The sequence below is a fragment of the Crotalus tigris genome, unplaced genomic scaffold, assembly GCF_016545835.1.
Source record: "Crotalus tigris isolate CLP2741 ecotype Arizona unplaced genomic scaffold, ASM1654583v1 scf7180000018125.1543573, whole genome shotgun sequence".
NCBI classification, from domain to species: Eukaryota; Metazoa; Chordata; class Lepidosauria; order Squamata; family Viperidae; genus Crotalus; species Crotalus tigris.
The window spans coordinates 755,618-899,796 of NW_024096837.1; positions in this window are offsets into that span (position 1 = coordinate 755,618).

Consider the following 144,179-nt stretch of genomic DNA (forward strand, 5'->3'; position numbering starts at 1 on the left):
GTCCAAGCTACCAGCAGCCAAAGTCCAAAAGCACTAACTAGAACAATCGTGGAACTGGGAGAGAATATCGATTTTCTGTTTAACCTTTCTTTGTGATGAGGAACTGCCTTAAATTCAAAGTCATTTTCTTTCTGGGAGAAGCAACAAACAGATGGTACTTTAAGAGGCATTCTATCTAACATTCATCAAATTTATCATGAAAACATATTAAAGCACTAACCAGAACAACTGTGAACAGTGTGCTTGGAACTGGATAAGAATATCGATCTTCTCTCTTCTATTTTGTAACTGATTTCCTGGAAAAGATCCCCAAGAAGCAAAAAAATCCTCCAAAAGTGAGAAAGGAGGAGACTACACCCCCACCCTTCCATAGATGGAAGCGGTGACTTAATTTTTATAGGGGACACAAAAATATTGAAATGAACTTAATAATACTACAGTCTGGATAAATCTGAAAATCATGAAAACTGTTAAGACTTTACATCTCAAAGAGTATTGATAAAACTACAAGAAAATAACTTTTTGCTTTAAAAGTTGGAAAATGAATGGCTACTGACACCTAGTGGAGGATTAGAACATAGAATGACAGCTTCATAGAGACAGAAATTGGCAAGATGCCCAGAAATAAATAACAACTTTTCCTTTGAGTCTTAGTGGCTTCTTGCCAAATAGAGAACAGCTGGGAACAGAGGAAAGAAAACACACTGGGCTACCTATACAGAGTGAGAATTATATTTGTTTTAAAAAACTGGTGATCTTCTGGGATTATAAATACTTACTGAGATATGATTTCTAAGCTCAAGAATTGTTTGCAGAGAAAGAAAAACCTTGACTTTTGGCTAATCTTCTAGGGGGGAATTTACTGGAAAGCTTCTAGTTTTTTTTAAACATTCTGGACTCTAAATCTGACTGGCTGATGTAAGATCCCTGAATAGAAAAACTATTATAAAATACTGCTTTTAACACTGCTTTGATAATTGGAAACACGTTGGATTATAAAAACTGAATATAAAGATAAGAATTATACAAGATTTGGTTGTTTGGACCTTAAGATTGGCTGGTCTGACAAGGCTAATTACAGAGACTATAGTACCGGTGAAAGATTATCTTGAGGGGGGAGACAAAATGGATGTTACATACCTATCAGAAAGTGGTAGGAAACCATACCTAATATCTCCTTCTGATGGCCCTAACCTGGAATATCAAAGATCTGCAGGAACAATACTTTAAGACAAGGCAGATATTTTCCAGGAAGAAATGTATGCAATCCTGCAACAGATTCAAATGACAATAGTTTCAAATTATGATGAGATTAAAAACAACTTTGACAACATAAATGAGCATATCTTTAACTTAAATTTACAATTAAAAAACTCTCAGAAAACAATGACAAAGAATGAACAAACAAACCAGATACAAACTAAAGGAGAGGAACCCAAAGAGGGAAGTTACAAAAAATAAACTTGAAGATAGGAAAGAAGATCTAACAAAATGGATTATAGAATAGCCAGGAGAATTATTAGAGACTGGGAGACAAAAAACGTACGTTCTATCTAACTTGTCTTTTCTATTCCCAACAACATTCACAAAAATACAGGAAGAATCCCCTGGCAAGCTGAACACACTGATTTGGAAACTACTTTGCAAAATAAGAAGGCTAGAATTAGATTCAAGAGATTTGACTCGACCTACCAGATGGAATACTATATGATTAAACACTTGTTTGAATATGATTACAAAAATAGATAAATCATGAATATAAAGGGGCCCTACAGTAAGAGGGATAATGTATATAAGTAGTATAGTATTCTTTATAATATATGAAATATAAAAATATTGGGTTGGTATGTGAATGGAAAGTTTGGATATTTAAAGGTAATTAACATTGAGAAAACTGGTAAAAATGGTTTGAATATAGAGGGAAAACTAAGCTTAAATAAGAATCTTGAAAATAGTATATATAGTGACTTAATAAGATGACTTTTATGAATATAATTGAAATATAAGCAGATCAGAAAAGATGTTGTATGCTGATGTTACTGTTATTTGTACAAACATAAGAAAAATATTTATATTCACCCTTGTATATATTGAACTATATTTACTTAATGTTGATAAAAGGAGAACACTGTTGGAAGAAGAGAAGATCAAAGAAATACATCATTAATTAACAGATTGATTATGGAATTATAGAAATTAATTATTACTGATTACTGATTGTTTTTTAAACCCAGACAACATGCTGTTTACTAAGCACTAAAGATTGTTATTGTTAAAAATCAATATTTTTTTAAAAAAAGAAACTGTAGCCTAATCTACCAAAAACCTAACTGTAGAAATAAAAATTAAAATAAGCAAGAAAATGATTAGAAAACACCTATTTGATCCTGACTAATATAAATCACTGGAACCTGATGATTTCCATCCCAGACTTCTGAAGAAATTGGCAGATGTCATCTCAGAAACATTGTACCATATCTTTCAAAAATCCTGGAACACTGGGGAATTACCTGAGAATTGGAAAAGAGCTCATGTGGTTCCCATCTTCAAAAAAGGGGAAAAAAAACAGACCCAGAAACTACACATCAATCAGCCTAACATCAATACCTGGGAAAATACTTAGAAAAGATAATAAAAAACAGATCTGCAAACATCTAGAAACAAAATTATAACTAAAGCTAGCATGGGTTTGTTAAAAACAGGTCATGCCAAACCAATCTTATTTCATTCTTTGGCAAAGTGACTAAATAAGTAGACTAGCAAAATGCTGTGGACATAGGGTACTTAGACTTCAGCAAGACAATTGACAAAGTAGACCACAACCTACTTCTTGATAAGCTAGAAAAATGTGGGACAGACAGCATCACCACCAGATGGATTTGAAACTGGCTGCCTTAATGGCATTACATCTACATGGAGGGAAGTAAACGGAGGAGTACCACAGGATTCCGTCTTAAGCTCAGTACTCTTCAATGTCTTCATAAATAACTTAGATGAGGGAATAGAATTCATTAAATTTGCAGATGACACTAAGCTGGCAGGAATAGCCAATACCCCAGAAGACAAGATCAGGATCAAAAAAGATCTTGACAGACTTGAACAATGGGCCCTATCCAACAACATGAAATTTAATGTGGAGAAAAGCAAGGTTTCATAGCAGGAAAAACCAAAGATACAAGTACAGATTAGGCAAAATCTGGCTCAAAAACAGTATCTGTGAGAGGGACCTTGAAGTCCTAGTGGACAATCACTTAAATATGAGTCAGCGCTAAGCAGCCGCAGCTGCTAAAAAAGCTAATACAGTCCCTGATTGTATAAACAGAAGCATAGAATCAAAATCACATGAAGTATTAGTACCTCTTTTAGTAAGACCACACCTGGGATACTGCATCCAGTTTTGGTCACCACATTACAAAAAAGATGTTGAATCTTTGGAAACTAAGGGCAACTAAGATGATTAAAGGTCTGGAGATTAAAACATATGAAGAACGGTTGCAGGATTTGGGTTTGGCTAGTGTAGAGAAAAGAAGGACTAGGGATGACATGATAGCAATATTCCAGTATTTGAGAGGTTGCCACAAAGAGGAGGGGGTTAACTTATTTACCAAAGCACTTGTAGGCAGGACAAGAAACAATGGATGGAAACTAATCAAGGAGAGAAGCAACCTGGAACTAAGGAGAAACTTCCTAATAGTGAGGACAATTAACCAGTGGAACAACTTGCTGTCAGAAATTGTAGGTCTTTCATCACTGGAAGTTTTTAAGAAGAGACTGGACAGTCACTTGTCTGAAATGGTACAGAGTCTCCTGCTTAAGCAGGGGGTTGGATTAGAAGACCTCTAAGATCCCTTCCAGCTCTATTCTGTTTATAATTTGAAGACTGTTTTCCCCCAGTTACATCTACCCAACCCACAAGAGTGGGGAGGCAGAGTATGTTACAGGTCCTCTTCTTAAGGAGCTCCATCTAGTGGGACAAAGTAGAAAGGGCTTCTCCATGGGACTCCCTCCCTGTGGAACATCATCTATACCAGTGGTTCTCAACATTTTTAATGCCGCGACCCCAACCAGTCGTAAGTCGAGGACTACCCAACCGATCATAAGTTGAGGACTACCCAACTGGTCGTAAGTCGAGGACTACCCAACCGATCGTAAGTTGAGGACTACCCAACTGGTCGTAAGTCGAGGACTACCCAACCGATCGTAAGTTGAGGACTACCCAACCAGTCATAAGTCAAGGACTTTCCCTGCCCAGGAGCGCCACGCATGCGTGGTGCCGCCCCCTGCACCGGCCGAGGTGTAGCTGGCAAGGGGCAGCGATGGCGCAGGGCGACCATTGGCTGGGCCACCAGCTGGCCCAGCCCAAGGGAGGTAAGGCACCCGTCGGGCCCCACGTGCACCAGCAACCCTCCCTGCGCCCACCGGCCTCCCACCTCCCACCCTTGGCCCTCTTTTACTTACATTTTTAGTATTTGCTCAGCAGGGAGGGTGGAAGCTTCCAGACAGCTCGCCTTCACTGCAGACAACTTGCAGCACCGTTTGCAGACTGGGGCTTTTGGCGGGCTCAGCAGGGCAGAGACAGCCTGGACACTTCCTATTGGCTTTTGAAAGCCAATAGAATTAGACTCTATTCAAGAGAGTCTATTCTATTGGCTTTCAAAAGCCAATAGAATAAAAGGGAGTAGCACAGCTAAGGAAAAGGGGAAAAAAATGGCGGACTGCATTGTTTGGTGACCCCCATGAAATGGTTGTTTGACCCCAAATGGGGTCGCGACCCACAGGTTGAGAACCGCTGATCTATACAGATATAATTAACAAATTGATACTCCTTCAAAAAGCTCTGAAGTCATGGTTTTATCAGCAAGACTGGGGACCTCTGGATGATATGAAGCTAATCAAGGGTTTGTTTGATTGTTGTAGCATTGAGGGTGGATGGTTTTACTTTTTATAAGCCACCTGGAGTTACCATGAATATGTTGGGCAATCATATAAATGTTCCTAAAAATAAATAAGTATTATTTATTTATAATATATATTATAATATATATTTTATTATGTCTGATGTTGAGCACTGCATAGAGATATTGTGATTGAAGCTGTGTACTGTAAATGTTTTCTAATTAAATAAATAAAAAGTTACATATTAATACTTTGGATTAATTACCAATTAAGTTTTTAAATTCTTTGAATTATTGTAAGAAGAGCTTTGATTACCTAAAATTGCCATTTAATTTTACTGTTTATCCCAAATGCATTAGCAGTATCTACTGCTCTTGAATTATTGTCACTATAGGAATGTTTTGGATTATTCTAAGTCACAATAGGGTCTTTTTTAAAAAAATAAACTGACATGGATACTGATTATTTGAAGGAACTGTGAAATACAGAGTTATCACATTCATATTATCAAAGTAATAATTAAGAGTTTTAAAGAATATTAGATATTTTTATAATGATATTTATGACTAATTCAAAAATATATTTTATGCTTACTGAACTCCCTGTGGAATATTTAAAAAGAGTTGGCTTCCAACTTCCATTATGCTGGATTCTAAAATGCATACCATATGATGTTAGGTTGTCCCACCAAAATGTCCCATTTTGGTTTAATATTTATGCTTATTAATAGTTTCTTCAAAGATCTAGCAACATCTGTAGGCCTTGTGTATGTCAAAACAGATAAGATGTCACATGTGTATTGCAATACAAGCCCCGCCTCTTTTATACACCTATCAATGTTACAGACAAATACAAAATTGCACTGGGACATTGTCTGCCATATTGCCTATTTTGATCATACCATGAATACTGCTGCAAAAATCAATATGGTTTAAATATGACTAAGAATCTCCATAGACATGCAGAAAGAAACATTTCCATATAATGTATGAAAATATAAAGGGATTAACTAAAGTATATATAACAAAATAATTCTTGATCCCATTACAAAATGCATTGCTGTATATCCTTTATCTTCATAATATAATAAAGGAAACATCATTCTAAATCATGCATAATTATATTCAGGAAATAGGATATAGAGCGCTTTATTAATTTTCAAGTGCATGAAAAATGGCAATTCAACACATTCCTTGAGCTTCTTTGTTTTTCATAAAAAATATAAACAGTGTATATATGCCCATTTTAGATGTAATCACCTGGTCCATTTGCAACAAATCAGCAAATATTCCTTTGTAAAAAAAATAATGACCAGATTTTTCAGTTCTAAATTAGGTAGTCTGAATAGGTCATTCATAAATGTAGATTGGAATAGAGGCTTGGAGGATAGAACAAATTTATCTATCTGGTCTTTAATCTCAAGTTATCATTTCTAAATTTATTTCACTAACAGAGTTCAATATTTTATTTACTTCATTGTCTTAAATCTGTATCTATACACCGGTCTGAAATAATCACCAATATCTTTTTTTAGACAAACCAATCTGAAGTCTTTCAATAGCTAAATTAGAATGTGTAACATTTCTTTTTATAGAAAGCAATTGGAGCTATTAGAACCTCATGTCTATCAAGCTATACCAATGCGATGTATTTATTAATGCAACACAGCACCTTTTCTTTGTAGAAAAATATAAATCCAGATATTACTTTTCATTATTTGAAAAGTTATTTCATGAAATATCCCTAATTGTCTGGTTTAATACTTCCAGAATCTTTTAATCAGATCTTAGTACGGGGAAAAAAATCTTCATGTATATGTTTTTTTTTCTTTTGATGCTGTCTTCAGAGTGACTGGAAGAATTTCAGTGCTATTTCTTGCCAATGTGTTTATAAAAAAAGAGGGGGAGAACCTCAGTTAAGTTTTGAAGCAAGCAAAAAAAATGTTTGGTGAAATAGGATTAGTTTTTAAATCTCAAGAGAGCTTGTGGAGTCATGCAAAATAGAAAAGCGAGGTTTATCCTGAATAGAAACATAATCACATGAGTGAAATATTCAGACTTTCATTCATGTGATGCTTAGTTGTTGTTGGCAACAAATCTTTAATAGGAAAAAGTGCAGCAAATTTTGTAGCTAATAGTTCGACTTGCTTAGCACTTTATAGTGCATAAATATAATTATTGTAAAGTGACTGGATAAACTTATAGTTACATGATATTAATGAATTTCATTTACCTTTTCTTTTTAGAAATTATTGTCAAAAATATTAAAAAGCATAGTATTAGGTCATAACTATGCCAGATATACAATATAGTAAATTAAGAAATATTTATGTAATGAAAGAATGTTGCTGTGGAACAATTAGAGATAAATAAAATGGATAAAGCTAAAAAAAAGAGACTAATTTTCCCTTTAATTTTATTTCTCGATTCTGTTGTAAATAATTATATGCTAGCTGCATCTTAGTTAACATGGGCCTGTGGCACTTTTATTAGGTATTGAATAATCTTTGGTTTTCTGACTGGATGGTAATTTTAGATTTTCCAAACAGCCAAAGTAGTAATAATAATCTATTGTAGCACTAAGTGAATACTGACATTATCAATCCTTAGATTTATCTTTATCTATATATCTACACTTACTGGCACTGAGGATTTATATAGCTGTCTATAATTTTGAGTGGCTTACAATAAAAAACAACAAAATAGCAATATAACAATGATAAACAATTAAACATTAATATATAAAGTGAAAGATACTATTCAATAATTATATTTTATCTAATTAAAAAGGAGATTGTGCTGAGCTATTTTAAAAAAGAAAGAATGCATCTAAATATAACAGTGCATATGTAGGACATGAAATACTGTTTGTTTAAATGTGAAAGTATGAATTTTGTATTTTGTGAGGATTTAATATGCATGAAATGATTAACTACTACCAGAACATCATCGGGACTGTAAATTGTAAATACATTCTCTGTCTTACAAAACCTTGAGACTGAAGCAGGCAAAAAGCTATGCAGTTACATGTTTGTGAAATTTAATTGGCCTGTCATAAATCTTTTGGCGGATGTGGGTCATGAGCCTGAGAAATCCCCCAAAGTCAATCAAAAGTCGAACTGAAATTTTATTTACAGAGCAGGGGATGGAAGCTAGAGGAACATTAGTCAGGATGCAGAGAATTATTTCCAGCAAGGGGATGAATGTCACTCTCATATTGTCTGAGTTATGCCTGGCTTTGCATAAGAGAAGTGATGCTTCACTTCTCAAGATCCTTGTTCCTCAGTCCCTTTTTAACTGGTGCCATGATTTGAGGCTTGGCATCTCCCCAAGGTCATGTTCTGATTCCACTATCTGAATCTACAGTAACTCATGCTGAGTCTGACTCATCACCTACGACTGACAACCTATAAAAACTCATTAATTACAGACTGAGAATTTAGTTTCTCAGAATCAGAAGGGTTCATGTTATTCTCAAAGATACACTTATTTTGCTTTCATCTAATGGTCCTTGCATTGTTGCAGCCCAAATCTAGTAACCCTAATGGTGACTGGTGCAATGTTTAATATATTTAACAGACTAGTTCTATCATTAACTATGACCATGTATCTATCAATTTCTTCTTAAAATATTTGCAATTATTGCAAAATGCATGAAATGCAATAATAGAAGACTCAGATTAACTGTATATTTTAAATAGACTATTTACATGTACAAGATAGTACACAACATCTAGGAGAGGTTCAGATTATAATTTGTCACCTAAGGTCACTCTGATTAACAAATAAAACAGATTACAAGTTTATTTATTGATTTAATTACAGTTATTGTACATTTATTTTTAGCATCTCAACTAGTACAAATAAGAGCACCTGGGTTTTTATAACTAGTTTCTAAATGTTTGTGTGCTGTCTTATTTGTGATTTGGCATCTTATCAATCATTATTAATAATGATGTTAATAATTATTATTATAATGCAAAACAATTAATTGGAAAGCTTTCTTTCCAATAATATATATTTCAGGGATGATAATGCCCTTTTGCTTTCAGCACAATAATAAAAAGATATGATTCAATGTCTGTCAGCAATAAATTTAAAGTATCTTCAAAATAATAGAAATGGCATGGCAGAATTTTTAAAGAATAAAATTTGGAATTTGGAAATCACCTATTAAAAAAGCCTTTGCCATTAATAGTAACCTATGGTATAATCATAATGTTAAGGAAAGTCTCTCAAGATCAGTTGTGAAGGAGAAAAATCAGAATTTTTCAAACCAATGGATTGCTAAACAGAAAATACCCCAGTACTGAAATAAGGCTGCACTTAATTTATCTACATTTTTTTCCTGTTCTCACAGCACATTCAGTTGCAAATGCCAGTTAAGATTATGATTGTAATGCTAGTTAAAAATGCTAAAGTTGCAGTTGTGAGATGGTAGCTATATAAACAAACAAACAAATAATAAAAAACTAGTAGTTTACCATGTTAATTGATAAATTCATTATGGAACAATCCTAAGCCAAAAGTATATTGCTTTTTCTAAAAAAATTAACTCTAAAGATGGTCACTGAATACTTATGATATAAAATGGTAAGGCTCTTATTTTCTTAACTATGTGGCATTGCAAAATTATGACACAAAATTTATATCATGAAATTATTTATAAAAATCTCAGAAGATGAGAGGTCCTGTGTAGGTTAAGAGTCTAGGACTCGTTTATTTATCTGGGGAGAATTTGATCCTGTTGAACCTCAGGAAGTGGACAGGGTTCTTGTTCCAATAGAAGAGCATCTCTGAGGTTTAGGGTTGAACTATGAAGTCCTTGGTGTGCTCTGAGCTTGTTTGCTTGCTTGCTGGCACCCATAATCTGAAATATAATTCATCCAGAGTTCAGATCTCTGGTCCTGACCCTGCTGGCCTTCTGCAAGACCCTGATGGGAGCCTGGATATGTGTCAGGGCCCAACTCCTTATGTTGATGATTCTTCTATGATTTCAGTTGCTTGGTACTTCTATGTTTTGTACTGTATGTGCTTTATCTACCTCTTATCTATTTTTATTCTAGTTCACCCAAAGTTATATGTGTGAGATGAGTAGCAATATAAGCGAATCGATTAAATACATAAATGAATAAACTGAATAAACAAATAAGTAAAATACAAAAATAACCATATCAAGAGGCCTGTGCTAGTACAGTGGTCAAGGCATTAAGGCGTTGAAGCTAAGCCAAGAAAACCTAGATTCAGCTCAGTTCTCAGCCATGGAAACTCTCTAGGGACTTTGGGTGACTTGTGCTCTATCAGGTCAAGTTACACTCTAGGATTGCTGTGGGGGAAAATTGGAAGAGGGAACGCTATATAAACCTTATAGGAAGAAAGGTGAAATGTAAAAGTAAAAAATGAGTAAATAAAAAATGCAGCTATTTAAACTATTTAGGAGTAATTTTATCTAATGTCTGTGAATTTTTTGTGGCTAGAAATTATTGAATAAATTAATGGCTTCAGTAGTATTAGATCAAGAATATGTAATGCAAACACCGGAGGTGCCTCATGGAGTTTAGCTATAAAATATGTATGGCTGTTGATTAAGTATTATAGATCGAGCAAATAGTCTGGTTGCACCATATCATAAGAACTGTCATGCAGTAAAAACATATTTGTAGATTTTGGGACCTTAAGTATGTGCAAACCTGTGAAACCCACATTGTTGTTGTTTTCTGAATTCAGATAATTGAAGAATATTATTTCATGGTATTCCCACTGATTTTGATTTGATTTCCCTAATAATCCCCTATCTATACAATAATATATGCTACATATTCTCTCCCCCTCCCCCCTCTATATTAATATAGTCACATCCTGGTCTAAAACCCTGCTTTGCTTAATTCCAAATATTTACATAAATTACCTCACTATGATTCATATATATTAATTTCTTTTTTCTTCTGCAGCAAATAGTTCTATTTTTAAAAATAACAACAGAACACCCAAAAGATATTTAACTGATCTGTTTTTCAGAAGGTCTGTTTTATGGTTTATAGTTTAGCTAAGTAATATTGTTAGACCATTGAGGTTAGCCATAAATAGGTGAATTAGGAATTACTGACCTTTATTTGATTATTGTTTAAATCTGTCCAGGTATAGAAGTAGTAGATTCATTACTCCTTACTGATCTTAGCCTTCAGCTTATTAATATATGAAGTTCCAAGATGCTCCAGGGAAAATTTGTGATTCGTATCTTATATTTAAAGCACATGCCAGCAAAAATGAAATGAAATTCTCATAAGCATACGTTTCAGTGGGTGTTATTCATCTGCATATAACATAATATCTCTAAGTGTTTGGACAAGGTTTCTGGGAATGCAGAGGTAATTTGTCATGCAAATGAACTTATTAGGGAGGCCATATTTTTAGAATATTAAAAAAAGGCAAACATTTTCCTTTTTTTGTCTAAATCTTCATTTGCATGTTTAATCATTTGCCCTAAGGAATATTGGAAATAGTTGAATTTCTTAGTGTTTTAGTATCCTTTGAACTTTTCTTGTAAAGAGATTGAACAATTCAGTCCAAATTTTGTAAAACACAAGCTTAAGATTCTACCTTTATATGCTAATGTTATTTTCTCCCCACCCAAGCCTTTTATGTGATTGTTATTCCCCCCCCCCCAAGCCTTTTATGTGACTGTGCCTGCAAAATCTAAATGTCCTTATTAACTGCTTTCAAATTACTTATAAAGCAGTGTTTCCCTTTTTGGTGAAGAGTAGAGATTCACTGTCCACATTATTGCAAAGCTGTCACTGACAAAACAATATATTCAGTGTTGAATGGGAATCTTTGAGATAGTGGTTCAAGAATGTGCTCAATCTGTGCTTAAATGAGACTATATCAATAAAAGTATGAATAATGTCAGCTCCAATAGTAAACTATACCAGAAAATAAGCTTCACTGGAAGGCTAAAGCTATTTTTATTGAGTTTGAGTACAATAACAGAATCTTGCAGGTCTAATTGTGTGCACCACCTCCTCCTGGTGCTTATAGTTCAGAGAACTAAACTATATAAACACTGAAAATAAATAAATAAATAAATATCTAACTAAACCACTCAGAATGTTATCTCAACATTCTGGACTTTAAAAATGCTTCAGCCTCTTTTGTCTAGGTAATTGTTCCTACATATCCCCATCAAGATTATCTTCCATACTTCCCAAAATATATAACAATATCAGTATTAAGCAAACTATTACACAAATGGATTATACTGGTGCAATATAAAAAAAATTGTCTATTCGCCTAGCTTTCTTACCAAGTCAACTTTTAAAAATTAAAACTTGTATAATCTCTACTTTATTTACTACTGATTGGGATAAACTTTAGGAATATTGATTTTCAACTTTAAACTGGCTTACATAAGCATGCCATTTTCAGGTAGAAATAAGACATTGTATGCACTCTAAATGTTAACAAAAGCCAGTTTAATTTGCAAGAAAAAGAAGTACATTTTAAAGTAGTATCCTCCTACATTAAGCGCGAGTTCTTCATGTCAATTGCCTCCAAAGGTACAAAAACAACACTTCAGAGTCAAAGCAATAAAATCCTTGATTTCAAAAGGATTTATTTCTAGTTAATGTGCTTAGAGTATCAGCCTTTTATACCTCTGTTCAGCACTTCTTTGGTGCAAACAGCCTTCAACAGTCTCAGATCTGCAATTGAGGATGTTGCATCATCACCTCAGCTTATCTTTAAAGCTCTCACTAGTTTGTTTTAAGTTTTGGTATTGCTGTCTCAGCAAGAATTCAGGGCTTTCTGATGCATTGCAGTGATGTATTATTCGAAGATAGCCTGCAACTCGGTTTCTTTCTATTTAGAGAAGTTGCTTTTCCACAGTACTTTGTTCAAGATTCAATTCAAGCTCCAAGGCAGTTAAAACAATTTCGTAGAAATGGCAATGTCTATCAGAATTTATGTCTAGTATAGTAAGACTTTTCAGTATAAACAAGACAATGGAAAAAGCCTGATTTAAACTAGATAGTTGCAATAAAAATCCAACGTTAAATAATTCATCCAAGCAGTATACGAAAATGTTAATCTAGTATAGCATTACTTTCAGTAATGTCAAGTATAGAAAGCATCATACCATGGAGCATCTTTTGAGCTGAGAATAAATCCTGTTGACCATAATGGGCTGCCTTTTGGACAGACAAGTACAGACAGCAGTTCAAAAGTACTTTCAATTCTTCTGTCACAATGCCTGTTTTACGTCTGAGATTTTTCTTCTTTCCTTTTTACCTAGCAAGTCTTACAAAATGATTGTGTGAACTTCATGACATCTAGAATCCCTTTTATCATTTATCAGTATTTGTTAAGTAACTCTTTTATTTCCATGAAAATTAAACAAATGTTACTTCAGTAAGTTCAGGGTCGTGATTTTCTCTTTTCAATTTTATGTCTTGCTGTGCAGTTTCATATTTGAACAGTCCTTATTATCTGTTGAATTAAAATCATAGTGTACACAGGAGACCCTGGTTATTGGAGTAAGTGGAGTGTGTAACACTAAAATAACTAACATTTAATATTTTTTAGTAATATTTTAATTATAGAGCAAATTTATCCAATCTACCAAAACTGGCATATTTTTGGCTAAAGTTACCATGTTTTCATACTACATTCCTGTTGTATTTATATTCATAGTTTGGTATGTATGTATATATTTATGTATGTGTGGTATGTATGTTTGTATGTATGTATGCATGGATGGATGGATAGATATATAGATAGATAGATAGATAGATAGATAGATAGATAGATAGATAGATAGATAGATAGGTATAGATAGATAAATAGATAGATACACATTAATACACATGTTCATTCATACATATGCTGTAGATAGAGCCGGTTTGGTCTAATGGCTAAGGTACCAAGACTGGAAACCAGGAGTCCATGTGTTCCAGTCTTGCCTTAGGCATGAAAGTTGGCTAGGTGACTTTGGGCCAGTCACTTTCTCTCAGTCCAACTCATGTCATGATCATGATTCATTTTAACATGGTTTGCCCAACATAGCTTCTTCAACAAACAATAGTCACATAATATTTTAAGCTGAAATCAAACAAGCAGCCACATGAAATGTGAAACAGCTACAGCATTTATAATCCTAATCTGCTATGATTTTATCATATGAAACAATTTATTATGCATTTATTTCAATGGCATGCTTCATACATTAACATTGGTACCTGTGGTTACAATTAGATATAGTAACAAACAACACAATGTTATTTTTATTGGATATTTGTTATTGGTCATCAGTTCCAATCTCTTAGAAAGTTATAAAATGTTACCAGTTGACAGGTTAATACAAAATAATATGTATCTCTTTTTTAAAATATATATTTATTAAGTTTTATCAATGGGAATAGAATACAAAACAATCCCAGAAAAAACATATATCAGTAACAAAAAAAATGGGTACAAAAAGGGGAAAAAAATGATGCTAACATCAAATAAGTCCAACATTAACCATAGAAAAAATCCACCCTGGCTGGATGCGGAAAAAAACCCCTCTGATAAATTCTCCTCCCCTTACATAATAGTCTACAAATAGTTATAAATTTCCTCATCCTTATTTAACAAGAAAAATATATTATATAAACAAATATTTCAGATGAGGAGGTCTCTATCTAATAATCAAATCAACCCAGCATCTAATATATATATAAAGTGAAAGAAAAAGTAAATAAAAAAACAAGTCAACAGGTTAACCCAAATATTACACTAGTCTTCAAATCTCTCTGTTAACCATTTGTTATTATATTTAATACGTAGAAAGTCCACAAATGGCTTCCAGTCTCTTATAAATCTAACTAATTGCCTTGATTAGACAGCTTTATAAGACGCTTAATAATGTGTATCTCTGTACTACAAAAATAACAGTACACAAAAATCTGTAATATTAACATGTTTCATTTTAATTTGAATTAAACCTTTTGGTCTTTGCATTTAAGATTAAAGAATATTTCAAATCCCATTCTTGTAAGAGAGAAAGAAATTAAATATAATGAAAAACCTTTCATGCATTTAAGTTTTTAAAAATGTTTCAGCAGGTGGCAGCACCCAGCTGACCTTTAATGATCACAGAAGTGAATACAAGTAGGGACAATCTGGGAATTCGAAGGCTGTTAAGTTAGACTGGAAAAATTGAAACAAAAAGTCCAGAAAAAGGCAATGACAATCCACTTCCATAAGGCTGACAGTAAAATTATATAGCTGTGCCCAGGAAGTCACCAGGAATTACGCTTGATTCAAAGCAAAGAGTTTAATATAAGAATACATTAAAAGACAGGGGAAAAGCAAAAAACAATAGAGGATAATTGAAAATTTCACACAAAAGATGAAAGATAATAAATGAAAGAGAAAAAGTCTGGAAATTTCTGGGGTTTATTGGTATCTGTTTTTTTAAGTGCTTTGTTCTATGTATATAGTAATAAAAATAATAATATAAATTATAATATTATAATTATACATTATAATAACATAAAACATTAAGATTGATGACATGGTGTTATTTGTTAATTTAAAATATTAAAATTGCCACCATTGAGGAATCTCATGGAAGCTTACAACCCATGAAAGCGAGACAAAAATAGGAAACAGTAGCAATATAAAAATAAATTAGTTGAAGCATATACTATAATTTGGAATACACAATAATAAAGATCTTTAACAAAACTATAAGAAACAAACAGTCCCTTCTCAAATCTGAACCAATGCCAAATATTCACCTGACACCAAAAGTCGTGGTAATCTTGGCATCAGTTTGATCCCCATGGCAAAGGCCTTAAGCCAGGTCTGTTAAACTGGCAGCCTGCGGGCCGGATATGTCACAAGCAGGCCATGTCCACCCTGGCTCCACAAAGGCAAAATAAAAGTCATGATACGTCACAATACATCATGTGACATGATCGAGTTTGATACCCGTGACTTAAACCTTTAAGAGTCTTGAACATTATTGCATCATTAAGTATAGGAATCAGTAACAAACAGCCAACCAGTACAGTTCTTTTTGGTTCAGTGTTGTAAAATTTCTGTTGCATTCTCTGTTACAATTTCTGAGTTCTCCTCAAGGGCAGACCCATGTGGGTCATGTTACCAGTTGACTTCTGATGATTCTATACACAAATGCTCTCCTTTATTGATAACCTAGGCATTCCAGTAATCTTTTTGATCTGTTCATCCACCATACTTTTACTTTCCTCATCCAACCCCTCAGTATGTGAATTTATGGTTGTTGATTGATATCTCATCAGAGCAATCAATCTTTATTTGCAGAGGAACAATTGATTTGTTTTGCAGTCCATGGTACTCTTGGTAATTGTTTCTAAATTCATAAACTAAAAGTACCTATTTTCTTTCCATTTTTTTTTTTTGCGGAAGCTGGTTTTCACAATCATATATTAGCATGAAAAGACTACCACTTTATCTATTCTCATCTTCTGTGGTGGTCTCCCATGGAGAATGAGACACATACGCAGGTATCTCGGGATGGGAGCCCAGAGCTGACTCCAACACCCTATTTTATTGTTACTATAGTTTTTACATCACACAGCGTAATCAAAAGACGTATATAGGGGTGGTTACAATGTATCACATAACAGACACTCTCCAGATGCAAGGCTATGCAGGTGGGTGATAATTCATGCATTCTGCTTCCAGTGTTCTTATCAGACCCTGTCCAAATGGCTGATGAATGTGTTCCGTGTCTGGAGCAGTCCTTTGTTATCTCAAGGACTTTGTGGGAGCATGTCTATGGGCATATTTATGCAATTAATTCCACAATCTTCATCATTACAGAAATATCCTTATTCACCTTCATTTCTTCAGCATTGACTTTTAAATTACACGGTATATTTTTACTCTTATGAATATTTATAATTAATATGGATTCTTATATTATGTATAGAAATTAAACAGATATGGGGAGTGTATGGATCATTGCCTCACTCTTTTTTTTAGTTCAAACCACTGTTTACTTGTTCATGATAAAAATTCTTCTGGCATACTAATTAGCTTTGCTGTAGCAAATAAAGCAAATCAATCAATCAATCAATCAAAACTAAGCCTCAAACATTTTACCTATCTCTCCATTTTTTTCTTCCATTCAGTCATGTTTGATTCTCAGAGATTGCTAGAGTTCCAATCCTGTCTTGCATGAAGTCAGTTCATTAATCTTAGGTCAATCGCCTTCTCTTAGTCCTAGGAAGGAGGCAATGGTAAACCACTTCTGAAAAACTTTGCCAAAAAACTGCAGGGAATTTTTCAGTCAGCCTCTGAGAACAGGGCACAATTGAACAGGAAGAATAACAATGATTGAAGAAGCTTTTTTTCCCCCCTTTGGTCTTAATATTCAGTTATCATAGAATGTGTCCTTGTTGCCCTTGGCTTTTATCTTTAATTATGCTGAAAATTTGGATTTTTGGATTTTTGCTATTTGGATTTTTTTTTAAATTCTGGGAATATATTTTCTTGCTTCCTGCTTAATGTGTTCCCATCCTTAGGTTTGTCCCAATAATTCACAATCTATTTCACAGTGTAGAACTGAAAATATTCTGATTGATTGTATTGTATTTGTCCATTTTCTATATACAACTATGTAATCATTATTTAATTTTGATGTTACGCAAATGGTGTTGCCATGAATAGACCCTGTGTTTATGTTGCTTGAAGTACATGTTTGCAATAAATTTTTTTTTGCAAAATGTTATTATTGTATTACTACCTTCTCAATCTAAATCTTTCTATAATTTCAGATTACTGTATTTTTCTTCAACCTTTATATTCCAATAGTCCATCAGTAGTACTTCTCACATTTATCTTGATGTTCCATTTAATACTTGCAATTTACTAGAGAATTCCTCAGTATCACACATCATTGTGTCTGTAGTAAGAGCATATACTTGAATAGCACTGATGTTTACTGGATGGCTTCAAATGGAAAGGTTTATAAGCCTGGAAAGAAAGAACATATAAATGTGGAAAGAAAGATTATATCAGGTTTATATTTGCCTGCATTAGTCATCGGTTATTCTGGATTCAATACAAGGCACTTCAAAATCTGAGATGTACCCTACCTATATAAACCCACTCTAGTTTTACCATTTTTTTTCAAGAGCATTTTAAAGTGTGATTTTATTTCAGTTATGAAGGGTACTCCAAAGGAGACAGTCTGTGATCTCAGTATTATATACCATGACTAGTAAACCCCAATAAAAAAAGTTTTAATAACTACGATTAGTTTATTACTTTTGCTCAATTGCTAAGTTGTGTCTGACTCTTTGCAACGCCAGGGACCACAGCATGCCAGGCCCTTCTGTCCTCCACTGCCTCCCAGAGTTTGCCCAGACCCATGCCCATCTGACCATCTCATCCTCTGCTGTCCCCTTCTCCATTTGCCTTAAGTTTTGCCCAACATCAGGGCCTTTTCCAATGAGTCCCCTTTTCTCATTTGGTGGCCGTAATATTTGAACTTCAGCTTCAGTATATTTATTTTATTACCATGTATACAGTAAAGGTTAGGTAGGAAATTTGTTGGTTTTGTTTTTATAGTTCTTTATAAAGCTGATTTGTGAGTTTCTCTTCAACAAGTTTAAACACATAGAAATGTATACTAATCTTTGGCTAAGGAAAACGAACTCTATGAGTTTTTTTTCTTTTAAAGAATACAATTTATTTTATTTGATTGTATTCCCATAATGTTAAAATTTTAAGCTGCTTCAGTTAGTGAATGAAATATATCGAAAACTTGAAATTTAGATCAATGCTTTCTAATATGAAATGTAATAAAAATCAAACCTGAGGAGTTGAAAATAAAGGCAGAATTTACAACAAAGTTAAAAACAACAGTATTTTGCAGTAAAAAGTGTATTATTGAAAAGTGTATCAGTAACTTCAAATAAGGTGTTGAACTAAATAAGTAAGTTGCTTAATAAAAAACATTTTATTTGTTCTTTGAAGCTGCTAAATGGTTTTAGGCTCAAATTGGATGCCCATCTGACATCAAAGCTGTTTAAAGACTTTTGAGGTATCAGTCTAAATTGATGACTTCATAAAATTTTAACAAATGTGATACATGAGATGCTTTCTAGTCGAGGGTGATCATTTACAGGCAATACTTCCAGGCATGTGTTAAATATTTTAGAATAGAATAGAGCTGGAAGGGACCATGGAGGTCTTCCAGTCCAGCCCCTGAGCAAGCAGGAGAACCTATATCATCTCAGATAAGTGACTGTCCAGTCTCTTCTTTAAAATCTCCAGTGATGGAGCGCCCACGATTTCTGAAGGCAAGCTGTTCCACTGGTTAATTGTCTTCACTGTAAGGAAATTTCTCCTTAATTCCAGGTTGCTTCTCTCTATATTGTCAGGTACAAAGGATCAGGACCCATACTTTAAGTTGCAATTCAGGAAGGATTTATTGCTCAAGCCTATAATCTAGTCAACTAACAGCCAGCACTAAATTGGTGCCAGATAAGGGTCAACAGAATTGATGTGACAACTTTAAACTAATGAAAAGGTGTATTCACAGAACTGAAAAGATATTTTGCAAAGTTTTAATTTTTATTTTTACCTAGAAAGGATTTAAAGACATTAATAGATTTTTAAAAATTACAATAGTAATCCAGTTTTTCCTTAGAAAATGTTTATTTTCAGCATTTTTAAAATATTCAGCTTTTATTATATTTTCAATGATCATAGATACAATATAATTTATGACTTTGTTTCAAAATGTAATGATTGCTTATACAAGTGTTTTAGACAACAGAGATGATTTTTTAAATAAAAAATAAGACTAACTCTAAAGGCACTTGTCAACCAGTTTTAAACAATTGTAATGCCATTTTGTACTGTTGTGAAATGAATCCTTCAGTTTTTGTTTACATCAGCAAGAGGAAAATACAATTACAGTATACTAATTTAGTGCCTTGCAGAGGAAACAATATTGTAGGACTTTGTAATGTTAGTATATTGAAGTCTGAAAGCTCAGATAATTGCCTGTTGTTGGATTGAGTAACCTTGGGTACACTCACCTTGCCACTTTCTGTAGAAAATACACTCATTTTGGATTTATTGCAAAGCCCCTGTTTTTGATTTATTTTATACTAGTGCAACCAGTTTAAAATGTGAATAAATCCAAGAACAAATTATTTTTCACAGTTAATGTTTGTACTAATATATTTGCTAGTATGATAATGAGAATCTTCCAAAGAATTCCAGAGCATAAATAGAACTATAACAAACTTCAGTGTAAATAATTAGATACAAGAATCACAAGTAAAGACATCTTTTCTAAAATAAGTAAATAAGAACAAAGTTTATTTTAAACTGAAAGGCACAACATCATATTTCAAATACCTGGATAAATGTACTACCAATGCATATCTTCATAGTCAGAAGAAAATGAACCATTGATTCTCATGGTGACAGTCTCAAGTCATCTTGCAGTTTTCCCTTGCTGAAGTTTATATTGAATACAAACCCATAATACAGAATTTAAATATGAGTCTTGGATTTAACTTTTTTCATGATTTATAGTCAAAAGATTTAAAAGGTCATATGAGTATACCTTATAAATCTACAGATGTACTTCGTAAGGAATCCTAACCCAAGGGTGTCCAACTGGCGGCCCACGGGCCGGATGTGTCACACACAGGCCATGCCCAGCCTGGCTCTGCAAAAGCAAAAAACGATACATCATGATATGTCATGTGATGCGATCAAGTTTGACACTTGTGATCTAATCTTGTATAAGTTTTTTAATAATAAAAGAAATAATGAAGTTGAGCCTTAAGTGAATTTGTGCTTTTGAATATTATCCCCATAAACAATCCCAGATCAGCACTGCAGATAAAGATGTTAAACAATATATTCAAAATGGAATAGTCACATGCAAAGAGTCAAAAACACATCCTTGACGCAATATTCTAAAACTCTTTTGTAAACCAAAAGGATAGAAACACTCTTTAAACCCTGCTAAGAAGAAAATCACACTGGTTTCTCCCTGAGATACCTGGGTATAAAAGGGAGGGGAGGAAAATCATAATTAATTTGCAAGATTCTGTTACTGTAGTTTGTCTTAATAAAGCAGAGTTCTAGTCTTCCTGTACAGTTGGTTTCCAGATCTATTCTTAGGACTGACACACAGAAACTGAACTAAAAGTTACAGATCTATCTACAGTATAAGATCTGTATATTAGATATAAAATCTACATTGGATTTAAAATATTTGTATTCTAAAAGAAAATTTTTCTCCTTTCAGCAGGCAGATTTCCATTGGCATTGTAGAAGGAGAGCTTCTACTAGTCTATGATAGTTAAAAATCAGAAAGAGTCCGATAACATCTTTTCTCATTAATCAGCTGTGTTAAAAGGTATACGGTAGCTCCTATCATCAGATGGATGGCATGGTTAAACTAATGGAGTGTTTGAAAAAAGGATGTGACAAAGGAAAGGAAAAATGGTAATTATACAGATACAGGTTACAGGTGAGACAGATTACAAGTAACTCATTAATTAAGAATCCTTATTTGTTAAAAGCCCATTGTGTTGATTAAAAGCTTCTGAGGTAGCCTGAAATCTTTTGATACATATGAATTCAGCAGTCTCTTGTTCTATGATGCTGGAGCAGTTTCATTATTCTAAAATGGCAACTTGAAATCTGTAATGGAGTGTTCTGAGAGATTAGAGTACTCTATTATTACTTTTCCTTGATTTGAGTTGTGGTGTCAAATTGTATCCATTCATTCTTTTCTGCAAAGTCTGACCTATTTGTCCAATGTAGAATCCCGAGAGAGGAATTGCAGGCAGATAATGGCAAATACCACATTGAATAAGGAACATATCAATGCACTTTGAATCTTTTTGGGACCATGAATTTAGTGCCATGAATTTAGTGTTGGCATAAATGTGAAGCCAAATTAGACTATCAAGGTTCCGAAAGACAGAGACAAATAGAGCAGAACTCCAAGGCTTGCAAATCCCTCAAAGAATATGTTACAAAGTATTGGCCGGTCAAAAGTGAAACCAAGTCTGAAGACACACATAACAATTCCTCAACACAAAGTTAAGAAATCCCACCCCTAAGGCTATGCAAGCAACTATGTTCCCCAATACATCTTCTTGGTGGGCTTGGGTGGCTTGCTGGGCTTGGGCAGCTTGCTGGTCCTGGGAATGTGGCTGAACCACTCTCTGGACTTCTCTTGACTGGATTCTGGGACTGGCATCCTGAGGTTGTGGCAACAAACTTGGCTGGGACACCGGGCGTGGTATCCCAGCTGGTTGGGGAATGGGTGAAGCAACACGGACTCTGGCAGTTGGGTTGGAGCTCTGGCAAGGGGGGGGGAAGAAATGGATAATTCTTGGCATTTACCCCCCTGGCACCCACCTCTTGGGCAACAGGAATCGTATCCCTCACCTCCAGCTGGCCGGACTTCTTCAGCTGTTTGAGTGAGGGGCTGTGGACTGAAATCTCCACTTGCTGGAGTCATCCCATCCCATCAACTCCTTTTCTTTCTAGCCATCCGCAGATGAAGAACCCTGGAATGGTAGCAATAGGAGCTCCTCTGCAGCAGTTACAGGAGTGCTCTTGCACTGAGGGACAGCCTCTGCTTGGAAGAGGTCTGCCAGGGCTGTAGCTCCTTCCTATGGGGCCAGGTTGGATTAACCTGGCTTTTCGCTGAGCCCCTGCCAGTGACGCCTCTGACAGCCTGAGTTCTGTTGCGGCTAGCAGTGGTTTCAATTTTCTCCTCCATCTCGAGTCTTCGCTGAGTCTTTACTGTTCTCTCCAAAGCAAGTGGATAGACAGTCGGAGCCCAGCATTCCAAGAAAATAAAGTTTTATGAGACTTGGTTTAGTGTCATGGTTCCGACAAACAGAGACAAATAAAGCAGAACTCTGAGGCTTGCAAATTCCTCAAAGAACACGTTTATTAGTTACAAAGTATCAGCATGTCAAAAGTAAAACTAAGTCTGAAGACACATGTAACAATTCCCCAATTCAAAGTTAAGAAATCCCACCTCTAAAGCTACATTCTCCAATACATCTTCTGGGTGGGCTTTTCACGAAATGCTTACCCTGCAGTCTTGGGAGCAGCCGATGACCTTGGTTCACACAGGATAAATGTTTATCCAGACTAGCAAAGCACCTAGCAAAACCCCCTCCATCAGTTCTATGTGTCGACCGAAAATGAGTAGGAAAAATGGCTGCAGCTATGCTCATTTTTAGAGTTGACATAGACATCTGGGCTTGTTGCAAGCTCTTCATCCATGTTAGCATTAATATCCTGCTGTTTATTATTGCTTGTGAGAATCTGCTTTAGGATGGGTGGTTGTCTGTATCTAAATTTGGATAAAGTGTTTGAGAAAGTACACTGTCCTTGTTCAGAATGGCCTGTAACTTATTAATATGTTTGAATGGCTGGGGCTATAAACTATAGGTGGCAACCTGTATGTTCTTTTGTTTTGTTACTGTGGTCTGTAGTTTTACAAGTCCTCCCTGGGGATTTATATGGTTCTGTTGCTTTGTCTATTAATCTCACAGGGTGTGTATGTCAACTCCTGTATAGCTCTGGTATAGCACCTGGCTATAGATGACAGATTTGGTGGTGTATTCTGCTTTGTAACCTGTAGGATCCTGAGAGAAAGACAAAAGAACCCCCCCCCCAAACAAACTCACTTTTTCCTTGCATCCTGTCCTTTATTGTTCTGCAGAATTGCTGTAGCAATTGCCTCCATTTCAGCTACTCAGAGAAAACAGAATGTGAATGTGTATCACAATGAGAATTCTCCCACTTTTAGAATAAATGGGCAGAAATCATGGGAGATAGGTTGGCTGTGTTGGGCATGATTCAGTATACCCATGTGACATCTGTACTCTACAAGCTATGCTGGTCACCAATGGGCTTCCAGATACAATTCAAAGTGCTAGTTATTACCTAAAAAGCCTTTCTTGGCATAAGGCAAATTATCCATGGGGCCTTATATCTCCCATTATTTATCTCCATCCACTAAGAATGGCCAGAGCTGGTGCACTTGGGTCTCAAACAATCCCACTGATCAGGACTTGAGAAGTGGCACCTACTCTTTGGAATGATATCCTCCTAAAGATCCAGGTTACTCTCACTTTGAAATTTGAAAGACTTTTTAAAAACTTAGTTGTTTTTCCAGAGGTTGGGTTAGAGGTTTGTAGAGCTCCATGTGACTTATTTGTTAGAAGAGACTGTTGGTCCAAAGACACAGGATTTCCTTGTTTTTTTAAAAAAATTGTTACTTGATGTGTCTTATCAGACTCGCTTCTAAGTTTCAGAAATAAAATAAATATGCTTTCAGGAAAAGTACAAATATTCTCTTTGCTTTCTTTCTTATCGATACACAACCCAATTCCCACTGCTGCTTTCAACTGTCCTTACAACTGGCCCATTTTATCACTTGCACATTCTCTTTATGAGCATCTTATTAGAACTGTAAGGAGGTCAGGCATAACACAGACACATTTGAAATGGACAGCGGAAAACAAATGGCTCCACCATTGTTCAGTTCAATGTACAGGAAGGGTGGTTCATGTAAATGTAGTTGGGATAATGGGCAGAAAGAAGTAACTTCATCCAGCAGTTAGACAAAGACCAGATACCAAAAGGGTAAAACTTAGAGTAAATTTATAATTGCTGCAAACCACCTAGCGTCATTTAGGTGAGATGGCTGATATAGAAATTTAATAATAAATAAATAAAAATATTTACCTCCTATGCCCTAAAATGTAAGGGAAACTAGATTTGGATCTCCAACAAGAGGACATATGCTTCATCCCCATCCTTTGCCAATAGCTGCCAGAGCAGAGTGCTTTTCTGTTGCACTGTTCTATCTCTGCAACAGTTACAAATATTGCTTGCCAAGTGATGTTCTGTTCTTCCCATTGTTGGCCAAGAAAAGTAACAACTCTATCCACAATGCCATTTTATACTTACTGTATGTCCATATACATTTCTTTGAATAAATTGCAAGCCCGTATTTCATTAAAGCATTCTTCAAAAGATCCAGCACCTGCCACAGCCTGTTTGGACACTTGGCAGCGAAATCTGCTTTCAGAAAATTACATCTATTGCTGTGGTATTTCTTGGGATTTTTAAATAAAACTATAAAGTCACCTTCAATTTCTTTGCAAGTGCTTGTTGCAAACCTATAAAATGGTGCATAGCTTTTCTTTCAAGTTCCCTGTAGCTCATGAGATCATACATTGACATGATGCTAAATGACTTAGTTTCCAGTATTTTAGTATAGTCTGAAATAATTTCACAATTTAGCTAAGGAAAACATTCTAATATACTACATACATTTTTTGTCATTGCTAAAACTTCTTAGTAGTATGCATGGACATCTGCCCTTACCTAAACTCCAAAAATAGCTTATCTCAAGTCTTGCCAGCATTTCAACAATCTGTCAATGCTAGAATCCGAGCCAGTAATCTTGTCACAACTTCAAAACAATCACAGAAGTCCTTCAGTTGCTCGTTGTACTAACAGAAATTCTGTAATGAGCACATACCTAGAGAACTGCCTCAGAATGAAGCTTTCCTGCACATAACTAGTTGCACCGTACAAGCCATAAGCTAGACAATTTGCAGCAAACAAGCTTTTGAAGGCCGTTTTTAAAGTTTTTTTAAATAGATAATGTGCTTTTCACAAATAGCACAGCAATGCCTGCTGTGTATGCTGTTGGTTTCAGGCTTGCACTATAGCTGCTTTTCAATTGCATCAGAGGACTCCTGCCTGTTACTGTAAAAATATAAAAGCATATGCTTCTCAAAATAAACATCTCAAACTCATGGGAAATGTTTTATTGCACTATTATAAAAGACAGCCGTTGCATGAGAAAAACAACAGCAGGCTATTAGTTGGTATAACCCAAACGTTTGGGGGTGAATATGGCGCTAGAATATTCTTAGATTTCTGAACGTGTGACAGTGTATTTAATATACCACTTGATTGATAGGATGCAGGAAACAATATGCTGGACTTTAAGACAGACAAGATGTTATGGTTCCGGCTAATGAAACACTTCAAAGAACTTCCAGGCATTGATTTTCCTAAAAGTCATTTATTGTTACAAAATGTCTGCACAGGCATAACAAAGGTTTGCCAAGATCTAAATTCTCTTCCCCTGAGCAATTAAATTATCAGCATGTTCCCTCCCTAAATTAGCTGTCATATATCACGTTATCCAATTAGTGTGAAGCTCAAAGGTTTCATTCCTCTCTCTTTCCCAGGCTTTTCCCTCCATCCTCTTCTGCTCTGCATTAACTCTAAAAATACCAGACAGTTCTGCATATTGTCAAAGCAAGAATATACAGTATTTGCAGTGTTGACACAAGACATCTCATCTTGCACAGAATAATGTAAAATTGAGTGTTGATTATATTTGGTGCATATTGGCCAAAATAAATCAAAGCATTGTCCTTACCACTAGCAGGGAATGATGCATGTGGCACAGATAAGACTAAAGTTAGCAACCTACTTTGTTTTCTAGCTAGAAAACATTATAACTTTATAACATTATAACCACGATGGATGGTGGAGGGCAATATCTATGGGCTCATTTGCTGATTGTATGCAAGACTGCATTTTGATATATAAGAGGAGCAAATGGTCAAGACCACAATTTTACTAATAAAGTTAGAGAATACAGATACCTTTGTGTTTGTAAAAGTACAAGAGAAGGAAGTAATAAATGTCAATAAAAGTGGTCTAATACTGTTAAATTAGTGAATAAATGCAAACAAATGCACAGGTACATGCTAACTTATAAATGATGAAGCTGAAACAAATGTCAGAAAGTATTAACTAATGTCATATAGATTAGAATGTATATGAAAAAAGAAATCCATAGGTAATGATAGTTGCATATTACCTTGCATATTTTCTCTTCTCACTCTTCCAAGATTATTCCCACATAACATTAAACCATCAACCATGATATCCTTCTGGCTCAGCGCCATGGGCTGAGAGTGGATAGCACAGTATTGTATTGGTTCTCTTCCTTTCTTTGGGGGTCATTATCAGTGACATTAATTGAGAGTAGTTTATGGGTTTACTTTATATGCTTATTTTATTTATTTTTACTGTTGTTAGATTGTTATGTATGAAGTCTTTAATTGTTGTTGTATTGTACACTGTGCAGAGTCATGTGTTTGTGAGATGGGTGGCTATGTAAATATGCTAAAAAGTGTAATTTACATATCAATATACCGATATATGTGCAAGAGAAAGGAATTAATATAAATACAATAGTGTGATTGTTAAGAGAATTTTTGTCATCAAATTTGATAATTTGGAGTGAGGATAAATCGAGGGAATGTTACAATAGCATTTGATATGGAAATGACAGAGAGTCAGTTTGGTATAGTGTCTAAGGCACCTGGATAGAAACTGGGAGATTTCTGAATTTTACATAATGTTGGTTAACTAAAAGTGAATAATCTGATGGTCTATACTTATTCATTATGTTCTTACATAGAGCTTTTGCTTTTGTATTATCACATGGCAATGTTTTAATAAGATCAGAATCACTGAACAATTCATACCACGGTTATATAGTGTATACTTCCAGAGGACTTTCTGTCATGCTGTGACAATGTTTCACAGCACGACAGAAAAGTTCAGCAGTTCTTTTCTTATTTTGAGGCATTGCAGAGAAAAAATGACGAAAGTGACTTCAAATGTTCAGTTTGTGTTGCTCAGACAAATTGTCAGTGAATAGAGTCCTTTTTCTTGCAGCTCATATCCAGAGGCTGCAGAATTCGTGACGGTTGCTCCAAATGTGTGTTTTTTCAAGCAACGTTTTTTTATTTCAGCTTTTAGGCTAAGCTAACTAACAAGGGTCATTGCTAGCAAAAATTGCCTTTGAGACTCCAGGCAAAAACCTATAATGCACTTCTCACTTTACATTCAGTTTAATATGCAGCACACTTTTCTCTGACACACATAGCTTTTCCTGTTTCTTTCCCTGTCCACCCTTTCATTTTCCTGCATACTTTTCTTTCTTATGCAATGTTTTGCTTTCTTCCTTTTCCTTCCTCGCTCCTCCCCCGATGTGGTATTTGGAACCCTTCCCTTCCCTTCCCTTTCCACTAGCCCATCATCAGCTATTCTGATAAAGTAATATATTTCTTCTTCTTCCATCCCAGTGAAATAGTAAGAAAGAAATTATGTAAACTGATTGGATATTTTATCTGTCCATCAGCAAGTACATCTCTGGAAACTGAACAGAGTAAACCAGTTGTGGTGTTGGTAGAAAAGCCAGAAAAAGAAGGGCGGATATGATGATACAATAAAGTAGAAAAATATTCCAGAAAAAAATCTTCCTAATAGATCCCTATGTCAGTGGTTCTGATGGATGCTGGCCCTTCCTCCTTCTCCTTCCTGGTCATATGACCTAGAATGAAGTATATGTAGTTCACTTTTTTTCTCCATGGACATAATGGTGCAATGTGACAAACAACAACAACAATAATAATAATAATCTTGGAAGGGACCTTGGAGGCCATCTAGTCCAACTTCCAGTGTTGGAGAATTCACCAGTTCTGGAGGCAGGTTGTTCCACTGGTTAATTGTTCTAACTGTCAGGAAGTTTCTCCTTAGTTCTAGGTTGCTTCTCTCCTTGATTAGTTTCCATCCATTGCTTTTTGTCCTACCTTCTGGTGCTTTGGAAAATAGCTTGACTCCCTCTTCTTTGTGGAAGCCCCTGCGATATTGGAACACTGCTATCATGTCCCCCCTCGTCCTTCTCTTTGTTAAACTAGACATACCCAATTCCAGCAACCATTCCTTATATGTTTTAGCGTCTAGTCCCCTAATCATCTTTGTTGCTCTTCTCTGTACTCTTTCTAGAGTCTCAACATCTTTTTTACATCGTGGTGACCAAAACTGGATGCAGTATTCCAAGTGTGGCCTTACCAAGGCATTGTAAAGTGGTATTAATACTTCATGTGATCTTGATTCTATCCCTCTGTTAATGCAGCCTAGCACTGTGTTGGCCTTTATGGCAGCTGTAGCACACTGATGGCTCATATTTAAATGATTGTCCACTAGGACTCCAAGATCCCTTTCACAGTTACTACTATTGAGCAAGGTACCCCCTATACTATACCTGTACATTTGGTTTTTCTTGCCTAAATGTAGAACCTTACTTTTTTCACCATTGACTTTCATTTTGTTAGATAGTGCCCAGTTTTCAAATCTGTCCAGATCCTCCTGTATCTTAAGCCTGTCTTCTGGAGTGTTGGCTATTCCTGCCAGCTTGGTGTCGTCTGAGTGGGATCCAGGCACAAATGCAGCCCCATATGAATGTAATCACATGAAACTTTCACTCATTAATAAACATTTCCACTCCTGATTAGACTTTCACAGAAACATGCATAAAGACCCATAAGTAACAAGTACCATGTTTCGCAGAAAATAAGACCAGGTCTTATATTAATTTTCCTCCAAAAGACGCATTAGGGCTTATTTTACAGTTAGGTCTTATTTTCGGGGAAATATGGTACTAAATGCATCTGTCTGACTGATGATCTTAACTGGGGCTTATTTTGGGGGTAGGGCTTATATTACGAGCATCCTGAAAAATCATGCTAAGGCTTATTTTCGGGGAAACATGGTATATGCCTGGGGCTTATACCCTGATTAGTATAGAGAGGCAGGCAGACAGGCAGAGAGACAGCAGACAGATGCAACACATCATACAGAAGAAAACACAGATGGCCTCCTAAGGCTGTCGCTGTTAAAACAGATTAAAAAACACTTTAGAATATTTGCAGGGTAGGCTTTCCTTGGACACTTGCCTCATGACTCAGCCATTTGTTTCATCTTACTCACTTCCTTCTTACTCTGACTATTCTACTTTATTACCATGCGGAGTGCTTGGAATTTAAGAGTACTATGTCGGGACTGCAGAAGTCCAGATGATCTCTAGGTGGGAACAAAAAACGTTTTTCTGCAGAGCAGAAGAAAAATTGGACAAACCATTAGTCTACTAGAGAGTTGAGGTGAACAGAAAGCAAACTCCAGACTGCCCAGCATAATTTAGGATATCTGACTACCAGCAAGGGACTGTTGCAATGGGCACAGTATAGAGCTGGTTAGTGGCCAATGCAGCTACATATTCTGTGACCACCTTAAACAGGTCCTACCACAGCGATATTGCTTAGATTTCTCAAGTGCAATTCTTCCCATCACGAACAAGAATATATTTCCCATTAATAAGTCATTCAAGTTAGTTTTTACAACCCACTTGTTCATGAGGTTAGTCTGCAACCAGGATTCTTCCCTTTGCCAGCTACTTTCTAGACTGAATTGCTCCGTTAGATAAAGCATCTTATTTTTTGTCTCCAGATTCTAGAAGGATTCCTGTATCAGAATTGGCATTTCCTCACATTTATATCCCATTTCCCAACAACAAGTATATTTGCTTGTTGTTTTGTTGTTCTTTGTATGTCATGTTTTTGCTGGTTATGCTTAACGATTTCCAAAAATTAGGACTATCAGATCTGGGCTGCAAAATTCAGAACAAGCACTAGAGGGAAGCAAAGAAAATTATTTTCACTGTAATCTAGAAATTATCTGGATTTTTGTAGCCCAGCTTTGGTAACCTACTTTTCCCCAAGAGTTTCATTCTTTCCAAGTCTCTGTTCTAAAGTTTCCTTTCCTATTTTGCTTTAGTTTTCAAATTTTCTATACCTCCCCCCTTTCAATTTTGCTTAAAACATTTTTTCCCAAAAGAACCCTTCTCCCCATTCTTGGTTATTCCAGAAAAACTAAAGCAATCAGAAGCTTGATGTCATACCCAAAATTTCTCCCTCTAGGTTCCATTCAAAGATACTCTTTGCTCTGTTTCTATTGTGTACTATTATCACTTTTTTGGTCTTCATTGAATTTTAATTTTAGTTTTTAATTAGATTGCTAATCACCCAAACTAATCATTAGAATCTACTGTAGGTTTGTTACTGCCCAAAGGAATTTCTTCAGTACTTCAATATTGTGTATGTTGTACGTATGTCGATAAAACTCTTAACTGGAAGAGATTGTTGTATGTGTAATAACCAGGTTTAATGCACCAATCTATCTTTTCAGCAATAGTTTAAAGATCCTTTAGTGAAAAAATATTAGGAGGCCTTTAAAGCTTGCTATTGTTTCTAAACATATCTGATATTAAAGGAAAGAGAAGGGGTCAGTGGCTTTTTTCTGGAAAATGCTCTCTAGAGAAGGATCTAATGCTGAGAAAGGAAGGGAAAGGAAGAAGAGACTGATCCACAGCAAGACTCAGTCACCTTGGTCATAAATAAATTTTTGGGAGTACTAAAAGGCCAGGTTAGAAGAAATTGCCATGGAGAAAATAGGAATAGAAATAGCAATAGCACTTAGACTTATATATATTGCTTCATAATGTTTAATAGCCCTCTCTAAATGGTTTACAGAGTCAGCATATCGCCCCCAACAATCTGGATCCTTATTTTATTGACCTCGGAAGAATGGAAGGCTAAGTCAACCTTGAGCTGGTCAGAATCAAACTTCTGGCAGTTGGCTGGCGGTCAGCAGAGTTAGCCTGCAATACTGCATACTGGCCACTGTACCACTACGGCTCACACTGAAAATCTATCCGTGTGTTTGCTGGAATTGAAAAGGATTTGATTACATGTCAGTCAGTCAATCAACCAATCAGAGGCCCCTTCCCACTCTATTATTGCTAAATAAGGCTGGTCTGGCTGTCCTCTGAGTCTTTTTGCAAAAGGAAGCAATCATCAGAAAAGTCTTTGAGCTGTTTTGCCCTCTTATGACATGAAAAAGATATTGTTGTTTCATAAAGCTGCTCTCCAGGGTTATCCAGATTACTTTTTGCCAACAGCTAATACAATATTTGTGTGCTGCTAGCTTTATCTTCCCTTCTGTCTTCTTCCCATGGAAGCTACTTGCCTTTTTGCTTGGTTCTTCTAGCACAGCATCAGCCCCAGTGGCTTTTTAAGTATGCAGGCAGTTGGCAGCTATTGAAAAGTGGCAATTTATCATTTACATCAGACAGACTGTGCTCATCCAGATTAGACTGTGCATTTAAATTGACAAGTACTGATTGTTGAATTAATATTCTTTTTTTTGTAAGTGGACGATGTTTTTGATTGGAATTTATTCTGCAAAGTGAAACCTTTTTTTTCATTGTGCACTTTCATTTGACCTTGTAATATTCTGAAAGCTAATTATAATATATCTCTTATATAGGCCATTGCTTTTTTCTTTTCAAGTTAAGAAAAGTTCTTAAATACGATTTTAGGAAAGACTGAAAAGATTCCCCCCCATTAAAAATATAGTAATTTTAAATTTGCATTATAGCTATGAGTCTGTGCATATTCTACAATTATCCATCTGTAAAGCATATATTTTTATCATTTGGAATTGTTATTTTTCATTCTGAATTATGATGTTCTGCTTGGATAATGTCCATTACTATAAGAACACTGTCAATGACAAATATTACCAAGCTATTTTTTCTTCATATTTGTATTGATACTTCTTTGGCTGCTGCTAATGTCTGATAACGTGGTGACTGCAAAACCATCTGTATATGTTATTAGGCATAATTAACTGACATATTTCCTAAACTGCACATGTTGGAAATAGTTATAGATGCTATATAGCTCTAGAGGTTTTTACTACATTATTAATGGTGACATGAATTGTAATTAATAACTACAACTGCCAATCAGAAAACATCATTTTAAGTTTATATTAACAAATTCAGGGCAATTATATGATTATTCCAGTTCAGGCTACAATAAGCTTCAGTAGTGTGGCAGCATTCCCACTGCACAGGTTGGGTCACCCTTGAGGTTATTTAGAAAACAAAGCTGGGAGGTGATAACTGTGGGTAGACATCAAAAGCCACTGAAATCTAAAATTCCGTTAAACAAAGATACTTTGTGAAGAGTGCTCGGGATATAGAAAAAAAATGGAGCACATTATTGCATCTTGGATTGGAGCTATTTATCCTTTGTCCATCCATCCATTCATGCATTCATCCCCAGTGTTCAATTAGGATACAAATTGGAAAAAGAATATGGCAAGGTTGGGCATTTTCTCTAGGTTAGCAAGATAATGTACTAGAAACCAAATTAAATTATGTGTTTTTGTACAGCATTATCAAAATTATGAATATTACATTTTCAAAAGCACATAAAGATTTTTGCTTATCAAGAATGTTCATAAAAATTGAGCTGCTTCATAGCTGAAGATTGGAGAGTATATAGTTATTAAAATGGTTTTCACATCTATATCCATATTACTGTAAGTCACAGTGCTTTTTGTTGAATTTTGGCTCAGCAACATAGCCATTAGATTCACCAAACTCTGGTTATATTTTTGAGCTCATGCATATTAATCAAGTGGCGAACATAGCAAGTTCCAAACCTGGCATTTAAACCACTTAACAATCTTTCTATTATATCTTTTTTTTTTAGAAATAACTATAATTATTATACTTAAAGTTTGGAAATTAGAATTTCTGACACTTCAGCAATGAATGCCATATTCTTTAGTCTTCTATGACTATTTATGATCAGTATATATGATGGCTGTCCGTGCTCATGCTTTTTTGTAGACTTCCCCATCATATACTGGTACTAAAAAATTTTGGAACATATGATTTTGAAGAAAATATAAGAATTGTTTATGATATAATAATTCTGCTTGATACCAAAAATATGTGACTTAACAATGATATTCCTATATTACTCAAGCTATATAATTTTAAATAGGACATAGCAATAAATAGTACATGTTGATTGTTGTTAAGATTTTACTCATATGGGTACAGAATGGTTTAGGAATTAATATTTAAAAAATTCCTTGCTATGTGAGTTTATGAAAATAATAGTATATTAGAAATAGAGTTAATAGGTTATAGAAGAGATGATGATAGTTAAATGATATATTAAACATCAAACAATAGTTTTATTGTTTGTGGTAGCATACATCATATTTTGGACAGAAACCTCCAGAAGATTCAAGGAGAGCTGGATTGTACATTTTTATTTATTTATGTGTGACTTATCTGAACATGATATATTAAACATTAAACAATAGTTTTATTGTTTGTGGTAGCAAACATTATATTTTGGACAGAAACCTCCAGAAGATTCAAGGAGAGCTGGATTTGTATATATTTATTTATTTATGTGTGACTTATCTGAACAGTTTTTTTTAAAGTACTTTGTTAAAAAAAACTTGGAAAAATACTCTGAAATTTGTCATCAACTAATTAAAAATAGAACAGATTGACTGAAAATTATTTTTCTTTCCCCTTAGTCAATATAACACTAATGCAAATATTGATGATCATCAGTACTTTTACAAATCGTGTACAGATTTGTCCTTTCAATTTTCCATTATAAGTAATTTGGCTGTCTTCCATGCATGAACAGTCCATGTCTTGATAAATTCTGAATACTATGTGGAACAGTCTTTGCCAGTGTATATAGCCAAAAAAACATGTGCACTGATAAGCATTGATTGCTTTAAGTGTATGATGATAATTGTTTGAATTTTATTCCAAAATATAGTAATATTTAGGCACCAAACATTTGAATAAGATTCAACTTTCTCTGATGACTGCTGGATCAGCTAATGTAGAATTTTTATTGCAGATCAGAATAAAGTTATACACAGTTGATTATTCCTACTAATGTAAAGATATAAAACAGTTTAATACTCTTACATATTTAAACTCAAGGCTTCTTCTTTACATCCTTCTGATTTAATGGATAACTTATTTTTTTTGTAATTTTTTTAGATAATTCAGTGAGGGTTTTTTCCTAGTACAGTATAAAAAACTGTGGTTTTTGTCTTTCTGTGTGAGATTATTTGTCTTAGATATTTTTAATACACAGTGCAGTTATCTTGCAGTAACTTGCCTCTGTGCTATATAAAGTATTGTTTATATACATTCTTATTTATTTAGCAATCACAATTATTCACTCATAACAACTTTGGATTGCACACAGCTAAAAACTATATACAATGTGATGTGATGCAATGTGGTGTGATACAATGCGATACAATACGATACGATACATACAGTACAATACAATATAAAACTTAAAGGAAATGAAAACCTATGGATTGAAACACTGAAGAATTCCTCCCAGGGTATATGCCATCTATCCCAGTGCCAGACAAAGGTCTTCAAAGCATGTTTAAAGGTCATTAGGGTGGGGGTGACTTGAGCCTCTGGCAACATGCAGATGCCATCACAGGGTAGACATGCAATCTGGTTCCATAAATTCATACTATTTTAAAGATGGGACCTGCAGCATAGCCACTCTGGGAGATATTATTTGACAGGCAGAAAGACAATCCTCAGATAGCGAAGCGCTAAGCTGAAAAGGGATTTATGACTCAAAACTAGTAATTTTTACTGCTGGTTATCAGCATAGTTCATGTAGTAGAGGTGGTACATGGCTGTCCTGCTGTATTTTGGATTAATTGAAACTTCTGCATGGTCTTTGAAAGCAGCCTCATGTAGAGTGCTATCTTTATCACAACCCAACTACGGACAGCAATGTCTCTTGCCCCAATGACAGAGCATTAGTGTAGCAGAAAATAGCAGGGGCAATAGAGCTTTACCTGTAACCATTCAACAATCATTGTAGTAGACCAATTCCCTCAATCCTGTGGCCAACAAAATACCACCTTAAAACCCACATATTCAATAATCCTACTCTTGGCATACAGTAGAAAGCCTGGCACGTAACCTACTGAAGAGTCTGGAAAACAGACTGGGAAATAACTGGCTGGCAAACCCGAAAACTTTGGAAATCTTTCAGAACAGTCACAGCAGAGAAGTTCTTGGTTGCAAATGTAGAAAATATAGGAAATGTGTGCCTAGGTAGTTATAGGGTTTAGATGGGTTCAGCTCTTCTAGCCAGACCAGTTTCTGCTGTCCTGGTTTCTCATGCCAAGCCACTACACAACACCTTTTGTTTCTTCTAACTTTGAAGGGCTGCTCTCTGAAGGTTTCAAGCTAACCATCTTTCTATCAGGGCTCCTTTTCTGCTGAAGCAGAATGGAAAAGCCCATCCCAGAACATTGTCTCATGTGAGATTCCATCTCTGTGTGACAGATAGGCATCTTCCTCCAGCACTTTGACTAACTCTACCTTGCATTGGACTGCAGTTACCAATCAAAATACAATTTGTTCCCAAAGTCTTCTTGAACATTTGAAAACATTGTTCCACTGTCTTGTAACCAGCTAGCTGGTCAGATAGAAATATTTATTGTGCCTACCAATAAAACATAGAATAGAATAATAACTTTATTGTCACTTTGAATGTACACTAATTGGCATACATTAAAATGAAATTTCATTGCATACAGCTCTCAAAGGGTCACCACCTCCGGTATACACTATGCAAATATGACAAAAATAAATAAATAAATAAATAAATAAATACAGAATTATGCATATACTCACATATATGACACAGAGAAACAACAGTCTAGTGTGGGTTATGTATACATAAGCCATGTGCATGGCAAGAAAAATGAATATTGCGAGTTTTCCAGATGGATGGCATAGGAACAAAGCTATTATAGAATTGGGTAGTCCTGCTAGAAATACTTCGAAACCTCCTCCCAGAGGGAAGCAACAGAAACAGACTGTAAAGTGGGTGTGTGGGGTCTCTAACAATGCTTTGAGCTCTAAGAGATAGCACTTATAATCAACATTCTGAATACCAGGGAACAAGCTTCCTATGATCTTCTCAGCTGCCCTTACCATTTTCTGTATGGACTTTCTATCTGAGGCACTGCTGCCACCAAACCAGACAGGGATGCAGTTTGTTAAAATACTTTCAATTGTCTCTCTGTAAAAAGTGGCCAGGACAGAAGGAGAAAGATGTGTTCTTCTAATCCGACACAGGAAATGCAGATGCTGGTTTGCACGCTTCACTAAGGCTGATGTGTGGAGAAACCATTTCAGATTGTTAGTTATCTGCACCCCCAGATACTTAATATTGTTGACCACCTCTACTTGATACTGAGTTGAGTATGATTATGCCGGCCCTTTCTAAAATCTACAACAATCTCCTTTGTTTTATGAACATTTAGAGCCAGGTTACTTTTATTGCACCACTAGAGCCTTCATCTCTTCCCTATAAGCATCTTTATTGTCATCCTGAATAAGACCTACCACTGCCGTGTCATCTCCATACTTCACAATATGATTCATAGCAGATTTGGCACAGCAGTTGTGGGTCATCAAGGTGAATAGTAGCAGACTCAGGACATAGCCCTGTACTCAAGGAGATGGAATTGAAAACTTTCTTTCCAACTCACACAACCTGGGGCCTATCAAAATGGTCCACTTGGTTACTATCTAAAGAAAAGAGAACAATAATAGTTAAATGTCTAGGTTGTGCAGCTACTTGTATTAGTGGACTAACACTATATTCAGTTTGTGAAATAAATAATAATTTTGAAGAGTGTAATCAGTAGTCACTGTATGAAGACATACGTGCTAATTATCCAACTGTGATATTAGGGAATTGCTCAGGAAATTTCTGCTAATCAATTGGATGTCTATGTAAGTACAATATTAAACTGACAGCTCAACTAATTGTGGATCTTATTAGTTGTTGGACTATGATTTTTGTGGTGTGGAACAATCTTTGCTAATGTTCTTGGAATGCACAGCTTCTTAAATCCTTCCTTTCCCTTCATAATTTATAAACACCCATCTCCAAAGTTTATTGGAGAAGTGTACATTCTGCAGTTAACAATACATTTGGTCTGCTTACTGAGCCAGAGAGATTGCTCAAACAGCACTTTAACCATAAATTATAGAAACCTCAGGACAAAGCAACCTTAAAGGAAATTCAAAAGCTTCATCCAAAAAAGAAAGCAGAGCTAGAAAGGTTTAAATACTCTACAGTTTGTTTTTTTTTAATCAACTGGCATTTCTTTAACATGATTCTCCCTGCAGTAAGTGTAACTGATAGGTTTTAAAGGTATTAAGCAGAAACTTTTAAAATATTTAATAGAATAGAATACAATACCAATTAATTAATGACATGGGCATATATAATTCTGTAAAAGTAATTGAAAGATATTGTTGACAGGAACATCCTTATACTGTGTGGCGATTTTATCCTTAGTTGTCTTTCCTGAATAGCAGGAACTCGTCTTTAAAGTATGAAACAGATGTCTTCTTAACTACCAGTTCTGATTAAATTTGGACCTTTTTCATCAAAATATTGGGCTTTGCCATTAAGATATGGCTCCTTCTCTACAAAGGGGGGAAAAAGTGTTGCCTTATGAACTTACAAGAATGACTCCGTTTTTTTCACTACTTATTGCTTTACTATTGATAGTTGACCCTAGAAAGTAGAAGCTACAGTATCTACAATTTCAATATCGTCATTATCAATTTTAAGAGTGGTGGTTGTACCAATTGTCATTAGTTTGGACTTCATTATATTTAATTTTATTTCCATTTTCATAATGCTCCTTGCCTTTTATTGCTGTACCTTGCAGATACTTTGAATTTATTAGGGTAGAGTCATCAGTATAGGACAAGTTATTGCTTCCTGGCTCTTCTAACAGCTCTCTGAAACTCTTGGTTAAGTACCTTTCTGAGATTTTTGTCTTTTTTGTCTTTCTTGGCTTTGGTTTCTCTTCTTGGCAATTTTTGGTGATCTCTTTTCACGTTCATTTTTAATGACTTCTTTAAGTTCATTCCACAGATCCTCTTTTTCTCTATCAATGAGGTTTAGGACTTCAACATGATTCATATATTGGGTTACCCTGATGGGAATACATATTCTTGGGATATATTTTTGACATGTTTCACTTATCTCTTCCAGGAAAATCGTCTCCCCCCCCCCCAGTGATATGGCAGCACAGCAGGACTTGTGGGGGGCTTTTATCATTTTATAATTGAATACATCATCTCTTGAAAAAGACTGAAAATATAAAACATATATTTATGTATTTACAGTATACATGTGCATTTAACATATAAATAGTTTTGTTTAATTATTTTGGAATGTCATTGAATTGGGGTACATAGATTTCATTTATTTAGTTATAAGAGCACATTCTGTACTAATGTAAAATGTTGCCTTTTACATTCTTTTTCTTATAAAAAAAGTGCACCTAGAATTAAGAATGAAATTCAGAGTCATACAAAATAAGTTTTCTTTTTTTCTCTTTTATCCTTTGTACCCTTTATGATCCCTAAAAATGGCTGTAACTTTAGTAACTTCTTATATATAAAAAGATAATTATTGATTATATAACAGATATTTATTCAGTAGATCTGAATCTCATCAAAGACAATAACATTAGTTTTACTATAGATTTAAGGATTGCACTGTTAACTATAATAATTTTGTTAGAAAGATCCTATACCACCAGAACATGAATTTATACTGAGCTTCCTCTGACCAGATGCAGACACAATAAAAACTGGAATTATGTATTTTCCCCTACAATATCTCTGATATACTAAGATGGTAGCAAGCATATTGCATAACTGTGAAAATTATTGTCTCTTGTTAAAAATTAAAGATGGAACTCTTTTTAAATTCATGAACTGAATAGTTGGAATCTTCTATTTTACTGAGTTTGCCAATTCTTCCTTGTTATACACTCAACAAGAATGCAACTTCTTTTTAGCCCATTTAATTCTACTGTAATAAAAGAACGTATGTATTGAAATATATATATGGAAGAATTACAGATGCCCATACATATCTGTTCAGAAATAATTTTCTTCAGGTTTAGTAAGGTTTACTCCAAAATAAATAGACTTCTATCACTGATGCAAGCAGGGATTAACGCCTCATCTTCTGTAACTCAGAACTTGGACATTTGAGGGATCCTTTAGACCAGGATGAGGTGTTTATAAGCTGACGAGAGAAAGCCTATTTGCAGTCTGTTTACACATATACATATTTCTATCTTAGTTATTACTGAGGGGCTTACTTCTGAATTAATGTGTACAGCAGTGGTTCTCAACCTTTTTAATGTCGCGACCCCCAACCGGTCGTAAGTTGAGGACTACTCAACCGATCATAAGTCGTGGACTACTCAACTGGTGCAGCACCGTTTGCAGAATGGGACTTTTGGCGGGCTCAGCAGGGCAGAGACAGTCTGGACAATTCCTATTGGCTTTTGAAAGCCAATAGAATTAGACTCTATTCAAGAGAGTCTATTCTATTGGCTTTCAAAAGCCAATAGAATAAAAGGGAGTAGCACAGCTAAGGAAAAGGGGAAAAAATGGCGGACTGCGTTGTTTAGTGACCCCCGTGAAATGGCCGTTCGACCCCAAATGGGATCCCGACCCACAGGTTGAGAACCACTGGTGTACAGGATTATATGAAATTTATTTTTTTATATACAATCATAGAATCAATCAAATAAGATAAGTACAACCCATCATCAACTTTCCCCTCAATTATTAATCATAAATTAAATAAATGAACCAAAAAATACTATTCACTATAAGTATTCAAAAATAATTAAAAAAAGATTTTAACTATTCTAATAAATTAGAAACCCAATAAAAAGACTTATGTTTATTAAAATGACAATATTACTATTCAGTAAATACATATTTTTTGCTAATTAAACCTTCACTAGTTTTTATCCTGCTATGTTCACTTCTTGATTAATGTGATAATCTTATCTTCTCTCTCCCCAATATGTAAGTAATGAACCCTGAAATGTTTCAGTATTGTCAGCTTGCTGTCATTAATCAATATCCTTTTGCACTTTCTCCTTTCTCTTCCCTTCCCTTTTGATTCTAAAGGCTCACAAGCAGCAACATACAATACATAAATATATAATTGTAAAGTATAAATATATCAAAAATTAAAAGGCAATCAACAATATTCTAAATGTAAAAACACAGCAGAATATTCAATCACACAACAAAATTATCATTCCCACCTCAATGCTCAATACATGTTAAAAAAGCCATGTTTTTAAACTACTTTTCATATTACTAAATATGCAAAGTGAGCGTGAAGATTTTGTGTCTGATATGAGGGCGTTCCAGAGAAGGAAAGCTCTTGCAGGTAATGCTCACTTCTGACTTTATTTATTTGTCTGTCTGTCTTCCACCTTTATTATTTTTGCAAATAACTGAGAGCAGCAAACATATCCAACACACTTTGCCCCTTCCTATTTTCCTCACAACAACTATTCTGTGAGATGAGGTTTGACTGAGAGAGAGAGTGACTGACCAAAGCCAACCATCTAGTTTTCATGGCTAAGGCAGGACTTGAACTCACAATCTCCTGCTTTCTAGCTTGGTGCTTTAACCAAACTGGCTGTCAGTTCCTCTTGGTGCACCTCATGTGGTGTGTGGACTCTTACTAAGTATTTTCTATAAGAATGATTTGATTAGTTTAAGTGGTCTCAAAGATAGCCATGCCTCAACAAGCACCTTGAATTCCATCTGGTAAGAAACCAGCAGCAATGCAAGTCCTTCCACACTGGTATTGTATGATATTACAAGGTTGTCCTAGTTAGCATCAATGCACTACATTAGTTGTTCTTTCCAGATGATCTTTAAGGGCAGACCCATGTATAGTGAATTATACTAGTCTACCTGTAAAAAGACAAGGACAAGAGTTATTATAGCCACTCCACCTCAGTAGTTTTAACCTGTTTTTCTCTATCAAGACTTTTATAGTAGATGCACTCTCTTGATGATCTGACATTTTGAATTACTATATAAATAAAATTAATAAAGTCAATGAGTTTACAGCTATTTGTGCTACAATAATTTCCTAAAAAATACATCCTAAATGGTGACACTTTATCACACCACTAACATATTTGCAAGAGTGATGTGAAATCCTTTTATCATGTGACTGGAAAAAAAATACTGAAATGGTGAAATCCTGAATTTTTTTAAAAGTCACTAGCCAGCTAGTGAAAGCTGCAAAATAGTAATTGAACAGAAAGTTTCTGGTGGGTTTCAAATTCTCCAGATAAGACTTTACAAAAGAGAGGAATATAATCAATAGTGTTATCCAATTTGTGTGTGTGTGTGTGTGTGTGTGTGTGTGTGCCTTCAAGTTGGTCTTGACTCCTGGCAACCATATGGACAATTTTGTACATTTTTCCTGGTAACATTTTCAGAAATCATTTACCATTACCTTCTTAGATAATTGCAGGCCCAACTGTGTTAATTTATTCATTTTGCTCTATTTGGATGCTACCCAGCTGCAACCAACTTTGAAAACTCAACAGAATTTGTATCTAAACCAGGATAAGAATTTACAGCCTACTAAGGGCACTTTTAGCCAGTGCCCTTAAACACAACAGCAAATTAGCGTGTTGTATCATCCGTAGTGCCTTGTACATAAACTCCAAAGTTTGTTGAAACTTCATAAACTGTTGTGGCTACTTGTCAAGAAAACTATTTCAAACAGTTTTTCCATTTAAGATGATAATAAACTAAATCTGTGCTAGATAAAGACTTTCATTTTCCATGGATTAATTATTTTCATCCCTGGAGGGAAGCAACCCAACCCATTAATTATTCCAATGTCTTATGTCAGTGAAAGAATGTAGTACTGCAGGGAAAATCAATTTTTAATGCTATCTTTATTCTTATTATTTTAGAAATATGCATGTCTAGAATTCTATCTCATTTTATTTATTTCTATTTCATTTAATTTGCACCACACTGGAAAATAGTGCTCACTTATAATTTTAACAAATTTTTAGAATATAATCCTGAGTGCAAGTCAATGGGATTTACTTTTGAGTAAACTTAAACTATATGAGGGTTATACTTGCAGGTTGTGAAATTTGCCTGTGCACTCTCCCCCTAAAACTGGAAATGCTGATTCAAAAATCACTAGATCATCCTATTTATTTAGGATGCTGAGTTAATGCCACACTTTAAATCTTTGCAGAGCAAACTTAATCATTATTTGTTGTTGTTGTTAATTGCGAAGTCGTGTCCGACCCATTGCAACCTCATGGACAACGTTCCTCCAGGTCTTCCTGTCCTCTACCATCTTCTGGAGTCCATTTAAGTTCACACCTACTGCTTCAGTGACTCCATCCAGCCATCTCATTCTCTGTCGTCCCCTTATTCTATTGCCCTCAATCTTTCCCAGCATTAGGCCCTTTTCCAGTGAGTCCTTCCTTCTCATTAGGTGGCCAAAGTATTTGAGTTTCAACTTCAGGATCTGGCCTTCTAAAGAGCAGTCGGGGTTGATCTCTTCTAGGACTGACCGGTTTGAACGCCTTGCAGTCCAAGGGACTCGCAGGAGTCGTCTCCAGCACCATAGTTCAAAGGCCTCAATTCTTTTGCGCTCAGCCTTTCTTATGGTCCAACTTTCACAGCCATACATTGCAACTGGAAAAACCATGGCCTGGACTATACGCACTTTTGTTGGCAGGGTGATGTCTCTGCTTTTTAGTATGCTATCTAGATTTGCCATAGCTTTCCTCCCCAGGAGCAAGCATCTTTTAATTTCTTGGCTGCAGTCCCCATCTGAGGTGATCTTTGAGCCCAGAAAAATAAAATTTGTCACTACCTCCATTTCTTCCCCATCTATTTGCCAGGAATTGAGAGGGCCGGATGCCATGATTTTGGTTTTCTTAATGTTGAGTTTCAAGCCAACTTTTGCACTCTCCTTCTTCACCCGCATCAAGAGGCTCTTTAGTTCCTCTTCACTTTCTGCCATTAGAGTGGTATCATCTGCATATCTTAGGTTGTTGATATTTCTCCCGGCAATCTTAATTCCAACTTTTGATTCATCTAGCCCTGCCTTTCTCATGATGTGCTCTGCATATAAGTTAAATAGGCAGGGCGACAGTATACAGCCTTGCCGGACTCCTTTTCCAATTTTGAACCAATCAGTGGTTCCGTGTCCAGTTCTCACTGTTGCTTCTTGACCCGCATATAGGTTTCTCAAGAGACAAATGAGATGGTCTGGTACTCCCATCTCTTTAAGAACTTGCCACAATTTGTTGTGATCCACGCAATCAAAGGCTTTTGCATAGTCAATGAAGCAGAAGTAGATGTTTTTCTGGAACTCCCTAGCTTTCTCCATGATCCAGCGTATGTTGGCAATTTGATCTCTAGTTCCTCTGCCTCTTCGAAATCCTGCCTGTACTTCTGGTAGTTCTCGATCCACATACTGCTGGAGTCTAGCTTGTAGGATTTTCAGCATAACTTTACTAGCATGTGAAATGAGTGCAATGGTGCGATAGTTTGAACATTCTTTGGCATTGCCTTTCTTTGGAATTGGAATGTAAACTGACCTTTTCCAATCCTGTGGCCACTGTTGAGTTTTCCAAATTTGCTGGCAAATTGAGTGTAGCACTTTTACTGCATCGTCTTTTAAGATTTTGAATAGCTCAGCTGGAATACTGTCACCTCCACTAGCTTTGTTGTTGCTCAGATTTTCTAAGGCCCATTTCACTTCACATTCTAGGATGTCTGGTTTGAGCTCAGTGACCATCTCATTGTGGTTATCTGGGATGTTAAGCTCATTCTTGTATAGTTCTTCTGTGTAGTTTTGCCATCTCTTCTTAATCTCTTCTGCCTCTGTTAGGTCTCTGCCATTTTGGTCCTTTATCATGCCCATCTTTGCATGAAACGTTCCCTTCATATCTCCAATTTTCTTGAAGAGATCTCTGGTCCTCCCTATTCTGTTGTTTTCTTCTATTTCTTTGCACTGTTCATTTAAGAAGGCATTCTTATGTCTTCTAGCTATTCTCTGGAATTCTGCATTCAATTGGGTGTATCTTTCTCTTTCTCCTTTGCCTTTTGCTTCCCTTCTTTCCTCAGCTATTTGCAAAGCTTCCTCAGACAGCCATTTTGTTTTGTTGCATTTCTTTTTCTTTGGGATGATTTTAGTTGCTACCTCTTGTACAATGTTGCAAACTTCCATCCATAGTTCTTCAGGCACTCTGTCTATCAGATCTAATTCCTTAAATCTACTTGTCACCTCTACTGTATATTCATCAGGAATATGATTTAGTTCATACCTGAGTGGCCTAGTGCTTTTCCCTACTTTTTTCAATTTAAGCCTAAATTTTGCAACGAGAAGCTCATGATCTGAGCCACAGTCAGCTCCTGGTCTTGTTTTTACTGACTGTATAGAGCTTCTCCATCTTTGGCTGCAGAGCACATAGTCAATCTGATTTCTATGTTGACCGTCTGGTGATGTCCATGTGTAGAGCCTTCTCTTGGGTTGTTGGAAAAGAGTGTTTGTTATGACCATCGTATTCTCTTGACAAAATTCTATCAGCCTGTGCCCTGCTTCATTTTGTACTCCAAGGCCAAACTTGCCTGTTATTCCGGTTATCTTTTGGCTTCCTACCTTAGCATTCCAATCCCCCATGATGATAAGGACATCATTTTTTGGTGTTAATTCTATAAGGTGCTGTAGGGCTTCATAGAACCGGTCAATTTCATCCTCTTCAGCACCAGTGGTTGGGGCATAGATTTGGACTATTGTGATATTGAATGGTTTGCCTTGGATTCGAATTGAGATCATTCTGTCATTTTGGGGATTGTATCCCAGTATTGCTTTTCCTATTCTTTTATTGACTATGAAGGCTACTCCATTTCTTCTGAGGGATTCTTGCCCACAGTAGTATACCTGATGGTCATCTGAGTTAAATTCACCCATTCCTGTCCATTTTAGTTTGCTGATTCCTAAGATGTCGATGTTCAGTCTTGTCATCTCTTTTTTGACTACGTCTAGCTTGCCTTGATTCATGGATCTTACATTCCAGGTTCCTATGGAGAAAAAATCTTTACAGCATCGGACTTTCCTTTCACCACCAGATATATCCACAGCTGAGCGTCCTTTCGGCTTTGGCCCAGTCGCTTCATTCTTTCTGGCGCTACTAGTACTAGCCCTCTGCTCTTTCCCAGTAGCATATTGGACACCTTTCGACCTGAGGGGCTCATCTTCCAGCGTCATATCTTTTTGCCTTTTAGTACTGTCCATGGGGTTTTCATGGCAAAGATACTGGAGTGGTTTGCCATTTCCTTCTCCAGTGGATCACATTTTGTCAGAACTCTCTGCTATGACTTGTCCATCTTGGGTGGCTCTGCACGGCATAGCTTATAGCTTCATTGAGTTACGCAAGCCCCTTCGCCACGACAAGGCAGTAATCCATAAAGGGGTTAATCATTATACTGTTTCACATATATAGAATTTGCACACAATTGATTGGTATGATTCTTTTTTTTACATTGAGGGAGAAGTCAAATTATCTTTCTTGTGGAACTAAGAATGCCAGTATCAAAAAGTATCACCATTTAAGATTACTAAGAAGATAGTTGATTTCTCTTCCTATAAAAATTCAGTTGGAATTCTATGTGATTTTCTGGTGGACTATAGATTTCAGATACAAGTGAAACACTATTAGCCTTTGCTGTAAGAGTCATCTTGTGGCAGGATCAGTAGCAAACAAATTTAATAAATGATAATAAATTAATTTCCATGCTATTTAAAAATACAATCATTTATAGTCAATTAACTTATGGCTTTAAAGGAATAGCATATGCAACAATAATTTATTAGAATATCAACACTGAACTTATAGCATTCAATTATATGTCTTTTATTACTGTACAAAACATATCCTTTAGTGGTAGAATATAATAAAAACATATACATTATTTTTTTTTAAAAAATAATATAAATGTAATAAATGGCAAAGCTAGTATTACACATTTCAAAATGAACTGTATTTATATTAACAAGTAAATTTTATGTGTTAGCTCAATTTATTTGTTTCCTGAAGATGGAGGCAATTAAAATTCGTGCTAATTATATAACCCAGGTTTGGTACTATAGTATGTATACAGTAACTTATACTTTTTATAATTTTATAATTTTATTTTATTATTATTTTGAAAATGTTTATGCCCCCCCATCTAACATATCTAACATAAAATATCTACATTGAGCAGATATGACTACTTTATCCCAGGTTGACTCTTCAAAGTTAAGAAATGCTGAGTAGAGACTGAGATGTGATTCTGTAGGTTTGCAATTTACCTCAAAATCTTATTTGTTAGAAAGGAAAGAAAGAGCAGTTTCCAAAAGCTTATTGCTGGAACCTCTTTGACTGGATATATTGGAAATTATAGGTTCTTTCTTCCTCTAAAAAAGATATCAATTTTTCTATTCAGAAATTTTGGATGGAAATGTATATTTTCAATATTGCCATTTATTCATTTTACATTATAAAACACAATAACTATGCAACTGAAATTTAAATTTCAAAAGCCTATCGTGAAAATGATGATCTGTAAGAAAAATCTAACTATTCAAGTGACTGTTTTATAGATACAAGTTACATGCACCACTTCTAGACAAAGAATGAGAATGAAAAAAATGAGCCTCAAGATGGCAATGAAACTATATGATGGGTTATGTGAGCCATGATATTGTTGTTTGTTATTTAAATTTCACATTAATAAATACTGAAATTATGAGATTAAATATATCTGACTATTCTAAAGCAAAACTGGAAAAATGAATATGATTATCATTTTTAATGTTACCCTGAGGAAAATCTGCCTGGCTTCTCTTTATAGATGTTTGTATTCTCCTTGTGGCAAGACCGGCAGACAAATAAATTTAATAAATAAATAAAAAATAAAATGGCTTGGAGAAAAAAAAGAACAAAATCAGAAAAAAATTGAACAGCCAGAATCAAAATTCTCAGTATGGAGGTAGAAACAGTCAGCATGTGATAACTACCCTATTTCTCTTTGCAACTATTTTATTTTTGAGAATACTGGATACATACTTGAAGTAAGATAAAATGCAATGATAGAGTTAAAGTACAAGTACTTTTTAAGGAATGGAATGAAATGTGACTCAGTTCATTTTCCTACCAATATTTTCAATATTCTGTACAGACAACCAAAGAAGAGGCAACAGATATTTTTATCTAACAATCAACTTTTCATATATCAAGATAATCAATGTCAGGTCATCGAATCACCCATTCAAGAAATATACATTTGTTGATGATGTTGTTGCCTATAAGAAAATCATACCAATCAGTGCAAGTCATGTAAATATTTAGATCCAGATGTTATTGAAATAGTCTTTGAATTTTGAACAATAGTAATTTATTCTGTTGCTATAAAAATAGTGTTTATACCTATTCTTTTTCAAATTTGAATAAATAGGAAGCATAGATGAAGACCAAATGTACATTTACCCAATATTTTAAGTTTCTTGTACTGGCTGAAATGTCCCTTTTGCATCTAAAACATTATTTATAAATTAAATAGGCAATTCAATGTTTTTGCTACATTTTAAAAATGTTCGATGAAGGAAACTAGTCTGGAACAAACAAGCTTATTAACCTAATTTAAAAGTTGATGGTGGGTTTTTTTTGACATATAATAACAAACACATCCTTAAACATCCACAAAAATAAATTGAATTGGAGCTTGTTCAGTTTTATTAATCTTATTATTATCCTTGCTTAATAATATCATTCCATTAAAAATAATTTAATATGATGACTAAATATGAATATCTATTCCTTATATCATAAGATTAGAATAATTTTTGCTGGAAATAAAGTTTAACTATAATTAATAAGTATTTCAGCATAACACAGGAACCAAGGATGTGGGACCCTGGGTAGAAGCAATTATGCACGTGAGTGGAATCAAGCCCATTAAAATAAGAGAACCATAATCAAAAGTATAACTGAAGGCAGCTGCCGAATACTAGTAAAGAAAATATAATTAATTAGAGGTTTCAGAAAGAGGATAAGGACAGCTTTGGCAATTGACCAGTCAACAAGGAAAAATGTAAGAGAAATATACCTGTGGACTTTGTGAAAAAAAATGATGTTCAAAGGGATCCCAACCCCCAAAAGTATAATATAGATTATAAGAAAGAGCTTGAGCTTGAGCAATTGAAAGAAGAAGTGAGAGGCTGGTAAACAAATAATATACTTGGAAGAATATATGAAAAGGCTAGACTTCTGCAATAACTTCTGCGATAATCTTCAGTAGATTAAATTGTTGAAAGAAAATCTGTAATAATGCAATTTGGATGACAGAAAGCAGATTTACGACCAAGACCTTAGTCACTTCCATGTGCATTATGGCAGCCACTTTGGAATTGGCCCACCATCTGGTTTCCAAGCTACAAAGTAATCTGTAACTCAGAAAGATTGCCTGTCTCTGATTTATTATAAAAGCAGAAATTTCTCCATTCCAGATAGCGTTCATATGGAGATTGATTGTTAATACGGCCAATATTGAGAGTTCTGGAAATTGAATTGGTGTTGTACATTTCAACAATGCTAGTTTATGTACAGTCAAATAAATTAACAAATATTCCCTGGTTTCCTTTCTTGTTTGTCATATTTCTTTTTGAATTGTTAATCTTTGTGTTGGGACTGCTTACATTTAATCACTTCCTTTTTGGAAATCATAAGGTGTTCTTTGCAGCATTCTGACTCTCAGTTGGAGCCTTTATTTGATTTACTAAATAGAAAACCAAATCACAGATTGTGGTCAGTTTAAAGATTCCCCGGCCTGGATTAGCCCAACAGCCTGAGATGGAAATGCAAAACTCCCTATTCTTACCCAAGTTACTTGCTTTTAATTCTTAATTTTCCACAAAACCAGAAAAGTGTAGCTGTTAGCTATGTATTTAAGAAATATTTAATTTATTCTTAGTTTGGGAATGTGAGCTTGGATTTGGATGTTATGCAGAAGTCTAAGGTGTGAACTTGTGGATATACAGTATCTTTAAGCAATTTGAACTTTGTTTTTGTTTTGGCTTGAGAAAGATTTTTTTTTCAAAAAATACCACGTATTTTCTTTATTCCCTTTATTTTCAGGTTTTATTTGTTTTGCACAAGTCTTGTTCCCATTTTTTTTTACTTTACTTATTTTAGTTTGAATCTGAATGATTTGGTTTTCATGTAAACTATTAATTTTGAAAACATAGCAATAGCAATAGCAGTCCCACTTAGACCTATATAACATCCCTCTAGTACTTTACAGCACTAACTGGGCAGCTTACAATGTCAGCATATTTCCCCCAACATCTGAGTCCTGATTTTACTGACCTTAGAAGGATGGAAGGCCGTGGGCAGAGTTTGCCTGCAGTACTGCATTCGAACCACTGCGCCATCAGGGCTCTTATATGAAAGCTGTATCTGAGAGCCAGTTGGTTGAGTAATTAAGGTGCCAAGTTAGAAAGGTGCCAAGCTGTGAGTTCTACTCCAGCCTCAACCATAAAGTCAGTGGGGTGACTTTGTGCCAAAGTCCTAGAAAGAAGGCAATGGCAAACCACTTCTGAAATGTTGCCAAGAATACTGCATGAACTTGTCCAGGCAATTGCCAATTGTCAAGTCTGACTTAAAGGCACTTATGCATATAAACAAGCTTCATTTAATCAAATGGTAAGTTTGCCCTTGATATAATAAGGAAATAGATTTTATTCTGTCTCTGTTGTTTCTTTAAGTGAAAAATAATTTTAGTTTCTGGGAGGGAATGGAAAGGTACATGGTGTACTGATTTCTATGCTCAGAAGGAAAAAAGGGAAAGCATTTTACCTCCTCCTGCCCACACAACCTTTCATTTTTATTAAAATTCACTCAACCTTCTGTGCTTTCTCTATGATTTGTATAAATGAGTGGCTTTAATTTGGCCACCTGGAATGTGAAGCAAATTCAGAGATCAGTTATATGTGAAAGATTTATCATTTCTGAAGTGTATGGGGAGAGGGAATTGACAAAGCATCACAGCGGACAATCAGCTGCATATGCTCAAGCACAGCAAACTAAGGTAGTCGTGGGAATGACACTGCTGCTGACATTTAACTGCAGTGTTAAATAAAAATAACTATAGTTATGAAGAGCTATGTGGAATGAAGACAGACTTTTATTACTCCCCAAGTAATTATAAGTCACCTGGCAGATATAATTTAATCACAGTAAATTTAGGTTGAAGATTTAAAACATTTTTGCATGAAATTCACTTTTTCCAGATTCTTTCACAAATACTATTTGCCTCTGAAGTGTTGGTCTTCAAGTATTTATTTATTTATATTCAGCCTTGGTCTACTGTAAGCGGTTGACCTTTGCAAGTAATATCATGATATTCAGTGTTGATCAAATAAAATGGTCCAAAATTAAAAGCATAATTTGTTTTAAAAAAAGAACAAGAACAGCAAAAATTCCAAGGAATAAATAGATGGTCACATTCAAATGAACTTAGCAGGATAGGCTGTAGGCTTACTTTTTCAGGGGTTTTATCAGTATATAAGGAGCAAAATGGAAAAGGCCAGTGCATAGCAGAATTCAATATGTGGCTAAAGGAGTTGGTGTAAAGGGGAAGGCTTTGGTTATATTGGTCATGATGTCTGCAGCTGTCCAATGAAAAACTGTACAAAAGAGATGGTTTGCATCCATCAAAGAAAGGGAGTGAGTTACTTGGCAATAAATTCACAGATTTTCTGGAGAAATATTTAAACTGAACAATGGGAACAGTAAGTTAATTGATACAGAACATTCCTGTCCCTGGCAATCTAAAAATTATAGGGTTATCAGTGCATATAACATAGATGTGTGTGTGTGTGTGTGTGTGTGTGTGTGTATAAGAATATCAACCTTGCTGACAAGCCAAATCAAGCTTTTAATAGTGAGTGCTACACCAAGTGCACTAATCAAACATGTGGTAAGAATATAGGGGAACTCAGGCACCACACAGGTTATGTAGAAAGTAAACATAGGGTCAGTCATAAAGGACTCAAATGTCTATACACCAACACACAGAGTATGAGCAATAAAAGGGTGAATTAGAAATTCAGGTAAATGAGAGCAAATATGATATCGTTGCCATTACAGAAACTTGATGGGATAAAACCCACAAATGGAACACACAGCTACAGGGATTTAAATTATTTAAAAGAAACAGACCAAATAAAAGAGGAGGTGGAGTTGCTCTCTATATAAGAGCAGCGCTCTGTTCTAGGCCCAGTGCTCTTCAACATCTTCATCAATGATTTGGATGAGGGGATAGATGGGGAACTCATCAAATTTGCAGATGACACCAAGCTGGCAGGAATAGCCAACATTCCAGAAGATAGGCTTAAGATACAGAAGGATCTGGACAGACTTGAACACTGGGCACTAATTAACAAAATGAAATTCAATGGTGAAAGAAATAAGGTTCTACATTTAGACAAGAAAAACCAAATGTACAGGTATAGTATAGGGATACCTTGCTCAATAGTAGTAACTGTGAGAAAGATCTTGGAGTCTAGTGGCCAATCACTTAAATATGAGCCAGCAGTGTGCTGCAGCTGCTAAAAAAGCCAACACAATGCGAGGCTGCATTAACAGGGATAGAATCAAGATCACATAAAGTGTTAATACCACTTTACAATACCTTAGTAAGGCCACACCTGGCATACTGCATCCAGTTTTGGTCACCATGATGTAAAAAAAGATGTTAAGAATCTAGAAAGAGTACAGAGAAGAGCAACAAAGATGATCAGGGGACTGGAGGCTAAAACATAGAAGGAACGGTTGCTGAAATTGGGTATGTCTACTTTAATGAAGAGAAGGATGAGGTGTGACATGATAGAAGTGTTCTAATATGTCAGGGTCTGCTAAGAAGAATGGAAGTTTTTAAGCCATTTGTCTGAAATGGTATAGGGCACCTATGGCATGTGTGCCAGAGGTGGCACTCAGAGCCCTCTCTGTGGGCACGTGCGCCATTGCCCCAGTCCCACCTCTCCCCGTGGCCCCCTCCTAACCAGAAGCCCCCCTGGAGTAGCGTCACCCCTGAGCGAGGCCCGTGTGGAGCAGCTCAACCAAGGACATGGCAGCCAGGCAGCAGGGACAAGACTCTGCCCTCATGCCCCATCATGCACAGTTGATGCTATGGGCGCAGGCGGACAGTGCAGCTGCCATGGCTTTGCTGGGCCACCTGAGTGATCTGCGGTGGGCCATGGAGGCAGTGAGTGGCCCTGTGGGTGGGCGGGATGGGGGCAGAACAGGGGCAGGTGGGGGGGCGGTAGCAGTTTTGGGGCACTCAATCTCTAAAAGGTTCGCCATCACTGCCTGAGCAGGGGAATGAACTAGATGACCTCTAAGGTCCCTTCCAACTTCATTATTATTGTTATTATTATTATTGTTGTTGTTGTTGTTGTTATCATCATTATTATAAATGCCAAAATCTATCTTGAACAGTTTTGTTTTTAATTTTTTTCTAAAATCTAATAAGATGGGAGACTACTCAAATTTTTATGGGAGTGAGTATTTCAAAATTGTTGGTGCTGCAACAGAAAAAAAATGTCTGTGAGGTTCCATCTCCCTTATCCTTGAAAATGGGAAATTCCTAACAGATTGTTGCAAGAACTTTGCAACAGATGGATTGAAAGCAAATGGAAGAGTCAGTAGAATTATTTTAAAAATGCAGAGTTGAATGTATTCTTTGCATCTTTTTACCACTATCCTTTTCCAATTCTAAAAACCAAGTACTCCAATTTGCCACAGGTATTCTTCACCATAATTTTGATGGGAAATTCTATTACGTACTGTTACAAAAAAGAATGGTTTGTAAAAGACATATGATTCAATGGCTCATTTTCTATAACAAATTTGCATGCTTCCTTAAGTTACAATGTTACAAATGTCAACTTATTCTGATGAACAATAAAGTTATAATTATTTAGTAATGTTTCTCCCATAAACATAATAAGAGGTGAGAGTCCAATAAAATTCCAGAATTCAGACTAATTCATACAAGCTACTCCCTTGAGGCAACAGAAAATGGGATTTGGATTTTCTGAGCTGAAAGCCTTGCAGTACAACAGGGTACCTTTGCATGTACAGTATACTGTATACTGAACAGATAATTTGTGAAAAACAAATGTGATCTAGGTTGAAAATCTCAATCTAGTGAAACCAGTCTAGTGAAACCAGGGGTGACATGATAACAGTGTTCTAATATCTGAGGGGTCAACCTATTTTCCAAAGTACCAGAAGGCAAGACAAGAAACAATGGATGCAAACTTATCAAGGAGATAGCCAACATAGAACTAAGGAGAAATTTCCAGTTTTGGTCCCAACTATAACATTGATGAAAATGTGTCAGAAACAGCTATGACAATGAGAACAATTAACCAGTGGAATGGCTTGCCTTCAGAAGTTGTGGATGCTCCATCACTGGAGGCTTTTAAGAAGAGACTGGACAGTCATTTGTCTGGAATGTCATAGGGTCTCCTGCTTGTGCAGGGGGGTGGACTAGAAGACCTCCAAGGTCACTTTCAAGTCTGTTATTCTGTTAACCTTTGACAATTTAAAAACAACATGTCTTGATAAACTCCATAATAATAATTTATAAAATCAAAATTGCTGTCTTCCTGGTCAGTGTATTAGAGAACTAGAAAGTAGGAGGTATTGAGAAAGCTTCTAGGCTAATCAGTTCAATGTCTATCTTAAATTATTGGTGGACAGGAAATTTTTCTGCACATAATTTAAAAAGACAATGGAAAGACTTCCGGTCCTGCGCAGCAGCGCAGCAGTCGATGGATTTGGGGCTCCATGCCCTTCAGCTGAGTTTTCTTCCTGTTAGGTGACCCTAAATGGGCCAGAAGCCACTCCAAAGAGGTGGCAAAGAAGGAAGGAAGTCCCGGGGACCACGGAGAGATGGCAGTTGACCTGATTGGTCCAGGAGAAGCCTTTCAGAAACCAACAGGAGAAAGGCTAGCCTAACTTCAGAGTCTAATCCAAGCTGCAAGCAACCAAAGTCAAAAGCACTATTTTAAGCTGATTGTAAACAGCACGTTTGAATCTGGGTAAGAACATTGATTTTCTCTATCCTACTTATCAACTTTCCTGAAGAAAAAAAAATCCCGAGAAGCAAAAAACCTCCAAAAGTGAAGGAGGGGGATTTTTATCCCACCCTTTTACTAACGGAAGCAGCAAATTAAACCTTTAATGGAGGACCAAAACCTATTGAAATGAAATGACTATAAAACCTAAATTTGGATAAGTTTGAAATTACTGAATGCTTTCTCATTTTAAAGGCAGTTTGTTCATTTTGAAAATTTGAAAAATAAATCGGTGCTGACATCTACAACAGCTATGGCTTTCATGCAGGACTTGGCAAAAGCTGGAAAAAACTAATTTCTACTTGTGACCTTCAAAGCTCTAACAATAGAGAACAGCTGTGACAAAAAAAGAAAACAATCTGGGCTGCAGACAAAGTGAGTTTTATAATCTTTAGGGAACAAAAATAAACTTTTTAAAACTTTCTGGATTACAAATATCTATTTAACTCTGACCCCAAAGCTATTTGCAGAGAAAAGAAAATTTGGATTCTTGGTCATCATGGAAAATCAGAGATTTATAGAAAGAACTTATCAAGAAAAAATAAATACTTTTCAAGAGAACATTATGGGAAAAAAAGGAAATCAAGTAAAGTTATTATGTGGATTATAGATTATAGAAATCAATTGTTAGTGAATGTTTCTTAAGCCCAGACAATGCACTGTTTACCAAATATTAAGGTGATTAAGTTAAAAAATTAATAAAACATTTTTTTAAAAAAATAAAAAGACAATGAAAAATCAAATTAGTAATTTAGAAGTCTTTGAAAAATATCAGACCATAGGTACAGTATATGTACAGATGTGATTCATAGTTGTAGTTGTTTATTTTGACTTTCAAAAGATTTTTTCATCAAAGGGCCTGAGCAATTTAGCACTAATGGAATACAGGAAAAAGGTATTTTTTTATGAATTTGAATCTGTCAAAAAAACAGAAAGCATAAAACAGAAATAAATGAGCAATTTTCATAAATGTAAAAGTGCTGTACTTTGGAGCCTCTTCTTCTGCCAAATTCTGTTTATATATTGATGGAGTGTGACCCCTAAGTGATGGGGGATTGTTTAATTGAATGGATGTTGTGAAAAAACCCCACAAATTTCATATTGCTTTGAGAAGAAAAGGGGGCTAAGAAACTGTTTCTTTCAGCGGTTTTCATGGTTAAGTCCTGAGCCAGAACAGGAATGTCTTTTGAAGTGAGACATACAACTGTCTCTACTTGTTCCCAAATAAAAATAGTCATTTAAACATGTCACATACAGTTTGGTAGTGTGCGTGCGCCTGTGGGTGTGCAGATGTGCTTAGTGTGCTTAGTGCCTCTTGAACTTTAAAAGCAGGAACCTTTACTTTTATGTGTGGGAGGAAAGGAAAGTAAGAACACAGGGCTTATTTTTACTAGCTTGCTGCAAGAGACCTCTCCTTTGTGCAGTTTTAAAAGAAAGGAAAAGAAATTACAAAGGAACAGATTCTCAGTAGAGAATATTGCCCAAATAGAAGTTAATATAAAGAACGATCAAGAACATTTTCCTCTAATATGTGCACACACGAACAGAGTTAGTTTCTCTGATAGCTTCCACATCACAGCATACAGTCTTTTCTCCATCCTTTCTGAGACTTGAAATCCTACAGCAGTGTTTCTCAAGCCTGGAAACATTAAGGTGTGAATTCTAGGAGTTGCTTGGGGAATTGTGAAAGTTGAAGCCTAGACATCTTAAAGTTGCCAAGCCTGAGAAACGTTATCCTAGCGTTGAAGGAAAAGTCTTCATCATGGTTCAGTACAAGCCGGAAATAAATAACATAGCGACTGCTTTAAAAAGAAAGTTGCAGTCTATTGAAGAGAAGAGCCAGACAGAAAGATGGCTCTGGAAGAAAAGAGAGTGAGCACATGTAGGGAGTGGGTTTTTATACCCTCTGGAGCCTTTTGTTTGGAGTTGTTCCTGTAGCATGAACTTTGACCTGAGTCTGAGTGTGCCTTTCTGGTATTCTGATGGTGGTGGGTCAATCCTATTATGTCCCAAAGGTCATATCCTGCTTCCCTGGGGCTGTGGCTGATGACTCTTAGATTTTTGGTGTGAGGGTTTGTTGATTCTAGGGATCTTTCTTCCTAATCCTAGTTTCTTGACTCCAGTTTTTCTGACAAGATTATCACATCTGCATTTCTGCAGACTTGGTTTCTGTTTGGGACAGAGAGACTTGGGGGTGGTGGTTTCTGCCTTTAAAATCCTTTGGGGAAATATATTCTGTCTTTTAAATATTTCCAAGAATATTTCTTTGTCTGGGGGGGGGCTGACTTCCCACACTAGCGAGATACTGTAGCAATCTTTAGAAGAAAGTACAAATGTGTCAGCAACAGCTAGGTAATTCTATCTTAAAGAGTTTCTTCCTGCTGGGAAGGAAGGATATTTTTTACCCTAACACAGAAAAAACATGAACTCCAATCTGTCAAGTACTGTTTGGTTGTGTCAAATACAGTTCACCTAGAGATGACATTGCTAGGGAGGATTGTTAACAGTCTTTTAACGTTTCTGTTCAAACTTGCTATTTTCCCAACATAGCAATCAGACTTTCTAATCATTTGGGGGCTCTCTTTCTCTTCCTCTCTCTGGCAGATTAATGAGATCCTGATCAATATAGCTGTTTCCCTGATCATTCTTATGGTTGGTAGTGACCAATTCTCAAAGTAAGCAGGAATTCCTAGTGCTTTATATGCAATAAAGGAGCAGAAAGAAATTTTATTAGATCCAGAAGCTTATATTGATCACATATATAGTGATATCTGACTTAGACACTTAATATTTTCTGTTGGAAGGAACAAATTTATTTTTGTTTTCCTGTCCAGCTCTCTTTCACTATCAGTGTCAAGTGAGATGTAAATTTATATCTATTCCAATGAAAAACTTATTAAAAAAAAATCCAGCAGTAACAAAAACTAGGCATGTGTATGGTTTTCATTGGGAGTACAGCAGCTTCTGTCCCAGCCATGATGTCGATGAAAACCCTCACTTAAAATATTATAATGTCCACTGGCAGATATGACAATATCTTTCTTAAGAGAAGCATTGGGTTTTATCTTTATCCACCTCATATGGAACAAACTAATTTCCTTCAGCAAAGGCTGTTTAAGCCAAGTTTTGCAGTGTGTTTAAAGGCTGGTGAAATCAAGTCAAGAGTTACTATAGCAAAGCATCTTCGCTTTCTTCTGCATTGTTAAAGGGTATGATTTTATGTGTGGAAGTCCTGAAAATTCAGTTAGAATTACATCGCGGAGTAAGATTGTCTTACAGCAGTGGTTCTCAACCTTTTTAATGCCACGACCTCCAACCGGTCGTAAGTTGAGGACTACTCAACTGGTCGTAAGTCGAGGACTACTCAACTGGTGCAGCACCGTTTGCAGAATGGGACTTTTGGCGGGCTCAGCAGGGCAGAGACAGCCTGGACAATTCCTATTGGCTTTTGAAAGCCAATAGAATTAGACTCTATTCAAGAGAGTCTATTCTATTGGCTTTCCAAAGCCCATAGAATAAAAGGGAGTAGCACAGCTAAGGAAAAGGGGAAAAAAATGGTGGACTGCATTGTTTGGTGATCCCTGTGAAATGGTCGTTCGACCCCAAATGGGGTCCCAACCGACAGGTTGAGAACCACTGTCTTACAGGCTTGCATAATATGTAATTTGTAAAATGCAATGTTGCCATGATTTGTTTCTATGGTAATCAGTGCCATACAGAAAAATAAATGTATGTGTAAATATTATCACAAATGAAGGTGAATATGCGTGTCCCTGGATAATGTTGCAGGATCCAATCTGGATCTGTCACCAGAACCAGAGATTTAGTCTACCACACACAGAACAGCACACAGTCTGCTCAAGAGAAGCTCCCTGAAGATGGGCTCCCGCACGAGTCAAAAAGCTGGGAAGAAAAAAACCTCTGGGCTTGCTGACTGACCCAGTTTGGATCCTGTAAATATTATGTATGCCTTTTTAATATATTGAGCAAATATTTTTCCATCAAAAATTATGAAACTGTAATCACTGTGTACTAATAATCTGCTATCAACAATATCTTAAAAATAAAGTAGCAATTACTCATATATAGAATAACTGTTCCATACATCATAATTGTGCTTATTCCAGAAAGTAGTTTTCCTATAGTATGGTATTGTTTCAAGAGAATATCTATAGGTAGCCCTTGACTTACGATCACAATGGGGCCCAAAATTTATGTTGTTAAGTGAGACATTTGTTAAGTGAGCTTTGCCCCATTTTAAGACCTGTCTTAGCACAGTTGTTAAATGAATCATTGCACTAGTTAGGTTAGTAACACAGTGGTTAAGTGAAACTGGCTTCCCCATTGAATTTACTTGTCAGAAAGTCACAAAAAATGATCACATGACCCAGGGACACAGCAACCGTTATAAATATGAACCAGTTGCCAAGCGTCTGAATTTTGATCACATAATCATGGGGATGCTGCAACAGTCATAAGTGTGAGAAATAGTCATAAGTCACTTTTTTTAGTGCTGTTGTAACTTTGAACAGTCACTGAACTGTTGTAAGTCGAGAACTGCCTATGCTTGCAGACAAACCATCTTGGCTCATGTGGAGATAATGAAGCTAATGAAAATCATTCAAATGAGACACGAATGCATTTCTCCAGTTGAGTATAATCTCATTTCTCAGATGTGGATCTTTAACTGTAGCTCCATGCTATAGGCGATCACTTTGCACTTAAACCAAATGTTAACAAATGAGATTTTCAGAGCTCATGATTCATCCCAGGGGCATTGTCAGGAGGTCAAGATTGTCAAATTGGTGGATGCAACATGGTAATTGCTGGCCAGGCCTTGCCTCTTTTAACATATGTCACATGCACTACATGGATGAAAAAAGGGACAGAGCTTCTATAGTCAGGGTGGCATCTGTCAGTTTGACCTGTTGACCTCCTTACCCCTGACTCTGTCAGCTCCTAGTCTCCTTCATAAATGTTGTCCTGGAACATTATACCTTGTAGATTATAATGGCAGTGACACAAGTAATTGAGAACGAAATGGAGAAAAAATGAAGAAAATTAGATCAAAAAACTTTGTATATGTTTGCCATGTACAACCTTAGAGGTTTGCCACTTTTTATCAACTCCCCAAATAATAACCATTTCACCCAGGAATGTCTGATTTTCTGGGGAGCATTCTTGAGGTGGGAAGTGTATATGAGTTGTTTGGACATGAAAAATACAAAAGCCAGCTTCCATCTACTTCCATTTGTGGTTGGGCATCTGGATCCGATCTTTTGACAAGGGAATCATACTCTGTGTGTTTGTTCCTATTTTCATAGCTGAAATTAAAATATATTATAAAACGTCTCAGTAAAGAAAAATGCAATGTGATGCTAATATTAGGAATAGTTCATAACAGTGTTGAGTCCTGCTACGGTTATTGTTGAGTCCTTAGCGAATGGCAAAATAACGCATGAAGCAGTTGGTAGTTCTCAGGATCTTCTTTATTGGTATACAGCATGCTGGTTACAACGCCGACACTGCCCAAGTTCCTCTACTCCTTTTAAAGGCAATCCCCGGGCCAATTGGCAACATTTGGCGCGCTTGCACCTCGCGCATGCGTGCGAGTGCTGGCAACAGCCAGTCTGGTCCCGGGCAGCTTGCAACTGCCCGGGACCGTTGCAACGTCCCGAGCCTGCCTTCACAGGCTCAGGACACAACACCCCTCCCCCCCCGGCTAAAACTTCAACCACATAAATAGTGACACGCAACCTCAACACGAGCGTGGGAGCCACACTAGCTCCATGTACCAAGTTATCAATTTTGGCTTCCATCCCCCAGTGTTCATTATTCCCAACTTGTACAGGAATACCCTCTTATTAATTCTGCTTTGCTAGCAGAGTTACAAAATCTTCTAGATATTTAGGAGATCTTCTAGCTCTCTGTGACCTCCGAATTTCCTGGTACCTCCAAGTACCCCTTGCCCGGGGGAAGCTATATGTCTGTCCCCTTTGTTTGACCCTGGTGGTCCCTGTGGACTGTGCTCCAACGCCTGGCCTGCTTGTTTGCCCACCGGGCTCGTCAGGCCAGGACTTTGTTCTCTACTTAACCTGGTTGTCCTGCCTAGTTGCAGGCTGTCTGGGTTCTCGGTACTGTCCCAAAACTCAGTTGCCCCCTGAGTGATGCCAGAGGTGTTGTAATCGGGGTTCGGTTCCTCAACCACCTCCCTATGTGCTTGCCCCTTTCTAGGGACAGTGGCAGCGTTGGGCCAACTAGACGGAATGTGTGCCAGCTCTCTTGCAGGGTGTGAGTTGTTTGGATGCTCCCGGTTATTCTCCCTGACTGGAGTACTGAATGGTGCTGGTGTGTAGTGATTATGCCCCTGGGGTAACTCGCTGGCTGGAGTAGGCACTGGTGCCTGTGTTCTAGTTAGTCCCCACGAATTCCTGTTAGGAGCACTCGCGGAATCTTGGGATGGGCCATCTGTGACTTCCCCATTGGTTACAGGCTGCAGCCCACACCCTTCCCCTTGCCCATAGAGGTCCCCCTCCCCCCCTGGAAAAGATCCAGGAGTCTCAGTAGGAGAGTCTCGTCTTGTGCGTAGCTGGTCGATGTGTCGTCGCAGGACACGACCGTCATCCAGGGAAACCTCGTAGGACAAAGGACCTGTGACCTTGGATACTCTGGCAGGGACCCACAAGTGACCAGGCCCGTAATTACGGGTCCAAACCGGGGCACCCACTAGCAGTTGCCTAGGTGCCCTGGGTTGTGTGGATTTAGAAGGCAGTCTGTCCGGGTGCAACCGGTCAAGCTTAGTAGTCAGTTTGCGCCCCCAAGGAAGTTCAGCTGGGCTCCTCCCAGTAGAAGTGGAAGGTGTAGTGCGGTAGGAAAGGAGGAAGTCAGCCAACCTGTGATGCCAGTCTCCATATGTCAGTCTCTTTAAAGCATCCTTGGTGATGCGTACCATGCGTTCAGCCATACCGTTGGTGGAAGGGTGGAAAGGAGCAGAGGTGGCATGACAAATCATGTTGGCCTGTAAGAAAGCTTGGAATTCGGAGGAAGTGAATTGAGGGCCATTGTCAGACACTAAAACATCAGGAAGCCCATGTGCAGCAAAAATCCCCCTCAGTACTTGAATAGTCTTTGCAGTGGTGGTGGAAGAGACAGGTACGACCTCAAGCCATTTCGAATGGCTATCAACCAGGACCAAGAAGAATTGACCCTGAAAGGGCCCAGCGTAATCAATGTGCAACCTAGACCATGGAGACTGTGTTTCCTCCCACCTATGCACAGGAGCCTGGGGCATTTCTGGGCGTGAGCGTTGACAAAGGTGGCATGCATGCACCTTAGCTTCAATGTCCTTGTCTAACCCAGGCCACCACAAATGGCTGCGCGCAAGCGCCTTCATACGTACAATGCCAGGATGACCCTCATGGAGGGAATCTAGGACCCTAGTCCTCATTGAAGTAGGAATGACAACTCTGCTCCCCCAAAGCAGACAACCCTGGAAAGTGGATAACTCGTTCCTTTTAAGCCAGAAACTCTGAAACTCAGCACCTGGACAGCTCTCTGGCCACCCAGATAAAACCCAAGACAGGGCACGAGAGAGTGTGAGATCTGTGGCTGATTCAGCAGCCACATCCCTGGCATCTAAAGGAGACTCAGGCAAGGCCTGAATTGAAAGGATGTTGATTATTGGTGCAGGATCAGCCTCTACTACTGGCAGGGGTAATCTACTGAGGCCGTCAGCATGGCCCATTTCTTTCCCTGGTTTGTGAATTAAAGAAAAATCATAGGCTGACAGAACGATTGACCATTCAGCATTCTGGGGGAGATGATTTGGGGGGTTTGTTTATGTATGGTAAACAGCCCCAACAAAGGCTTATGGTCAGTGAAGACCGTGAAATGTCTGCGATACAAGAAATCATGGAACTTTTTGATTCCAGCAATAACAGCTAAAGCCTCCCTGTCTATTTGAGCATAATTTTGCTCTGCAGAAGACAAGGTTCTGGAGTAATATGCAACAGGAACCTGAGTTCCATCCGGTCTGAGGTGGCTTAGTACTGCTCCCACCCCATAAGGAGAAGCATCACAAGCAATGCACACAGGAAGGGACTCATTGAAATGTGCAAGTACACTGTTAGAAGTGAGTAAGGCCTTAACCTCATTGAAACTTGCTTCATGTTTTTGTGACCACTGCCACACTGCCTGTTTGTTCAGGAGCCTATGAAGTGGTTCGGCTACATTAGCCTTGTTTGGAAGGAAGGAGTTGTAGAAGTTCAAAAGGCCCAGAAAGGCCTGTAGTTCGGCCTTGGACTTTGGCCTAGGGGCATGCATTATAGCTTTTAATTTGGACTCAGCAGGGTGAATCCCAGTAGCATCGATTTTGAATCCCAGAAAATCTATAGAAGGCACCCCAATTTTACATTTGTCCTTCTTGAGTTTGAGGCCCGTTTTCCGGAACCTCAGCGGAACAGCCCTTAATCTCTCAGCTAAGTTGTGTGTAGAGTCTCCAGCAATTAAGACATCATCAAAATAGGGGCAAACCCCTGGTATACCCCGTAGTGTGTTTTCCATTATGCTTTGGAAAATTCCAGGAGCCACATTTACTCCAAATTGTAGCCTCTTTACCTTGAATGCCCCCCTGTGGGTTACAATGGTTTGAGCCACAGCAGCAGCATCGTCAACAGGCAACTGTTGATACGCCTGAGCTAAGTCAAGCTTTGCAAAAACTCACCCCCCCTTGAGGGAGGCCAGAATATGACTGACCACAGGTACAGGATAGGCATGTTGCTGCAATGCCTTATTCAGAGTGCATTTGTAATCTGCACAGATGCGAATGTCCCCATTAGCCTTAAGAGGCGTGACAATGGGGGTCTCCCAAGGACTGGAGTCAACAGGTTCTAAGACTCCTTGCTGAATCAATTTGTCTAATTCAGTGTCAATTTTCCCTTTTAAAGCAAAAGGGACTCTTCTTGCTTTTATTCTAATAGGAGTGACAGTGGGGTCTAGTTTTAAAGACACAGGGAGTCCTTTGTATGTGTCCAGCTGTGGGCTGAAGACATCTGCAAATTCTTTGCAGACTTCTTGTAGGTCTACTGTTTGCAAGCTATTGAGCCCTGTGACATGTATTCCCAAGGCCTCAAACCAATCGAGTCCTATGAGACTCGTTCGCTCACCCCCTACTACCAATACATCTAATGGACCTTCAAAATCCTTATACTGTACGTTAAGGGTGGCCTCCCCCTTAACACACACTCTGGAGTTTTGAAAGTCTGTTAACACAATGTCAGAAGGCCTAAGCTTGGCCTGAAATCCACTGCCAGAACAAATCTTTCTGAATGTATGTATAGAAATGATTGAAAGTGCAGACCCAGTGTCCAGTTCCATGACCAATGGAACCCCTTGTAACTTCACTTTAAGTGACAGTTTTTTCTTAATGGGCTTGTGTGTGCCTGTCCTATAGATGCTTCTTCGCGAAGCACAGAAACCCACCCTGTTTTGGCTGGGGACCCTGGTACCTTTCAGGCGCAATTCTTCTCGGGGTTGTACCTTCTGACGGCCCAGACACACAGCTGCAATGTGGCCTTGCTTTCCGCATGCTCTACAGATAGCGGAGCGAAATCTGCAGTCGGTCCTCTTGTGACGACCTCCACATCCGAAGCACTTGGGGACAGCTGAAGAACTTTCCTTGCCTTCCTTCTGCTTCCCTTCTTTTGTTGGGTAGAGACGGTCTACTTCTTCATCAGGATCCTCTTCTGAGCTCCCTTGGACTCCTTCCTGGTGCACGGACACAGCTTCTGGAGTACTTCTGATCGGCCTCATGTTCTTGATTGCGCCACCTGCTGCCTCTTCTGCAGTAACCTCTCTAAGGGATCTTGGAATGATAAGTCTTCTTTAGCGAAAAGTCTCTGCTGAAATTCTCTATGTCTCAGTCCACATACAAATCTGTCTCTCAGCCTTTCTTCTAAATCTTTAAACTCGCAGGGTTTAGCGGCTTTTCTCAATGCAGCAATGTACTCTTTAGCTGATTCACCTCTGTTCAAAAGTGTGGCACCAAGTGATGACAGACAACTTGGGCTGGAAGTGTTCCTTTAGCAATTTCTTTAAGTCTGTGTAGGTAACAGATTCTAGAGGTGCAGGTGCTGCTAGGTTTTCAGCGATCTCAAATGCATCTTGACCACAAACGCACAGCAGGGTGGCGGCTTTTAAGCTATCTTCTCTCACTTGATTGACCTTAAGATAGGTTTCTATTCTGGCCATGTAAGACTCCCATCTTTCCGGATGCGTGACATCGAATTCGGAAAGTCTACCTACTTTTGCCATCTTTGAGTGGTACAGGAAGGGTCTATCAGCCAGCTTACCCCCAACGCTTGCTGAATTGGCAGGCAGCTGCTGAGTTTAACGCCGTTTCCTGCTGCTCAGGACTCCAGGGTAAGCTTACAACTTGTCTGCAATCGTTGTAAGGTATCCCAACCTCGTCGCCAGTGTTGAGTTCTTAGCGAATGGCAAAATAATGCATGAAGCAGTTGGTAGTTCTCAGGATCTTCTTTATTGGTATACCGCATGCTGGTTACAACGCTGACACCGCCCAAGTTCCTCTACTCCTTTTAAAGGCAATCCCCGGGCCAATTGGCAACATTTGGCGCGCTTGCACCTCGCGCATGCGTGCGAGTGCTGGCGACAGCCAGTCTGGTCCTGGGCAGCTTGCAACTGCCCGGGACCGTTGCAACGTCCCGAGCCTGCCTTCACAGGCTCAGGACACAACAGTTATATTCTAGGATATAAAGTTTTCAACAGATCAAATTTGTCTTTGCATCTTACCTTCCTCCCTCCCTCCCTCCCTCCTATTTCTTGTTTTCTCTTTCTCCCTCCCAATTGCAATACAATAAATAAAATAAAATACTGTTTTCCTCCTTAGCTTGCTTGCTTACGAACCAGGCAGTTTTGAAAGAGGAACAATAAGAAAAATAGCTTTAGATTGCAGTGGGGCAATTGTTGGGACCTCTGTGAGTTCAGTGGTAGTTGTTGCTGTCACTGGTCTTAATTTAGTCCATGTAAAGAACATCCACTAAGCACAGTAAGCCTGGAGCAGTTTCTTCCATATTACTGATTTTTGTAAGCCACTCTGGGAGCCTTTTTTAAAAGGGCAGAATAAAGGTCAATCAGTGTGAGGTATCTTGTTTGACATTGCTGTTAAGTCCAGAAGTTAACTCTGGTGTCCAGTCACTTGGTCTATTAATTTTTAAACTCAAGGGAGATCTTATAAACCTTTATTTATTGTGAAGTATGTTCACATATGCTTTGAGTCAAAAATTCCTTAACTCCTGTTAGAATGATGATCCTCACATTTGGATCAAGATAACCACAGCTAGGCCTCATGGGCGTTTTCCTTGGCCTGCCCACCAACTTTTCATAAGACTCAGGGATACTTTTTTGTGTGGATTGTAGATGGACAGTAAAGTAATGGCTGATGGTCAGAGAGGACAGAATACTTCTCTCTATACAAGTACTGGTTGAAGCATTTATAAGAGGAAGCTTGAGAGACAGTTTTTTAAATGACCTCATCTTCTTAACCAGTATAACACAAGAATATATATTTCTGTTTCTTGCTTTATTGAAGCTTCCAGAAAATTACAGTGAGTCTGCAGAAATGAAAATATGTACAGGTAACAGAAAGTATATGAGCAACATTACAAGAACCCAGGCATACTTAATAAAAGAGTTAGAGGAATAAATCAGTGCAGTACAAAGAGTAGCCTGATAATACAATTGGATGCAATTTTCTATATATAACACAAATGTACACTAGTTTTTATTAAAAATTGATTTTGGATTCCTCTAGTAGGTGTGCATGATGATGATAATGATAAAATAACAACAAAAATCCATGTCTTCTAGGTCCTAGGAGACGTCTCTAGTGGAAACATGAATTAATGTATCAAATCTGGGAAAGGCTATGTGTTAACAGAGACAATAAGAGTATTATCACTTTGTGAAATGTTGACAGAAGGAGCCATAAGAAAAGCTAAAGAGACTGATTGTTGATGATTGTTCTGTGCAGAGATTGCTGCATTTGATCTTAAAAGAAATTGAATTAAAGGATCTCTGCCCTCTCTATTAATTTGGCAAAAAAATAAAACGAAATAAATGAAAAGGGAGAACAAACAAGATACTCTGTGGGTCACTTTGCACATTTTATATATTCCTGTTAATAATTTAAGTATACAATTAAAAAGGATGTAAAATAAATATAACTCTATTTATATTTTTGCTATTTTACTCTTAAAATGCAATGTATATAATATCTTTTCATTACTTGCTTGATGTGATTGATGTTTTACCAGTCTAACATAAAATAATGTACATTTAATTTCTTGTCAGGTTATACATCCTAGTTTTCTCCTACTTTTCTTTATTTCTTTGAGAGTTTTGTTGAATGAATTCCTCTGTTATTCTTTGCTTTCATCTCTAGTAGCTCTTGAGGTATAAATAAATTTGATTTGTAAGGATCCAAGGACTGTATTCCAACAATACAACAACTTATTTAAGAATATATTAGTTTGTGTCTCTGTCCCCAAATTTATTCTTTATCTTGTCCAAATTATTCAGGAAGATGAAAACCTAAATAATCTGTAAGGAAATCTTATAAACAAGATGAATGGACATTCAAATGATAAATAAAATTTAGTAAAAATAACAAAATTCTGTTTGTGCAATTGCTAAGACTTATCACCAACTTGATGGGATATAATCAAAATCAATCTATGATCAAATATAGATTGCACAAGATTCCATAATCAACATTCTATTCCCCATTCTATGACACTGAATATAATCTCTCCTCCTTTATTTCTTTGACTGTGTTTTTTTGATTAAGAGACTTGGAGATTTGCGATTGCTCAGTAAATGTAGTAATGTTGTTTGGAGTTAATGCATTTGTGTTTAATTACTTTTGATAGAATTTTATAACTTAAGACCATGGGCACAATAGTATGTGCTCTCACTGTTGCAACTGTTATCACCTATGGAAGTCTCTAATATTCCTATCAATTGGCCAATGAGAGGTCACATCAATTAGTGGTGAGACCTCTACTTGATAGACTGCAATGAAGCAGCAGTTTCCAAGAAGGGGGGGGGGGGTGAGACAAAGGCAACCCAGATGAGAATTGGATAGGAGAAGAAAGAGTTAGGATAGCCACTCCCTAAAACAGGGGTCTCCAAACTTGGCAACTTTAAGACTTGTGGACTTCAACTTCCAGAATTCCTCAGCCTGCTTTGCTGGCTGAGAAATTCTGGGAGTTGAAGTCTACAAGTCTTAAAGTTGCCAAGGTTGAGGACCCCTGCCCTAAAATGTCCCAGGGTATATCTATTAGTGTGAGAGTAGTGAAGGCGTAGTCTAGCAAGATTCTGACTATTGGATGTACACAATTAAGGAACTGAACTTTGACTGGATTGTTTTATGCTGTTTTCGGGCTGGAGCTGACAGTGATTCACATTTAGAGAAGAAAAAAAATCCCACTGTAGTAGAGGTGTAGAAGAGTCACTATTTTTCCTATAGAAATTCCTGGGGAAATAGTGAAAAGGTTCAGTTTGATTTCTACAGAAAAGAGTAGGTGAAGATAAGTGTTCCCAGCAGCGGGAAACAAGAATACTATTTTTTCAGAGTTTCTGCTGGAACAGCAGCTAAAGGGGAAGCTACTTAATTCACCTATGAAGGTACTTGCTAAGACCAATGGCATCACAGGGACCCAGGAGACTGCACTGATTCCAGATTAGCTCTCTATGTATAGGAGGAGCCTCATATAGTTAAAAAAAACTAGGCTATTTTCTGAAGCATAAAGAACCAAACAGCTATGTTCATTTATCCTCGTGTTGCTTCAAGAACAGTAATTTGTTCATACATACAAACTTTCATGCCCATCACACTACTCCCGTCTGAGATTAGCAAAGTTATGCAAAGTGCAGACAAGGAATAAAAATCTAATTGCCATTATTTTTTCTCTTTTTCTATCCATGTTTACCCTGATAAGTAAACATTTTCTTATAAGGTAAGAAAAGAAAGTTTACATAAATGTGATTTACTGTATCTGTCCATGCCTTTCTGTCTTTTACAGACTATTTATTTTCATCATTTCCATGCACAACTCCATATATTGCATTTTGCTATTTAATCATCTCACTTCTCTCTTTTCAAGAATCTCATCAGTCTTCCTCTTATATTAGAGAACACATCTGTTATCATAGCAAAGATACCGTAGATTTTCTGCTGAGGGGGGCATTGGAAACACAGCTGAAGTTTGTTGACTAGAAGGATTAAATATTATAGCCAAAATTTATTTATTAAATACTTAACAACCAAAACTCTGCTTCATTTGTGTTATGTGAAGCATTTCTGGAAATATTTTAATAACGAGGTTTTTATGTTATATTTCAACATACAACTATGTGGATTCTTTCTCTTTTGCACTCCTTTGATATTAAGAATATCTTTTGACATTGAGAGGTCCTGGAAGCATTTATTTTCTGTATGTGAGCATGAGGAGGAATGGAAATATTGTACATACAGAATAAATGTTATAAAAAATGAGATTGCTTGAATCTATGTAAGAATAAGTTGCCATATTTATTTTTTCAACCATGTTTTAGCCTCAAAAACCTCCTGTAGTTTGAGAATCTTATAACTCCATGTAAATACTAAAAAGAAGTACGTATTACAAAATCCAGTTTTATTCCCTGTTACTTAAATAAATTATTCGAAGCTTTCAGAAAAATGATTGGTTTATGCTATGAAGAAAGGGAAATGTAACTTACGATCCACTTAATAATGCTAGGGGAAAGAAATCTTTCCATAGCATGAGAGGAAATTGCAGCATATATAATTCAGTTATCTTTATTTGTAATAAAGATACTTAGCTACAAAAACAAATTAAGGAGTTATTTTAATGTAAGCCAAGTTTTTTAGAGCTCAAGAGAGCAACATTAAAGGCTTCTAAAAAAAATTATAATTATAGCTATATTTACCAAGGGTTGAAGACACTCACCACACTAACTGAGTAATATCAGCAGTCTTTTAAAAAAAACTCCCACTGATAGTTTGCTTGTTTAAAATAGAGAAATACTTTTTTTTATCATGCTATGGAATGAAAAACACACTGTAAATATTCAAATATTTGCGTACTATTTATTTATTTTTTCCGACTGAAATGATATATAAAAAGTTTCTTTATTATACATAATGGAGAAATTCTATCTATTTTAAGGTATTTGTGACATTTTATATTATATATCACCCAAACCTTATAGTAAACAGTATCAGAAATAAAATATTGCAGATTATTGTAATCTCAGTTTGTTTATAGCAATGAAGTCTATCCATTTATTATATTAAATACAAATTTAAAATCTTAAGAAAAGGAAACACAATTTGGCAAGATGAGACTAGAAATACTTTAAAATATTATAAGCTTTAGAGCATTTAGAGATCTATAATAAGCTGCCTTCAAGCTGACTTGATCATACAATATTTATGTGACATTAAGATAATAAATCTAGGAGTCTTACACAGATGTATCAGCTGCACAAGCTGCTGCTGATTTTTACAGTCATGTAAAAATAAATAAAGGGAAGGTAAAGTAAACATAGATTTATCTCTAGGAAGAGCAAGGGACTCTGTGCATGAATTTATTCTCAAGATTTATCCTTAATGTAGGGAAAACAAATCCACTGAAGATCCTTTATCTTTTACTTGAGCTGTTATAGGCATGTATCTTTTACTGTGTATTAGTAGATTGTTTCTCTTATATTTAGCAGTACTTTGATGAAGTGTCAGTAACCCATTTTTCCCAGTTAGTATTGTCCACTCTATCAAAATTTTCCTAAGAAGAAATGGGTAATACATATTCAAGTATATTTCTGTGTCATTATTTTTAATCTTGTGATAGGACACTGATACATTGTGAGAACATTGTTGAGAATGCATTTTAGGGATTGTGAGAAATTACAGTGGAGTCTAGATAACTTGGAGAAAGGGCCTGGTATTTTAAAATATTCAGCTGGAGAGTGTAGGATATTACTCCTATCTTAGGTGTCACTAATATTCATCAACTTTTAGCTGTATTATAACTTTATGACTAAAATGGAAGGGGACAATTCAGGTGCTAGAGGTATAATTTTTCAAGCCTCCCTTAGGAAGATTCTGTTGGTTCATTTTATAATGGTTTTTTCGTTTCTACATGATCTACATAATCTAATTACAGAGCAAATTATTAGATATCATATTATTCCATTTTTACAGTTTGATTCCTTTTGGTACTAGTTATGTGTGAAAGGTATCACACAGATACTGTATATTCTTCAGAAATTATGATAATTTATAATGATTATTTAATTCAGTTATAGAACTTTTACACTAAGCCAGTGATGGCGAACCTTTTAGAGACTGAGTGCCCAAACTGCAACCCAAAACTCACTTATGTATCATTGAGTGCCGGGTGGGTGTGGCCCATTGGGTGGGCGTGGCTGCAGTGGTAATGGCAGACTGGGTGGGACTAAAAAGTTCAATATATCAATTCCAACTTTGCAAGATCTTTTTTTTCCTGCGAGAATTTGAAATTGACTGATTGAAACTTTTTTTTTTTTGCACACGGTGGAGGCCTAAAGCGAAAAGGTTTTATAAAACCCAGTTGAAGGCCTAGGACTGGGGCGATGGCGCGCATGCCCACAGAGAGGGCTCTGAGTGCCGCCTCTGGCACCCGTGCTACAGGTTCGCCATCATTGCACCAAGCCATGTTTTGGACCCCTTATACAGCTGAATAAAATTAATACAAAATAAAGATTATTGTAGTTACCAGTGCATACATAGATTTGCTTTTCTAAAGTAATTGAGTACTTTAGAATAACTGTAAGTATTTTTTTTCTGGTTAGGTTAAATATTTAATATTTTGAATTCATTTCAATTAAGTTTCTTTAGAAGTATTTATTTTCATGAAAAAAGCAATAATTTAAAGACAGCAATAATTCTATTATTCAGAATCCTGAAATCCAAAGAGACAGAAAATTATACTCATAGCTCAAACAAATTAATCATTCAGTATTTATTTTATAACTTAGAAGGAAATGAATCCAAATTTGGACCATAAAAACTTAAGTATTTTATGAGTTTTGGAAAGTTGTAGATTTCTGAAGAACAGAAGATTCATGCTTCCTGTTTTAAGAAAGCTTTTATATGAGGAAGTCAGTACACAATAGATAAGCTAATATAGACAAATGAAATAAATTAAACATTATTAGTGATTTCTATTTATATTCTTGGAAATGTGCATATTTGGGAATTGGATTTGGAATTAACTGAAAGCCATCATAGATATGGCAATTGATTGTAAAAGTATGGCTGGGACATTAAGTTTCTTTATTTCTATTTTTATTTTTGCTTTTTTGTATGATGTTATTTTGTAATTGTTGTCTATAGAGATTTTGTAATTGTTGTGAGCCACCCAGAGTTGTGGTTCTAAGATGGACAGCCATACAAGTCTTGTAAATAAATAAATAGTCATATGGGAACCTCTGCAGGTTACTAGAGTCACTGTTCCTCAACTAGCCACATGGCAGTCTTATTTGTAAAGTTGAATTCCAGGGTCAAGCTAGGAATGCTCTTGCACAGCTCTGCCCGAATGTTGGACCTTATCTTAGGGCTTGAGATAGAATGTCCTGGGTGAAAGGCACCCCTTAACACGCCTTTCCAGGACAGAGATAAAGGTGGAACACAAATTCATGGCCTCTAGGACAACAGTGGGCTTCTCCTACATTATCTGAGGCTGAATTCATGTAGAAGGCAACACAAAAGATCTGATTTTCAACTTAGAGTAGATGTGATGTGAGCTGAAATCAGGGGATGTTAATGTAATGGTAATGGTCTTAAGGAGTCATAATCCTTAAGACTATGTTGTAGGGTGCCTCAGGGATTGACACATTCTGCCCTTTTCCTTAGCATCTATAGGAAACTCAATTCTGGGCTGAACATGAGATGCAGGTTCTCTCTTAATGCCTGGAGGCTATAATGGTCTCGGTGGGTATGAACTTCATTCGACTCAATCCCAGCAAGATTTATTTATTTATTTATGTATGAGACTTATATACCGCTTTAAGTGCAAGCACTCTCTAAGCGGTGTACACCAGTAAGCAATGTATATATATATTTACATTGCCCCCAACAATCTGGGTCCTCATTTTACCTACCCCGGAAGGATGGAAGGCTGAGTCAACCTTGAGCCGGTGAGATTTGAACCGCTGACCTGCTGAACACAGTCAGCTAAAGTGGCCTGCAGTACTGCACTCTAACTGCTGCGCCACCTCGCAGATGGAATGTCTTTGGGTATGGAAGCCCTCTGACTCCAGAAGCTTTCCATTCCTGGCTCTGGGTGGAGTCACATTTTATTGTGCAGAGCTAATTCATAATCCGGACTCATAGCTTCTACTTGAAAAACAAATGGCAGCTGTACAGTAATGTGTTGAATTTGTTGTTGTTTTTTTTGATTTAGGAGGTTTTGCTCAGGGTCACTCATGCTTCCATATGGATTAGTGTAACATGCTCTGACACTCTAAAACTGCTGCATCTTGAACAGTTCTATAACAGTGATAATGCCTCTGCTTTGAGAAGTGCCTTGGCTACCAGTTGTTTCTGGACACAATCCAAAGTATTGGATATTATCTTTAAAACCTTTTATGGCTCATGTATCTCCCAGTAGTCTCTGCCTGTCTGTTGGGATCTGAAAGAGGCAGATCTTTCTGGGTGCCAACTTTCACAAAATATTATCTGGAAGCCACTGCCATCTGGAACAGCATTACCCAATATAAGATGAGCTGCAACACTCTTAGTTTGTTATAAAGCTATTAAAATGCTGGCACTTTCCATCAGCTTTTGTTCAATGAAAGGGATTGTTTTAATCTCTCATGGAGAGTGATCTGATACATGAGATATCATTGTTTCTCAAATTATATTGTTTTGTTCACCTTGCTATAATGCGTTTAGTTCTGAATTGAAAGTTTGTAAGTTACTGAGGTCAGATATGACTGGAAGGGCATATTAAATCTTGTAAAATAAGTAAACTTTCTTTCATCCCTTGCCAAGATGAAACTAATAGTTATACGCACTAGACACAATATTTTGTTTGTAATTTTTCAGCAGAATGACATTCCATCATTCTCAGCAATAACAACATGAGATAGGTTGGGCTGAGAGAGACTTAACTTGTTCATACTTTTTATTTGTACCTTTGTATCAATGTTGCTTGGCCTATACCCTGCAGTTTTCCTGGCAAGATGTTCAGAAATGATTGATTTTTGCCTTCTTCCTAGGGTTCAGAGAGAATGACTGGCTCAAAGTCACTCAGCTGCCTTCCCTACCTAAGGCATAATCAGAACTTAGAGTCTTCTGATGCCTCAACTGCTACATCAAATTGGCTTTTCCAAAGTTAATTATTCATTAAGTTTTCATCATTGAAGATGACTTGAATCCTTAGCTACTACAAAAATGTTTTTTAAAAACATGTGACTACTTATTTACTTGGTTATGCAAGTATGTTAGATGCTTTTATTTGTACGTAGTCCAATTTGACTCTTTCAAATGTGATTTATAAAGTGATAAAGAACACACTGCTAAATAGTACATAAATGTGGCAGTCCCTCATAGAAGTGAAATGCTTTCCTGATATAAACTATTATAATCAAGCTAGTTAAACTCTATTGGTGATTTGTTAAGGAGAAATATAAGATGCCCTCACAATTGGTCTGAAACATGTCACATTGAATATTTGCATGCCTAATGCTTTCTTTTCTCTCGTGTTTACAAGATTTTACAAAAATGTATCTAAAATAGTCGAATTTGTGATGATGAGAGCAAAACACTTTATTTGCATGTTTTCAGGGAATAAAGGGAACATTTAGTAGACTATTGCTTGTGCACACAATAGCTAGTTTTTTTTTGAGAGACTGAAGTTGTCTATCTGTATGAGATTTTTAATCTTATATAAAAGGGTATGATAACATTTCAGTCCTATTTAGACCTACGGAGAGAAAGAGAATGCTTTTATAATGAGGAACAGCAGGCAGCTTTCAATTCCTGTATTCATTATTTCAAAATGCCATAGGAACACAAGAAAAGTTAGCCAAAGTTAGCTACATGTTTGTTCTCTTGAGTATTCCAATTCAGAATTAATTGTTCTATACAAATACGTCTTCAGCACAAAATCAACAATCTGGTCCATAGCCTATGTGCATCATTCATTTTAATTGAGGGAACAGATATGCAGAACAAGAGTGGACTGTCCTTTTACTTAAGCACCCTTCTTCAAATTGCAGATACTGCCAGCTTCCACTTTCCTTTCTGAGGCCAAGGACAATATGTTGCTCATCTCAGAGAATAGGCTAGCAGGCATCTTAGACTCAAATTTCTGACACTTTATGATTACTTGTTCCTCATTCTGCCTGGAGATGACTTGCTGCAGTGATGCCCATCCTTTGACTTGCTGCACCAAAGTATAGGAGAGGTCCCCAATCTTTTGGGCAACGGGGACCGGTTCCATGGAGAGAGGTTTTTCTGTGGACTGGAGAGTGCATGATTTTGTGTGCTACCTGCATCTTGTGGATGGGGCTTTGCTTGTTTGTGTGGACCGGTTGCTGGCATGCCGTGGCTCGGTACCAGTCCATGGACCGGGGGTTGGGGACCCCTGAAGTACAGCATGGAAGTAGAAAAAGACATGTGCACCTCGGAGGCTTACCAAAATGCATGACTAGAGCTCTGATAGATGCCTTTCCCATTTAAAAACATGATATATATTGCTGCTTATGACTGTTTGAAGTAATTAGCAGTAACATTTGAAAACAATATAAATCGTAAAATAATGTTTTGGCAGTACATATTAACCTTAATTCTTTTTTATGAGAGCTAAATTTGAATTTCCAAGGCCAGCAAAAACATCATATCGGCTGAGTCAAAGATTATATTTCTTCTTCCCTTTCACGCACAGGTACAGAGTGAGTTGCCAGTTGAATTTTACCTTAATATCAGTTCTAAATTAACATTTCTCTTCCTATCTGAGGGCAAAAAGCCAGATTAAGGGATGTAGGACAGGACAGATGGCAAATGCAATTTCTCTCCTCCAGCAGAGGGGAAAGGTCTCAGAGACTCTGGGAGAACAACAGCATGAGCAGAACTTCCTCATTTGTCACCTGAATATTAGTAGTTTTCTTAGTTTTGAAATTCGCTTTTTTAAAAACTGCTTTTAAGAGCCCAGTTTTAGTTTTCATTTGTATACTAAACACTTGTCAGATTATCATCTGATACATTTTAGTAATAAAGGATTTGTTTACTGGGCTTTTTTGATGGCTCACAATAGCTAAAACCCAAAAGCCGTTAAATAAATATTAATTGATTCCGTTGCCGTGCTGTATTTGACTCACTTGATACTAATGGTACAAAATTAGGGAAATATTTTTTATGAAGCATTAGAAATGGATTTCCTCCATTACAAATGACATTCACTATTTTGGTAAAAATGGTTTATATCATGCTGTCTGATAAATGTATATTTATTTCTTATATGTATAAATACTGATGAACATATAAGAACCAAACAAAGTGAATTCTGGTCAGACATAAAAGTAGTCAGATGGTTACTACTTAAATGTCAAGCCCTGACATGGAGTTTTGCCAATAACAAAATGCCGTCAGAAATACATTTTATTTTATGAGGTAATTTAATATTTATACTGTTGGATGATATGACATAATGACTTTTCAGGTTACATTATTTATTTAGAAATGTGAGGTCTTTCCTGGATGCTAGAAAAATTATTACAGATTTAAATTAGGCAGTTTAAATCAGAAGTGTGCAAGCAGTGTTTTATATGTAATCTTTAAAATTTCAGTTTTCCCCAGTGTGAAAAAAGGGAAGTGTCCCTTTGAAATGTGCTGTTTTTACATTAGGATCTCAGTACAAAAAGTCCTACTATATGCTTATATGGGTATAAAATAGAGGGCTTAATTTAGCTATTTTGTGGCATGATGCAAGGGTTTCTCCAGCAGGGATCACTGGCTTCAAAATGGTGGCATAGCCAGGCAATCACTGTTTGTGTCCATACAATACTGGCAACACAAATTAAAAGAGGGTGAGGATCAGATTGCCCACTATTTTGAAGGCACTGACTGTCACTTAGATCATCCCTGCATGATTCCTGAAGACTGGTTTTTAACACTGGTGTTTCAGCAATACTAAAATATAAAACAGTTACAATTAACTTATGATTTAAAAGTATAAAGCATAGGAATCATAAGCATTGGGTGCAGAAAAAAAGATTCAACTTCAGATTTTGAAAGACAGTGGTCTTTACAATCTTGGATCAATGTTATGTTTTCTGTTTATGAACTGCCTTTCTACTGAGGTAATGGAAAAACAAATCAATATTATTTAATGTAATCAGGGTTTAATGATATGTTTGAAACTGGACAGAGTTTTACTTATGAATAATATATGTTTCTGTTGGTACCTTTTTCTGTTTGTTTCTGTATTTTTTGTTCTTTATTCTTTCCCCCTTTGTGTGGGTGTGTATCTGCAAGATGTTCAAGTGGCATATTCATCCCGAGTGGTGGATTCCTCTTTTGGCAACACTCTTCACCCATATTATTTTTTCTGGTAGGATTCCTATCTCTTGGAGTCTAGCAATTATTATTCCAGTTTTAAAATGAGGAAACAGGAACAACCCTGCCAATTATTGCCCCATAAGCCTGCTTTCCATCATTGGGAAATTGTACGCTAAATATCTTCAACGTAGACTCCTCACTTGGGTTGAGGAGTCTAACATTATTGGTGCAGAGCAGATTGGTTTTAAAGCAGGCTGTGCCACATTGGACCACTGTTTTGTCCTAGCACACTTGGTTGAGAAATATGCTATTACACCAGGTGGCAAACTCTTTACTGCTTTTATTGATTTAAAGGCAGCTTTTGACTCAATCCCTAGGAAACTGTTGTGGTCAAAATTGCACAAAGGTTCTATTGACAGACGTCTTTTGTTCTTAATCAGATCTTTGTATAATCAGACCTCTAGCCAGGTTAGGTGAGGCTTGCAGGGAGAATTTTCAAATCCTATCCCGATTGAGAGCGAAGTTAGGCAGGGTTGTGTCCTGGCCCCTCTTCTGTTTAATCTATTCTTATCCGACCTGGCCTCTTATATTGAATACATTGAGTCCCATGCCCCAAAGTTGTTAAATACGAAGATTCCGCTTCTTCTTTATGCTGACGATGCAAGGCTTGGTCTAAAAAGATTACTTTCTGCATTTGGGTCCTACTGTGCTGAGAACCTATTAATTATGACAAATCCAAAGTATTGGTATTCTCTAGAGCCTGGAAATTATACAACTGGGCTATCAATGGTAATGCTGTTAGGCAGGTTTTCCATTTTAAGTATTTAGGTATTCAATTTCAGAATACTGGTGCTTGGACTAATCATCAAACCCAGGTGCTGAATTCAGCCTCCTGTAGCCATCAACAGATTATAAGATTTTTTTTACCCAAGGAGGCCAGTTTAATCCTTCTGCTCTGCGTATATATCAAGCCAAAACCCTGGCCCAAACTCTTTATGGAATTCCCATATGGATATGAGGCTTCAGGGATTGTATTGAAAGTACCCAGGCTGTTTTTCTTAGGAAACTTCTGGGTCTTCCTCCCTGTGTTGGATTTGCTTCGATGTACCTGGAACTGGGAATCGTTCAGTTGAATGCATGGCGTGGATTAACACCTTCAAATGGTGGTTTCGGGTGCTCTTTTCGGCAGCCCCTGGTAGCTACCTCTCCCTGGTGTTTGCTGACTCTCATACTTCTCGTTAGAAGAGGGAGCTGATGAAGAAACTTCATTTGCTAGGTTTTACGGGGGATGGTCTGGGAAATTATGGTCTCAAGGATGCCCATAATTTGCGGACATAGATTTGCAATACTTAAGAGCCAGAGCCAACAAAACCTGCTCCCCTTTGATCTTTAGCCATTCTAATAATTATGGATTGAGGATGGCCTCTTATTTCTATACTCTAACCATCCCCAAGTATAGAAGAGTCTTTTCCCTAGCCCATTTCAATGTTTTACCCTCAGCACTACTCGACGGGCGATTCAAGAGGCTCCCGTTTAGTGAGCGACTATGCCCCTGTGATAGGGCTGAAGTTGAAACTGTGGAGCATGTCTTAATATACTGCCCTATGTATAATTCAGCCAGAATTAAACTATTGCCTCTCCTTGGAATTGATCCCTCTGGTTCTAATGTTAGTAATTTGGTTTTATATTGTCTAGGGGATGGCTCCTCCTATATTACTTCTCAGGTTTCTAAATTTCTTTTAAGAGCTGTAGCTATTAGAGGAGAACGTTGTAATTCCCCTTAGCCAAGGCTTCTGGTGTTAATTGTTTGTGATTATATTTTTCTTGTGTTTTCTTTTGTTGCACTTGTATTTTGGTCTGTGACTGCAAAATAAAAATTATTATTAAGTGGCATACAGCACAACTTCCACTGAGGAAATTTAAATAAAGTATTTTTTTTAGCAATTTGAATATTTTTTATTTAACAATATTTTACTTTTTAAGGACAGTAATTATCCCAGCAGTCTTTATACATTTGTAGACAATTTAAAAAGCTAGCATTAGAAAAATGTATATAAACTAATTCAGTCTCACTGATTTCAGTGGTGCCCATGCAAATGTAATTTCCCTTTGCTTGCATTTTAATAAATTGCTATAAATTTGGTATTATTATTACATTGGAAGCCTTAGTATACTTACGATTTGATATGTATATGCTATGTCACTCTATTCATACAGTGGTATTTGTATAGTTTTGGTCTCATGGAACCGTTTTCAATGTAATCTATGTTTGTATAAGACTTAAGTGATATATACCTCTAGGAAAAAAGAGAGTGTGCTGGTGGACTTATTAAAAACAACAAAAAAAACTTCTCAGCAGAAAAGGAGGGAGTTTGGAGTGTTGCTGGATATCAAGCTGGGGAGTTCTTCCTCTAAAGTAAACATTATAAACAATATACTAATAAGACAAACTGTGGTAATGTTAAACTGCAGAAAATGTTATTTAGGAAAAATAGGGAGAATGCAGGGAAGGTCCTCTGTGTAGTGAGCAATCAAAATGTACTCATTTAGCGGCTGGATATAAGAAAAAAAAAAAAGATAGAAAACAGGACTGCAGAAGTTGAGCCTACAAAAGCAGGAAAAATGCCCAGAAGTTGCGTTCTTGTGGGCAATGTGGGTTAGTACAAGTCTGTCAAAGGTGTACATTGACAATGCAGTTAAGTCTTGGATCTTTTGAAATGAACCAATGGTTTCTCCATGTTTTTTTCTGAACTTATCTCTTTCCTAAATGTATAGATATGAGATTGTATGGGGGAAACAGAGCAGCTAGAAGGCCCTAAAATAAGCAGTACTTTGCTGCTACTCTTCTCAGGTCAAGTCTGTCATAGACCGTAAGTTCTAGGCCAAAGATCCTGCTTTGGGACACGAAAACCTGCTACCTTTCCCTTGTCTTTCTTTATTTAGACTGAGAACACCCAGTCTCTGTTCTATCTCCCCTTTCACTCTTCTCTAACACACGTATGGATATACACACACCCATATAAACAGAACAAAGGCACTCCAGTACGGAAAGCAAAGAGTTACAATCCAAATAGCAAAGATTCATTATCCTCATCACTTCCTGTATTTCTCTCTTAGAATGCAACTGCTGTCTTTAATTCATCTGAACACTTATGGCTGTGTTTCCACATATAATTTTATGCTGTGTCTTGCATTAGGCAACACACAGCTGCCCCTTCCTCAAGGCAGCCTTACCTAGGTGTTGTGTTTTTTTAGCTCCAAAGGAGAAGAAACAGTACTCTGTTTCCTCCCCACCTCATCAGAGAGCTGTCATAGCAACAAGACTCCTAGAAGCCTAATCTTCTACTGAAGTCCAAGCAATATCAGGAGAGTTGGCAAGGTATGGTCAAAATAGTCAGAATGGTAGTCATGACGAAGCAATCAAAACTTTGTCAATTTAGCACATAAAAAATAGGCACAATTTCAATTGCATCTTTGTGGTGCTATATTGATTTTATTTTAACCTGTGGATATCCTTCAGCGTTATCATCAGATGCATTATGTATAAGTAAGGAAGTAGCTAGGAAAAAAAAGCTAGCAGTGGGCAGATGATCTTAGCAGAACTCACTAAAATGACTCAGTTCTCCTAGCCTCAATCCAATCATGCAACATTTACAAATGTTGTCAAATGCTACTTCTGCTTCCATTAGCTTGTAAACATGTGCATATTGGGTTGCCTATCCGTGTACAAAGCAGAACAGTAGCACCTAGGTACGTATTTTCTAATCTGATCAGTTTATTTAGATTATAACTCAGATTATATCAGGGTTAATATGTTTGTAGTTAAATTCAGATTTATGTCAGATCAAGTAATCAGATTCAGAATTCATATATGTAGATGAATATAAACACATTGGCAAATCAGAATATAATGTTGCATAATATATAAATTACATTAAGATATAGTGATGGGACCTTTCAAAAGCAGGTTTCTGATCGTGCAGAGAAATGAACAAGTTGGTTGTATCTAAACTAGGACATTTTATGCAGACACTGTACAAAATAATCAGGTTTCCCAATTGGTGCCCTAATTGGTTTTGATTTCTTTACTTGCCAGCCAACTTTTATCAAAGATTTTCAAAGAAAGAAAAGAAAGCTGCAATGCAAAGACATTGGAAAAGAAAGATTCACTATAACATAGTTGAGAGTTTTATTATTATACTTATTATTCAATGATTGCAATATCTGTAGTTTGTCTTAGAACTAGAATGAATGAAAAACAATCCAGCATTCTTGCTAATGAAGCAGTAATGTAATATCGAAAACATATGGTATTTATATATCAACATCTTGTTTGAGTGCAATTTTAAAGCTGAAAGTAGTGAGGTGCTAACTGTTGTACCAACTGAAGCAGTCCTTTTAAAGCTTGTTTCTGAGTTAAGTATTTTATAGGGTTTCATTTACAATTTAGAGAAATATTAATAATACTGCATTCTTAATATTTGTGAAGATAGTGTTTCATGTGATATTCTATGGAAGCAAAACTAGGACTTTGAAGAAGCAAGCTGGGAAGAGTATTACCACTTTTGAACTTTGATGTTGGAAAACACTCCTGAGAATAGGACAGCCAAGGGGGGGAAAAAAGGGATAGTCAAACAAATTAACCAAATTGAGGCCCAAAGAACAGGCTCAAATTAAAGGGCTTTAGATTTCACATTACAATAAATAATGGCAGGATAATAGCCTTGATATCAATGGATATGCTGTAAATTTAGAACAATTCTGACAGAGGAAAAAATTAAGTGTTCTGTCTTCTATATGGTGCCAACTACATTTCATACCTTAAGATAATAGGATTCATTCATCCTTAAGTCAATAGGAAAAAGTTTTTTTATAATACTCATACAGTTTTGTGACTTTAGAATCTGTGTTCTTCCAAAGCTGGAAGAATGGTTTTGTTGAAATTTTGATGGCAGAATGTGATTTTGGATTATGGAAAATTCCATGAACATTATTTCATTTATCTTTCCATATCCTGTTAAATATCTCTTTGTAACTGATTCTTACATTGATCTGTACTTTTGGTAGCATTAATTAATTTTAGGACTTCAGTCATATTTTAGCATATAGATAAGTACTAATCTATACTTTAGCATATAATAAAGATAAGTACTATTCAGAATGGATTATGTGACAAACTCCCATAGCCAAGACAGGGAGCATTTGTCAGTAATTCATTGTTATAAATAGATTTTAAATGTTCAATACAATGTTAATTCATAAACCTAATTATATGTGCATTTAGAAAAATATGCCATAAAATTATTTTACTGTGCTATCAAGGCCAAAGCTCTCATATTAATCTTGAATTATTCTATGTAGAAGAGAGATATTGCAGAAAAAGCAGAGGCAAATTTCCAACAGGTTTAAGTGTTTTTAAAACCATGATTACTTTACATTTTTGGAAATAATCTGTTTTGTACTATTTAAGATGATTCTCTTTTCATCTGCTCTTAATTCAAAATAAAAATGCTTAAAAATTAATCCTACATCACAGAAATTTTGTAACTATGATTTTTGTATACTTTGTTTTCTAAATGTATTCATTCCTTCATCTTTAGTTCATCGAAGAAGCAGAACAAATTCTGTTAAGCTAGTTTGTTTTAGTTTATTTTAACTATGTTTTGTTGGATATGACATACTGTCTAGACATATGCGCAAAGCAAAATCATAAACCATTTTTACTATTACAATTGCTGAGTTCACACTCATACTAAACCAATACCAAACAAATCCCATTGCTTTACTAAGCTATGTGAATCACACAATCTGGCTAATGTAAATTTGATAGATGTTTCCTGTAGTCTAGCTCTGAGTCATCCTGTATGCTTTCTGCAGTGGTGGGATTCAGATATGTGAACAACCGGTTCTCTGTGTGAATGCTGCTTCTGGAAGTCCATTCTGGGCCTGGGCAACAAAAAAATAGCTACCAGTTCTGCCGAACTGGTATGAACTGGCTGAATCCCACCAGTGGCTTTCTGGTAATGCTACTTCTGAAATGAGGTAGAGTTGGACTAGAAGACCTCCAAGGTTGCTTCTGAGTCTGTTATTCTGTTATTCTTGGTAAGACAAATTTGCATTATATTTTTCAGTTTTCTAAATGCCACAGTAGACAATTTTTTGAAGATTGATGGTTTGTAGTGAATTTATCAGCATCTAATTAATGGAATGTATTTCTAAAAGTGGTTGTCAAAACAATATTAGTTGCACTTATTTTCCAGTGAAATCAATGGAACTTAAGTTATATCTGCTCAGAATCACTTGATGACTAGGATTCTATGTAAGCCTTGTAAAATCAATTGAGAAATCAATCAAGGTTTAATCAGTCCTATTGATCTCAATGGGTCCAAATCTAGTTGTCTTTTTCTGTTTCCATTCTAAAGAAAATAGGGATAATAGTAATATCCATACAGTGTTTATAAGTATTGAGAAATTATGTTAAATTTTTAAATTTTCCTTGCTGATAAAATAAATAAAACTAACATGACTGGATTTTAGGGGGATTCCTGTTGGGCCATTGGAAATAGTTGTTGGAATTATTGTGCTCATTTTAGAGATGTGTTATTTATGTGTTCATAAAAAAAAGTTAGTGTAGAGATTATGGCACCAGGCTAGAAAACAGGACTGTGATTTCTAGTCCTGCTTCAGGCATGAAGCCAGCTGAATCGCTCCCAATCAGTCACTCCTTCTCATCCCCAGGAAAGAGGCAAGGGCAAACTACTTCTGAAAAAAAAAACTTGCCAAGAAAACTGCAGGGACTAGTCTAGATATTTGCCAAGAGTCAACAGTAATTCAAAGGCACAGACACAAACATTTGTTAAGTTGCTAAAATCTCAGAGTAATATATCAGTTAAAAACTATATAAAATGTAATAAAGCTATAACAAAATACCCTGGGGTAATTAGGCCATTAAATGCTTCTTCCGCTATGGTATGATCCCAGATACTGAACTTTCAGAAAGTGCAAAATGATTCCAGGAGGTATTCAGCTTCTCTGCATTTCTGTGACAGGGAAAGTTGTGGGATTATTGAATGAGTATAAAATTCAGGAATGTGTGGGCTGGATCCAGGAATAGTTTGTCTCCCATGACTTTGCTAGATTAAGGAGTGATTTTAGCAGGCATCTCAACAATGGTGGAGAAGGAACTTTAGCAGAAGGCACAAAGACTTACTCAAGGCAGAGTAGATAGCTGGCCTAGCCTGGGGATCTAGATTAGACCCACATATCGGACTGACTCAGAGATCTGATTATAATGAACTGAAATTTCAAAGTGAATAATATAAAGAATCAGCAAGATTCACAATCTGCAGGACAATGGACAGCTCCCAAACTAAAAGCTACCGTAGTGGCACAAAATTAAACTATCTCCAGATATAAATAGCTTGTTCTGACAACAAAAATTTAAGAAGATAAATTAGAATCAGAAAAGTCTCTCAGTTTTGAAATCTGAATATTCATTGTGGCATTTGAGACAGATTTGAAGCATAAGAGAATTGATTTCTCCCTCTGCAGGAGAATAATGGGAACAAACTGTCAATAATGCTGGCAAACTGACCACTCCTCTGTCATCACCCTTCTCAGCATGGGGGGGGGGGAAGACTGTGTTGTAAAGTGCCTTCATAGAACCATAACCAACCAACCCTTCCCAGGCACAAGGCCACCATGGTAGCCTGGGCTTTTAAAAAACAAGTATAGATTGAGGCTAGCTGTTTCTTAGGATGGATATATTCTTAATTCTTAAATTTCCTGAAGGGACTTGAAATGATTGGTATACTTTTCACAGACTTCTTATGAATCAACAAAATGAAATGGGCAGCTAACACAAATATTCCTAAGTTTATTTTTCTATAATCTATACTACGTCTATACTCTGTCATGGTAGATATGATAATGAATAGATATTTCTCTTGTAGACTAAGTGAGCAGAGATGGAGGCTGGACCTACAAAGGAACTTTCACAACACTATTATGATGATAAATTTGATAATATTTTGAAAATAAAATTAGTTGCATTCATTCTAACCTGGATATTGTAGGACAGGGGTGTCAAACTGCTGGCCCGTGGGCCGGATGCGTCACGTGGAAGCTGCACCTACCCCACCCCATTGCCAGCAATGGCAAAACAGACTTGAAACGTTGTGCGACATCATGTGAGATCGCGAATTTGACATGTCTGTTGTAGGAGAAGAGCCATGTTAGTCTATGGTGGTTTGACCTAGAGAGAGCAAGTGAGGCAATACCTGGATGTTCCCAAGCCATTTTTAACAGTATTCATTAATTCCTTCCAAGGGTACTCATAGATTCAAGCAATCATGTTATTATTAAAGCTCAAAAGTGGCTGCTATATGCTCGTTATTTTTTGAAAATGTAAAATTTAAATTTACTTTTGCAAAAACAAATTTCTCACAATCCTTTTCCAAATAGTCTCCCAAAAGTTTGTAAATATTTTGCAAAGAATGGTTATTGCAACTTAACTTGGTTTACGGAATATGCCCTGGGATGTATTGTAAAATTATAAAAGCTATATTTAGAAACTAGCTACATGGTTCTTTCAATGTTTATGCTATTTTTTTCTGCAATAACTTTCCTAATAATAGCATTGACTTTTCAGATTTCATAACAATACATTTGGAAGCAAATGAGAATTTTCTTAACCAACAAGCTCTTTGTCTTTAATCTTTATTTAAACATAGAGTTTAACCTACTCTGTTTAATTCTTATTCATGCTTTGTTTCTAATGCTATGTATTTAAAGAGGCACAAAAATCATTTTTTTCATATCTGTCTAGACTTGTTACATCAATATTTCTCTATTTCCAATAGCATCTAATCAACCACAGACTGCTCAGACAAATATTTTTTTTTCTTTTTGGCTTCTGCTAAGATATGTTCAAAGCTTTCCTCTTAGTCTTATAAAAGCATTTTTTTCTCTTTATCTCTCTTCTTTAAATTTATCATATTAGAACCTGCAACAACTTATCTTATTTTCCTGCCAGCTGTCATCTTCTCCAATATAGTAAAAATGTTTATTTAAAACAGTTTTTACAAACTTTGAATGTTTCTGAGAGTTGGTTCAAAGGATACCATTCCCTCCTTCAAGACTGATGGCACAATTCTGTGTTGATAATCTGGATCAATGCAATTTAACAATCATCTCTTCCATCCCTAAGACTCGAAAGGGGTTGGATCAAAATTAACATGGTTGAAGAAGACATCTCAGAGACCATTTTAACAGAATCTGCAAGATTATGTGTGTTCTGGTTTTTTTGTTTCTGTCTTCTCTTTTTATTGTATCTTTGAATGGTGTGTAAATGTGACTTATCTCTATCTGTCAATTGGTGGCTCATTTGTCTGAATCTCAAACTTCTAGATAGCAGTGGGAAGACATCAGGAAAACTCTTTAATCTCATAATTTATGGACAGACCTAACCATAGATTCAACTAGGACTCTGGGAGCATCCTAGGCAAAGCTAAATCCAAAAATACTAGAGCACTGGTTCTCAACCTTTCCTTCACCACCTTTAAATAACTTTTGTGGCCATGGATTATGGCCACAGACCCCAAGACTTAACTCAAGATTTAAATCATAACATTTCTTCAAGCCTTCGTGGACCCCTGTGATGACATTGCACCCCCCCACGGGTCTGTGGACCAAAGGTTGAGAACCACTGTACTTCAGAATTCCTGGAAACTTGTCATTCAGATCAGCCATCAATAGACACATAGCAATTATCACATTTACATGATAAAAAGCTAAAAAGGAAACAAAAAGACCAGAACATATCTCCATTAGCCAACATTTGGATAAGCACAGGTTGACATCAGACAAATGTTCAAGCAGAAAACAATACTGTATTCAAAGAAATGCTAAGGAGAAAGCCACCCTCCCAATATTTGGCAGGCAAGTTACTGTATACAAAGAGGGAGCATCCCCACACACACCAGCAACAATGATGTTATGTTATCAGGTAATGAAACATCTGCATGTAAACAACCAAGTTCAAAGAACACCAAGGACCCCACTTTCTTAATGACTGATTGATTTGGCTAGGACAGTGGTTCTCAACCTGTGGGTCGGGACCCCATTTGGGGTCGAATGACCATTTCACAGGGGTCGCCAAACAAGGCTGTCCGCCATTTTTTCCCCCTTTTCTTTGGCCACGCCCCTAATATATAAGTGGTTGGGGGTCATCACAACATGGGGAACTGTATTATGGGGTCGCGGCATTAGAAAGGTTGAGAACCACTGGGCTAGAAGAATCTGAGCTGAGTCTGCACTTAGGGCTTTTTGGATGGAAGAGATGCTAGATTAAAACTCAGATAAACTCAGTTTTTAATAAATAAATTTAAGTGGAAATATTTCAGAAATTCACTTGGGCTTCTTGTTATGCTTGTTCATGTAAATCTGGAGCTGCACAAAGACCAGAATATTAAGCCATGTTTTACATAACTAGGGTTTAACTGAATGTTAATTTAATTGATAATTGGTTCTGCCTAACATGCTAAGCATAGCTTATAAACCACATTGATTAGGTTACACAGTGCACCAAAACTACGTTTGTTCTGAACACAGAATGAATCCTAAATGCTAAAAGTATTGTGGGTAATTTAAAACATAAATCTGGATACTGGTTCCCCTTGCTTTATCAAGTTGTAAGATATATTTGCAGGCTTAGAAAAACACTACATACATTCAAAGAGTCCTGAAATCTGAACTGGAGAGGATTTGGTGATGGACCTAGCAGAATATTGGAGAGAGAGGCTTCTTATTTCCTGCCACTTCCTCAAATAACTGATTATTCGGGACCTTTTTAAAAGTCTGTATAGGCTGCAGAAAAATAAGCCGAGCAGGTAGAAATAAATTTTTTTGTCTGTCTATTTTCCATCTCAATATAATCAGTCTTCCTTCACATTCCGTCTCCAATCAGCAGTTATTCCTTCTGCTGCTGTAATAAGGCTATTTGTATGCTGAACATTTGTCTCTACAGCAACTCACCCTCATATTGCAATGCACTGCTATTTGAGATTCGGTCCAAATTAACATCTTTATCGCTTATCCTTTAGGTATTAGACTATAACTTTATCTGGAATTATGTAAATGCCTATAGTCATCAAAACCTTTTCAAATAAAATCAATAAGGTTTGCATTCTTTAGTAAAATATCCAACCACAAATATATAGAACATTATTTATGCTTTCTGACTGTGGCTCTTGGTGCTGAAAGGCATTTTGAATGTCTGCAATAAAAGCTTAAATGATCTAATCTAACAATTGAAGCACAACCACTCTAATGATAGCCAAATTCCCTCTGGAGTTTATTTTAAACAAGAGCAATAACAACAACAACAACAAAAACAAAATAAAAGCAAAACTCCCCCCCAAAAGAACCAAAGAACTGTATACGTTTCTGGCTTATATTAAACATAACAAAGATTTAGGTATTAAATGGTGCTGCTTTTCAAATCTAAGAATATAAAGTAATCAAAACATTTTGGATATACTGTAGTGGAGATTTTATTGGGGAGAAATGTGCACTAAGAAATTAGTACGAGTAGAATTTTGTTTTCATTTTGGTTTATATCCACTACATGCAAAATAGAAAGTTATGAACTATTGCCATTTTTTTCTCTCTAAAATGATAGCAACATCATTTTAGATTTTAGAACAGCAGTGAGAGAATTCCAGTACAACGTCAGTTCATTTACCATATCTCCTGCTGTTTTCTCTATGCACACGATATCAACTGAATAGTACATCATATAGTGCAATATATGAAAGTAAGATATTAGCATCACATTTTTCTGCAATATAATGTTATGCTGTTTCTTCAGTATAGCTTTACACAGCTCTATGTGCAACTTTTTTTGTATGATGAAAATGATGGAAGTAATCTTTACCAGTGGAAAACCCCAAAATGAAAGTTAACATCTAGTGGTAATGTAAATTACATTCTTTCTCTCCCAGACACACAGAGCTGAACACACATAAGTATATCATACATTCTCCCAAGAATGTGATACATTCTGTGTAAGCCAGTTTAACAATTTAGGAATAATTAAATTTAGGTTATTGATAAAATGAATCCAAACTATTTCAGGGCAGGATAGGGAATTTTGTACTATTGGTGCTATTCAGAAAGTTTCAGACTTTGCTTGTAGAATATATCATTGATTCAGTGTTACTTTTAAGATTCAGAAATATCCTGTGACTTTATTTAAGCTTCTTCATTCTTATTGCATTATAATCTAGCATGTTTTTGCATTTGGGAGAAAATAAATGCTGTCCCTTTGTGCATGTAACACCTGCATAATATGCAAGTATGTAGATACATGAATTCATACTTATACACTAATACAAATATATATTTGGCATGAGAATAGAGTATGTTAAGACATAGTCCCCTGCATATTCTTCTTTTTCACATTTTTGTCTTAGTTTGTAACTTATCTTCCTTATAAGAAATTATCCAATTAAGTATTTATTTGCATTACATTAAAGACTACTATCTACCATTTCAGCTGGGTTAGAAATAATAAACTGACTGCTTATCAGTGGTTCCTAACAAAAATATTGGCTATATTACTCTGTTAGTGACAAGGATGATGAGCAGAGGGAATTCTTGAGGTATGCAGGTTGACTGGTATACCTAATTCTAGAAAATAAGCTTAAAATGGTCTTAAAAGCTTAGAGAAATGGGCTGAAGATCATTCTCTAAACTTTAATAAAGACAAATACAGTTCTTCAAAAAAAGCCTCACAAGTGCAGCTGTGGGATGGGAGGGATACTTACATTAGTGTTAGTGAAAAAAATAGGGATAATAATTGATTGCAAGTTGAAATAGCAGCAGTAGTTTGATGGGATTGTAGAACAGAAGTAAGGTTTCCAAGTCATAGAAACTAATTATTCCATTTTATATGGCATTTGTTAAACCCTGTGTTAATTATTGTGTTCAGTTCTGTGCATCACTTTTTCAGAAAAACTGAAACAGACTCAGTGAAAGACAAGAGACATGATCAGGGGACTAAAAACCAAGCTATTTGAAAAGAATTTGAAGGAACTGGTCATATTTACCCTTGAGAGAAGATTGAAGGAGAATATGATAGCTCTCTTCAAATACCTGTCACTCTGAATGTGAAAGGTTGTCATTCTCATTCCAGAGTATAGGACATGGAGTAATGGATTTAACTTACAGGAAGACAGTTTCTAATTAAATATTGGGGAGGAGGGTCAGTTGCCTAACAATAGAATTAATTACCCAGAAAGGTGTTGAGCTTCTCTTCACTGAAAATGTTAAAGAGGAGATGAGAAAGTCATCTATCAGGTATGCTTTAATTTGGATTCCTGTTCAAAAAAGAGTCGGTCTTTTTGAACTCTAAGTTTCTTTATGAAAATGATATTGTGACTGCAAATTTATTCAAGCAAAACAAAGTGAAAGACATACCAAGACATTAGAGCAGTGTTTCTCAACCTTGACAATTTTAAGGCATGTGGACTTCAACTCCCAGAATTCCACAGCTAGCAATGCTGGCTGTGGAATTCTTGGAGTTGAAGTCCACATGCCTTAAAATTGTCAAGGTTGAGAAACACTGCATTAGAGAAAAGGCTATCATAGTATGTAAAGATTGGATGATACCTTAGAAAGCATGTAGTTCAACTCTTGCCCAGTTCAGCAGTCTAGTATATACACAAGTTCTAATATAGTACTATAATATTCCACCAGAAGATCATCTACCCTCTTGTAAAACATGCTCAGTGGGGAAAAAAGTCATCACCTTGCACTGTTGTTTTCCTGTTAATTTTTTTCCATCATGTCCATCTGATAAATCCATCCTTATAATTTAAACCCCCTGTTTCTTCTCTTCTGGGCCAATTCTGAATAATTCTGCCCTGTTTTCTATATGACAGCACCTATGACATCACATCTTCCCACAGACTTCTGCAAGGTAGAAATACCCCATGCCTCCAAATGTTTTTCATGTTTTTCCCCCCCAAGTTTCTTCTTGACTGCTTTCTCTTGGACATTGTCCAGTTTGTCAGTTCCTTATTAAAACTGGCTGCTCAGAATTGAAGAGATTGTTCTAGTTGCAACTGATCAATTCAGAAAAGGATAGAGATAAATAATGATTCTTCTTCCTCTTGAAACTATGCCTCTGTTCATACAGCAAGGAGTGCATCTGATTTTTTGGCAGTTGCATCACATGGTTGGCACATGCTCAGTTGTTGGGTGCTAATGTTCAGTCAGATCAATAGAAACTCTACCATTTCCATTATATTCCTATGACCTACTAAACTGGTCACTATGTTATAAAAGGAGATCAGATTGATTTAGCTTGACTAGTTTTTGATAGCTTATGCTGGCTGCAGCAAAGCAATTCATTCTTTTCAAAATCTCATAAACTGGCTGTTTAATTAGCTGTCTCAGAGTTTTGCTCAATATTAACATGAAACTGACTTGTTTGCAATTACTGGGGTCATCCTTTTCTTGTTTGCAAAGATAGAATCAAGATTTGTCCTTCTCCAGTCCCCTGGCACTATGCTCATCCTTCATAATTTCTCAAAGATTACAGAAAAGAGGTATGAGAAGCTGCCTCAAGACTTGGATACAATTGTTGTGGTCTGGCAGACTTAAAATTCATTCATCGTAGCCAAATGCTCCCTAAGCATTTTTTATTTGTTTTGAACTAATACTCCCTCTTTCAGTCAGCTATTCTACTTAAATCCATTTGAACACAGTTCCCATTTGAGGGGAAGATCAGTGCAAAGTAGGAGTTGGGCACTTCTGCCCATTCCCTATATTGATTTAATTATTTTTCATGCACCTCCCTGTTTCTTTTTCTGCTTTCTTTTTCTTGCTTTTAGCTTTCCTTACACACCAAAATTCCTTTTATGCTTTAGCTGGTCCAACATATTTTCTGTAGATATTAACTAATTACTGGTATACTTTCTAACCATTTTATATAACCTACATCTCCCTTTATAGTTTTAGCTTGGTTGAAAGTTCCTTATATAACCACAATGGTTTGCTAAGATTTTCTTTTTCTATTTTCTTTTTCTCATTGGAATGGTGTGCAATTGTACTTTCAGCCTCTTAATTCTGATTATTGCTCCTTCTGATCTCCGGATTTCTGAGAAATAGACGTTCTCTATTTTTTGAGACTTTTTTTGGAACTGGCTGTCCTGAAATCTATTTTCCATGTATGACTATACTCCAGTTGATTTTTCTGTAGTTACTTTGAAACTCAAGGCAGCATGCTCTCATCCTCTCTCCCAATCGCTGATTCAAACTGTAGAGTAGACACTCTATCTTGAGTACCTGCTAAGAGAGTTCTAAAGAATGAAAATATATTGTGCTTATGTTACATACAATAGCATATCTATTTTATAAAACCTTTCTGTTCCATACTTCCAATGGAAAATTTTACTCCTTTTGTAACTCTGGATTCATTCAAGTAGTTCTCAATAGTTCTCAGATAATGAGACGATACATGTCAGTCTAAAAGAGCTCTCCCCTGTTCCCCAAGGAATAGGAATGCCATAGTTTTACCATTACTGGTTGAGTTATGGGAGTTATTGATCAATGTATCTAGAGGCAGTATTGTATATTGGGAAGCCAGAGGAACTAGAAAATACAATTAATTTGTCCCCAAACAATTTTTTAAAAAAACCTCCCCACACACACTCTTATTTTTTTCTTAAAAATAAAATTGCAGAATGAGGCTACCAATGGAATACAATGCTGACAGCCGAGTTCATCTTTGTGTTCTTCAATTCCAATGCAAACCCAAACAACCTTAATAGCTTATTGTTCAATCTGAGATCAAAGGAATAATTCATTTTTATCTTATCAATTTGTTTTTAATAGTTTTTAAAAGAAGACTATTTTCAGCTAAAAACCTATTAGGTGTTTGGTTTATCATTCTTTTCCTTTTTATTTTTATTCTTTTGCTCAAAAGGAGTTCTGAACCAGTGGATTGGATGTCTTTACAACCAGATCATAATTACTAAGGCTTTATTTCTCTTTTTTATGGCAAAATGATAAAATGAAGGCCACAACTGATTTATTTCAGCACCCAGAATTGAGTCACACTCACAGCTTGAACTTTTCTTAGAATTTTTCATTCTTAATATTGAAGAGAAAGCAGGCATTCTAAATTGAAAAGTGGACTACCTCTTCAGCAGCGTAAGATGTGTTCCATCGTTAACTATTTTGGTGTATAGATTCCATAATTTCTGGTTTAATGGTAGCTTATTATGATCTGTTATGATATGCTTAAATTCTAAGCACCTTCCAGTACACATTAGCAAGAATAGATACAATAACATTAATTTGTACTCTACGCCTTCTATGCTGCTTGTATCCAGTGGAAGCTGGATTACACTGGTGACAGTCAGTATATCAGCCATTATGGTGACAGCCTCTAGCCCAAATGACTTTCAAAATATTTGAACAAGTGGGATTTTTTTTAAAGGTTAAGTGTTGTAAAAATATGGCTTGATTTAACAAAATTGAGGATAAGTTAAGAGGAAGAAATATATAGGGAGCATTATATAATTGTTTGCATGTCACCACTAAAGATTCACTTTGGAACACCCAGACCCTCCTAATTAAATTCATATGGGCAAAAGTTTCAAAATATTCAAGATACATTTATAGAGAAAATATTTTGCATTGACGTTTCAGTAGCACTCAGGACCAGAGAATGAACTGACTGTGACAAACATCTGAAAGAAATGTCCACCTGCAGATTATGTCACAACTGCCCCAAGACCAAAAACAAACAAACAAACAAACAAACAAACAAAAAACTTCTGACATAGATCAGGCTCTTTGGAACAAGTCCATGGCAGATAATGAACTCATAAGTCTGAATGCACTAGACTCAATGTCATCTGGGCCCAAATTGAAATTCCCAAGACCCTTGAAAAGTCAAATACCAACCTGGCAACAGAATCCAGCTCCTCAAGGGTAGGAATGGCCCTCTGCAGCAGAGAGATAAGTTCGTCAACTATAGGCCCAATTTCTCCCTTGAGCCCAACATTAACCACAAGGTCTCACATCCAGATATATTGTACATGGCTGGAAATGAAGACTGAAATATCTCAGGCCATACATGGTGATCGCAATATGGTTTAAGCACAGGAATTCTGTTTAATTAATGCAGGTTAGATTTAGCATGTTAGTTCCATGAATCCAGCCATTCCATATTTAGCAATAATTAAAAGGGGAGTATTTAAATTCCTGGAGAATATGACTACTTGTGGCTATGTGTATTATAGTCATGGGTATATGTCAATCTTGTATTAGAGACAATGTGTCTTTGAAAGTCACCTCATGGAGAACATACTTAAGGGGTGCTTTTCTGTAATGCCCTGCTAATGTGAGCTTGTCAAAAGCATCTGATTGGCCACTATGGAAAAAAAATGCAGGACTAAAGTGCTTTGATCCAGTGCAATTCTTCACATGCTATTAAACAGGGATACTGCCTTAATCATTATACATTTTTTAAAAACAAAACTTGTCTTAAAAGCGGCATGGTTTATATTTAGAAATAATTGATAGGATTAACTGGATTTTAATCATTGAGGCTACAGACAAGTCTAAATGTGGAGGAACAAACTGTATCCGATTGTTCCACCACTAATTTCTGAAGCTGCCTATTTTAAAGTCTGGGAAACTCCACACTTGGAAAGCCTCAAAAGAAACCCAGTTGGGGTGGGGCAAGGCATCTGGCCCTGAAAGAGTCTTCAGTCTGTCAGCCTCCCCCATGGGTCCAGTCAAGGAGTAATATAAATCAGCTACTGCAAAGGAGAAGAATTAAATCATCCTGCAGAGTTTTTCCTTCTTTATTTCTTCCCTATTGCTGTGTTACTGACAAGGCTTGGAATATGTGTTGACATCAATGATTTCTGACTGGGCAGTAGGAATAAATGAAAGCTGAAAGTTATAGTTTCTGGGTCATGGTTCAAATATTTTGGACTTTTAAAATAGTTCCTTGAATAATTTTTCCATAAGGGTTTATTCATATGTTTATTTAACTTTTAGCTTTCTTCCAACTTGGAAAAATATACACAGAGTGGGAAGTTCTTGTCCTACATTGCTTATGCATGTGAGCAGTTTCTTAAAAATCTTTTCTGGCTCCCACAGTAGGAATATATTTATACACAAAGCAGAAATGGAGCAAAAAAAAAAAAAAAAAGAGGAGAGGAGAGGTTTACTGAAATATTGTGTTTCAGGGTATGTATTAATAATGTTGGCAGCATGCCTCAAAACAAACGGATATGGTTATTGGAGCATTATTGAACTAATACTTATTTTTTCCCCAAAATTAACAGCATGTCAAAATGTTAAATCTGATATGTTGGACCATATGGTCCTTTAGTAATCACAGCAAGGAAAAAGCTTTAAAGCACAAATTCTGCGGAGAAACACTGGGAAGGAAGGAAGAAAGGATGAAAGAAACGGTAGGGCAAACAGATGGAAAGATGGGAAGACTGTGAAGTGACCCCCAATATTCCATTTACAAATTATTAAGGAGGAATAGCACAGTTTTATTTGTAATACCAGACACTTATAATTTAAGATGGCTTTTTTGAAAAATTCCTTTAGCTTGCCCAGTGAACAGCCTTTGCTGGTATTTTAGTTTTCCAATACAAAGTTACATTTTGCTTTAGAAAACAGATTATTGAAGAATCAGTGTTAATGCCTATGGATTTCTTTTTTGTCTTTTTTAAAGATACTATTAATGTAAACTTATGTATTAATGGAATGCGTAATCTTTTAAATAAACAACCAAGATAAATGCAGTATGTATGGATTGGATATTCTAGAATTTTATGCAAGAATTTTTTACAGCAAACAAAAGAAACATCAACTCCATTTTATCAAAAGAATAAGATACATTCCTGTTAGAACAGCGGTTCTCAACCTTTGGGTCGCGACCCTATTTGGGGTCGAACGGCCATTTTACGGGGGTCGCCAAACAACGCAATCCGCCATTTTTTCCCTCAGGGGGCGGCGCCGCGCATGGGGGCGGCGCCGCGCATGGGGGTGCATCCTTATGACCGGGGTCGCTGTATAAAAAGGTTGAGAACCACTGTGTTAGAATCATACTTGGTTTACATACTTACAATTGAAAGAAAGATTTAAACTAGATAAAAAAATTATAGGTTTGATTTTGTTAAGAATGAATTGGAAACTCTATTAAATGGTAGTGATGAACATATTATTGCTAAGATTTACAAAATGTTATTGAAATTGAATTTGGAAAGTGAACATGTAAAACATTGTATGATTCAGTGGGCAAGGAGCTTTGGGTATCATGTGATGCTTGAACAATGGGAGAACATGTGGATGAAAGTCTTAAAATTCGTAATAAATTATAATTTTAAAGAAAATTTTTATCATATAATATATTGTTGGTATTTAATACCAGACAAATTATCTAAAATGTATAAAGGTATCTCAAATGAATGTTGGAAACGTAAATGGAAAGAAGGGACTTTTTATCACTTATGGTGGACATGATAAAGCAAAGAAATATTGGAACAAGAGTTATATTAATATCAAAGAAATGCTGGAATAGAATCATTAAAGGATGCAAAATGAGGGACAGAATGAAATGTGAATGGCAAAAATTAAAATATTTTTTATTTATTTTAAACAATTAAATTGAATTGTTAAATTGTCCTGCAGCAAGTTGTCCCACAGTGAGTTGGCTGTGGCGAGTTATCTTCCAGATGGTGAGTCGTCTGTGGCAAGTTGGCCGTGACAAGTTGGCGATGGCAAGTTGGCCGCAGCGAGTTGGCTGTGGTGAGTCGGCTGTGACCAACTTGGTTGTGGCAAGTTGGCTGTGGCAAGTTGGCCTTGACAAGTTGGCTGTGACAAGTTGGCCGTGGCAAGTTGGCTGTGGCAACTTGGCCACAGTGAATTGGCTGTGGTGAGTTGTCCCATTCTGCTTTCTAGAAGTAGGGAGCAATAAAAAGTGTTTAAAGATGAAGAAGGAGTCAGCCAAAAACTCTCTTCCCCCTCTGCCAGTAGAGAGTAAAGAGATCTTGACAGAAATCAGTTTCCTTTACCAAAACAATGAGGTAAAAAAACATGATTTAAGCTCAAGTCATACAGAAGGTATGTGAAAATGTTTCATATAGAATTCTGTGCCAATTCACAGAAGTGTAAGAGGTGGAAACATACTAACTGTTACTATAGCCAGTTTTAATAAAGGTAGTTTAGTCTTCTGGTGGACTTGATTCCTTGGTCTGGTCTTGTGGGACTTATAGAACCTTTGTTAATCCTTTATTTAAAGATAATTAAACCTGTTAAACTTATGTTTAATTCACACAAGTTTTAAATGAAAGAATCATCTTTAACTTGCATATAATTTTTATGATGAATCGAGGTACAGATAGATACTCAACTTACAGCTACAATTAAGCCCCAATTTTTTGTTGCTAAGTGAAACATTTGTTAAGTGTTAACATTTGCCCCATGTTATGACCTTTTGTGCCACAGTTGTTAAGTGAATCACTGTAGTTGTTACGTTAGTGACATGATTGTTAAGCGAATCTGGCTTCCACATTAACTTTGCTTGCAAGAAAGTCACAAAAGGTGATCACATGACCCCAGGACAGTGCAACCGCCATAAATAAGAGTTAGTTGCCAATCATCCAAATTTTAATCCCATGACTATGGGGATACTGAAATATAAGTGTGAAAAACAGTCATAAATCACTTTTTTCAGCATTGCTGTAACTTTGAACGGTCACTAAATGAATTGTTGTAAGTTGAGGACTACCTGTGTAAAAATGAACTAATTTTTTTTTTTGTCCACCTACAGTAAGCAAATTCAATCGGGACAGTTAATTACCAGCATGGAACCTTATTGCTGCAACTTTCTATGTTGAGCTAGTCAGGAAAAAATATTCCTTTCATTATCATCAATACGTCTAAACAGAATGTCCAAGTATTCATTCTTAACTTTTAAGAACAAACTCACCTGGCTGAATGTCCTAATATATCTCCCTCCCTCCCTCCCTCCCTCCCTCTTTCTTTCTTTCTTTCTTTCTTTCTTTCTTTCTTTCTTTCTTTCTTTCTTTCTTTCTTTCTTTCTTTCTTTCTTTCGTGATTGGAGAATTTATCTGTTTACCCATATTTGATGACAAGACTTTTTTCATTGAATTACAGCACCACAACTTAATGTACTTCCTCAAAATATTTGGTAAATTACTAGAAGGAATGTACATTTAGAACTATGTATGTATGATAACAAACATTTTTATCTAAAATCATGTTAGTTTCAATTGCTTGTATTTCAATTCAGAAATTAGATTCAAACTTTCTGCCAATTATTATATAAGGATTTGCTGCATGTTGAAAGTTACCAGTACAAATATTATAATGCACACTTTAAGATATGTGAACTTCAACTCCCAGAAATCCCTATAATTCCCAACCGCACATGCTGAAGTTGAAAATCATTGTTATAGCCTAGTCAAGACACAGGCACCAGTGTTAGGCTACTACAAATGGGGCTTTTCAGGGGAAATGATATTTTCTGTAATGATGAAATAACTCCTAACATATTCTGGACTAACCATAGAATTAGTTTTCAGAACAGCAATAAATAGTTTTTACAAGTGAACAAGGAGATGTAGTGTGTTGCTGGTGAAAACTGCATTCATCCCTCATGCTGCCTATGGGAAAAAAATTGAGTGGATCTCTGTTCAGATAATGTCACCACTGATTTATTTTAAATGGCTTGCATATTTGATGTTCTACAGAAGAAGAAGGAGATTTTGATCCATTATCTAAGGGAAGTCTTCTTGAACCTGAGCTTGATTCCAGATAACATCACAGACATGAGCATGGGCAGTTTTCTTAACTACAGTGTGAGAAGGAAGTTATTTTCCATTATTGCATTGTTGAATAATTTTTCTGACATTTATTTTCCAGTCCTGAAATTTCTAGATGAATTCTCAGCTAAGCATTCACAAGCCTGATCCTGCTTACCTTTTTGAGATAAGCCAAGGTTATCTGGTAGAACCATATATAGTTAAAAAATGGTTTGGGGGAAAAATGTGTTTTGGACCTTGTTGTACGTACTGTATAACTTCTCTCTGTGATCTGCACAAGGATACTTTTTTTTTTAAAAAAAGTAGATTCCTTAAGATAGATGGCCTGCTTTAATTAATAGAAAGAGGGGCTATATTTGCCCTATTCCTTCTGAATTATTTTCGAAACATGCATACCTCTATTACCTAGTTTTAGGTAACACATTATATGTTTCTAAGTATTTCTCTTTGTTCAGAGATATGTTGCTACTAGGCTTATTGTGACGATTTCCCTAATTTCCTCATTTTCTCCTTGCTGATTCAGTTTCTAACATAGTTTATTTATTTAAAACATTTATATACCTCTCTATTAGGCGCAAAGCATCAGGATCACACATTTAGTTCTTGTTAAGCTGATTTATTGCTCATGCCTATACAAAAGAATGTAATCAATTAACGATCAGCACTAAATTGGTGCTTGTTGTTGTTGTTGTTAGTTGCAAAGTCGTGTCCGACCCATTGTGACCCCATGGACAACATTCCTCCAGGTCTTCCTGTCCTCTACCATCTTCTGGAATCCATTTAAGCTCACGCCTACTGCTTCAGTGACTCCATCCAGCCACCTCATTCTCTGTCGTCCCCTTCTTCTATTGCCCTCAATCTTCCCCAGCATTAGGCCTTCTCCAGTGAGTCCTTCCTTCTCATTAGATGGCCAAAGTACTTGAGTTTCAACTTCAGGATCTGGCCTTCTAAAGAGCAGTCAGGGTTGATCTCTTCTAGGACTAACTGAGTTGATCACCTTGCAGTCCAGGGGACTCACAGGAGTCTTCTCCAGCACCATAGTTCAAAGGCCTCAATTCTTTTGTGCTCAGCCTTTCTTATGGTCCAACTTTCCCAGCCATACATTGCAACTGGGAAAACCATGGCCTGGACTATACGCACTTTTGTTGGCAGGGTGATGTCTCTGCTTTTTAGAATGCTGCCTAGATTTGCCATAGCTTTCCTCCGCAGGAGCAAGCATCTTTTAATTTCTTGGCTGCAGTCCCCATCTGCAGTGATCTTGGAACATAGGTCACTACCTCCATTTCTTCCCCATCTATTTGCCAGGAATTGAGAGGGCCAGATGCCATGATCTTGGTTTTCTTAATGTTGAGTTTTGCACTCTCCTTCTTCACCTGCATCAAGAGGCTCTTTAGTTTCTCTTCACTTTCTGCCATTAGAGTGGTATCATCTGCATATCTTAGATTGTTGATATTTCTCCCGGCAATCTTAATTTCAACTTTTGATTCATCTAGCCCCGCCTTTCTCATTATGTGCTCTGCATATAAGTTAAATAGGCAGGATGACAGCATACAGCCTTGCCGGACTCCTTTCCCAATTTTGAACCAATCAGTGGTTCCGTGTCCAGTTCTCACTGTTGCTTCTTGACCCGCATATAGGTTTCTCAAGAGACAAATAAGATGGTCAAAGGCTTTAGCATAGTCAATGAAGCAGAAGTAGATGTTTTTCTGGAACTCCCTAACTTTCTCCATGCTCCAGCGTATGTTGGCAATTTGATCTCTAGTTCCTCTGCCTCTTCGAATCCTGCCTGTACTTCTGGTAGTTCTTAATCCACATACTGCTGGAGTCTAGCTTGTAGGATTTTCAGCATAACTTTACTAGCATGTGAAATGAGTGCAATGGTGTGATTGTTTGAACATTCTTTGGCATTGCCTTTCTTTGGAATTGGAATGTAAACTGATCTTTTCCAATCCTGTGGCCACTGTTGAGTTTTCCAAATTTGCTGGCAAATTGAGTGTAGCACTTTTACTGCATTGTCTTTTAAGATTTTGAATAGCTTAGCTGGAATACTGTCATCTCTACTAGCTTTGTTGTTGCTCAGATTTCCTAAGGCCCATTTCACTTCACATTCTAGGATGTCTGGATCGAGGTCAGTGACCACCCCATCATGGTTATCTGGGACATTAAGCTCATTCTTATATAGTTCTTCTGTGTAGTTTTGCCACCTCTTCTTAATCTCTTCTGCCTGCCATTTTGGTCCTTTATCATGCCTATCTTTCCATGAAATGTTCCCTTCATATCTCCAATTTTCTTGAAGAGATCTCTGGTCCTCCCTATTCTATTATTTTCTCCTAATTCGTTGCACTGTTTATTTAAGAAGGCATTCTTATCTCTTCTAGCTATTCTCTGGAATTCTGCATTCAATTGGGTGTATCTTTCTCTTTCTCCCTTGCCTTTCACTTCCCTTCTTTCCTCAGCTATTTGCAAAGCTTCCTCAGACAGCCATTTTGCTTTCTTGCATTTCTTTTTCTTTGGGATGATTTTAGTTGCTACCTCTTGTACAATGTTGCGAACCTCTGCCCATAGTTCTTCAGGCACTCTGTCTATCAGATCTAATTCCTTAAATCTATTTGTCACCTCTACTGTATATTCATTAGGGATATGATTTAGTTCATACCTGAGTGGCCTAGTGCTTTTCCCTACTTTCTTCAATTTAGCCTAAATTTTGCAATGAGAAGATCATGATCTGAGCCACAGTCAGCTCCTGATCTTGTTTTTACTGACTGTATAGAGCTTCTCCATCTTTGGCTGCAGAGCACATAGTCAATCTGATTTCTGTGTTGACCATATGGTGATGTCCATAAAGCCCTCTCTTGGGTTGTTGGAAAAGAGTATTTGCTATGACCATCTTATTCTCTTGACAAAATTCTATCAGCCTGTGCTCTGCTTCATTTTGTACTCCAAGGCCAAACTTGCTTGTTATTCTGGTTATCTTTTGGCTTCCTACTTCAGCATTCCAATCCCCCATGATGATAAGGACATCATTTTTTGGTGTTAATTCTGTAAGGTGCTGTAGGGCTTCATAGAACCGGTCAATTTCATCCTCTTCAGCACCAGTGGTTGGGGCATAGACTTGGACTACTGTGATATTGAATGGTTTGCCTTGGATTCCAACTGAGATCATCCTGTCATTTTGGGAATTGTATCCCAGTATTGCTTTTCCTACTTTTTTATTGACTATGAAAGCTACTCCATTTCTTCTGAGGGATTCTTGCCCACAGTAGTATACCTGATGGTCCTCTGAATTAAATTCACCCATTCCTGTCAATTTTAGTTCCCTGATTTCTAAGATGTCGATGTTCAGTCTTGCCATCTTTGACCACATCCGGTTTGCCTTGATTCGTGAATCTTACATTTCAGGTTCCTATGGAGAAAAGATCGGACTTTCCTTTTACCACCAGATGCATCGACAGCTGAGCGTCCTTTTGGCTTTGGCCCAGTCGCTTCACTCTTTCTGGTGCTACTAGTACTAGCCCTCTGCTCTTCCCCAGTAGCATATTGGACACTTTCTGACCTGAGGGGCTCATCTTCCAGTGTCATATCTTTTTGCCTTTTGGTACTGTCCATGGGGTTTTCATGGCAAAGATACTGGAGTGGTTTGCCATTTTCTTCTCCAGCGGATCACATTTTGTCAGAACTCTCTACTATGACCTGTCTGGCTTGGGTGGCCCTGCACGGCATAGCTCATAGCTTCATTGAATTACGCAAGCCCCTTCGCCACGACAAGGTAGCAATCCATGAAAGAGAAATTGGTGCTAGATAACAGAATTCAAGAAGGGCTTAACTTTGATTAGCTGTGGGAACATAATGACTCCAGGCTGATTGCTCTCTTGACTCTGTCCCTTGGTTCTACCTCTCCTTCTATTACACCACCCAATTCATTCTGTGACTTCATACTGTGGCTTACAAAGGAGTTAAATTGAAAAAAAAAACAAAGTACATTATGCAAGATTATTTTTTCTTTTGAAAAAAAGGTATAATATTATTTTTCTTGATTGCATAATGTATTCTGGATAATATTTATCATTACTTTTAACTGGACTCTTACTTGTTTCTTCTAATCAGATATTATTAAAACTTGTAAATACTTGGTTCAGAATATTAATTTACTTAATGGCCATGTGATATAGTGCTGAGACAGCACTCTTACGGAGTAGGGGAAGCAGACCTTGAATTTTTCACAGCAAAACAAGATTTTTTTAAATAAAAAAAATAGTTGTCATTTTGAGTGGAACTAGTTCAACTTTTGGTGATTAAAAAAAGGTATAGCTATAAGATTTGGATTGGTTCTCTTTGCTTTTTTAAAGTGTATAATTGCCACCAGTTATTCAGATATAAGATGCAGTACTCTAAACTGAGAGGTAATTCTTGGAAAACAGGTAAGAAAAAGGTAACTCTGAATTAACGTGGCATTTGTCCATCATTGCATTTATCAGTGTCAAGGGATAATGCTTTGTTATCTACATAAATAGTTTGAAAGAATAAAATGATCAAAACTGTACCTTGTTGCTGACACCAACTGATAGAGAATCTTTGAAAATCTGATTTGAGTTATAAATTATTTTTTGATAGCTATAGGATTTATTTGGTATACTGCATGATTAATTGCTGTTCTATAAGAAAATATTTACATTCTGAAGTTTCTTTAATTGCATATTCATTTTGTTCAATAATATAGTGTGTCACAGGGATACTGAAAAATGTTAATAATGTTAACACAAAACTTGTTGAAATGATGGTTCCTCATAGTGTGTTGAGACTGGTCAAGTTTTTAGGAATAACCTTTCAGATGAAGTAGATGCTATATCAGGACATAGTATCATCCACGGAGGATGACAGCCAAACCCAAGTGATCAGAGACCCAACCATTTTCCTGCATTGTGAAACACATAAAAGGGGGGGGGGCATTGCTTGGATCACAAGGTTGTAGCTCCCATCTTGATTTTTGGGGCCAAGGAGTGTGTGAACCAATGAGATGGGAGAGAAATATTTTTGGTACACGCTGAAATGTAAAGGCACTAATTTGTAGTATATGACTTCAAATGCAGGTATACTTGAATAGTGTCACATTAACAATCATAGTAGTTTAAGAAAAAATTGCAAAAGCCTTATTAAAGAAAATGCTTGATTTTTTTAAAAAATAAAAAATGATATGAAATCTCCCTGTCCCTGGAATTTACAGCTGAAAAATTGAGAGTTTTATTTATGTCTACATAGTGGATTCACTGATATTCTTCATATGATCTACCAGGGTTTACTTAAAATTTTTGAATTGGTGCTCTCAACTTCTATTTTGAGGTTCAAATAATGTTAGCTGGACATGAACAGGCCCACTTTTCCTTCTGCCTCACCTTCTCAGGTCTTGTGGTGATAAGTTACTATGATAGGTTACTGTGTTAGCTTTCCCTGACATGCCAGATTTCTCAGCTGCTTATTATTGGAAAACCCCAAGAAATACCTGTTTTCTCACAACATGTAGCTGCATATTCTAGGACTTCTAAGGAATTCATTTGTTACTGTATTCTTTGGAAACACTATTACAAATATATAGATATGTATGTATCATAAATGACTCGCTTCTTTTGTGCCCTCGCCCACTTACAGACATAAATATTCACATGGAGGATTTGTTATCTTGTTATCTGTCCTCAGCTTTATAAAATACTGTTGTAAGGCAAGAACATCTTAACTACTGTGGAGCCCTTGGTGTTGTCTGAGCTTGGTTGTTTGCTTGCAGATGTTTCATTACCTGACTAATCACAAAGCAAAATCTATGCATTGAAGAATAAGATATATAATTCCAATAAAAAACATCTGTGCAATGGACAACTACATTGATACATTCTCCAATGTCACTATTATATGGAATAGTTCTACTATATATTGACTGAATAAGGGAGGTTTGTTTAGTATCTTTAGACTACCCATGCTTGAAAAAATCAAATATGAGCAGTGCAGTGATAACGTAGTGGAAATTTCTTTCCAAGGCATTACTTGATTTTTACTGTATGCTGTGCTTAACATTCTCTGTAACTGATATAAAAAAATATTTACTTAAATGTTGGTTGACCAAGGGATATCTTTTCCAACAGCGTCAAGGGATTTAATAGTGCATGAAAATGAATACAAATTCTCTGAAATCTTTTTTAACAGCTGTAACAGTGATATGCATGTAGCATTTTATATTGTTCAAAACAGTTATGTATGTCTATGCATATTTGTGCAAAAGGCGAGTTAGAATGAGGAAGAACATGCTTGTTACATCTGTCAGCATCTCCTTAAAGAAGCTGCACTTTTTCTTAGACTACTATGGCAGCCTTCTGGACCCATGAAAATAAACTGGATAAACACAGTCAATGGATGTATTTGTAGAGGGATTGTTTTGTGATCTGTGAGATATGATCAAGACAGGGCCCTTCTTAAAGGCCACTGCTCAAAATGCTTTGGAAAATGAATAGGAAAATGATTTGAACGTAGTTCCTAAAGTTCCTGAAGTATGTTTCCTTGAAACAGAGTCCATAACCAATCAAATAAATCCCCCTAAACATTCGGGGTAGGATATTAGATAGGAAACTCAGGGGTGCATGTGACTAATGTTTTGTATTTTTATTGTAAAATTGTAATGCAATTTTAACTGCTTACTGTTTAAATGTAATTGTTTTTGTTTAATTATCACAAATAATTTCTTGGATAGGTGAATGGCTATTAATTAAACAAATTAAAATCAATCAATCAATCAATCATAGAATCTTCCCTCAGTGTAATGTTCATAGTTTAATGTTCCTACATCTGCTTTTAGAAAAGGATCACATATTGGAATGTCCTTGCCCTTGCCCTTTGAGTGAGAAAACATAGAGGTAAATTCTTTTACATTGTAAATTTATCCAATAAACTTAGTATGCCTCTGTTAGCAAGCCTTCCTGCCTATCCAGATGACCTTCCTGCTCATCCTATTACTTGCTTGATGATCATTCTGCTATAACCAATAAAGCAGCAAAATTTTGAGCAAGGACCTGTAGGGTGCAGCAATTGATAAAAAGGGAACTCCAGTCCCTCTCAGTCAACCTATGTAGTAAATAATTTCCCACTGCTTTTAGGCTTTATCTTTTACGTTATGTGTTGTTGTATTATGCATTGTATTACTTTTGAGTGTAATTCTATTTTTATTGTTTTTAGAAAAATGTTTACTTTTTAAGGTTTCTTTGCTTTTAATGTTGTAAGCCATCCAAAGTCACCAAGACATGAGATGGACAGCAAATAAATGTAATAAATAATATATAAATGGAATATTATAATACTTGCTAAATTTCTGTCCTTTGACTGTAAAAATATTGAAGTTTAAATGTAATGTTGATGCTTAGTGTCTTTGGAATAATCAATATTAAGTTAAAACTTCATAGTTTGATAAATTTAAAATCAATAGAAAGATTTTTGAACTCCCTTAAGCTGTTCATTGTCATCTTTTGCATTATTTCTGTTACTTAACTCTGTAAATGAACATCTCTGCTATCCTACGTTTTGACTCTCACTTTGCTAAATACATACATACATACATACATTTTTTACTTTTGGGTTGTTTGCTGTCTTTTGCAGTAGTTTTCAGATTATGACATTTGCAAAGATAGTGATTAATATGCTTTCTGTATATTTCCCCTCATTCTTCCATGCAACTGAATTATAATATAACTTTCATCAGAATATATATGGTTCCCATTACAGTGGATATTATAATGTTGTACTAGTCAGTGAATTCATATTCAGAGGCTCCTGGTAATTTGCTTTACTGCTATCATAAAAATCCAGTATTAGTAAAAAGGACAAACTGGCTATGTGATTCTGTAAATAGAACTCCTTTAATATAACACTGCAAGAGACTGATTAAGCAACTGATGTATGCAAGTTATTTCCCACTAATTTTGATGGGAGCTGCTTTGAGGTATCTGAAATAATATTTGTAAATATATTTTCTAGCATTTTAATGAAAGCAGAAATTAGTTTTGTATAAAGTAAATTCCATCATTTCATAAACCATTGACATTTGTGCTTATTTAGAACACAGATGGGTAAACTTTAGCATTTACTGTTTGGATTTAGTAAGCAAGATAAATAAAAACATTAAATTTAATAAGGGACTTATAGTGCTCCTGTTGCAGGATGTGGAAGAAAACTTATTTTTTTTAAAAAAAATGAAAGAATAACTTTTATTCTGAGAAACCCAATATTTTGATTTCTAATTACACTGTGCAATTATACTTTATTTGTTAATATCCCTCAGCCTTCTTTATTGAATGGCTAGTAGAGGCAAACATAGACATGTATGCATGAAGGAAAGATGTGAAATAAATGTAGTAAATAAATGCTGAGGACAATTCTATTGAATCTCAAAAGTTAACACTGCTTTTCATTTGATTTATTGATTTATTTTCTATGTACTACATGGGTCATACTTTTTTTTAGTAGGGAAATGTAGGGCATAGTGAGTCAAGCCATTGCTAGCTCAGTATCAACTACATCAGAACTGAAGAATCTCTGGCAGATCAGATGTTGTTAAATTGTGCCCCTTATCATTCATTGGTTAAGTGCCACTTATGTAAGATCTTAATTTTTGCAGTGAAGCAAATAAGAATTCCCCACCCCTCCACAATGGTTGCCCTACTGCAGTGTTTCTCAACCTTGACAATTTTAAGGCATGTGGACTTCAACTCCCAGAATTCCACAGCCAGCAACGCATGCCTTAAAATTGTCAAGGTTGAGAAACACTGCCCTACTGTATCATGCACTTGTTTGTTTAAATATGACCTCTAAAATTGTTTCAAGACCTAGTGTAAGATGCCTTATATCCATTTCCAACAAGTAAATTATTGAGATGCCTTCGGGTATTGAAAAAAAAATTATTAATTTATCAAAATTGGACAGTGGGCAGTTAACAAGTTCCATCACTCCTTTGATTTGTGAAAAGTAACTTTACTTGAGGCCACAATAGCCATAGCACTTTGTACTCTAATCATTGCTCTACCTCTTCATTTTTCCTACTTTAATTAAAATTCCTTATTCTATTTTATGACATTTATCCTTCATAAATTTTAGTGTCATTCTATTCTGATTCTATTCAGATTATGGTTATATTATCAGAGGGGTTAATGGGGAAATGCTTTCTATATCTCTTCCTCTGACATGTGGCTATAATTTGAATAAACTCATTAATTCTTGTCTTCATTTTATTGAGATATTTTATTGAGATATTTTTGAAGGAAGAAGATATAGCTTAAATGGCTATATAAATATTTAACATTTTCTATCTTAAAAAGTTATGTTAATTAAATATAAATATGACTGAATGTGGCTGTATACTGCATATACTTCCTAATTAGTGAGATGTGGACAACTGTATATTGGTTTGTAAGATAATTTTTAGAACAGAGAGCCTAACTTGTGTAGAACAGTGTGTCTATCCTTGGATGAGCTGGACTCAGATTGAGCTTTTGGCATCATGTGCCCAAAGTGACTGGTACTCTATTGACGCCTATGACTATTTTACTGCAAATCATTATGAGAAAAACCTCAAAGGTATTTTTCCAAAATCATAACTGGCAATAGAGGTCAATATCATGAGTGCATAACTATGGCGACAGCCATGATTTATGGAATATAGTGACTTGGAATACAAGAGAGCGTAATGACCCATGATATTGTGGTCAAAGGTATAAATGAAATGAAGGAATGAAAGTTCATTTTTTGTGTGTGTGCTTATGAAACTAAGAGAAAGGGAGAGAATGTAATAGATCTAAATAAAGCCAGCTTTTTTAAATGGGAAAAATTTTGGGGACTGAGGTGATAAACCCAAGGGTGTTGGGTACAGCTGATATAAATCCTGAGGCTGGAAAAAATGGGAAGATGTGAATGAGAGTGCCCTGGATGCACTCATTTTTTTCTTCTGAGCAGTCACGGGGAGATACAGATTCTAATCCATGGTTAGCCCTGGAATTAGTGGGCACTTGTCTCTCAGCCCAACCAATCTCATAGGGTGGTGGTAGCAGTGGTGGAGAAATGAGAAGAGCTTATTTGAAAGCCAGAAAAAAAAGAGTAGGATAGAAATATAACAGACAACATTCCATTCATATTTGTGTATTTTATATAAAATAAAATAATTAAATTGAATTAAATCTGAATGTTTTATAAGTAATGATTTTTATGCCAGTGTGATTTAGCATTTAAGATTTGGACTAGGTAGGGCAGATTCAGGTTCACTCTATCCTTAGCTATGGAACCTCACCCTCTCTCAATCCTATCTACCTTATAGGGTTGTTTTGAAAAATTGAAGGAGCAAAGGCTATATATGACAACTTGAGCTTTGGAGGAAAGGCAGGATAAAAATCCAACAAACAAACAAACAAACAAACAAAATATCAATATGTGTTTCAAATCAATATCAAAACAGTTCAGAGAATAACAATTATTTGTCTAACTGCAGCAACAAGAAGTAGTAAAAAATAAAGCTCATATAAATTATACCAAGTAGTTAACACAATGTGCTTTGGTAGTAATGAAACCTTTAACACCCATTCGTTTAATTATTTAGACACAAATGTATTGCAAGCTGTGTTAACATTAGAGGTATAGAAACTAGAATTATTTCATTTTATGAACTCATGCTTAAGACTTGCTCTAGTGTTCAACAGAGTCAAATCAGTCCTTTTGAGTGTCAAAATACTGGGGAGAGGTGGCTGAGAATAACAGCACCAGTTAGCTTATACGTTCCCCTCAGTTCTCCTTTTAATATGGAATCCCTGAACATTAGCTACCCAAACACTGTTATCAGAAGAGATGGGAACCATGCCATTTTGTTTCAAGAAAGATACAACTGAAAAACCCAGGAGACTTCCAGTACTTAAATTAGGGGTAAATATATTAATCTTCAATATAAACAATATATGTTTTAATCTTTACAGGTTATAAAATACATTATGTATTTTCTGGCATTTAACATATAGAACAATCCTGAAATTAAAATAGCACATCTTAGTAATTGTAATTATGCAAAATAATGCATTTTGAAAAATATGAAAAAGATCTCTTTTAAGAAATCCTTATATACTTCCCTCTTCCAAGGTGGATCTAGGGGATTATGATATCCTAAAAGTCCAGGATCAGGCTGATGACTGGCATACTAGCCATTTTAGACACCATTCCAGAAATGTTATACCTAGGACATATTGTACAAATTGTGTGAAGGCCAAAAAGACCATTACACTCAATGCATTAATGCATTTAAGATGACTGCTTTTAACAATAAAAACAGTGCAATCAGGCCGGGGAAAAGCTATTAGTACTAGACATATATGGAAACTGAGTCATGTTGATCTAGATCATTATTCCATCTGCTCATCAGACAGGAAGTAGTTTCACGGAAACTTTACCAGCAAAATCTAGTCCTGCCAGTGATTGAAGTGAGGCTTAATGACAGTGTTTCTCAACTTAGAAATTTTAGCTCCCATGAAGGCCCCAATTCTTAAAGTTGCTAGGGATGGGAAACATTGCTCCACGAACATAGAGAATGTATGCTTACAAAGTGAGGATGAGTTTATATCAATAAAAAGTACAATAATAGTACCTTATATTTTTATTGTTTGTATCTGAGGTAAGTTTGCAATGAGATTAATTTTCATCAGGACTACATTATGGAAAGAAGCTTAAATTTCTTCCTTCCAGCTTATTGTAGCCCTAAACATCACCAAGGGACTGATGGAAACTCTACTTCTTTGAAAACCAGTCCTGTTCAATTCAATCTTAGATTTAATAAGACCTTTGGCCTCAAAAATAATCCAGCTGACTTTGAAATAGTTCATTATCAGGCTTGAGATCCATTTACACCTTGACTTTCTGCAAGTGATTCTAACATTGGCTTTAACCATGCTGCACAGCTCTTACAGATCTATCAGTGTGTGGTAGACATATAATGAAAGTCAGTAAAGGCTGAAAGGAGTTTGTCTCTCATACAGAATCCATGAATTGGTAATAGTTATGGGAAATGTTATAGTCAAAGGGATTATCCATTCTCAGGCAGAAAATGAAGTGTTTAAATTATGAATAGTGTTCCAGGAAACAAATCATAAATGACAAGGAATAGATAACATCAAGAATGAGACAAGTTGCTCATTGGCAGTTTCCAGTGGAAACAATTGTGATGGCATGCTGTCATTATCATGTTGCCATACTTAGTTTTACTCAGTGTTGGTTATGTCTTTACTGTTAATACTGACAGGTTGCAATTTACTGAATGATTTTTAAAACCCCAGACTAACAGCCACCACAGAAGCTCATCCAATTCCTTTGGTTAAATAGGCGTGTATCCTTTTTGCTTTTCATTTAGCAACAGGGGCTTAATTTGCCCCAAATTAAAGTGGTGGTGGTAATTCATTTAAGTATTTCATAAATACTTTTGTCTCCATAGACCAGTGTTTCCCAAACTTGACAATTTTAAGGCATGAGGACTTCAACTCCCAGAGTTCCACAGCCAGCGACGCTGGCTGTGGAATTCTGGGAGTTGAAGTCCACATGCCTTAAAATTGTCAAGTTTGGGAAACACTGCCATAGACCTTTTTAATGCCGCAACCCCCAACTGGTCGTAAGTCGAGGACTACTCAACCGGTTGTAAGTCAACTGGTGCAGCACCGTTTGCAGAATGGGACTTTTGGCGGGCTCAGCAGGGCAGAGACAGCCTGGACAATTCCTATTGGCTTTTGAAAGCCAATAGAATTGGACTCTATTCAAGAGAGTCTATTCTATTGGCTTTGAAAAGCCAATAGAATAAAAGGGAGTAGCACAGCTAAGGAAAAGGGGGGGAAAATGGCAGAATGTGTTGTTTGGCGACCCCCCGTGAAATGGTCGTTCGACCCCAAATGCGGTCCCAACCCACAGGTTGAGAACCACTGCCATAGACTGAGATAAACTGTGACTATGGAAACAATTGTTATTTCAAGATGATATGCTTGAAAACAATAAAGAGAATCAGAAAAGGGAAAGGAGAAATGCAGAGAAAGAGATGTCAGGAAATAAGGAGTTTTATAACTTTAGAGAAAATCTATGACAGATGTTGACAAAATATTAAAGTTCAGTGACATCATATCAAAGCTTAGCTTTCTCAACTGGAATATGTGGCTGTAAAGGCTGGATCATCAGATGTGCCAAAGGAAGAAAAATGGATCTCGGAGTTGTGGTAGAAGAGAAAATTGTTGGGTCACAGAAACATTGAATAGTAAGGAAAGAAAAACTAGATTGCTTATGGGAAGCATTAAGAATAAACTTAAAACTGCTAGGGAAATGGGTGGTTTTGAAATGTGATAAATAAAGGAATAAGTAAATAAATCTTAAATATTTTGGACACATAATGAGAAAGCAAGAGTCACTGGAAAAAAAATTATTGCTGAGAAGGCAGGCACACACACAGTAGATTAAAAGTTTTTATTATACAGTATTAGGAAACTTTTCTGTTTTGGTGACATTTGTGGAGCAGTTAATTTTGAAGATTCCACTGATTAAAGGATTTGTTTCTTTGGCCCAACCTTCCATTTTTAAATTTTTCCTGTTTGATTTTTAAATGTATTCAAAATACTTCATTTTTCTTAATACTTTCCTCTAGCATTTTTTACTTCTAATGTCATGTAATGGAAAGCAAAATTCCAGTTTGCATCAGGACATCACACTTTGTAACTTCCCCCCTTTGATGCCCATTGGGCATTCATATTTCAGCAGTCTATATTGAAGTTTTTCAAGTGAAGGATTTGCAGAGCATCACATTTACCTTAAATTATACTTTCCCAGTATTCAAATATAGATAAATGTTTGACCATTGCCTATTTATTTTCCCCTTTATTCAGTTAGGTTATTTACATCTCTGTCTTCTCCATGGAGTGTCTTCACTGATACCATCACTAATGAAGATGAGCCCACTTGGGAGCTGGTCAGCACCAAATTTTATCAGGCACTATTGGATTCCCAGTCATGGGATCCAATAAATCTAGATTCCTAGCCATTAGAAAACCCAAACAAGCAATAACAACAACAATGCACTGCTCTGCTGTTCTGGGAAAGAGCCAGTCAGTGCTGAGAAGGTTAACAGCTTGCATCAAACAGTGAACACACAATTCTGATGGTCAACTGCACATATAAACTGGGCAGTGGTGGGATTCATTTATGTGAACAACTGGTTCTCTATGTGGATGCCGCTTCCCGAAGTCCATTCTGGGTTCTGCCGAAACTGGTGCGAACCGGCTGAATCCCACCACTGAAACTGGGTCGGCATTTTGCTTAAACTTTGCATTGATAGTTCACAATTGCTGTGTTAGCTAAATGATACCACATTACGTAGAGAGCCACAGTACATACATAATTGCAGTGTGGGATGTTAAGTGAGGTTATTGTTTCTTTGGAAAACCTCTTGAGCCTTTCTCCTTGCTCTACAGCAGACTATATTTTTCTTTGAATAGCCTGTCTGAATCAGAAAAAAGCATGGGGAAAAGAATTAATTACATCATTTAAAATCTTTAGCTGTGGATGCTAGGTAATAAACAAATGAGATTGAGTTGATTTTTGTCTTTTCAAATGCCTGTTTCAATCTGCCTACTTAGAGGACAATACAATAGATGGCAGTTTTGTTTTTCATTTTAATTACCTTACATAATGTACCACATTTTCCTAACCCATTGAGATCTAATTTCCCTGCTCTTTTACCTAATATGTCCAGAGCAGGACAGATAAATAGCATCCAAGCATAGGGAATGTGGGTCATTCCAGAGGAGAACTCAAACAAGGACAAATCAATGGCTGAATGCCAGGAAATCATTATTTGGGAACTTTGTGGAGGTGGAAATGAAGGTGGAAGCTAGCATGGAAAGAAACTGGGTGGAACTTTGCAAATTCTTGGTAACTGGCTGGCTAATCACCCTAACAAGCAGACAGTTCTGTCAGCAAAGATAGGCCTGGTCTGGCTGAAATTACTGCTGCCTGAAGCCTAATTTGCTATCTGTTTGAACAACAGTTCTTTTCCAGCACTAACTGTTATGCAGCATAATGCTAGTAATTAGTACTAGGAAATCCTTCACTGGCTGCTACTAATACCATAGCATTTTATTTATTTATATTTGCAATTTAGCCAACCTGGCAGGTGCAGAATGAGTAAAAAAAAATTTTCTTTGCATTTATCCCCACAACAGTCCTGAGAGTTGGTCATCAATTATTCCTGTAAACTGAAACAGAGGTGGAAGAAATGCAAATCTCTTGAAGTCACCTATTAAGTTCATATTAAATTAATTCTACAAAATAAGAGGGGCTGGAGGTATCAGCCAATGTCATTGTTAGTATGTTTATTGGTTTATTGCTTACCATTAGATAATGTTGGAGATACAAGTTAAGGAAATAAGATAATATGCGGTATTTGGATTTTTTTTTTTTTAAAAAAACTTAAACAAATGCAAACAATTTTGCATTTAAAAATGCAAAATTGAATCAAGGCAAGAAATCCCTTGATGAGTGGGATCTCAAAACATCTCATATTTGCCTATTCCACAAATCTCATCAAAACTGAAAAAAACTATTAACAATTAACTTTTGACTTTAACTGTGTAATTGACAAATGGCAATGAAATCCAGAGAATAAATTTCCCAAAATAGGTAAAAAAAAAAAAAAAAAATCAGAAACCTTGGGTCCCTTCGGAAGAGGAGTCAGTTCTTTGAGGTGGTCATGTCTTAGAACAGATAATGCAAGAACTTTTGAAACTCTTTTATCATAGAATATAATACAAGTATCTTGAAAGTCTGTTAGCTCCTTTTATACCAAACATAATCAATGTGGTATTAATTTGAGTTTCTTCCTCATTCCTTTTTCTTTACCAGAACTGAGTTGTCTTTTATTTACTAGTTCTTGTATTCCTTCCTCTAAGTTTCCTCCATTCATCTATTACTGCAATATGGTAGGCATTGGCAGATTTTGTCACTGAACATAGCTGTTCCAATCCTGCTGCTAACTTTATATGAGGGCTGAAAACATTTGATCAGTGTTTAAACGTGAACATAGAACATAGATTCATAGATGTGGAAGGGACTTCAGAAGTCTTTTAGTCCTGCTCAAGTCAGGAGACCTGATATATCATCTTGTTCAAATGGTTGTGCAGTCTATTTTTGAAGAGCTCTTTGTTGGAGCACCCATAACACCAGGAGGAAGTTTGCAAAAAAAGCCAACACAGTGCTAGGCTGTATTAACAGAGGGATAGAATCAAGATCACGTGAAGTGTTAATACCACTTTACAATGCCTTGGTAAGGCCACACTTGGAATACTGCATCCAGTTTTGGTCACCACGATGTAAAAAAGATGTTGAGACTCTAGAAAGAGTACAGAGAAGAGCAACAAAGATGATTAGGGGACTGGAGGCTAAAACATATAAGGAACGTTTGCTGGAATTGGGTATGTCTAGTTTAACGAAGAGAAGGACGAGGGGGGACATGATAGCAGTCTTCCAATATCTCAGGGGCTGCCACAAAGAAGAGGGAGTCAAGCTATTTTCCAAAGCACCTGAAGGCAGGACAAGAAGCAACGTGTGGAAACTAACCAAAGAGAGAAGCAACCTAGAACTAAGGAGAAACTTCCTGACAGTTAGAACAATTAACCAGTGGAACAACCTGCCTCCAGAAGTGGTGAATGCTCCAACACTGCAAGTTTTTAAGAAGAAATTGGACAGCCATTTGTCCGAAATGGTATAGGTTTTCCTGCCTGAGCAGGGGGTTGGACTAGATGACCTCCAAGGTCCCTTCCAACTTTATCATTATTATTATTATTATTACTCCTAGGTGTGTTTGTAGGATTTACAAGGTTTCAAACCTTGCTCTTCTAATGAATGCTAAGGCTCATAGGATGAAAAACCAGAAGTCTTAAGTTGTCCTATCCTAGAACGCTTCTGGGTTTTTACACCCTGGTCCCATCTCTTGCTTTAGAGTAATGGCTTAGCACTTCTTGCTACCATCGCCTGTGTTTGAGGAGGCACCTCATCTAGCTTCTATATCCCAAGTTTGTTTAAAAAAACAGAATGTTCCTGCTCTTAGTTGTCAGTTAAAAGTCAAAGTGTGAAAATAATTTTCATAATGCCACCCCTAGCTTATGAAACATAGATGGGTATTAATTAGAGAATTCAATGATAAATCAATCTCACAAGAGAAATATACAATCAAACTTCATTTTATAAAATGATAAAAGATAAAATGATGCTTAAAACATTAAAAAGCAGACATTCAGTGAGAAAGGAAGTAATTATAAAGCTGCCAGAGCATAGTAATGAACTATCTTGCAAATTAGTTAAAAAAGAAAAAAAAATACAGTACTTTGTCAGACCACAAGATGGCAATGATTTGATATAAATGAAGTTTTCTGCCAAAAATATTACAGTTCCCAAGAACATTCTAAAGGAAAAAAATAATATATTCTTGGTTTGAAATATAAAGGAAGGCTAGAACATTGAACCCCAGAACTTATATAGACAGCTAAATAGTTGAAGACTTAATACATCAATCAATCAAACAACCACAATCCTAGCTATAGGTTTACCAGCTTCTATAGTAACCTGCATCAAGGTTTCTCCAGCTTCCAGATCTCTTTTCCTAGACCTATATTTTAAAAGAGCAAACATTTTCTATATTCAGCAAAAGGACAGGCTGAGATAACCTGACATGGGCCATCCCTCACTCATGGAAATATGGATTGTGATTTTATGTCTGCAATCTACAGAACATAGACATACAGGCTGCATTTTCAACAGCTCTTATTTAATTTAGGTTTCTACCCTGCCCAAACATGTCACAGTGCTCATTTATTTGTCAATATGTTAATATCTTCCTTGGAGTTGTTTCATTACATGCTCTAATTCATGGAAAATGAGGCAGATGTTTGATTGAAATAGACTGCAAGAGCATGAGAGAGAAGGTCCACTTCCTTTATCATCCTTCTGATGACAGGTGACTTTTTTATTTGTTCAAGTCATGGTTAAAATTTGTATAAAATTGCTTTTTTATATTATTTTGATTTATTACAATTTTAGATTGTTAATCTGGGGAAAAAAAACAATCTTAGGGTGGCATGAGATGCTTGTGACATCCACATCTTAGGAAAGGGAATAGTCTTATACAGTGCTTTTTTTGCTAAAAAAAAAAAAAAGATGCCGGAACTCACACACATCATACAACCCGCCTTGCCTACCCTACAAGGTTCCATCAAAAAAAGGTGCCGGAACTCCATTCTGGGCGTTCTGTGACAAAAAAAAAAAGCCCTGGTATTATATACAGTTTAGATAAATTCAGGACACCTAATGTACGTTTATAATATTTCCCCAACAGTTATTCTGTCTTTCCTTAAATTACATTTTTGCTTTTAGATTTAATTGCTAATCTCAGTGAGCAACCGTTTATCCTGCTGTCAAATACTGTTTGTTGCTATAAGATTTCTAGCATCAACTTGTTATTTCAAGTCTGAAAAGACATTGGCTTTTACTCCATATTATTCATATATCCAATTTCTACTTGAAAAGTACATTCAATATGAAAGTGTGGATGGAAAATAATATATTTGAGTGTCTTACTGTGTCATCTTCAAAAATGAACATGGCTGTAGCCATTTTCCTTATTCATTTCGGTTGATCCATAGAAAGGTGGTAGGGGGCATTGCCAGGTGCCTGGCTAGTCAAAATATTCTTTTGTTCTATGGGAACCAAGGTCATCGGCTGCTCCCAAGACTGCAGGCTAGGCGTTTCTTCTTAAACCAGGGCTTATTTAGATTGCTACCCTTATGCCTACCTGGATGGGGCTATGATGGTGAATGCTGTGGTGGCAAATTTAGAGGGAGAAGCGGCCAACTGGGTAACCAACCTCTGTGATGAAGGGGCTCCTGAATTGCACAACATTAACCTGTTAATGGAGCAACTGAGAGGTCAGTTTGAAGACGAATCCCGAGTACTACTGGCCACGAAAGAAATCCACTGCCTGAAGCAAAGAGGTTGCCCCGCAAAGGAGTATGTCCATGAATTCAGGAGAATTGCCAACCAGCTGGGGCAGTGGCCTGAGCGGTCCCTGATCAACTACTTCAAACGGGTTAGATTGCAACTTGCTTCAAGCCTGCATGATTTGAGGTTTTCCCAACCTGTTATGTGAATGGTACTGTATGGCGGTGATGCTGGACATCCAGATGGACTGCCCCTGAAAGTCAAGCACCACCGAACCCAAGCTGCCACGCATCCAAGAAAAAAAATGCCTCTATGGCCAATGACCCCAAGCCTCTGCAGCTGCCAACGTCTCCCAAGCACCGGCCAGGGCTCCAATCAAATGCTATCGGTCAGATTTGTCACCATGCCTTGGAGTGCCCAGCTCCTCACCCTCAACCCAGGAGTGTGCCAGCTGCAGCCACAAAACTGCGAAGAGCTCCCAGAGGGGAAAGGAGGAAAACCAACTGGGCACGTCAAGGCCTGGATGTCAAAGCTTCCCCTCCCACCAAGCTCGAAGCCAAACCCCAACTCGAGCAACAGCAGATGCCTACACCATACAACAGTGATGAGGAAGGTGAGGAAGACCCCATGGTGAGCCAGCCCATACTCTCTTTTGCCATTCCTGCCAGGCTGATAGTGCCCCAAACAGGGGTGCATATGAATTTGAAGGTCCTAATAGACTCGGTGCTTAATTATCTTACCCACTGTGCTCATACTGGGAATCTGAGCCAAGCTATTGCCCCTGCCTATGAGGTTTGAGCAGGCTGATGGGTCCTTCATTGGAAGTGCCCCTGCCATGCAACTACCGAACCTGTGCATTTGGAAATGGGTCAACATTGGGAAATTATCCGTTTTGGTTCTGAAGATGATCAAAGCAGTAATTTTGGGGCTAGCATGGTTAGATAAATGGGATCCTAACATCTGGTGGGAAGAAGGAATGTGGAAGACTGGAGACTGGACCCCTCCCATTTGACACTGACAATAAAAGCAAGACACTGGCCCTCTGTGAGATGCAACGGGAACCCTGTGAAAACCTAAAGCCGAAGATTTGCTGGGGATTCAACTTGACCCCACAAAGTACTGTGATTTGGCAGAAGCATTTAGTGAGAAGCAAATTCTGCCCGGTGCCAAGCTCCCTAAACCAAGGATGTACTCTTTGACATCCAAAGAAATGACAGAACTGAGAGAGTACACCGATAAAAACTTAGCTAGTGGTTTCATTCAGCCAGCCAAATCATCCATGGCTGCTTCCATGCTTTTCAAGGAAAAGAAAAATGGCTCTTTTAGATTATGCATAGATTTAAATCCCTCAATGCCGTCAGCATGGAAAATATGTACTCATTCTCCCTGATAAAGGACATGTTAGCCCACTTGGCTAAAGAAAAAAATATTTACCAAGCTGGATTTAAGAGAGGCTTATTACCGGATCCGGATCAAGGAGGGGGATGAGCATTCAATTGCCCATTGGGGAGTTTCCAATTTAAAATGATGCCTTTTGGACTGCAGCCCCCCCCACTGTGTTTATGCAGTTGATAAATCAAGTGATCCATGATCATCTATATAAGGGGTTTTTGGTTTACCTTGATGACATCCTTATTTACTCAGAAACCATGGATGAACACATCAAAATGGTCCGTGAGGTATTGAAGAGACTGTTAAAAGCTAAACTGTATGCAAAATTGTCAAAGTGTGAATTTCACCGGATCCACTTGGATTATTTAGGGTATCATATTTCGAATGAAGGGGTAGAAATGGACCATACCAAAGTTAAACCTGTGTTGGAATCCTCTTTGAGACCTGTCCCAAAGAAGCCACTGGGTCCAATGGTGGAGGAGGGGGAGACACATTATGAAATTAAACATATTCTTGATTCTAGGTTGTACAAGGGAAAGTTTCAATACCTTGTTCAGTGGAAAGGTTATTCCCTTTCAGAAGCAACCTGGGTGAAATGTACAAATGTGAAAGCTGATAGATTAATAAAGAGGTTTTACGATAAATACTCTCACAAGCCTCGAGGGAATGCTTAACCTGCTTTTTCTTTTCCCTGCAGGAGAATCTCTCTTTCTGATGGGGAGCTGACTATCAACTTTAAAAATGAATGTGGGTATAGCCATTTTCCTTATTCATTTTTGGCTGACACATAGAAAGGTGGGAGGGAGGATTGCCAGGTGCTTGGCTAGTCAAAATATTCTTTTGTCCCATGGGAAGCAAGGTCATTGGCTGCTCCTGAGATTGCAGGCTGGACATTTTGTGAAACGCCCACCAAGAAGATGCATTGGGGAACGTAGTTGCTTGCATAGCCTTAGATGTGGGATTTCTTAACTTTGTATTGGGGAACTGTTATGTGTGTCTTCAGACTTGGTTTCTCTTTTGACTTGTTGATACTTTGTAACTAATAAACATGTTTTTTGAGGAATTTCAAAGCCTTGGAGTTCTGCTTTATTTGCCCCTGTGTATCAAAACCTTGACACACTGGCTGAAATACTTGGAGTGGGAGATATTTCTATCACATTGCCACAAATCATAGGAACATGTGTCACTGCATGAGTGGGAGCAATGTAGTTAATTAGAGATGCATAAATCCCTGTCATTTGTGGCAGTGGAATATAGTGATAATGTTTTTAATAGTAGATGACCACATAGTAGTTTCCAAGCTTTCATAACATGCAAATTGTCTTCCCACTTAAAGTGAAACCTGGTACTTGAAAGCAGAAAGCACAACAACATTTTATTGAGCTACACAATGAAGCCCAGCCAAAGTACAAGGAAGCAAATCTATTTATTTTATTTCTAAGTTACTAATATAAAGTGGAAATGATTGAAACATAATGACATATTTTCTTCCTCCCATTTTAAAGTCAAGTATTGCTGCCAATCTCTAGTTGATGAAAATGTATTATTTCTGTCTGTATTTATGACAGATTGAGAGAGTGTTGTCTAATACCATCATCTAACTATCAGTAAAAATATTATCTATATAAACTGAAAGATGAAAGTGGGTTACAGCTGTCATTGCATTAATCATGATGCCACAGAATAAACAGACCTATTTGAGAAAAGCTTCCCTCAGTAGATTTCTTTTTTGTAATATGTTTGTACAAGTTCGTCCACAGGGGAAAACTCAAATCCAAAAATGCACCAATATATAGCTTTCAGTACTTCCTATTCTGAGAGACCATAGTAGATTTTCATTTTAAGATGAATTTGTGTCTAAACTGGAACAGATTATTTAATCAAGTGTTTGTCTTACTATGAATGGTGAAAATGGAACATGTGCAGACCTCAGCCAGGTGGGATTAGATTTGCATGTGGAAGTGGGAAGGTGTGCAAAGGGGAGCTGAGGAGAGGAGTTTGGAAATGCAGCAATGGAGCAGCAACAACTCAGCCATAGCTTCCCTGCCTGCAGCACTGGGGTCTTGCAGTCTGCTGCAATGCAAGAGCGACATGGCCGAGGCTTCCTCACTTGCAACACCCACAAATCCTTCTGCCTGATTGTTATTCACTTTCTGGTAAACTTTAGCAGGACATCTGGACTCTTCTTCTAATAATGTCTGTCTTGGATATACTGACTTGAGGATTACAGCTGGAGTACAGTAATGGAGTACAGCTTCTGCCAATAATAAAACTCCCATCTGTAATTAATTATAATTAGCTAAACATTATTTTTATTTTGCCTCTAAAACATGTTCTGTATACTACTTTCTCATAAGAAGTATCTTAAAGATGTGAACGAGACAGCTCAGTGAAATAATTTAAACTGTTACTATCTGTAGCTGCCCTTGAAGAGTATTTGAAGCTGCAGCTAATGCAAAATACAGCTGCATGAGTGGTTATGGGGTGCACCAGAAACAGAATAACAAAATTAGAAAGGACCCTAGAGGGCTTCTAGTCCAACCCCTGACCAGACAGGAAACTCTATACCATTTCAAACAAATGGTTATCCAATCTCTTAAAACTCCCAGTGTTGGAGCACCCACAACTTTTGGAAGCAGGTTGTTCCACTGGTTAATTCTTCTAGCTCTCAGGAAATTTCTCCTTAGTTCTAGCTTGCTTTTCTCCTTGATTAGTTTCCATCCATTGCTTCTTGTCCTGCCTTCAGGTGCTTTGGACTCCCTCTTCTTCAGCATATGTGCCACCAGCGTGCCTGGCTGAGGAATTCTGGGAGTTGAAGTCCACAAGTCATAAAAGGGCCAAGTTTGAAGGCCCCTGGGCTACTGCATGCAATTCAAGGAGCTGGTGGTTACTTAAAGCCCTTCCTAGCTTACAGCCACCTACAAAATAATTTTTCCCCTATGATGTCTACCCTGTCCTGTGACATCTGGCAAAAGAGGCATGCTCTGGGTCACTTCTGCTGAGAGAATGCCATTTAGCTGGGCACAGGAAGAGAGTCATTTTTGTCATGATGCTTGCTCTCTGGAACTTCATTTCCCCAGAGATTAGATTTGCCTATTGGTTTTTTTGCAATGCATTAAAAACTTGACTTGCCAACTAGCCTGGGGCCTTGACAGCATGGGTGAGCCGGCAATTGAGTTTCTCAGCTATGATGACTTTTGTCATATATATGTAATATCTGACTTCTCTGGGCTTACTGCCAATTTAAGCCTTTATTTTTATTCTAAGAATCTGATCTTAAAGAATTGGTTTGAAACTATTCTATGTATTTATTTGTAATAAGAGAGATGTACTCTCTCACATTTCTTTCTATTTCCATATTTTTTGTGTTATTTTTAGAGTTCTTTTCAGTTTTTATAAGAATGTTACTTGTTTGCTATTTTATTTTCCTACACCTAATCATGTTTTTTTCTTTTAAGATTCTCTTTTTATATAATATAATGCTGTTTGAAAAGCAATTTGAGTTTCAATTAGTTCTACATCTGTAAGCAATATTAGTAAATAAAATAAATATTGAAATTTAGTAAAGTTCATTACTATATATTTGCTAAATGGTACAGCTTATAAGATGAATTGGTATTGAGAAAATATTGATAAGGGACCAAAATAAATTAATGAATGAAGTCAATTAGTATAAATGTGAAAGGGTTATGAGAACTTAAAACAAAAATGTAATTTTAGAATATTTAAAATTCTTAATACTCTAATTAGCAACTAAAAGCCATTCTGCCCCACCATTTTATCCCACCATTATGCATTTTCCCTCAGTGTTTTTTAGCCAACCAACCTTAAAACTAATTTAACAAAGGACAATTGCTTCACTGCTACTCTGTAATAATTATGTCTGTGCTCAGTATTGATTGAAATTGAGCAACATTTATTTGTCACCTTCATGGAGGCAACAGTTGCCAGAGAGAGTGGCATGGGGTGAGCTTCTACCAGGATTATCAAGAGGAGAAAATTCTAACTTAAGTAGTTTCATTGGAAGTGAACAGCAAAAGATAAATGGGTAGTGCTGTTGGTCCTTCATGCTATCAAGGGCAAACTGCTTTTGTAATCTGTCTTTATGTATAAACAATCCTTGATGGCCATCTTGATCTTCAAATACCCCTATTACTCTATTAGGAACTTATGTGGCTACTTAAGAACTTTTGGAAGCAGCTGTTCTGCACATTTTGAATTAAAACAAAAAAAATTATATGTCAATATTCCATAATAATTTTTTAAAAAGTGGTATCTTCTATGGTAAACACAGTATGATTTAACATATGATTCAGCTCATTACAGTAGCTGGGAAATATTCTCTTAAGTAATAGGAATGGTTACTAGATATATAAAATACTTATTTTTTTCAAATTTATTGTAAAGTACCGTGTTTTCCATCGTATAAGATGACTTTCTAAACTATGAAACTCTTCTCAAAACTCGGGGGTCATCTTATATGCCCAGTCGTCTTATACGCCGGAAAATACCGTATTTTCCTGCATATAAGATGACTTTCTAAACCATGAAAATCTTCTCAAAAGTCGGGGGTCGTCTTATACGCCCAGTCGTCTTAGATGCCAGAAAATACGGTAAACATTACTCTCTTTTGCAAATTCTAAGCTGTCATCTAGAAAGTTTGCTTCTGATGTTAGTCTTAATCCCATGCTTTTTAAAATGTAGTCATTGATTAAGTGCCATCAAGTCATTGTTGATTCAGCGACCACATAGATTTTTTCCATGATGCAAAAATAGCTACAGATTTCTGTAAAGGTAATTCAACATCATGACTGTTTCCCCTTCCCACTTCCTCATAAGAGTTTAAAGCTAATCCATTCTAATATACTCTGTTTAGGTGCCTTATTGTCAGCTCCCAAGAACATCAGACAGGAAACACGACAAGATGAATGAATTCTACATGTAGTTTTAAAAGTACATTAATGAAATCTTGCAAGTCTGAAAGTATAAATCTCCTGTCGTCATTTTTGGCTGCCTGGTAAGTTAGGGCAGATCCTTTTTGAATTCCGTTCTCTGCCCATTACTCAGTTGTGGGCTCCTCCCTCTTTTATCTGATCATTCCTTAGCTAGTGTATCTCTTCCTCCAGTCTTTCAAGGTCATTCGCACATTGCATTTATTACACTTATACCATTGAATATACATTTATACATTGAATTAAAACTAAACATATGTCTTAAACAAGATAGGAAAATATTAATGGCAATGGAATACTATTTTATTCTGAGAAAAGGTAACTAAAACATAATCCCATAATGTGGTAATAGTCAGGAACATGATCACAATAACAATGTTTTTCATTCACTGGGTCACTTTGTACAAGTAGTCCTTTACATATGACTGATATAGTCAGTGTTAGACACAACGGACCCCCCCCCAAATACATTCATGAGCTGTATTTGAAGTTCTCATGGCTGGACCCTCCACATGTGATCACATTTTGGGTTCTTGGTACGTGGCCTGCATTTACGTGCTTTCTGGCAAAAAAAGTGTCCACGGTGGACAATAGGTTTGCTTAATGACCATGGCATTCACTTAATGACTGTGATAAAAATGTTGTACTATTGGGTTGCTTAATGAACAGCATGACTTACAACCATAAATCTGGGCTCAATTCTGGTCATAAGTAGAGGATAACCTGTAATAGATAAATCATACCTTAAATATTTTTTCTAGTAAGTCAACATCCACATGATGAAAAATATATCAAGTATTTTCACATATCACTTAATTTAATTCCAATAGAATAGCATATACATAGCTCAGGGTTGAATTGTGGAGGCTTGGTGCTATCTGAGTTGGTTGTTTATTTGAAGGCATTTCATTACACAACTAGGATTTTTATCTAGTTATGTAATGAAATGTCTGCAAGCAAACAACCAAGCTCGGAGAGCACCAAGGACACTCCACTTAATTTAACATTTGTTCAGATAGTACTTCTAATAAGTATGTAAGATGATTTTTATTTTTGCTTTTAATGTTGAAATAGTATCTTTGGGCTTGTTTATAAGAGATAAGAGATATTTCTACAATAAGGCTAAATTTGTACTATGCGTATTGCTATAAAATTTATGTTACTGCTTCCTATAAATTCCCTTTTTCATGTTTGGCTATAGTTAAACAATTCATTACCTCCATTTTCAGAGTTTAAACTTATAGGGACATATCATTAGCAATTAATTGTATCAATTAAAGATAATTCAGGAAGCCAGGAATTAATGGCCAAACTAAAGTATCATGTTCTCCTGCAACATTTGGAATTACTTTCTGATACATTTTTCAACTCCTTAATTATTTGAATAGTTTATATTTAAGTAAATACAGAATAACCTTTTCAAAAGCCAAATTAAATGTATTGCCATCAAATATGCTATATGGTGGATTTTAAAAAATCTATATTTCAAAGATTTTGTCCCTGTAATGTATTGATCCTGAATGGTAGAACATATTTTTTTGCTTTGTGGATTTTGTTAGAATCATTGGCAGGAAGTTTATTTGATCTTCTTTAAAATCTGTGACCATTTTAATTTTTAAACCATGAAGAGATACTTCTGAATATGTAAAAGTTTTACTTACAGATGAAAATTCTAAGATTACAGTGGTTACAGCCAGATTTTTAAATATAGCTACAGAAACAAAATTTTCTTGGCATCATGTGCTTTGTTCCCCTATAGATGAATAGGCATAGAATCTTGATAGGATAAATGTGTTGAAATTAAAACCAGGAGATTTTAAAAAATGACAAAAATCAGGAATGGATCCTCTCCTCTGAGAGATAACTTCTACTTTTGCAATTTTTTCAATGGATTACAACTACCACATGTACAGCTTTGTTTTTCAAATAACTCCCTAATGTAAGAAAAGCTGATTTAAGAAAGAAGACACTAAACAGTTTCAAACTCATGTATAGTAGATTTTCAGAATTATTCTTCAAACTTCAAGTAAACAAGACCTTTTCTATCATTTTATTTCCTGATACACGAACCACAACTCTTTAGTTGCTCATGCATCAAACTATGTGACAACTAGGCTTGGTATCTTAGATTTCTAATTACATTTAAATCGATATAAATAAAAATGTAAATGTTCGTTTGTTGAAAATCTTAAATCTCCAAAAGTTCTTCCCCAATTGCTTTGAAATTTTGACACAACGTTGCATTCGAATATGCACGTGTTTTTATATACCTATATTATATAGATGTCACACCTGTGACAGGTAAAAACATGCTTTTTTTCAAAAACAGCGCCATCTGTTGGACGTAAAAGCAACACATGCTACGTGCGCTTTCTCTTTTCTTTCTTTTCCATTTAACCAGACTGAGCCACAGCAACACGTAGCAAGATACAGCTAGTTTAAAATATTAATTAAAACTTAAAGAAGAAAATCCACTGTTCCAGAATGAAGCAAAAACAAAACAAACCTTTTCTCTGGGCAATGTTGGAAGCTGTTCATAGTATTTATAAAAAGTGTTCATCGATCCAATTCAAAAAGTCAAGGGCTGCTTTCATTTACAGTGAAGCCGCAATAGGAGGATTCAGTTCCAACTCAAAGCTAAATAGGGTATTTATCTTGTTAAAAACAACACCATGTTTTTGGATGCTATCCACTTGGAAATACTTATGATCAAAGAACTACAAACAGCAAAAATGTATGAGATATTGGGGTCTTTAGAATGTTAGGAACTAAATTATTGCTGAAGATTTGTCTGTTTAGCCTATCTTGAGTGAGATGACAATCAGAGTCAGAAGGATGAGGGATGATGTTCTGTTTAAAGTCAAATCTGTACTAGGCTATCAAGGCAAAAGGAAAGAATAGGAGGGTTTTTTTTAAAAAAAAATGTTATCTGCCAACAATAGTGCTTGGAGGTACCCACGTTATTCAGTTCTGTGCCTAAAAATATATCTATATGAGCCCTTTGTGCAAGTTCAAAAAACAGTTCTAAACTTCCATGATTTCCTGACTTTACCATATAAGTCTATTTATTTCCAGAACAATTATGGCATAAGTCAAATTGTACATATACAAATAAAGCAGCAGTGAGACTCTGTAAATTTGTGGTCAATCCATTTCTCCATTAGAAGGGTACTAACTTCTATTCAATTACCTTTTTTATCTATATTAATTTTTTCTCTTCATTGTGCATCTGAAAATAATTGAAAGTCATCTGCCGTCAGTTGTTCTATTGACGTCATCTAATGTTGTCATCTTTAAAATTTTCTTTAAAACATATTTAGAAATATCTCTTCCTGGTTTAAATGTTAAAATAGGCCATAGATTTTAAAATAGATCAAACAATGCTGAAGATTCTAAGAAAATTCACAATACAATAAATAAAACATATTTATTATTGTAATAATAAACACAGAGAAACATGAAAAGCCAAGCTAACAGCATGCCATCATGACCTTTTCCTGTAAATTTAAATAATTTTAAATTTTCTTGTATATCTATGGAAGTAAAAGGATACAAAACTTCCCTTTTCCTCACCTTTGCATTAAATAAAGATAAATTACAGTAGGGTTTTAAAAAAACCTTCAGGAACTAAGTAATCAGCTGGATGACTTCACTTAAATTGGTAGAGAGTAGTACATTTTCTATTTTTATTCTTTCAAGTTTGAATTCTATTTCAGAAGGCACAGAGGGGAAAGCCAGAATTTTTTTATTCTGAGTCCTGCATGTTCCTTTGGTGGCTGCTATTATTACTCTATGCCAGGGGTAGTCAACCTTGGCTCTTTTATGACTCGTGGACTTCAGTTCCCAGAATTCCTGAGCCAGCTTAGCTTAGCTGGCTCAGGAATTCTGGGAGTTGAAGTCCACAGTCATAAAAGAGCCAAGGTTGACTACCCCTGCTCTATGCAATGCTTCCCCCCCTCCTTTGCACATAGGTTTGCAATAGAAAACTAGATTTAACTTGCATCTATTCAATTGTTAAGGGAAAAGGACTTGTTATCAAGTGCTAAAATGCCTCTTGCAGACTCTCTGATTTATTTATCTTTGGTAATAAATAAATACACTCCTTCTTCAGCAGAACGTTTAGCTGTGAAGTAATCAATTCATGTTCTATGTTTGCTTTCATGTTTGAACCAGGAAGATAAGAATACCCAAACACTTGATTTTCTGATATTTACCAAAAGAAAAGAAAGCCAAACAATAACTTTGGCTTTTTACTGATTCTTAAAATCTAGAACATAATTCTTTGTCACAAATAATAGTGATAGCATTTTTAATGGTGGATAATGCAATGTAGAAATATACAGTAAAATCCTAAACTAGGATGGAAAAATAAGCACAAAGAAACAAAGCACTTAATACTTGATTGTAATTCCTCCCTGTCTAAGGTCCAAGATACAGTTTTTTAACTGAGAATTTGATGAAGAGAACTAAGGTTTTTTTTTTTAAAAAAAAAGTTCACTCAAATGCAACCATTTTTTAATTATTAGAGCTTTGCATGTCAATCAGGGGTTCTGTAATTTTTTTTTAAATTAACAGGTTCCATTCTCTGAAAAAGTTTGAAAAGCCCTGGTCTAAACTATTGTTGCAATTTCTAAAGTTCCAGAACTTGATCACTAGATCACAGCAAACAGCTTTGGACAAATAACTTTTTGCTATTTAGTAGTTATATGAAAGTTTTGATAACCATACTCAATAGTCTGTTCTGATATTTAGTTGAGCAATTGAGAAGTGATTGTTGGACATAGTTGGGCAACAGGAGAGGATTATAAAGAACGAAAATTATTTGCATCTGGCTTTACTTCAGATATCTTTTTGAGTAACTATTGTAAATATACTTTCTGAAGAACTATTGTAAATATAGTCATAAAATGATATTCTAGACTTCAACTAAGATATCTTAGATAATTCAAAGTTGAACTATCTATCAAAAATATAAATTGGCTACTTTTTATGAAATGATATAAATTGGCTACTTTCTATGAAATGATTAAAAATGGTGACTTAAGAATATTGTTTAATTTAAAAAATGCATGACTGTGAAATTAGTCTATGTAATAACCTACAGGTTAATTTATTTTTGTAAAATTCAGGTAAATTACTCTAAAGGATTTATAAAGACAAAATTATCATACAGAAAGATATTTTGTCAGGAAGCAAGTTGACATGCCTTTTGCAAAAGCAAATTTTGTATTACTAGCTTATAGCATTTTAAAGAATAAAGGTAGTCTGATCTTTGTTACATGAAGTCAAAATATGTACTTGAATATTACCAAATTTCTAACCAAATATTCTTGAGTTGTACAGATTAAAAACTTGTTAGGGCACCTAGTAAGAAATAAGAATGAATGGACAGTTTTGCATAATTCTTGTGAAATGTATTAGCCAAATAGGTAAAAATAAGATCAGTAGAAACTGATTCCCCAATAAAAACTGAAGATAAGACTGAAGAGAGCAGCAGGTGTGTTTCCTGGAAAAAAGTCTCTAATGATTTAATCATTTAGTGAGCTAATCAGCTGAATAATTCTGCCAAGCACGAGAGGAATCTTGCTTCTCTTGTTTTCTTTTTATCAATGCTAAACTCAGAGGCTCACAATGCCATTCTTAAGAAATTATGATGATTCCAAATCACAACAGATGTGTGGTAATATTATCACACAAATTCTGCCAGTATGCACTGCTGTCCCAATAGCTGCCCCAAATCTGTAAGTCTTGGCATTTAATCATTTTTTTCAACATAAACCCCTTTCTCCTCTCCCAGCACACTTATTATGTTTAGACTCGTACTTAGAACATGGTCATCTGTTTTAATAGATTCCTACTTAGAACATGGTCATCTGTATTAATTTAAGTACTCTTCTACTGAAATGGTATGGGAGGAATAATAGCCACACTGGTTAATTTTAAATGTCAAAAATATTTTTGGCACAGGGGTAGGTATAGTGTGCCTCACCACCCAGTATGTTGTAGGTGGTATATAATAAATTCTGACAACACTAGCATTATGATATCCCACAGAGCAATCTGCAGCAGCAATCAATGCTTATTCTTTAGAGAAGAATAATATTTTTAAGGTACAAAATTTTCTTTGCTTCAAGGTGTAATAAACCCACAACAGATGTGCTACTTGGAAGAACCATTACATTCAAATTATTATATAATGATGGGAAAATGTGACACAATTTTATCAGCAATGTCAAAAATATAACAGTTTTGGAAGAAAAGATAGCTATTTTTGGTAATTCCAATTCCCCATCAGAAATAGAAAAAGAATTGTAGGTTACCAATATTTGAAGGGCACAAATTTCCCGTTGAGTCTATTATAAGCTCTAAAGTCATTGGAAGAAGGAAGTCTTACTGCCTTTCCCATCTCATAGCAATTCTGCTCAAGATCCATATTTCTCACTCTCTTAGCATCAAGGAAACAAAGTTGTTATTAAAAGAAAAAGAATACAAAAGAGATATTTTGAGCCAATTACACAAAGGTTATGTACACAAAGATTCTTCTTAAAATTGGTGATTTTCCAGAAGGGAAAACAAAACTGTTGCCCTCAAGTAAACTTTTGAAGAACCCTGGAGAGGAAATAAACTGGGTTTCACATCCTAGCCTCAGAGATTCTGCTTAAAATGGCTAAATCCCCACAACACTATCAGAAGGGATCTGCAGATAAGTTCACAACAACACAAGAAGAGTCATGGTCTTTCCTTCTTTTGCTGGCTAAATTATGGTTTGGTGTCAGTTCTAGCTATAAAATTCTTACTCCTCAACACTGAATTCTACAAGTAGGTTAGAGAAATAGTGTAATTGCAGAGAATTAAGAAGCCATACATACAAATATATTGTCTGTATAATGGTACACAAGGCTATCTGACTAAATTTATTTGAATCTCACATTTCAGACTGGACTGATTTCTGATAATTGTTTGAGTTAATGGACTTTAGGTTGCTTTTTTCTCAATCTTGGCCTTCTCTGCCATATGTTCTGCAAAATAGTTTTTTCTTGCATGAGAATCAAGATTCTTATTTCACTAATTTCAATGCTTTCAGGCTGTTCTTTTTTCATTGGGCGTAAGAAAGATGACTTTGTAAAGAGTTTGTCTAAGTGCACATATGCATGTGAGGCCCTAATCTGGAAAAATAATTCAATATTTCATTCATTCATGAATTCAGTATTTAAGACTATAAATATTGTCTATTCCTATTTTAAGCAAAGATGCACAGAGGTTCCAAAAAGCAAGAATACCTCCAGGAAAGAATGATGGCATAGGATTATAATATGTATGGCATACAAATGGATGGGAATGGAGAAGTCCTTTCCTCTTCTTTTGCACCTGTGGTTTTCTATCATAGATATTAATAGATAGGAACTTTTCCCTTGAGCGTGATGAAATTCGCTACTTGCCAGAGGATAAAAATATTGATTAATGGATAATTAGATGCAGCAAAGAAAACACAATTTAATGCTATGGTTAAAGCACCAGGTTAGAAACCAGGAGACTATGAGTTCTAGTCTTGTCTTACGCACAAAGCCAACTGGGTGGCCTTGGGCCAGTCTTTCTCAGCCCTAGGAATAAACAGGCAAGGGCAAACTACTTCAAAAAACCTGCAGGGAGTAGTCTAGGCAGTTACTAAGAGCTACCTTAAAGTAGCACCAAGAATGGGTTAGAGAAGAAAAAACAAAATTTCTGATGGAACTGAATTTGTAAAAAAAAAATGATAAGCGTTTGATTCTTTCTACAGGCTGAGGGCTGACTTGAGTCAAAGAGGATGTAGCTGCTTCTAGTATTTTTCTTTGATAATTATACTGGGTACAAAAGAGGAAAAAAAGAACCATGACTTGTGCTTTTTTGATAAGTAAAATGATTTGATGCTTCAGATAACAGCCTGAAATTGATCTAACATGTAGTTTGGGACTAGCTATTATAAGAGGCAAATGGTTTGAATAGGCATGTAAAGCAGACTATATTTTTATAATTGGATTTTATCATTATTTCTCAATAAAGCAAGTTCAGTTGAAACATATTTATCCTATTGATTAAAACATTTAATAGCCTGAAAGTCAAAAGAATGTTGGGATCCAAAGAATGTGAGTGATTCAGAAACTTATGTTAAGTTTTTCCAACTACTAGCATATGCACACTGTTGTGTCCTGAGCCTGCAAAAGCAGGCTCGAGACGTTGCATTGGTCCCGGGCATTCCAAAAGCTGCCCGGGACCAGACAGAGCAGTGCCAGCCTTGTGCGCATGCGCAAGGCGCGAAAACGCTCTGTTCACATTGGCTGACATTGTCCGGGTTTCTGGCCATATAAAAAGGCCTGCGTGCCTTTTGTTTTTGCTTGGTTGTAGAGAAGAGGAAATAAAGCATTTGTTCAGCATTGCCATGTGTCTTCATCATTCGCATGTGAACAAAGTATACAACACTGGCGACGAAGGTGGGATCCTTTGCAAGCTGAAGAGAAAGCTTTAAGGACTTACCCAGGAAGTCCTGAAGAGGGAAGACAGCGTCTGAATCAGCATCCCAGCCTGCCAGTATAGCGTTGCTGGAGCGTGAGCTCGGCTTTCCCCAGCAGCAGTTGCAGAGGAGCAAGTGGTGAAGGTCATAATAGTATGATGGCAAAGATTGGCCGTTTGTCTGATTTTGATGTCTCACACCCAGAGAGATGGAATTCCTATGTAGCAAGGGTTGAGAATTACTTCAGAGTGAATCAGGTTAGAGAAGACGGCTTGAAGGCTGCAACTCTTTTTTGTGTCTGTGGACAGGAAGCTTTTGAAATCGCAGAGAATCTGGTGGCCCCTGCATCTCTGGAGTCAGTAACATATATTGGCTTGAAGAAACTGCTGAAGGAACACTTTCAGCCAAAGTTATCGCTTGGAGGCACACATTCGAGCAGAGAGACCAGAGGTCGGGTGAATCTGCTGCAGATTTTATTGCAGCCTTAAGGCGAGCAGCCAGATCTTGTGAGTTCAAGGATCTGGAAGAGAGGCTGCGAGATTGCTTTGTATGCAGTTTAAGGAACAGAGACTTACAGCAGAAGATTTTTGTTAAAGAAGAAGCTGGGCTGTGAAGGCCTTATGGTCCACCAGGAGCCCTCCAGAGACAGCTACCATCCATCAAGAGGACACTCGAGAAGGATCGGAAGCAGATCCTGAAGAAGAGGTGGATAGACTTCACCAACCAGCTGAAAGGAGGCAGAAGGAACGTCCGGACAAGGCCCCAGCATCTCCTCAATGCTTTGGGTACAGAGGACGACACAAGCAAGCTGACTACAGGTTCCGCTCCACCATTTGCAGAGCATGTGGCAGGCAAGGCCACATCGCATCCATCTGTTTGGGTCACCAGAAGATCAACCTCATGAAGAATTGCGTCTGAAAGGTACCAGGGTCCCCAGCCAACATAGGGTGGGAGCCGTACTTAGCCATCTGAAGGCTGATGGGACACAGGTCCCTGTGGCCTATTACTCAAGGACTCTGTATTCTGCAGAGCGAAATTACACTCAAATTGACAGAGAAGCCTTGGCCATAGTGGCTGGCGTTAAGAAATTTCATGATTTCTTATATGGCCGCCATTTCATGGTCTATACTGACCATAAGCCTCTGCTGGGTTTATTTACCATTAACAAACAGACCCCACATATCATTTCTCCTCGTATGCTGAGGGTCCATTTTCCTGTCAGCATATGACTGTACATTAGTCCACAAACCAGGAAAAGAAATGGGTCATGCAGATGGCCTGAGCAGATTACCTTTGAACCAATTAGAGCCAGATCCAGCTCCAGCCATTAATATTCTGTCCATTCAGGAGTTACCTGAGTCTTCCCTCAATACTAGGGACGTGGCTGCAGAAACTGCCACTGATCACACGCTTACATGCATGCTGACATGGGTGTTGTCAGGATGGCCTGACAAGTGCCCAGATACTGAGTTCCAAAGCTTCTGGCACAAGAAGCATGAGTTTTCCACTTTCAAGGGTTGCCTGTTATGGGGAAGCAGGGTAGTGATCCCAGCCTCATTGAGGTCTAGAATCTTGATCTCTCTGCATGAGAGACATCCTGGTATAGTCAGGGTGAAAGCGCTTGCGCGCAGCCATCTTTGGTGGCCTGGGCTCGATAAAGATATCAAGGCCCAGGTGCACGGGTGCCAAGTGTGCCAACAGTCTCAGCCTAAGATGCCTCAGGCCCCAGTACATAGGTGGGAGGAAACTCAAACCCCATGGTCTAGGGTGCATATAGATTATGCTGGGCCCTTTCAGGGGCAATTCTTCCTGGTTGTTGTTGATAGCCATTCCAAGTGGCTAGAGGTTGTTCCTGTTTCCTCCACTACTACTGCCAGGACCATCCAGGTGTTGAGAGGAATTTTTGCATCACACGGCCTTCCAGATGTTCTGATTTCAGATAATGGCCCTCAATTTACCTCTTCTGAGTTCCAGGCTTTTCTTCAGGCCAACCTGATCCGCCATGCAACTTCAGCTCCCTTCCATCCATCATCCAATGGATTGGCAGAGATGATGGTGTGAACTACCAAAGATGCTCTTAAGAAACTGACTTATGGTAACTGGCATCACAGGTTAGAAGATTTCCTTCTTGCACACCGCACCACACCATGCACATCCACAGGGAAGAGCCGGGTATGTGGGCCAGCAAAGTCCTGGCCTGCCTAGCCTGGTAGGCGAGCAGGTAGGCCAGGCACCCTCACTGGGGTCACCTGGGAATTTAGGGCAGCAATGCCCTGGCCTGCCTAGCCTGGTAGGTGAGCAAGTGGGTCAGGCAATCTCTCCGGCCCTTAGAAGGTCGCAGTGGGCCAAGTGCCCACCCAAACATCTGAGAGACTTTGTGAAGTTGCTGTCAAATCATGTGGGTTCTGTTCATGAGGCTCCTAAATAATGGGAATAACTTGTGGTAGATTATTTTGTATTAATTTTGATTTCGGATACATTTATTGCATTAATACATTGAAAGGGTTTTTGCCTGAGGGCAAACTTGAGTATTCCACACTCCTTGCATTTGATTTAATGAAACTATATGACACTCTTCCCACTGGATGATGTACATGTGTGAGCACAAGTATGTTCCATCTAGGGGGGAGGGGTGTTGTGTCCTGAGCCTGCAAAAGCAGGCTCAGGACGTTGCATTCATCCCAGGCATTCCAAAAGCTGCCCGGGACCAGACAGAGCGGCGCCAGCTTGTGCGCATGCGCAAGGCACAAAAATGCTCTGTTTGCATTGGCTGACATTGTCTCAGTTTCTGGCCATATAAAAAGGCCTGCGTGCCTTTTGTTTTTGCTCGGTTGTAGAGAAGAGGAAATAAAGCGTTTGTTCAGCATCACCATGTGTCTTCATCATTCGCACCCAAACGAAGTATACAACACACACTATGTTGCATTGGAAGGGAATTGAGATGTTGTTTGAATGATGACATCAACCATTTTTGCTGTGTCATGAGTCAGAATAGAACTTTTACCTCATTTTGATCTCAAAAACAGCAGAAAAAAATACTAATAATAGGAGATAAAGAGTGGCTGATAATCTATTTCTCACATTTTGTTTTTCTCAGTAATTCCACCTTGTATTGTTATGGGGAGGGGTTGATAACAATAGCCCTACATAGTCTTCTTATGCTAGAAAAGCAGCTGGTGTGGTGTAGTGGGAAATCTGCCAAAGAATTACCCTCCAGCATTTTCATCAGAGAAAAATGATCTGCTACAGAATGTTATATTCAGTTTGATCTTCACGGCTGCGTCAAGTGACTGCAGCTTATGTTGGGGCCAAGAGACAGCACCTGATGGAATGGTGGGAAATAACATTTGTGTAAATAATATTTACAATTCTGTGTTGCTAAAATTCGAACTGTCAACCCTTGGGGTGTTTATTTGTTATTTGTTTTTATTTAACTGTCTATCTTCCTTGGAGTAGACACTATTATAGTTTCTTCATATCTTGTTGTTTTCATAAAACTAGAGGGTGTCTTTCTTTTGGTCCTCTTGCATAATTCTCCTGCAGCATTTGCCAGCTATGAAATTCTATAATTCTTCCATATAAATTATTCCTATATAAATTATTGCACTTTGGAATAATGGGTTTGTTTTCATTCCTGTTATCTACTAATTTTTGTAGTGTAAATATAATTTTAGCATGCCAGATATCAGAGCTTGATCCATAGGAAGGGTTCCCCCCCCATCATAGTGAAATAGCCAGAATGTGGGCAGAATATAACTTATAATACCAAGAGAATTTGTCCATGAAAATGTTACATTCAGTAGCTACTGAAGTTTGTTATATTATCTTTTATTATAACAATAAAGAGTATTGCAGATTCTGGTTTCATTTCCAGCCTGATGCATTCTTCGTCTTGACAAGATTGCCATTCTCACACCACAACAAGGAATCTCTAATTTTTCCAGCTCCAACGCTGTGGAGCTATTCACCATGTGATTACCCTGAAAGCCTCAGGCAGTAACAGTATATTGTCTGCCAATGTGTGATGTACACCTGAAAATACTTTTTCCCAACAATCCACCTTGACATAAAGCTATATTTTGAACCCCTCCCCTCTAGCCCTCATTAAATCTGTGAAGACTGTGTTGTAAGTACATTTGTTGCAAAATAGAAAATGGAATATTTTTAGTTGTAGTCAGAAAGTGAGGTTTTTGTTAGCTTGAGAAGACTTTTTTCAAAAACTAATTTTCCATTGTGTTTTGAACTCATTGAAAATTAACAAGGTCAAAGTGATAGTATTTGGCAAGAAACCTGTGAACTGGATGGGGAGCTCATAGAACAAGTTAAATCCTTTCCATACTTAGACATGGTCTTTACTGACCCAGGATTGTGAATAGATCACTTCAAAAGACATGCAGTGAAGTTATAATAAGCTTAAATATGTTATTAAAACTATTCGATTATAATTTCCAAGCAATTGTCTCCTATACTAAACTATATGTAAGACTAAAATCACATCTTTGCTTAGCTATGGGGTTATTAAAAGCTCCTCTATTTATACAAAAGTAAAACAGGTATTTTTAAAGAAACATCTTGGAAGCTGATAGCATCATTCCAGCTCATGTAGTCAGAGCCTAAGCATTCTGTAAAATGCAGTGCCCCAATCAAAGTCTTAAATATTGGTGGAGAAACAACAAATGGATCTCAGGAGATCATCCAGATATGGCCTACAAGAACAGCTAGGGATGTCTCTGACTTCCAGATGAATAAAGCACTGTATGTTCTATCACATACCCATTTTCTTTCAGGTAAAAGAGATGTCAGTGTTCAAATCAACATAGAGTTGTTTCCAAATATTAATTCCATGAAATGGTTGACTAAGAGCAAAAGCTCATTTTGAACAGACAAATATCTAATTATGGGCTTACTATTGGGCCAGAGAACAGTTTTACCAGAGGATTATTCAAACTGCTGGATTCAATGGTAAAATATTGGTGATGTGATAAAGTACCATACAAGGAAAGGAAGGGTATTATTATTTTATGCACAACAATGTGAAATCACAGCTGCCAGTTCTTTAGCTGGTGTTGGCCTTCATACCAATCAACTTCTTTCCAAAATCCAGGATATCATAATGTATCGGCCTAGTATGTGTGCGGATCCAAGCAGTGTGGCTTTTTGCAACTGACTAATGGATTTTTTTGTCAATGCCCAGGTTTTCTAAGGATTGTCCAGGATTTTTTGGTATGCCCCCTCCCAGTGTACCAATAACAATTGGGACCACCACAGCCATCTGCACTTTGAATCATTTGATGATTTTTCAGTTCTGGCCTTGATTTCATTAGTTTGAATAATTTGCTCTGGAGCAGCCAAAATCCAGCCTTAGTTTTCTTTCTTAATGTTCCAGTTGCAAGCTATTGCCAGATTTTATCTTCATCCACTTTCACTTCTATCTTTTGTAGACATTGATCATGTAATGCTTTTCCTTGCCAACATTCTGTTCTTGATTTTATTACATTATATCAATATTCATGTTTTATTTCCTGCACATTCAGTAAGTTCTAATTTTTAACTTAGATCAATGCTTGTTCTTGGCTGTGCTTTACATAATCAGCCAATGCATGCTTTTCTTCTTCAAGTTTGTTTCACTTGAAGTAAACTTTTGCTTCATTTCTATGGGGCAGATATAATCTATCAATATCTCTATGGGGATGTAATAATAGTGAATTATTATGAGTTTTTTGTGTTTTGGTCTGCTTCAGCTTCTGTCCAGTTAACAATGCGAGTAATGTATGGTATCAAAGGTATGGCCCAGGTATTGATGGCTTTGATGGTGTTTCCACCATTTAATTTTGTCTTTAGCAATTTACTAATCCCATGCAACAGAGTAGCCAACATAGTTTCTAAAATAAGAGATGTTTGATGGTTTATGATGAAAATCTGAGCTGAAATTAAGCTGATGCCACTTTTTCTCAAGTTGAATATTTTACAAATTCAGTTAAAAGATGTTGTTAATACAAAGATCTCTTTAGTATATTTAACTGTACAAATGTATAAGATGCAAAAATGCTCTTTTAAATTATGCAGAAAAATATTCTTTATTTATTTCTGTCAGTTTTAGAAAGCTTTGTAGTGGAATGTTATTTCTACACTTATATAATTATATAGCCAAAGATGTTTTTGTTTGAATGTTTTTCTTTCATTCTGCAAACATATCTAAAACAACCTGGATCTTCCTTGTCTTATCATGCATAAGTTAACTCTTCTCATTCAGCTTTCTAGTACCAAAATCCTTGAAAGTTCTTGCATTTTTAGGAAAGAAAATGTGAGAAAGTGTCTATCCAATTCAGTTGAACTTGAGTAAAATCTTGTGTGACAGCCATATATGTGGTATGATGACAGCAAACTATTTTTTTGCTACTATCTAGTGATTTTTAGATTTTGGCAGCCAAGATATGATAGAGCTACTGTATATATATAACCAAGAATTTATTCAACCTTCTTTTTATATAAAAGAAAACACTGGGTGATAAAACAAAGCAATTTTGTTAGTAATTTTTCTATTATTATTAAAAACATTTTCTTCATCAAACTTGAAAGAAGCATCATTTCAGGGCTAGCCAATACACTGATTAAGGATATGTAAACATTTCTCATTCCCTAAATATTTTAGCATTTTCTGCAATATTCCATTTAGTCCTTAGAATGGGCCAGACTGTTATTTTGATTATATTGTGTCCATTTCTAAAAATGAAACAGAAAGTAGTTAATAATAATAAAACATGAATTTTGAAAATAAATATGGTATCATGGTTGGAGCAAAATATTGCAATTTTGATCAATCAATCTTAATAATTTTGTGTCAGCTAAATATCATAAAAATTTAGTAATTGCAAATGAGAATATATGTTGATTATTTGATCAACAGTAATAAATGTATTCTAACATAGAGAAGGCATCAATATTTGAGGATATCCCAGGATAAAGATGTGCTACACAGATTTTGTCATTGTTAACATGTTCTGACAATGAAATGTTTTTGTTGTCAAACCCATTAGCTTTTAAAAATGATTTCTATCTAGAAATGTTTAGACTTGATGGTGATAACAGGGATACTTTTATATGATGTAACAGTAATATTTTATTTACTGCCATGCAGACGTTTATGTCTCAGGCAGACAATATATTCAAGTTTCTACTTTATGGGAACTGGATGATTTAATTCAGTTTTACATTTTTGCACATTTTGGTTCATTTGCATTTTATAAACAGTACAAGGTTTAATGTGTGAACACTGTATTATTAAGAAGAACATTTTTCTGATTGCATCATGTTAATAATGCCATTGTCACAGCCTATATTTGTGCAATTCTTATGCCTTAATTATTTACAATCTCCCCAACTACTGTGACTTTGAGTACAATTTTTTATATCTAATGACCTATCGCGTAGCTTATAATTATGTTTTTCCAACATAGTACAAATAAAAAAAGGAAAATAGAAAATAGGACAGTCCATGGTTCAACCTACCAAAACTATTACTATAAGATCTATACTATACTATAATGTAATATAGACAACTCATAGGGCAATTGGATTTCTTATCATTATGGTTGTCATCCAGGCAGCCAGATGTTTAGACTGGATTTGGCATTTTTATTCACTGACTTCTTCCCAAGGACCTAGGATAGGCAGATGTCCCTTCCCTTCCCCTCCCCTCCCCATCACACCCCTTGCCTTATCCCAGATTAAAATCTACACCATTTTAACCAGTCCATGCATCTGATGAAGTGAGCTCATGAAAATTTTTAATAAAATTTGTTAGTTGGAAAAAGTGCTATCAGATTCCTTCTCTTTTTTGGCTACCATGGACATATTCTAAAAAATGTTGAAAAGCAGGCAGATATTTTTGCACCTTGTCAAATGAAGCTCATATTGAATGCTCTGAGATGGTATGATAAATTCTGTATGCATCCCAGGCTGTACAGCATCAAAGAGAAAGGTGCCATGGGTCTGTAGACTACTTTGCATATGGCACAATGAATATGCATGCACTATATGTACTCACTGAATAGGCAAAGAAGTTTGAAAGGGGCTATTTGTTCTACATATAAACTCTTGGTATTGTGTCAAGTGCTGTTCTGGCTTGGAATCAGTAGAGAGGCAGCGTGCCACTAATATCCAACAGCATGAAATATAAGCAGCTGGATTAGTGGTAATGTGAAAGGAATACAAGCAATGGAAAGCCATCAGTACTTGTCATCTTCTCCAAATTGCACTGCTGCATTAATATAGCATTTTAAGTTCAGTGCAAAAGGAAAACCACTAATGTTCTTGCATACACTGCCTATAGCAAAATGCTTTCTCTTACTTCTAGATCCAGTTACCACATGGGAGATTAAAATATTGTAAATGTCAGCTGCATAAATATTTAGCTACTTGAAATGTTAATTACTCAAATCTGCACAGAAAACCAATAAATATGGGGGGGGAACCCAAGGGAAATAATAGGACCAGATATGAAAGAAACATTATCATGGGTTTTTTTTTTAAAAAAACCTTTAAAATATAAATTCAGTAAGATAGTTTAAAGATAGTCATTGACTTAAGACCACAATTGGGATCAGTTAAGTGAATAGTTGTGAAGTCAATCACACAGTCCGTAAAGTGAATCCAGTTTCCCCCACTGACTTTGCTTATCAGAAGCCAGCTGGGAAGATTGCAAATGGTGATCACATGATCCCAGGACACTATATCTATATTTGTAGATGTACATGTAAAATTCTTAAACAAAAACACTCTACATATTTCTTATATCTGCTTGATTGCAATGGTACTTACTACAAGTTAATCTTTGTCAGATTCATACAGCCAGAGTACTACAATGGCATGCATGTACCATTCACTAAATATGAAGGAATTTAGTTAATATAGTCTTCCTCAACTGGGTGTTTTCTAAATTAACTGGACTCCAACTTTTGATATTCCACAGCTAGTGGATGAAGAGTGACAATGCTGTAATCTAACATATTTAGAAAGCATTAGGTTTTGGAAAGCTGAACTAAATAACACTGAAATAGGGCAGAGTAGCACACTTAATGGATGAAATTAACTTGCCATAGAGAAACAAAATGCATAGGATAGATTTCGTATTTTGATTTTTTAAAAATAATTTTATTAAACTATGAAAACATCACAATTAACATTTCTTTTAAAAAGTTTAATTATTAGTATACGGCATTGTCTATAAACTAAATAGCAACATACCTATATATCTATATTCTAGTGCATAAAAGATCGCTTTAAAAAAAGAAACTAACCTATTTTGTAAGAAGAGCTATATAGTGAGGAAAAAAAGGGGAAAGGGGAAAAAAGCAAGAAAAAATTTAAACTACAGTACCTACAGAAAAAAGAGAAAGAAAACAAACACAAAAAAGAAAAATATCTCTTTCCCTAGAAATAATGTTAAGGCTGATCCTCAACCTGTACCATTGGCCACTGAAGACCACCTGCAAATAGCAGTTGGTCTTGAAGACTTCTGTGCTTCAAGAGGTTTTCTGGTTACAAATTTGCTTCTGCATATAATGCAGTGTGCTGATAGTCACCTTAAAGCCCATCGAAGATTTGGATGCTATATCTGCAAGATGTTCCTCTCCCAGGGGTCTCTGCCCCTCATCTGAGTTACAGAAAAAAAAAAGGATGACTCTGAAACCTTTAGAGAATAGCATCTGCAAGGCCTTGAAGTTGGCCCTTTTCAAGTGCATTAAAGCAGAACAGCAGTCTCCTGATTTGGAGAAGATCAGGCTGTGTTAGTATTTTATAAAGCTATTAAAACCAGGGTGTTTTGGTGGACTTTTATGCACTTGATCTTCCTGGAAAGTGAATAGATGTTCTGACTATGGCTACTCTTTGATACTGTTTCGAGAAGGGAGCCAAAGCCAGGAGGTGTTGTTACTCAGGAGTAGCATCAATGCTTTGAAGTGGTCTTCTGAGGATGATTAGACTAATCTTCTCTCTAATAATTTTTAAGCGGTTCTTTGGGAGAACATTCTGGTTGAGTTCCTGAGTGTGCCATCTTCTATTCTCTCACTTTTTTTTTGTTGCTTTCCCTACTTTTTCCCCTTGAAATTATTGTGGATAAGTTTTGAATTATGATTTTATGTTGTAATTTGGGAGGGGCTTTGCTGAATTGTACTGGGAATATTTAATTTTTCATGTATTGGAAGTTTTTAGAATTGGCAAAATATAAACATAAGAAAATATTGTGGTGCGTGTTTTTAATCTTGGTTTGGAGATCTATGAGCTGCTCAAAGTTGGCTATGATAGAAGTAGTGTATAAGCCTAGTATAATAAAAATTAAAACATGTTTACATTTATTGAGCCATATTTGGGGCTACAAAATATAGCACTTTATAGGTAACCGTAGTTTTTTTTATTAGTTTGCATTAGTTTGTAGCTCACTTATAACTACCATCTTATTCTTAATATTAAGGTCAGTCTAGGGCTATCTATCAGTAAATGGCAAACATTGGATAAATATAATTTCTGCCTCCTTCAGATTGTGGATTGATCTCATATTTAGAAATAGATTGGATAACTGCAGTAAGCTCTGAGTTCTGAGAACTATCTAGCTTCATGTTTAATGGAACAGTAATAAGTTCAGAGTAGAAGGCGAGTGCCAAAGCACTGGTAATGAAGAGGTGGCATGAAGGAGGACCATCCAGAAGCACTTGTGGAAGAGGTTTAGTGCATTAGTGGGAAATGGCCAAAATGAAGATATGCATTAGTGCAAGAAGTACATTAATAGAAGCTGGTATAGGCAATCCCAGAAATGCTATGCGATAAAAGTGAAAACAGTTGGCAGCTTCCTGGAGGTAAGTGAAATAATACAGCAAAGGGTCACCTGAAGAACCAAAGGAATAACCTGGTCCATTAACACAAATGGGACAAACCAGAGTATGTGAAGGGATAATTATAGACC